The 144,179-nt window shown below is 43.8% G+C and overlaps 2 protein-coding genes across 5 annotated transcripts; both read right to left on the minus strand.

Annotated features, from left to right (window-relative positions):
• Positions 1 to 20,442: 20,442 nt before the first annotated feature.
• Positions 20,443 to 101,508, minus strand: LOC141162632 (cilia- and flagella-associated protein 99-like). 4 transcript variants are annotated; one of them, XM_073648923.1, is made up of 17 exons: positions 101,382 to 101,469; positions 89,485 to 89,658; positions 85,662 to 85,772; positions 73,003 to 73,147; positions 72,183 to 72,277; positions 66,758 to 66,870; positions 60,212 to 60,386; positions 58,368 to 58,448; positions 50,459 to 50,527; positions 47,853 to 47,936; positions 46,269 to 46,357; positions 39,827 to 40,031; positions 37,414 to 37,555; positions 36,865 to 37,016; positions 36,450 to 36,655; positions 22,169 to 22,325; positions 20,443 to 20,710 (listed from the first exon to the last, which is right to left on the minus strand). In XM_073648923.1, the coding sequence occupies exons 2-17, from the start codon at positions 89,566 to 89,568 to the stop codon at positions 20,549 to 20,551; spliced, it is 2,070 nt and encodes a 689-aa protein (XP_073505024.1). In that variant the 5' UTR covers positions 89,569 to 89,658; positions 101,382 to 101,469; the 3' UTR covers positions 20,443 to 20,548. The 4 variants fall into 4 exon arrangements, with proteins under 4 accessions (XP_073505024.1, XP_073505031.1, XP_073505052.1 ...); XM_073648940.1 differs by lacking the exon at positions 20,443 to 20,710 and adding an exon at positions 20,918 to 20,972; XM_073648930.1 differs by lacking the exon at positions 89,485 to 89,658 and having other exon boundaries at positions 101,382 to 101,508.
• A 2,449-nt stretch (positions 101,509 to 103,957) lies between these two features.
• Positions 103,958 to 108,665, minus strand: LOC141194033 (microtubule-associated serine/threonine-protein kinase 3-like). Its single transcript, XM_073662196.1, has 9 exons — positions 108,539 to 108,665; positions 108,182 to 108,347; positions 107,967 to 108,065; positions 107,610 to 107,732; positions 107,347 to 107,459; positions 107,166 to 107,257; positions 106,686 to 106,759; positions 106,094 to 106,186; positions 103,958 to 104,034 (listed from the first exon to the last, which is right to left on the minus strand). The coding sequence occupies exons 1-9, from the start codon at positions 108,605 to 108,607 to the stop codon at positions 103,958 to 103,960; spliced, it is 906 nt and encodes a 301-aa protein (XP_073518297.1). The 5' UTR covers positions 108,608 to 108,665.
• Between the last annotated feature and the right edge of the window lie 35,514 nt (positions 108,666 to 144,179).

The following is a 144,179-nucleotide window of genomic DNA, read 5'->3' on the forward strand; positions in this document are numbered from 1 at the left end:
ATTGCATGGAGATATAATGCAGTTTTCAGGACAGATCACACAAGCAGTGAAAAATATATACCAGAAATTGATAGGCTGCAGAGCATTGCATGGAGATATAATGCAGATTTCAGGACAGATCACACAAGCAGTGAAAAATATATACCAGAAATTGATAGGCTGCAGAGCATTGCATGGAGATATAATGCAGTTTTCAGGACAGATCACACAAGCAGTGAAAAATATATACCTGTAAGAAGAGAAGAAAGATGAATATTAGCAATGCCATTTTCTAACTGCCAGGGCACTTTGCTAAATTATGGCACTTCGATAAAGTATGCATAAATGCTATATGCATAAATGCCCCCGCATAAATGCCTCCCCTTAACTAAGTCTCAATATATAGGGACGTATCTGCTTAGATCTGCACAGATTTAACTCATTAACAATCAATCACTAGCTTAAAAGACAACAGGAGACCATAAAGTGCAGGGAAAAAAAAAAAAAAAAAACAGACTAGTAAACTCGGCATGGATCATAAACTCTTAAAGTAAGTGTGATGACCTTTAAGTATCATGGAATAAAAAAGCTAGAGGAGTGAAAAAATATATACCAGAAATTGATAGGCTGCAGAGCATTGCATGGAGATATAATGCAGTTTTCAGGACAGATCACACAAGCAGTGAAAAATATATACCAGAAATTGATAGGCTGCAGAGCATTGCATGGAGATATAATGCAGATTTCAGGAGAGATCACACAAGCAGTGAAAAATATATACCAGAAATTGATAGGCTGCAGAGCATTGCATGGAGATATAATGCAGTTTTCAGGACAGATCACACAAGCAGTGAAAAATATATACCTGTAAGAAGAGAAGAAAGATGAATATTAGCAATGCCATTTTCTAACTGCCAGGGCACTTTGCTAAATTATGGCACTTCGATAAAGTATGCATAAATGCTATATGCATAAATGCCCCCGCATAAATGCCTCCCCTTAACTAAGTCTCAATATATAGGGACGTATCTGCTTAGATCTGCACAGATTTAACTCATTAACAATCAATCACTAGCTTAAAAGACAACAGGAGACCATAAAGTGCAGGGAAAAAAAAAAAAAAAAAACAGACTAGTAAACTCGGCATGGATCATAAACTCTTAAAGTAAGTGTGATGACCTTTAAGTATCATGGAATAAAAAAGCTAGAGGAGTGAAAAAATATATACCAGAAATTGATAGGCTGCAGAGCATTGCATGGAGATATAATGCAGATTTCAGGACAGATCACACAAGCAGTGAAAAATATATACCAGAAATTGATAGGCTGCAGAGCATTGCATGGAGATATAATGCAGTTTTCAGGACAGATCACACAAGCAGTGAAAAATATATACCAGAAATTGATAGGCTGCAGAGCATTGCATGGAGATATAATGCAGTTTTCAGGACAGATCACACAAGCAGTGAAAAATATATACCAGAAATTGATAGGCTGCAGAGCATTGCATGGAGATATAATGCAGTTTTCAGGACAGATCACACAAGCAGTGAAAAATATATACCAGAAATTGATAGGCTGCAGAGCATTGCATGGAGATATAATGCAGTTTTCAGGACAGATCACACAAGCAGTGAAAAATATATACCAGAAATTGATAGGCTGCAGAGCATTGCATGGAGATATAATGCAGTTTTCAGGACAGATCACACAAGCAGTGAAAAATATATACCTGTAAGAAGAGAAGAAAGATGAATATTAGCAATGCCATTTTCTAACTGCCAGGGCACTTTGCTAAATTATGGCACTTCGATAAAGTATGCATAAATGCTATATGCATAAATGCCCCCGCATAAATGCCTCCCCTTAACTAAGTCTCAATATATAGGGACGTATCTGCTTAGATCTGCACAGATTTAACTCATTAACAATCAATCACTAGCTTAAAAGACAACAGGAGACCATAAAGTGCAGGGAAAAAAAAAAAAAAAAAACAGACTAGTAAACTCGGCATGGATCATAAACTCTTAAAGTAAGTGTGATGACCTTTAAGTATCATGGAATAAAAAAGCTAGAGGAGTGAAAAAATATATACCAGAAATTGATAGGCTGCAGAGCATTGCATGGAGATATAATGCAGTTTTCAGGACAGATCACACAAGCAGTGAAAAATATATACCAGAAATTGATAGGCTGCAGAGCATTGCATGGAGATATAATGCAGATTTCAGGACAGATCACACAAGCAGTGAAAAATATATACCAGAAATTGATAGGCTGCAGAGCATTGCATGGAGATATAATGCAGTTTTCAGGACAGATCACACAAGCAGTGAAAAATATATACCAGAAATTGATAGGCTGCAGAGCATTGCATGGAGATATAATGCAGTTTTCAGGACAGATCACACAAGCAGTGAAAAATATATACCTGTAAGAAGAGAAGAAAGATGAATATTAGCAATGCCATTTTCTAACTGCCAGGGCACTTTGCTAAATTATGGCACTTCGATAAAGTATGCATAAATGCTATATGCATAAATGCCCCCGCATAAATGCCTCCCCTTAACTAAGTCTCAATATATAGGGACGTATCTGCTTAGATCTGCACAGATTTAACTCATTAACAATCAATCACTAGCTTAAAAGACAACAGGAGACCATAAAGTGCAGGGAAAAAAAAAAAAAAAAAACAGACTAGTAAACTCGGCATGGATCATAAACTCTTAAAGTAAGTGTGATGACCTTTAAGTATCATGGAATAAAAAAGCTAGAGGAGTGAAAAAATATATACCAGAAATTGATAGGCTGCAGAGCATTGCATGGAGATATAATGCAGTTTTCAGGACAGATCACACAAGCAGTGAAAAATATATACCAGAAATTGATAGGCTGCAGAGCATTGCATGGAGATATAATGCAGATTTCAGGACAGATCACACAAGCAGTGAAAAATATATACCAGAAATTGATAGGCTGCAGAGCATTGCATGGAGATATAATGCAGTTTTCAGGACAGATCACACAAGCAGTGAAAAATATATACCAGAAATTGATAGGCTGCAGAGCATTGCATGGAGATATAATGCAGTTTTCAGGACAGATCACACAAGCAGTGAAAAATATATACCAGAAATTGATAGGCTGCAGAGCATTGCATGGAGATATAATGCAGTTTTCAGGACAGATCACACAAGCAGTGAAAAATATATACCAGAAATTGATAGGCTGCAGAGCATTGCATGGAGATATAATGCAGTTTTCAGGACAGATCACACAAGCAGTGAAAAATATATACCAGAAATTGATAGGCTGCAGAGCATTGCATGGAGATATAATGCAGTTTTCAGGACAGATCACACAAGCAGTGAAAAATATATACCAGAAATTGATAGGCTGCAGAGCATTGCATGGAGATATAATGCAGTTTTCAGGACAGATCACACAAGCAGTGAAAAATATATACCTGTAAGAAGAGAAGAAAGATGAATATTAGCAATGCCATTTTCTAACTGCCAGGGCACTTTGCTAAATTATGGCACTTCGATAAAGTATGCATAAATGCTATATGCATAAATGCCCCCGTATAAATGCCTCCCCTTAACTAAGTCTCAATATATAGGGACGTATCTGCTTAGATCTGCACAGATTTAACTCATTAACAATCAATCACTAGCTTAAAATTCAACAGGAGACCATAAAGTGCAGGGAAAAAAAAAAAAAAAAAAACAGACTAGTAAACTCGGCATGGATCATAAACTCTTAAAGTAAGTGTGATGACCTTTAAGTATCATGGAATAAAAAAGCTAGAGGAGTGAAAAAATATATACCAGAAATTGATAGGCTGCAGAGCATTGCATGGAGATATAATGCAGTTTTCAGGACAGATCACACAAGCAGTGAAAAATATATACCAGAAATTGATAGGCTGCAGAGCATTGCATGGAGATATAATGCAGATTTCAGGACAGATCACACAAGCAGTGAAAAATATATACCAGAAATTGATAGGCTGCAGAGCATTGCATGGAGATATAATGCAGTTTTCAGGACAGATCACACAAGCAGTGAAAAATATATACCTGTAAGAAGAGAAGAAAGATGAATATTAGCAATGCCATTTTCTAACTGCCAGGGCACTTTGCTAAATTATGGCACTTCGATAAAGTATGCATAAATGCTATATGCATAAATGCCCCCGCATAAATGCCTCCCCTTAACTAAGTCTCAATATATAGGGACGTATCTGCTTAGATCTGCACAGATTTAACTCATTAACAATCAATCACTAGCTTAAAAGACAACAGGAGACCATAAAGTGCAGGGAAAAAAAAAAAAAAAAAACAGACTAGTAAACTCGGCATGGATCATAAACTCTTAAAGTAAGTGTGATGACCTTTAAGTATCATTGAATAAAAAAGCTAGAGGAGTGAAAAAATATATACCAGAAATTGATAGGCTGCAGAGCATTGCATGGAGATATAATGCAGTTTTCAGGACAGATCACACAAGCAGTGAAAAATATATACCAGAAATTGATAGGCTGCAGAGCATTGCATGGAGATATAATGCAGATTTCAGGACAGATCACACAAGCAGTGAAAAATATATACCAGAAATTGATAGGCTGCAGAGCATTGCATGGAGATATAATGCAGTTTTCAGGACAGATCACACAAGCAGTGAAAAATATATACCTGTAAGAAGAGAAGAAAGATGAATATTAGCAATGCCATTTTCTAACTGCCAGGGCACTTTGCTAAATTATGGCACTTCGATAAAGTATGCATAAATGCTATATGCATAAATGCCCCCGCATAAATGCCTCCCCTTAACTAAGTCTCAATATATAGGGACGTATCTGCTTAGATCTGCACAGATTTAACTCATTAACAATCAATCACTAGCTTAAAAGACAACAGGAGACCATAAAGTGCAGGGAAAAAAAAAAAAAAAAAAACAGACTAGTAAACTCGGCATGGATCATAAACTCTTAAAGTAAGTGTGATGACCTTTAAGTATCATGGAATAAAAAAGCTAGAGGAGTGAAAAAATATATACCAGAAATTGATAGGCTGCAGAGCATTGCATGGAGATATAATGCAGTTTTCAGGACAGATCACACAAGCAGTGAAAAATATATACCAGAAATTGATAGGCTGCAGAGCATTGCATGGAGATATAATGCAGATTTCAGGACAGATCACACAAGCAGTGAAAAATATATACCAGAAATTGATAGGCTGCAGAGCATTGCATGGAGATATAATGCAGTTTTCAGGACAGATCACACAAGCAGTGAAAAATATATACCAGAAATTGATAGGCTGCAGAGCATTGCATGGAGATATAATGCAGTTTTCAGGACAGATCACACAAGCAGTGAAAAATATATACCAGAAATTGATAGGCTGCAGAGCATTGCATGGAGATATAATGCAGTTTTCAGGACAGATCACACAAGCAGTGAAAAATATATACCAGAAATTGATAGGCTGCAGAGCATTGCATGGAGATATAATGCAGTTTTCAGGACAGATCACACAAGCAGTGAAAAATATATACCAGAAATTGATAGGCTGCAGAGCATTGCATGGAGATATAATGCAGTTTTCAGGACAGATCACACAAGCAGTGAAAAATATATACCAGAAATTGATAGGCTGCAGAGCATTGCATGGAGATATAATGCAGTTTTCAGGACAGATCACACAAGCAGTGAAAAATATATACCTGTAAGAAGAGAAGAAAGATGAATATTAGCAATGCCATTTTCTAACTGCCAGGGCACTTTGCTAAATTATGGCACTTCGATAAAGTATGCATAAATGCTATATGCATAAATGCCCCCGCATAAATGCCTCCCCTTAACTAAGTCTCAATATATAGGGACGTATCTGCTTAGATCTGCACAGATTTAACTCATTAACAATCAATCACTAGCTTAAAAGACAACAGGAGACCATAAAGTGCAGGGAAAAAAAAAAAAAAAAAACAGACTAGTAAACTCGGCATGGATCATAAACTCTTAAAGTAAGTGTGATGACCTTTAAGTATCATGGAATAAAAAAGCTAGAGGAGTGAAAAAATATATACCAGAAATTGATAGGCTGCAGAGCATTGCATGGAGATATAATGCAGTTTTCAGGACAGATCACACAAGCAGTGAAAAATATATACCAGAAATTGATAGGCTGCAGAGCATTGCATGGAGATATAATGCAGATTTCAGGACAGATCACACAAGCAGTGAAAAATATATACCAGAAATTGATAGGCTGCAGAGCATTGCATGGAGATATAATGCAGTTTTCAGGACAGATCACACAAGCAGTGAAAAATATATACCAGAAATTGATAGGCTGCAGAGCATTGCATGGAGATATAATGCAGTTTTCAGGACAGATCACACAAGCAGTGAAAAATATATACCTGTAAGAAGAGAAGAAAGATGAATATTAGCAATGCCATTTTCTAACTGCCAGGGCACTTTGCTAAATTATGGCACTTCGATAAAGTATGCATAAATGCTATATGCATAAATGCCCCCGCATAAATGCCTCCCCTTAACTAAGTCTCAATATATAGGGACGTATCTGCTTAGATCTGCACAGATTTAACTCATTAACAATCAATCACTAGCTTAAAAGACAACAGGAGACCATAAAGTGCAGGGAAAAAAAAAAAAAAAAAACAGACTAGTAAACTCGGCATGGATCATAAACTCTTAAAGTAAGTGTGATGACCTTTAAGTATCATGGAATAAAAAAGCTAGAGGAGTGAAAAAATATATACCAGAAATTGATAGGCTGCAGAGCATTGCATGGAGATATAATGCAGTTTTCAGGACAGATCACACAAGCAGTGAAAAATATATACCAGAAATTGATAGGCTGCAGAGCATTGCATGGAGATATAATGCAGATTTCAGGACAGATCACACAAGCAGTGAAAAATATATACCAGAAATTGATAGGCTGCAGAGCATTGCATGGAGATATAATGCAGTTTTCAGGACAGATCACACAAGCAGTGAAAAATATATACCAGAAATTGATAGGCTGCAGAGCATTGCATGGAGATATAATGCAGTTTTCAGGACAGATCACACAAGCAGTGAAAAATATATACCAGAAATTGATAGGCTGCAGAGCATTGCATGGAGATATAATGCAGTTTTCAGGACAGATCACACAAGCAGTGAAAAATATATACCAGAAATTGATAGGCTGCAGAGCATTGCATGGAGATATAATGCAGTTTTCAGGACAGATCACACAAGCAGTGAAAAATATATACCAGAAATTGATAGGCTGCAGAGCATTGCATGGAGATATAATGCAGTTTTCAGGACAGATCACACAAGCAGTGAAAAATATATACCAGAAATTGATAGGCTGCAGAGCATTGCATGGAGATATAATGCAGTTTTCAGGACAGATCACACAAGCAGTGAAAAATATATACCTGTAAGAAGAGAAGAAAGATGAATATTAGCAATGCCATTTTCTAACTGCCAGGGCACTTTGCTAAATTATGGCACTTCGATAAAGTATGCATAAATGCTATATGCATAAATGCCCCCGCATAAATGACATATAATAGATCACACAGAGTGATCTATTATATAGAGTCATTACACACAGAGGGATCTATTATATAGAGTCATTACACACAGAGGGATCTATTATATAGAGTCATTACACACAGAGTGATCTATTCCAAGTGTTTATTTCTGTTAATGTTGATGATTATGGCTTACAGCCAATGAAAACACAATAGTCATTATCTTACTATATTAGAATACTTTATAACAACAGGTTGAAAAATGTTTTTAAAATCAGAAATGTCCTACTGAAATGTACAGTGGGTGCGGAAAGTATTCAGACCCCATTAAATGTTTCACTCTTTGTTTCATTGCAGCTATTTGGCAAATTCTAAAAAGCTCATTTTTTTCTCATTAAAGTACACTCTGCACCCCATCTTCACTGAAAAAAACCCATAAATGTAGAAATTTTTACAAATTTATTAAAAAAGAAAATCTGAAATATCACATGGTCATAAGTATTCAGACCCTTTGCTCACACTCATATTTAAGTCCCATGCTGTCCATTTCCTTGTGATCCTCCTTGAGATGGTTCTACTCCTTCATTGGAGTCCAGCTGTGTTTAATTAAACTGATAGGACTTGATTTGGAAAGGCGCACACCTGTCTATATAAGACCTCACAGCTCACAGTGCATGTCAGACCAAATGAGAATCATGAGCGCAAAGGAACTGCCCAAGAGGCTCTGAATACTTTCCGTACCCACTGTATGTTCAGTAAATGCCCTCAATACTTGGTCGAGCTCCTTTTGCATCGATTACTGCATCAATGCGGCAATGTGGCATGGAGGCGATCAGCCTGTGGCCCTGCTGAGGTGTTATGGAAGCCCAGGTGGCTTTGATAGCAGCCTTCAGCTCGTCTGCATTGTTGGGTCTGGTGTCTCATCTTCCTCTTGACAATACCCCATAGATTCTCTATAATAGATTCTCTATGGGGTTAAGGTCAGGCAAGTTTGCTGCCAATCAAGCACAGTGGTACTGTTGTGTGTAAACCCGGTATTGGTACTTTTGGCAGTGTGGACAGGGGCCAAGTCCTGCTGGAGAATGACATTTCCATCTCCAAAAAGCTTGTCGGCAGAGGGAAGCATGAAGTGCTCTAAAATGTCCTGGTAGACGGCTGCGCTGACTTTGGTCTTGATAAAACACAGTGGACCTCCACCAGAAGATGACATGGCTCCCCAAACCATCACTGATTGTGGAAACTTCACACTAGACCTCAAGCAGCTTGGATTGTGGCCTCTCCACTCTTCCTCCAGACTCTGGGACCTTGTGGAGTGTGTCAATGACTGCCTTCTGGACAATCTGTCAAGTCAGCAGTCTTCCCCATGATTGTGGAGCCTACTGAAACAGACTAAGGGAATGTTTTAAACACTTAGGAAGCCTTTGAAGGTGTTTTTTGTTAATTATTTTAAATTGCTGAGAAAATGACTTTTGTGTTTTCATTGGCTGTAAGCCATAATCATCTGCAATAATAGAAATAAACACTTGAAATAGATCACTCTGTCTGTAATGACTCTATATAATATATGAGTTTAACTTTTTGTATTGAAAAACTTAAATAAATTAACTTTTTGATGATATTCTAATTTTGTGAGATGCACCTGTACATGAAAAAGGAAGGATAAAAATGAGTGAGTCAGCCAGTAGAGGGCACCACAGCACAACAAGAGGAGATTACAGATAGTATGACTGATTGATGAATAAGTGTTACAGTATCATATCATTATTATTATTTTTATGGTTTATGTATCCAGTCCCCATGGTATGATTTTATACAGTTTAACACTTATTCATCTATCTGTTATACACTGCTCAAACACATAAAGTGACCACTGCTACACAATGTAACTCCAAGTCAATTACACTTCTGTAAAATTAACCTGTCGAGTTATGAAGCAACATTGATTGTGAATCAATTTCTCCTGCTGTTGTGGTCTAAGGGGTAACGTGTCGACTGTGACTTGTATGATTGCTGCTTCCAATAGGTGGTGCTATAGAGTTTAAGTGCACTTCCTCTCTGAAGAGGCAATTTGCATCATGCTGTTGTGCAAATGGAACAGACAACAGGTAGAAATGATCGGCAATTAGCAAGACACCCCCTATAAAGGAGTGCTTCTGCAGTTGGTGACCACAGACCATTTCTTTGTTCTCATCCTTTTTGGCTGTTGTTTTGGTCAGTTTTGCATTTTGTCATTGCTCTCGGCCCTAGAGGTACAGTAGCATGAGGCGGTGTCTACAGTACAACCCACAGAAGTTGCCCAGGTAGTGCAGCTCATCCAGGATGGCATGAATGCAAGCAGAGGCAAGAAGGGTAGCTGTGTCTGTCAGCGTAGTGTCCAGAGCATGGAGCAGATACCAGGAGACAGGCCAGTACACCAGGAGACGTGGAGGGGGCCATAGGAGGGCAACAACCCAGCAGCAAGACCACTATCTCCTCCTTTGTGCAAGGAGGTCTGTGAGAAGATCCATCAGGAGAACATTCGCTGCCTCATCAAAAGCATGTCCAGGCATTGTAGGGAGGTCATACAGGCACGTGGAGGCCACACACAATACTCAGCCTCATTTCCTTGTCTTGAGGCATTTCTGTTATGATCTGCAACATAAACTAGGGAAAGAAGTGGAGAGCTGTCCCTACAGTAAGACTAAGCTGAGTCCCTACGTTGTAGCGGGCGACCTGTTCCTTGTGGACAGACCCGCCTTCGTCCTCGGCTAGTCTGAGCGGAGACCTATAGAGAAAGGGAAGGGTCCCGAAAAGAACTAAGGACTGGGACAAAAAATGGGACACCTCCTAACAGAAGTTGTTGCAGAGCAAAAGATAAACTGACAAAAGTACTAGAGGTCCAGAGGACCAAGCAAAACTAGAGATAGATAGGCACAAAAGCACCAGGCTAGAAAGACAGACTAAACAACACTGAAGTCTAGCAAGGCCAGAATGGTGGAGCTGGAATATAAAGGAAGATGGTCACGTGACCGCAAAACACAAGATAGAAACAAAAACAAACAGGAGGGTTCTAACAATTTCCACTGAAGTTGGATCAGCCTGTAATTTGATTTTCCACTTTGATTTTGAATATCATTAAAAAATCCAGACCTCCATGGGATAATAATTTTGATTTACATTGATCATTTTTAGGTTTTATTGCTCTCAATGCATTCCACTATGTAATGAATAAAGATTGCAACTGGAATATTTCACTTATATTCTTATACATAGGGGCAGTATTATAGTAGTTATATTCTTGTACACGGGAGCAGTATTATAGTAGTTATATTCTTGTACATAGGGGCAGTATTATAGTAGTTATATTCTTGTACATAGGGGCAGTATTATAGTAGTTATATTCTTGTACATAGGGGCAGTATTATAGTAGTTATATTCTTGTACATAGGAGCAGTATTATAGTAGTTATATTCTTGTACATAGGAGCAGTATTATAGTAGTTATATTCTTGTACATAGGGGGTAGTATTATAGTAGTTATATTCTTGTACATAGGGGCAGTATTATAGTAGTTATATTCTTGTACATAGGGGGTAGTATTATAGTAGTTATATTCTTGTACATAGGAGCAGTATTATAGTAGTTATATTCTTGTACATAGGGGGTAGTATTATAGTAGTTATATTCTTGTACATAGGAGCAGTATTATAGTAGTTATATTCTTGTACATAGGGGCAGTATTATAGTAGTTATATTCTTGTGCATAGGGGCAGTATTATAGTAGTTATATTCTTGTACATAGGGGGTAGTATTATAGTAGTTATATTCTTGTACATAGGGGGTAGTATTATAGTAGTTATATTCTTGTACATAGGGGGTAGTATTATAGTAGTTATATTCTTGTACACGGGAGCAGTATTATAGTAGTTATATTCTTGTACATAGGGACAGTATTATAGTAGTTACATTCTTGTACATAGGAGCAGTATTATAGTAGTTATATTCTTGTACATAGGGGGTAGTATTATAGTAGTTATATTCTTGTACATAGGAGCAGTATTATAGTAGTTATATTCTTGTACATAGGGGGCAGTATTATAGTAGTTATATTCTTGTACATAGGGGCAGTATTATAGTAGTTATATTCTTGTACATAGGGGGTAGTATTATAGTAGTTATATTCTTGTACATAGGGGCAGTATTATAGTAGTTATATTCTTGTACATAGGGGGTAGTATTATAGTAGTTATATTCTTGTACATAGGAGCAGTATTATAGTAGTTATATTCTTGTACATAGGGGGTAGTATTATAGTAGTTATATTCTTGTACATAGGAGCAGTATTATAGTAGTTATATTCTTGTACATAGGGGGCAGTATTATAATAGTTATATTCTTGTATATAGGGGCAGTATTATAGTAGTTATATTCTTGTACATAGGGGCAGTATTATAGTAGTTATATTCTTGTACACAGGAGCAGTATTACAGTAGTTATATTCTTGTACATAAGGGGCAGTATTATAGTAGTTATATTCTTGTACATAGGAGCACTATTATAGTAGTTATGTTCTTGTACATAGGAGCAGTATTATAGTAGTTATATTCTTGTACATAGGGGCAGTATAGGTACCGTCCCAATTTAGGGTCACCTTGTCGCTGGTGGGACGGCTTGTATACTTTTTTTGATCAAAAATAGTTCACTAAGTACCCTATATTTATTATGCAACTTTGCTTTACATTTATATATAATGATGGTAGGGTATGAGATATATTTTTGTCTTTTGTCTTTTGTAGGTTTTGCTTCTTTTTGCTAGTGTGAACATGCTCCTAATTCTTGCATGTCTACCATCTTAGACCTCAGTTCACATTGCTTGGTTTTTTATCTTGTTTGCATTCTGTGCAATTTAAGGGTGTGGCATGCCCTTTGTTGAGCTGATTGGTATATACAGTCATATGAAAAAGTTTGGGCACCCCTATTAATCTTAAGCTTAATGTTTTATAAAAATTGGTGTTTTTGCAACAGCTATTTCAGTTTGATATATGTAATAACTGTTGGACACAGTAATGTTTCTGCCTTGAAATGAGGTTTATTGTGCTAACAGAAAATGTGCAATCTGCATTCAAACAAAATTTGACCGGTGCATAAGTATGGGCACCCTTATCATTTTCTTGTTTTAAATACTCCTGCCTACTTTTTACTGACTTACTAAAGCACTTTTTTTGGTTTTGTAACCTCATTGAGCTTTGAACTTTATAGCCAGGTGTATGCAATCATGAGAAAAGCTACTTAAAGTGGCCACTTGCAAGTTGTTCTCCTGTTTGAATCTCCTCTGAAGAGTGGCATCATGGGCTCCTCAAAACAACTGTCAAATGATCTGAAAACAAAGATTATTCAACATAGTTGTTCAGGGGAAGGATACAAAAAGCTGTCTCAGAGATTTAACCTGTCAGTTTCCACTGTGAGGAACATAGTAAGGAAATGGAAGAACATAGGGACAGTTCTTGTTAAGGCCAGAAGTGTCAGGACAAGAAAAACATCAGAAAGGCAGAGAAGAAGAATGGTGAGATCAGTCAAGGACAATCCTCAGACCACCTCCAGAGAGCTGCAGCATCAACTTGCTGCAGATGGTGTCACTGTGCATCGGTCAACTATACAAGGCACTTTGCACAAGGAGAAGCTTAATGGGAGAGTGATGCGAAAGAAGCCGTTTCTGCAAGTACGCACAAACAGAGTCGGCTGAGGTATGCAAAAGCACATTTGAAGAAGCCTATTTCTTTTTGGAAGAAGGTCCTGTGGACTGATAAAACCAAGATTGAGTTGTCTGGTCATACAAAAAGGCGTTATGCATGGTGGCAAAAAAACACAGCATTCCAAGAAAAACACTTGCTACCCACAGTAAAATTTGGTGGAGGTTCCATCATGCTTTGGGGCTGTGTGGTCAATGCCGGCACTGGGAATCTTGTTAAAGTTGAGGGACGCATGGATTCCACTCAGTATCAGCAGATTCTTGGCAATAGTGTTCAAGAATCAGTGATAAAGTTGAAGTTACGCAGTGGATGGATCTTTCAGCAAGACAATGATCCAAAACACCGCTCCAAATCTACTCAGGCATTCATGCAGAGGAACAATTACAATGTTCTGGAATGGCCATCCCAGTCCCCAGACCTGAATATCATTGAACATCTGTGGGATCATTTGAAGAGGGCTGTCCATGCTCGGCGACCATCAAACTTAACTGAACTGGAATTGTTTTGTAAAGAGGAATGGTCAAAAATACCTTCATCCAGGATCCAGGAACTCATTAAAAGCTACAGGAAGCGACTAGAGGCTGTTATTTTTGCAAAAGGAGGATCTACTAAATATTAATGTCACTTTTCTGGTGAGGTGCCTATACTTATGCACCTGTCAAATTTTGTTTGAATGCAGATTGCACATTTTCTGTTAGTACAATAAACCTCATTTCAAGGCAGAAACATTACTGTATCCAACAGTTATTACATATATCAAACTGAAATAGCTGTTGCAAAAACACCAATTTTTATAAAACATTAAGCTTAAGATTAATAGGGGTGCCCAAACTTTTTCATATGACTGTATGTAGCTTACCACGGGCCTGGGTGGTCTGGAGTTGGGACCCGGTCCTATTTGTCTACCCTTTTATATGCATTACTTCAACTTTGATATACAGTAAGGTTTTTAATATAGGCAGTATAGGTACCGTCCCAATTTAGGGTCACCTTGCCGCTGGTGGGACGGCTTGTATACTTTTTTTGATCAAAAATAGTTCACTAAGTACCCTATATTTATTATGCAACTTTGCTTTACATTTATATATAATGATGGTAGGGTATGAGATATATTTTTGTCTTTTGTCTTTTGTAGGTTTTGCTTCTTTTTGCTAGTGTGAACATGCTCCTAATTCTTGCATGTCTACCATCTTAGACCTCAGTTCACATTGCTTGGTTTTTTATCTTGTTTGCATTCTGTGCAATTTAAGGGTGTGGCATCCCCTTTGTTGAGCTGACTGGTATATATGTAGCTTACCACGGGCCTGGGTGGTCTGGAGTTGGGACCCGGTCCTATTTGTCTACCCTTTTATATGCATTACTTCAACTTTGATATACAGTAAGGTTTTTAATATAGGCAGTATAGGTACCGTCCCAATTTAGGGTCACCTTGCCGCTGGTGGGACGGCTTGTATACTTTTTTTGATCAAAAATAGTTCACTAAGTACCCTATATTTATTATGCAACTTTGCTTTACATTTATATATAATGATGGTAGGGTATGAGATATATTTTTGTCTTTTGTCTTTTGTAGGTTTTGTACATAGGGGGTAGTATTATAGTAGTTATATTCTTGTACATAGGGGGTAGTATTATAGTAGTTTTATTCTTGTACATAGGGGCAGTATTATAGCAGTTTTATTCTTGTACATAGGGGGCAGTATTATAGTAGTTATTTACTTGTACATATGAGCAGTATTATAGTAGTTATATTCTTGTACATAGGGGGCAGTATTATAGTAGTTTTATTCTTGTACATAGGGGGCAGAATTATAGTAGTTTTATTCTTGTACATAGGGGGCAGTATTATAGTAGTTTTATTCTTGTACATAGGGGGCAGTATTATAGTAGTTTTATTCTTGTACATAGGGGGCAGTATTATAGTAGTTTTATTCTTGTACATAGGGGGCAGTATTATAGTAGTTTTATTCTTGTACATAGGGGGCAGTATTATAGTAGTTTTATTCTTGTACATAGGGGGCAGTATTATAGTAGTTATATTCTTGTACATAGGGGCAGTATTATAGTAGTTATATTCTTGTACATAGGGGCAGTATTATAGTAGTTATATTCTTGTACATAGGGGCAGTATTATAGTAGTTATATTCTTGTACATAGTAGCAGTATTATAGTAGTTATATTCTTGCATATAGGGGCAGTATTATAGTAGTTATATTCTTGTACATAGGGGGCAGTATTATAGTAGTTATATTCTTGTACATAGGGGACAGTATTATAGCAGTTATATTCTTGTACATAGGGGGCAGTATTATAGTAGTTATATTCTTGTACATAGGGGCAGTATTATAGCAGTTATATTCTTGTACATAGGAGCAGTATTATAGTAGTTATATTCTTGTACATAGGGGCAGTATTACAGTAGTTATATTCTTGTACATAGGGGCAGTATTATAGTAGTTATATTCTTGTACATAGGGGCAGTATTATAGTAGTTATATTCTTGTACATAGGGGGCAGCATTATAGTAGTTATATTCTTGTACATAGGAGCAGTATTATAGTAGTTGTATTCTTGTACATAGGAGCAGTATTATAATAGTTGTATTCTTGTACATAGGGGGTAGTATTATAGTAGTTATATTCTTGTACATAGGAGCAGTATTATAGTAGTTATATTCTTGTACATAGGGGCAGTATTATAGTAGTTATATTCTTGTACATAGGGGCAGTATTATAGCAGATATATTCTTGGACATAGGGGGCAGTATTATAGTAGTTATATTCTTGTACATAGGGGGCAGTATTATAATAGTTGTATTCTTGTACATAGGAGCAGTATTATAGTAGTTATAGTCTTGTACATAGGGGAAGTATTATAGCAGTTATATTCTTGCACATAGGGGCAGTATTATAGTAGTGATATTCTTGTACATGGGGGCTGTATTATAGTAGTTATATTCTTGTACATAGGGGGCAGTTTTATAGTAGTTATATTCTAGTACATAGGAGCAGTATTATAGTAGTTATATTCTTGTACATAGGGGCAGTATTATAGTAGTTATATTCTTGTACATAGGGGCAGTATTATAGTCGTTATATTCTTGTACATAGGAGCAGTATTATAGTAGTTATATTCTTGTACATAGGGGCAGTATTATAGTAGTTATATTCTTGTACATAGGGGCAGTATTATAGTAGTTATATTCTTGTACATAGGGGCAGTATTATAGCAGTTATATTCTTGTACACAGCTGCCATTATTATTATTACCACATTGACACACATTAGCACATAGTGTCCCTGGTTCTTTTATCTTTATGAGCAGTGAATTGCCATTGTCCAAAAGAAAATAGCCTCCTATAAAAATGACCATACTGATAAGCTAGGAGTCGGCCATAAAGCTGAGCCGACCATTTGTCACCTTCATCCCAGTTCTCCTATCCCCTGGAGTATAAAGCCAGTGCACATTGCTTACAGATGAGGATGATGATGCCAGTGCCGCCTGTGTCTCCACACTGTGCCTGACACAGATAATGAGGGGTTATTGCTGAGGGCTCTGGTGACATCTCCTTACATCAGGGTCACAGACCAGGAGCAGCAAAAGGACATAGTACAAGAGGGATCTAAGGCCATGTTATCACAGTAAGTAGAGGACTATGTGCGCCCCGCCCACTTGTCTCATTTCTTGACAACTTGTTATAGCAATCACCCTCGAATGATTTTTATCCAAAACAGATTTGTTTCTGCAACTTTCTAACATACTTTTTAAGATCTCTGCTTGCTGTTAGTTATGAGGTGCATTCTTCTTCTTGGGTTGTTAATACTCCCACCTGAAAATAAAGCCACAATCAGGGGTCTGGCTTCTGAAACTCACAGTGATCCTTTTGTAATAGCCGGGGAAGTTCGGTCTAGTAATTAGATTTGAGCAAAATGATTCACACTGCACTGATCCCGTGTCCAATCCGGTCCTCTGACCAATCCGGTCCTCTGACCAATCCGGTCCACTGACCAATCCGGTCCACTGTCCAATCCGGTCCTCTGTCCAATCCACTCCTCTATGGCAGCTAGACCAGGGCAGTCTTCACTTCAATCGGTGGCATCCTTAGTACCTATGGCGTTTACTAGATCTCGCACCGTAACAACATCACGGCACAATGCACATAATGGCATTTTGTGAAGCTTAGGACTAGGCCTTACAATGTCTCGGAGGTTAGTAAACACCTAGGATGGCAGGCCGAGGAGGAAGAGTGAAGAAGTGAAGACTGCCTGGTCCGCCTGTCATGGAGGATCATACTGGACAAGGAGGAAGGAAGGGAAGAAAATTGGTTTGTGGAGGTTCTCAACTTGAAATTGCTGTTAACAGGGAACAATAGACCGCATTCAATTACACACCAATGATAATATACACTTGCGCTGCGCAGTGACTTGTGGCCAAGCAACATAAGATCACAAATTCAGCAAGTTTGGATTTGTGCAAACTGTTGTGCTGCAGCAACTTGCGGGTCGCAATGTGGCCACATTTCCGCTGCCTGGTTGCAGTACAGCAGAGCGATCTTAGGTTGCATCACTTATCCATAGCTTTAGTATATCTACCTGTCCAAGTCCTCTGCAAATACATTGATAGACTAGATAAAAATTAGTGAAGCTATCACAGTGATCCTAAGTGATTATTCGACTGTGAGGCTCCAAAGACTTTGTCTCCATTAGAGGGACTCTTCACTTGATGTTACAGGCATGGACTGCAGACCGTTGGCCTGTATTGTAGTCGAGAGCTGCAATCATAGTTCAGCTAATTGTCGTTGGAAACAGTCAGCAAGCTTGTTATCTTCTTATCTGAGCTCCTGTATTTCGACCAATCTATATGCAGACATTGATTCAGCAAAGAATATTAAGAGATTTCAGCTCTGAAGCATGCAAAGTTTAAAGAGGTTAAGCCACTAAATCACTAAATACATTTATCACAAATATATGATCACTGGGGGTGTCCCAGCCTTTCCCCAAATCTCAAGTTTCAATGGAGCACTAATGCGCATGTGTGATCACTATCGAAGTCCGGCCCCGATTGGCAATGTGCAGTAATGGGCAGTTACCTGGTGGGCCACGCTATCCAGGACTGGATAGGCAATGTGCCTTACCGGGTAATTTCCCGGCAGGCCGTACAGCCTATCGCCACAATGGTCCACCTGTCCCAAGCCCTTTAAATTCCATAATTGTTTTTTTTTATACTACAAGTCTCAGTGTTTTACTACAGTATGCAGCACACAAAATCCCCCCCATCCTTCCTGCTGCTGGCCAGACATTCTGTGTTGGCGGAGCTAAGCCACCTTCAAGTTATTTTACCCGCTTCTGTTGTTCCTTCTTGTGCACAACCAGGCACTGAGCGGCAGACTTTCTTCTTCGCTTTGTCCTCTCTTGAAATGCAGCTCCTTATGGTGGGCAGCGAGCCTGCCTGGTGACAGGGTGAGTCAGTTTCCAACTGACACGCTGAGCAAGTGAAGACTACTCTGACCAGATTTGGAGGAGACCACCTAGATGGCTGCTGTGCAGTCTCAGATGACCAGTCCAGGGATGACTGATTGTGGGCTGAATTCCCTGGGGAGATGATCAGTGCTGACTACTTTCTATATGGATTGGGCTGATTTCTGTTCTACTGGCTAATATTTTAAAAATGAATCATACTTTCAACTAGCATTTCAGAATAAGCTATCACGTGTGTGTAGATGAGGAATAACTCTATTTCTGGCCATTATATGACTTTATATTCTGCATTTTCATCAATTTTTCTCTTTGCAGGCTCTATCTGTTATTTGCTATTGACTCTGAGCTGGTGGGAATATACTAACTACTAAGATGTCTCCCATACACAGCACAGCACACAGAGAAGGATTTCTGCTCTTCACTCCTTTTAGAGCACCTAGAGAAGCAGCAGCATGACGTAAATTATACAGCAGTGCTGAGCTGTGTGAATGTGAATCAAGCTCTGATGTGGTGTTAAACACTTGTTAGAAAACTCAGCACAATCTTTCTGTGTCTCCCTCTGCTTATTTCCTCCTCACTCTTCCATCTCACCATCAGTGAGCTGGAACGATCTTGAGCCGTTTTTAAGAGTGGATAAGTTCAAAAGGCCGGAGGGAGAAGAAAAAGGGGGCTACTAAGTGGAGAAAGAAGCAGATTTCTCTGATAAGTTACATTACAAAGTTTCTTATATTTACTTGTACTTTATTTTAATTTATGCTAAGTTTGTTGAAAATACTGGTCCCACTTAAGTGAGTGCCTATATTAATTACCAATAATGTTTTGGTGGACTGGAGACAGTGCAGGGGAAGTTGCACTCTAAATTCCTCTCTCCTACTGTCAAAACATGCAAAATCTGAGAAGAGCAAGTTGCGAGCGGTATTGTTTTTTTCTGTTTCCCAGCCTTCTAGTATCTACCGTCAGACTGGTGAAGGGCTCCTTCACAAACCGAAAAGCTGTCTCCAATCGACTTCCCTACATCATTAGCGGAAGCCGGCACGGGTCTAAGAAGTTAATATGCAGGTCAAGCCGCTGGAACGGAGAAACATTCTGCCAGCAAAGCAGTGTAGGATACCATCAGTGTGCACAGCAGAGCTATGTGCTTGCAATGTGCACACAGTTTGTTTCCTATACACTGTATTAAGCACAATCATAGTTTGGCTTTCTGCACATTGCAAAGTATGACTTGTCTTCCACAGCCTCACCTTTTAGCAGAGTTTGTCTGTTCCGCACCCAGTTTTAAACCTCTGACACAGCTATTTCAGTTAATGACTGTTTTTCAATCTACATATGAAAATGATGATGATTGTCACCTGTTTGGTATAATTGGTTACTCATAGGCCAAACTGTAAGGCACTTACAGATGGCACAGTACACAGTAGTATCAAGCACCAGAATTAGGAAGGCACAGAAATGTGACATAAACCCGAATTATGGATAAATCATAGTTGTGTTTAGGATGGTGAGAGCATGCTCGGAAATATGGCGGTTGTATTATTCCACTAAGAGATTCCTGTGGGAGAATATGCCATGACTTAGAATCATGGCTGTGCCCCATCTTTTACATCTAATACACTCACACCTGAATCACGTGTGCAGTGAGTGTTGTTCATGACACTGACAAAGAAAAAAAGAACTGATCGCGTGACTCGACCATTGTGCAAAAGGGTATTTTATCTAATAGTCTTTCCTACATGCATCTTCTTATTTATTACGGTATCTTTGTTCTTCTGGATAAAGGAGAACATTGAGTCCATAGATTTTATGATGGCATCACGCAGGCTCGTGAGCTCCCGTTTCTTGCGGCCTCATAAGCCGCCATCCTGTGCGCCGTTTCTCTCGACACCACTCCGCACTGGAGCAGCTGCGCCTGGCGCTCCCTGCTCTCCTCCAGTTCCTTCCAATGCTTCTCTTCATAGGAGTCCTGTAAGAAAGAGGATTTCACTGCTAAAGATCCGCAAAAGTAGCAAATGTGTAACACCCAATAAATGTAAAATATTTACCCGCTTCTTCTAGATTCAGCAAATAGACAACATTTATTGTAGCATAAAAAGTTATACAATTTAACAATATACAGTATATATATATATTTTTATAAATTCTGTACGCTTCCAAATTGCGATTTCAATATCTCTGCTTGCTGTCGAGGTTCATTTATTACAAGTAGAGTCTTCAGCTCTTGAAAACTGTAATTAATGTATTGTTAAGTTTTTAACTTTTGATTATAAAAAAAGAACAAACTTTATTGGCTGATATTGGAGTACCCCCTTTAGGGCTCAGGTTACTCTTCTGGGTATACGGAGACCACTTCAGCACTGAGATAACAAGATTATGGATTGCTTTTTGTGAGGTGATATTTATTCATCCCCGACCAATGTGTACAGATAATATCCAACGTTTCGCCTAATTTGGCCTTTGTCAAGATTATCTGTAATGAGCGGAGGTCGGGGAAACTGGAGTGGTTAGAGTAGATGCGGGACTAGCCGCTCATTACAGATACCCTTGACAAAGGCCAATTCGGCGAAACATTGGATATTGTCTGTACACATTGGTCGGGGATGAATAAATATCACCTCATGAAAATCAATCTATGATCTCCTTGTTATATCAGTGCTGAAGTTGTCTCCGTATACCATTGACAGGTATTAAAGGCCATCTGTCAGTAGGATCAACCCTCCTAAGCCGTCTATGTGGGCATGAAGGTCATAGGAAGCTGAATAAAATGATACCTTGATATCTGTGATCCGATCTTTTATTCCAGAAAAATCTGCATTTTTCTTAATATGTAAATGAGCTGTTAAGATCTATGGGTGGGACCTAGATCTCCCTGAGAATCTGCCTCCAGAGCTTACTTTAGATGAAAGGAGGAGTTACTAGTGTGAGACATGTAATGACTGACAGTCTGCTCTCAGGATCTACACAGAAACTGTAGTTTTTAGAAGGGCCCTTAAAGCTGATCACAAAGTTCTCCCAGTTGGGACACTCAGCATTCAGCTCTAATCTATGGGGAAACCTTGAAGTGAGCATTAACTTTTACTAGAGGACCACCACAGAGGAAATTAAAGTGAAATCAAAGTGAATACAGGCATAACAGAGAGGCAAGCAAATCACTGGACATTCTTGTGAAGGGATGTTCCGGCACATATAGTGCCTCTAGTATAAGAGGAACCGCCCACTCAAAAGACTGGAGGGCAAGTTACAGAGCATGAGAATTGGTATAGTTACTGGACATATTGTGCATCAAAAGCGGTTTCCAATGTATTGGTGTGAATGAGGACAATAAGGCCAATACTTTTTTACAGGTATTATGTGAAATGACTGGTACAGTGTAAGGTGGTGCCCACATGAAGCTCAGCGGCCCGGTCCCATACCGTCCTCTTACTTTGATGGCATTACGCTGGGGGTGCAGCTTTAAGGCCTCCGCCTGTCTCTCGCGCTCGGTTATTCTCTTTTCCAGTTTCCGCTGCAGTTCGGTGACTCGATCATTGTTTGCTGCGGCAGTTTTTCCAAACTGAGATTTAGACTTTTTCTCTTCCAGCCTGTCAACAAAGATAAATGAAATAAAACACATCCAGCAGATACTTCTAGAAAAAAGAGATGAGAAAGTGTATTTTTCTGCTCCTATTAAAGCAAGGTTGTATTAATGCGGTGCGGGCTCAGAAATAGCCGCACATTGTGGGGGATTCATTGTCACACTGAGCACTGACTTTACCCGGACTCCGCAGCTTTCAGTTAAGGCGGCAGCTGAAGAGGAAAATTACATTCCCCCAGAACAAGCTTCCCCGGCCGCCCAGATCTGTCCGGAAAACAGTCACTCATTTTAGAGACCTCAGAGATCACTTCATGAATCAGGAGCAAATCTCTGCATTCAGGACGACTGGATGGATGGATGGATGGATGGATGGATGGATGGATGGATGGACGGACGGACGGATGGGAGAAATTATAGAGAGTTAAATAGATAGAAATAGAGAGAGAAATAGAGATACAGGTGCATCTCACTAAATTAGAATATCACCAAAAAGTTAATTTATTTCAGTTCTTCAATCCAAAAATTGAAACTCCTATATTATATAGAGTCATTACACACAGAGGGATCTATTATATAGAGTCATTACATGCAGAGGGATCTATTATATAGAGTCATTACACACAGAGGGATCTATTATATAGAGTCATTACACACAGAGGGATCTATTATATAGAGTCATTACACACAGAGGGATCTATTATATAGAGTCATTACACACAGAGGGATCTATTATATAGAGTCATTACACACAGAGGGATCTATTATATAGAGTCATTACACACAGAGGGATCTATTATATAGAGTCATTACACACAGAGGGATCTATTATATAGAGTCATTACACACAGAGGGATCTATGATATAGAGTCAATACACACAGAGTGATCTATTATATAGAGTCATTACACACAGAGGGATCTATTATATAGAGTCATTACACACAGAGGGATCTATTATATAGAGTCATTACAGACAGAGTGATCTATTATATAGAGTCATTACAGACAGAGGGATCTATTATATAGAGTCATTACACACAGAGTGATCTATTATATAGAGTCATTACACACAGAGGGATCTATTATATAGAGTCATTACACACAGAGGGATCTATTATATAGAGTCATTACACACAGAGGGATCTATGATATAGAGTCATTACACACAGAGTGATCTATGATATAGAGTCATTACACACAGAGGGATCTATTATATAGAGTCATTACACACAGAGGGATCTATTATATAGAGTCATTACACACAGAGTGATCTATTATATAGAGTCATTACAGACAGAGGGATCTATTATATAGAGTCATTACACACAGAGTGATCTATTATATAGAGTCATTACACACAGAGGGATCTATTATATAGAGTCATTACACACAGAGGGATCTATTATATAGAGTCATTACACACAGAGGGATCTATTCCAAGTGTTTATTTCTGTTAATGTTGATGATTATGATTTACAGCCAATGACACAAAGGTCATTATCTCAGTAAATTAAAATAATTAACAAAGGCTTCCTAAGCATTTAAAAAGGTCCCTTAGTCTGTTTCAGTAGGCTCCACAATCATGGGGAAGACTGCTGACTTGACAGATGTCCAGAAGACAGTCACTGACACACTCCACAAGGTCCCAGAGTCTGAAGGAAGAGTGGAGAGGCCACAATCCAAGCTGCTTGAGGTCTAGTGTGAAGTTTCCACAATCAGTGATGGTTTGGGGAGCCATGTCATCTGCTGGTGGAGGTCCACTGTGTTTTATCAAGACCAAAGTCAGCGCCGCCGTCTACCAGGAAATTTTAGAGCACTTCATGCTTCCCTCTGCCGACAAGCTTTTTGGAGATGGAAATGTCATTCTCCAGCAGGACTTGGCCCCTGTCCACACTGCCAAAAGTACCAATACCTGGTTTACACAACAGTATCACTGTGCTTGATTAGCAGAAAACTCGCCTGACCTTAACCCCATAGAGAATCTATTATAGAGAATCTATGGGGTATTGTCAAGAGGAAGATGAGAGACCCCAGACCCAACAATGCAGTCAAGCTGAAGGCTGCTATCAAAGCCACCTGGGCTTCCATAACACCTCAGCAGTGCCACAGGCTGATCGCCTCCATGCCACATTGCCGCATTGATGCAGTAATCGATGCAAAAGGAGCTCGACCAAGTTTTGAGGCATTTACTGAACATACATTTCAGATTTTAAAATCATTTTTCAAGCTGTTGTTATAAAGTATTCTAATTTACTGAGATAATGACTTTTGTGTTGTCATTGGCTGTAAGCCATAATCATCAACATTAACAGAAATAAACACTTGAAATAGATCCCTCTGTGTGTAATGACTCTATATAATAGATCCCTCTGTGTGTAATGACTCTATATAATAGATCCCTCTGTGTGTAATGACTCTATATAATAGATCCCTCTGTGTGTAATGACTCTATATAATAGATCCCTCTGTGTGTAATGACTCTATATAATAGATCCCTCTGTGTGTAATGACTCTATATAATAGATCCCTCTGTGTGTAATGACTCTATATAATAGATCCCTCTGTGTGTAATGACTCTATATAATAGATCCCTCTGTGTGTAATGACTCTATATAATAGATCCCTCTGTGTGTAATGACTCTATATAATAGATCACTCTGTGTGTAATGACTCTATATAATAGATCCCTCTGTGTGTAATGACTCTATATAATAGATCCCTCTGTGTGTAATGACTCTATATAATAGATCACTCTGTGTGTAATGACTCTATATAATAGATCCCTCTGTGTGTAATGACTCTATATAATAGATCACTCTGTGTGTAATGACTCTATATAATAGATCCCTCTGTGTGTAATGACTCTATATAATAGATCCCTCTGTGTGTAATGACTCTATATAATAGATCCCTCTGTGTGTAATGACTCTATATAATAGATCCCTCTGTCTGTAATGACTCTATATAATAGATCACTCTGTGTGTAATGACTCTATATAATAGATCCCTCTGTGTGTAATGACTCTATATCAGAGGTCCCCAACCTTTTTTGCACCAGGGACCGGCTTTAAGCAAGACCAGTTTTCCATGGCCCGGTGGGGGTGGGGGCGGGGCTTTGGTCATATGGGGGTGGGGTTATGGAGGGGTGGAGCTGTATGGGGAGGATGCTGGCGGGACCTCGGTGTACAGCGCTGCTAAGTAGCAGCATTGTACATTGAGCGTCAGTGTATACAGCGCTGCTGCTTAGCAGCGCTACACACTGAACACCGGTACCGGGAGCCGCGTCACTGAAGCCAGTCTGCTGCCCCAGCACGCCCCACATAACATGTTCTGCCGGGGGCGTGTCAGTGAGGAGAGCCTGCCGCCCCACCCCGTCAGGAACACACCATGCTGTGCAGGAGGGCCGCGTCACTAAGACCCGCCCTGTGACGTACAACAGGTACCATGCTGTGCTGTGGAGGGCTGCGTCACTAAGACCCGCCCGACGCCCCACCCCGTCCTGCATAATGTTCTCTGCCGGGAGCTGCGAGCTGTCACGGCTATGGCAGAAAACATTATAAATCCACACAGAGCGAGTTCTGACCAGGCGCAGGGCCGCGGAGCTAGCTGTCAGCGGCAGGGCCGGCTCCAGGTTTTTCTGGGCCCCGGGCGAAAGAGTCTCAGTGGGCCCCTTTAACACATACCACGATTCATGATGCAGAGATACGGCGGAGAAATATATATATATAATACAATGCAAAGATTTCACTTCATGAGTAATATCTATTGTAAATTCTACAATAGCTCAGAAACCGGTGAATCGCTCCACACAGAATAGTGGCCCCCATATAAGGCTCCATACAGGATACTGGTCCCCATATAACGCCCATACGGAATACTGGCCCCCATATAACGCTTCATACGGAATACTGGCCCCCATATAAGGCCCCATACGGAATACTTGCCCCCATATAAGGCCCCATACGGAATACTTGCCCCCATATAAGGCCACATACGGAATACTTGCCCCCATATCAGGCCCCATACGGAATACTGGCCCCCATATAAGACCCCATACGGAATACTGGCCCCCATATAAGGCTCCATACAGAATACTGGCCCCCATATAACGCTCCATACAGGATACTGGCCCCCATATAACGCTCCATACAGGATACCGGTCCCCATATAATGCTGCATGCAGGCTGTTACCCCCACATAATGCCCCATACAGGCTGCCCCCCCCCTTATAATGCTCCATGCAGGCTGTTCCCCCCCACATAATGCCCCATACAGGCCCCCCCCTTTTAATGCTCCATGCAGGCTGTTACCCCCCACATAATGCCCCATACAGGGTGCCCCCCCTCTTTATAATGCCCCATGCAGGCTGTCACCCCTCCTCTTTATACTGCCCCATGCAGGCTGTCACCCCTCCTCTTTATACTGCCCCATGCAGGATGTCCCCCCCTCTCTTTATAATGCCCCGTGCAGGCTGTTCCCCACCTTATAATGCCCCATGCAGGATGTCCCCCCCTCTCTTTATAATGCCCCGTGCAGGCTGTTCCCCACCTTATAATGCCCCATGCAGGCTGGTCCCCACCTTATAATGCCCCATGCAGGCTGTCACCCCTCCTCATTATAATGCCCCAAGCAGGAATCCCCCCCTCTTTATAATGCCCCATGCAGGCTGGTCCCCACCTTATAATGCCCCATGCAGGCTGTCACCCCTCCTCATTATAATGCCCCAAGCAGGAATCCCCCCCTCTTTATAATGCCCCATGCAGGCTGTTCCCCACCTTATAATGCCCCATGCAGGCTGTCACCCCTCCTCTTTATAATGCCCCATGCAGGCTGTTCCCCACCTTATAATGCCCCATGCAGGCTGTCACCCCTCCTCTTTATAATGCCCCAAGCAGGATGCCCCCCCTCCCCTCTTTATACTGCCCCATGCCTCCATACATTAAAAAAAAAAAAAAAAATCAAATACTCACCTCCCTTCTCCTCACCTGCTACCTGCTGCCCGCCGCTCGCTGCTCGGCTCCGAACTCCAGTGTTGTCGTTTCTTCCCGCTCAGCGCTCCCTGTGACGGCTCAGGGGAGGGCGCGGTGTAAAGACGTCACCGCGCCCTCTGACCTGAGACGTCACAGGGAGCGCAGAGCAGGAAGACAGCTGATCTGCGGAGGCACGGGGAGAGGTAAGTATCGGGCTGCCGGGGCCCTGAGCAAGCGGCGGAGAAGGGCGGGCGCTGACACCGCTCTCCTCCGCCCATAGCCCAGCGGGGTGCGCGACCGCCAGTGGGCCCCTCTGCCTGCTCAGAGCCCCGGCATTTGCCCGGGTGCTGACGCCGGCCCTGGTCAGCGGCGCTGCGGACCGGCTGAAAAACCCCAACGGCCCGGTCCTGGTCCGCGGACCGGCGGTTGGGGACCTCTGCTCTATATAATAGATCACTCTGTGTGTAATGACTCTATATAATATAGGAGTTTCAATTTTTGGATTGAAGAACTGAAATAAATTAACTTTTTGGTGATATTCTAATTTAGTGAGATGCACCTGTAGATAGAATAGACATAGCTATGAATTAGAAAGAGATAGTTAAATAGATATTACATACAGTGGTGTGAAAAAGTGTTTGCCCCCTTCCCGATTTCTTATTCTTTTGAATGTTTGTCACACTTCAATGTTTCAGGTCACAAAACAAAATTTCAATATTAGACAAAGATAACACAAGTAAACACAAAATGCAGTTTTTAAATGAAGATCTTTATTATTAAGGATAAAAGAAATCCAAACCTACAGGGCCCTGTGTGAAGAAGTGATTGCCACCCACATAAACCATAAATTAACTGTGGTTTATCACATCTTTGGGAAGCTGAGCTCAATTTCCCTAGCCACACAGAGGCCTGATTACTGCCACACCTGTTCTCAATCTACAAATCACTTAAATAGGACATGCCTGACAAAGTAAAGTAGACCAAAACATCCTCAAAAGATAGACATAATGCTGCGATCCAAAGAAATTCAGGAACAAATGAGAAATAAAGTAATGGAGATTTATAAAGGTTTGGGACTGCAGCGAACCACAGTGAGAGTCATTATCCACAAATGACGGAAACATGGAACAGTGGTGAACCTTCCCAGGAGTGGCCGGCCGACCAAAATTACCCCAAAAGCGCAGCAACAACTCTTCCAAGAGGTCACAAAAAACCCCACAACAACATCCAAAGAACTGCAAGCCTTACTTGCCTCAGTTAAAGTCAGTGTTCACGACTCCACCATAAGAAAGAGACTGGGCAAAAATGGCATGTATGGGAGAGTTCCTAGACGAAAACTACTGTGAGCAAAAAGAACATAAAGGCTTGTCTCATTTTTGCAAGAAAACATCTTGATGATCGCCAAGACTTTTTGGGAGAATACTCTGTGGACTGACGAGACAAAAGTTGAACTTTTGGAAGGTGTATGTCCCTTTACATCTGGTGTAGAAGTAATACAGTATTTCAGAAAAGGAACATCATATGAAGAGTAAAATGTGGTGGTGGTAGTGTGATGGTCTGAAGCTGTTTTGCTGCTTCAGGACCTGGAAGACTTGCTGTGGTAAATGGAAACATGAATTCTGCTGTCTACCAAAAACTCCTGAAGGAGAATGTCCGGCTATCTGTTTGTGACCTCAAGCTGAAGCGCACTTGGGTTATGCAGCAGAACAATGATCCAAAACACACCAGCAAGTCCACCTCTGAATGGCTTAAGAAAAGCAAAATTAAGACTTTGTCGTGGCCTAGTCAAATCCTGACCTTAAATCAGATTGAGATGCTGTGGCATGACCTTAAAAAATGCTCGGAAACCCTCCAATGTGGCTGAGTTACAACAATTTTGTAAAGATAAGTGGCCAAAATTCCTCCAGAGCATTGTAAAAGACTCATTGCCAGTTATCACAAATGCTTAATTGCCGTTGTTGCTGCCAAGGGTGGCCCAACCAGTTATTAGGTTTAGGGGTAATCACTTTTTCACACAGTGCCCTGTATGTTTGGATTTCTTTTTCCTTTAATAATAAAGACCTTCATTGTCTAATATTTAAATTTGCTTTGTGATCTGAAACATTGAAGTGTGACAAACATGCAAAAGAATAAGAAATCAGGAAGGGGGAAAACACTTTTTCACACCACTGTATAATATCATGGCTTAGATCTATGAAGGGAAGGGGGGTTGTCCATGCGATTGCAGACTCGTTAGGGGCTGATGAGGCTAATACAGAGATAGGAAATTCCAGGCACATTGACTACAGGAAGACGTCTGGTTTGGGCATGGTGCTGCAGTAATGCCCTGGTGCCAGGGTTGCCAACTGTCTAGAAATTCCAGGGCAGTCCGTAAAAATAGGGCACTTTTATGACATGTTCATAAAAAAAGGTAAGACGTCCATGATTTTTTGGAAACTGAAGAAACCTATACAGATTATGTTGACTGTAATTATCATCACTTTAAAGTTCACAGTGACTGCAGCCGATCTCTTCTGGGCGGCAGACATGTATCACTTATCAACACAATGATTTATTGTGGTTTTCCAATGTGTCCGTAAAAAATATTATCTGTCAGTGATTGTTTCGTAAACTGTCCAGATAAAAGTGGGTGAAATAAATATTCAACAAGTCACCAATTTTCTAAGTAAATATATTTCTAAAGGTGCTATTAACATGAAATGCTCACCAGATGTCGGAAACAACCCATCCAATCCACACATTATGTGTAATAATGAGAAATGACACAGGGAAAAAGTATTGAACACACTTGCTGAAATTGAATTAATACTTCGTACAAAAGCCTTTGTTGGTGATGACAGCTTCAAGACGCTTCCTGTATAGAGAAACTAGTCGCAGGCATTGCTCAGGGGTGATTTTGGCCCATTTTTCCACACAAACACTCTTAAAATCCTGAAGGCCCCGCAGGCTCCTTCTATGAACTCTGAGCTTTAACGTTTATTTCACCCACTCATACAGATACACTCCTTAACAATAAAATTGTAAAACCAAGGTAAAAGGTGTGGAATGATGGAAATCTCAGGATGGAGACACGTTACTGATCTGCAAATGATGAATGGAAATAATATTTTCAAATATGAACGCCTCGTCTGCTATCAATGAGGTTATTAATAGTCGTCTAAGGAATATTCTGTAACGCTGAATGCACTTGGGCAAATCATCAAAATCCGCTGTTGGCAGCTCCTGTGCAATTGCCGACCAATGATGTCCCAGATGTGCTCAATGGGAGACAAGTCCGAAAATGTGCAGGCCATGGGAGCATGCATAAGCCACGCAGGCTGCTCCCGGTAACACGAGCAACATGTGGCCTGGAGTTGATGTGTTGAAAAATGGCTTCTGGAACACTATGGAGATGGTAGTACCACTGGCTCCACAATTGATCCATTCTGTACGGCAAGAAAAAATGGACAACACATACTGAGCCTAAGGCAGCACACAGTGTCTACACAAAGCATTAGAAGGCAATTGGATGACATTGGGCTGTGAGCCACATATCCAGCCACAGGTGTCCATTGACCTCACACCACCACTATCAAAGGCCATCATTCTGCAGAACTAGAGGAAATGGAGGCTGGAATGGAATGATGGGTCTCGCTTTTGATTTGGACACAATGATAGCGGGAGACAGGTCTGGAGACCACCTGATGGAATGTGTATTCATCCTGTGATGGAAAGGAAAGAGTAGGCAGCAATCCATAAATTATAGTGAAAAAAGAGGGTTTTTCTAGACCGACATCAATACTATGTGACATTTAAGCTCATCAAAACATACTCAAACTTTGTCTACAACTTATGGAGCGCTGCCTACTTTTCTATTTTTTATCAATTGAAAGGTTGATTGTCTGTACCTATCTTTTTCTACTGTTTTTTAGACTAATAGACAGATGATACATACAGCAAGGAAAATAAGTATTTGATACACTGCCAATTATGCAAGTTTTCCCACCTCCAAAGAATGGAGAGGTCTTCAAGCAAGTCAGGGAAAAAGCTGTTTAGAAATACAAGTAGAGGGGAAGATTGATGGTGCAAAATACAGGGATATTCTTGAGCAAAATCTGTTTCAGTCTGTCCGTGATTTGAGACTGGGACGGAGGTTCACCTTCCAACAAGACAACGACCCAAAGCATACTGCTAAAGCAACACTCGAGTGGTTTAAGGGGAAACGTGTAAATGTTTTGGAGAGGCCTAGTCAAAGCCCAGACCTTAATCCAAATGATTGCTGTTCACCAGAGGAAACCATCTGACTTGAAGGAGCTGGAGCAGTTTTGCCTTGAGGAATGGGCAAAAATCCCAGTGGCCAGATGTAGAAAGCTCATAGAGACTTATCCAAAGCGACATGCAGCTGGCTGTAATTGCTGCAAAAGGAGGCTCTACAAAGCACTGACTTTAGGAGGTTGAAGAGTTCTGCACACTGAAGTTTTCAGTTATTTTGTCCTATTTGTTGTTTGCTTCAAAATAAAAAGAAAATCAAATGTTCACAGTTGTAGGCATGTTCTTTACATGAACTGATGCAAACCCTCAAAAAAAGAAGTGAAATTCCAGGTTGTGAGGTAGCAAAACATAAAAATTGCCAAGGGGATGAATACTTTCTCAAGCCACTGTAGATAACCAGAGCAGCACTGTAAGCAGAGACTTATGGGGATCCAGAGCAAAGAAATTAAAAGTTGAGAATGGGTTTTTTGTTTGTTTTTATATAATAACATTTCTTGTCTCTCTCCAAACTTTTTTGTAAACCACTTTGGCAACTTTCTAATAGATTACAGTAATGGTATAAATGCCATCTTCATTGCGGGTAATGTGCTGTCAAGAAATGGAACAGGCAGCGAGCTCTGGACCCTGCATCCTTTGTGGCCCCCTCCGATATATGAATGCCCCTGACTTTGCACTTTAATGGTTTATGTGGCGCGTGTATGGGGAAAGTCCTAGTTTACGCTGCCGCAGCCTTACTGGAGCACCACAGATCCCTGTTTTTTCCGTCCCGGTGTCGCCGTCGTTTTACCTCTGCACTATGGAGCCTCTTGCAGCTGCGATATGTAAATCTCTACAGCTTGAACGGTATTTATTAGCGCAGCTGTACCGTGTCTGCATGTAAATGAGCTGTCGAGAAAACGAGCTAATTATGCCGCCACCGCTGCTACATAAATCAGGTAATCGGGTGATTTTTACGTGATATTTTAAAATTAGCTGTTTTTTTTTTTTTTTTTTTTTAAAGAAAACCTTTCACCATAAGTAACGCACTTAGCAATTTACCACCTGAAGATTTGGGTCACTGCCACCTCCCGGCATGCAAGCGGTAATTACATATCCTTCATTATTGCTCCGTATTAAATAAAACATGAGGAAAAAATCAACAAACATAGAATAATATGGAGCATACATAGGGATCTGTGTGTGTACACTCCTCTATACAGCATATCCAGCCAGATCCCAGTGTGTATAGAATATTGTGTCGTTTCATTATTTTCTGGTTAAGATGGAATGTGAAGGCTGCAGCCAATCAATGGCTAGTGACTGGCTGCAGCGGTCACATGAAGTCCTCCACTGCAAGAGGAGAGCAGGTGCTGGGTATATGTTTCTCTTAATACCGCTATGGGTCTTTTTTTATTATTACAAAATGTAGGATACATGTAAAGTTTTGATAGTTTTTTACAGGATTTTTTGGGGGCATGAAAAATGGCAATTCTGAAGTTTAGAACTTTTATTTTTTGCTTTACAGCATATAACGTAGAGGTTACATAATTCAATATTTTGGTAGATTGGACTCTTGCACAATTGTTAATACCAAATATGTCATAAAATATACTTTTTTTACATTTTTCAAATCTCTATTTTTATAATGGCAAAGGGGGGAAATCAAACTATTACGTTTTTGCTTTTTAAAAAGCTTTTTTTTTTTACTGTCTTTTGTCATTTCTGATGAGGAAGCTTGAATCTGCTGATTTCTATTCCTCCTACTTGGTTTCTGGCATCTTTGGTAGTCGACTACTATGAGGCCCCCTTCACATGTCAGAGTCTTCAGTACGTGTGGTGACCGTTTCCACACGTACTGGAGACACTGACGCACGTAGACCCATTCAAATCAATGGATCTGTGCACATGTCAGTGTGTTTCCACGGACCCTGTGTCCGCGGGCAAAACACGCTGACATGTCTGTTTTTTGCATGCAGCACGGGCGGCAAAACGTTGAGAACACGTGCACACTGATGACATATGGATGACATCTGTGTTTCATCAGTGTGACACGTACCATCGCCTGGGAAAAAGAGCTACAGTTAGCGCCGGGTGGAGGCAAGTCTCATCATTGTCCCCTGCGTGCACTGAGATCTGCGTGAGCAGGGGACAATGGATTACGGCGTGGGACACTAAGGATTCTTTACACTTCAGAGAGGTGAGGGATATTTTTTTTTATTTTTGTTTGTTTTACAGGGGACAATGGCTTCAGTGGATTAGGTGTTAAGGTGAGTATAATGTGTTTTTTATTTTATTTTTCATTTTACACTGGATGTAGAAAGTGGGGGCTGAATACAACTTTCAACATTGTCCCCTGCTAATGCGGATTTCAGCACAAGCAGGGGATAATGATGAGACTGGCCTCCAGCACTCGGGAACAGTGTGAACAGTACCGCTGTTTCCCAGGCGCCGGTAAGTGTGATACTGATGCAGCACACGAGCTGCACACAGTTACCACACAGGTACACGGATATCTCTGGTATTGGTTTTTCCAGTATCGGTAATATCAGGACGTGTGAAGGAGGCCTGAGAGCATGCTGTTCTTTTCATGGTTCAGACACATAGGTAAGTAAGTCTAGACCTGCAAGGTGTAAAACCGTGTCACTTAATTCCCAGGTTGGGAATTAAGGGCCTTCCCCCATTTTTGATGGTCAGCGCTTGGACTTGTCAGTTTTGTGTCTGTGTCTTGGTATCTAATGATAAAAGGAGGAAGATGTTCAGAAGTTACCGGCTGACTAGGATTAATTTGGGCATCCATTTGTTAGATGAGGTTCAATGTGGATAAATGTAAAGTTATGCACGTGGGTACTAATAGTATGCAGACATCATATGTTCTATGGGGAGTAAAACTAGGTGAGTCACTTGTAGAGAAGGATCTGGGTATACTTGTAAATGACAGACTAAATAACAGCGCGATGTCAATCAGCGGCTTCTGAAGCCAGCAGGGTATTGTCATGTAGTAAAAGAGGCAGGGATGTAATATTTCCACTTCACAAAGAGCTAATACGACCTCATCTGGAATACGCAGTTCAGTTCTGGGTACCAGCTCAAAGAAAGAAAAACCTGCAGCTAGAAAAGGTACAAAGAAGAGCCACAAAACTGATAAGGGGCATGGAGGATCTTAGTTATTAGGAAAGATCTATTTAGTCTTCAGAAGAGACGTCTACGGGAAACATTGTACAAGTGCATAAATGGCTCGTACAAAAGATGGTCAAAAGCTTTTTCATGTAAAATCCCTCAAAAGTTAATGGGACGCTCCCTCCGTCTGAAGTAAGGAAGGTTCAATCTCCAGAGGACACGAGGCTTCTATTCCATGAGAACTATTCATCTCTAGAACAGCCGATATCAGGAGCCGGTCACAGCAAGAACCTTTATGGTTTAAAAAAAAAGCTTAGATGCTTTTATAGAAGAAAATCACATACAGTGGAAACCAGAAGTTTACATACACGATATAAAAAGACACATATTTATTTATTTTACTCACTTATATAGCGCCATTAACTCCACGGCACTTCACAGACAATATCGGCACTGTCCCCATTGGGGGCTCACAATCTAAATTATGGTCAGTCCAGAATTCTTTAAAGGCTTAGTCTATGTAAACTTTTGACTCTGCAGTAAGTAATAGAAATGCCTTTAAACATTTTCGCTCTCTCATTCTGGCATTTGTCAAATATTAAAAATTATGGTAATCCTAATTGACCTAAAACGGGAAAGGTTTATTCTGATTTCAAGTCAACTGTAAATGCTTACATACATGTGTAAAGCTCTTGATCAACACTCGGGATCAGACTGGATCATGCATTATGGTTGTATCTATAGCCCTTTACCTTTATTCTTTCCCTTGCTTCGGTTGAACTTGATGGACATCTGTCTTTCTACTGGACTAACTAAGTAATTATGAAGGGAGGTGTCGATTAACAGGTGTGATCCTTATAAAGGATAGACGCTATTGTGTAGTATCTACCAGAATGGAGAGAATAGAGCTAGGCGCGGGAAACGAGGAGCATTGGAGCTTTAGATAAGGTTTTTATTAGTGCCAAGGCAGTTCGGCGCCGGACCCATGCCTTTCTCAAGGTCAAAAAAACATCTACAGAATGGGAGGAATAGAACTAAGCAACAGTACGTGTAAAAAAGACTTGAGTATACTAATAGATCACAGACTGCACATGAGTCAACAGTATGATGCAGCAGCAACAAAAGCAAACACAGTTCTGGGATGTATTAAGAGATGCCTAGAGTCTAGCTCAAGAAGTAATTAACCCCCTCTAGTCCTCCTTGGTCAGACCCCATCTGGAATACTGTGACCAGTTCTGGGCACCACATTTTAAAAAAGACATCGAAAAACTGGACAAGACAAGAACTGGACAGTTCAGACAATAGCTACCAGGATGGTGACCCGTCTGCAAACTATGTCCTACGAGGAACGGTTAAAGGATCTAGGAATGTTTAGCTTGCAAAAAAGAAGGCTAAGAGGAGACTTAATAGCTTTCTACAAATATCGGACGATACATCACAGTGTAGAGGGATCATCCTTATTCTCATTTGTATATGGAAATACGAGAAGCAATGGAATGAAACTGAAAGGGAGAAGATACAGATTAGATATTAGAAAAAACTTTTTGACAGTGGGGGTGATCAATGAGTAAAACTGGCTTCTATGAGAGGTGGTGAGTTCTCCTTAAATGGAAGTCTTCAAACAGAGGCTGGATGGACAACTGTCTGAGATGGTTTAGTGAATCCTGCATTGAGCAGGGGGTTGGACAACTCTAACATTCCATGATTCTATAAGTGACTGTTTAGGATCAAGCTCCAAACCTGATTTCCACATGCCCAGTGTCTCAAAAAAGTAGCATTTATCGCAGAAATCACAATGATGGACACCGCACTGACCTGAGGAGAGCGGCTTTGCCTTGGGCAGCTCTGTGGAGAGAGATCTGCTCCAAAGTGTCCAAAAGATGCTGCTGTTTTGTCTGCTTTTCCTCAAGGATCTGGTCTCTCTTTTCTTCCTCAGCTTTTCTCTGAGCTTCTTTTAGTAAAGCCAGACGTTCCCAGAGCTCCACTACTGACATCTCACAGTTCAGTCCATGCCCCGCGGTCTGAAGAGCAGAGTAACCCACAGAGCAATATCTTAGTGTCCATGAACAGCCAGATCCTTATGTGTGAGCCATGCAAACAATATAAAAATCTCACAATTGTGATTGGTTGGCAAGATTTTTTGCTACTCGAGGCAAACCCTAATCCTGTGAATAATACCCTTAAGAAGGCCTATAGGCATACGACACATCTAGGATTACAGTGCACTCACCTGTGTTAGATCCACAAACTTTTGTCTAATGATTGGCACTGACTCCATGGCTCGTATCTCACGGATCAGCTCAAATTTCTTCCTCAGCTCCTCCTGTGCCTCCTCTAAGGCCTGGCGTAACAGCTCCCGGCTCTCCTCCGCTACTTCTTGTACTAGAGAGGGATAAAACCAGGTCGTAGTAACAGATAGTGGTCCCCAAGAAGGCGACATGACAAAAGAATAGCGTAGCGTTAACGTTTCATTGACGGCTATCCTTCCCGACTCTGCTATGCAAGAGCACGATCAGACCGTGGAATGTGTTCTCAATGGCTGGCTTTGCTCTTTTGTATATAAGCGACTGCAGTTTATTGCTGTATGTATCTGAACACTCCCATTAAGGCAGAAGTTCTTGCTGATTCTCCTGAGCACCCAGCTCCTGGCACACATACCACGGACACCTCATGGAGGGAGACGTCTTCGGTAAAGATAACACGTCTGGGTAGACTTTCTTTTACTTTACTGTCTAAAGCGAGACTGAAGTTATGACCCAATTCTTCTATTATCACATACCTATTTGCTGCTTGTATTTCTGGAGCTTCAATCTTGCCTGTTTAGTGTTTTTGTGTCCCTCAGACACTTGCTCCACCAGGTCCCTCATCTCCTTCTCTTCTTGCAGACGTTTCTCGGCGTATTCCCGCATCAGCTTCGCCGTCTAAAGACCAAACAACCAGATGATTATAAAAATTGCAAAGTGACGATAATCTTATGATGCATAAGCCTGGAGCTCCTCCGTCTACGTCTGCAGGCTTCACTTGAGAGTAAAGGTCCCCATACACATTAGATGGGTGTTGCTCTCAGAACTTCCTCGGCCAAGTGCTCCTGTGCTTTCTATGCCAGACTCCTCGAGTGGTGTCCCATCTCCACGCAGGACAAAAGGGTCGGCCACTGGGATCCAATATTCCAATCTTCAATCTAATAGTCCTTTAGGTGGGACATCTTCGCGGTGTGCAGGGTGACAGGTGAGACATGTGGCGGAGAGGTGAGATGGACAACGACCGTTTCGCAACCTTCTGGTTCTTCTACAGGTCCAAGGTCCCGTAGAAGCACCAGAAGGTTGCGAAACGGCCTTAGTCCATCTCACCTCTCCCCTGTCTCCCCTATCACCTTGCACACCGCGACGATGTCCCACCTAAAGGAATAATGGACTATTAGATTGAAGATTCGCTGAGTGCTGCCTTTCTTTGCTCTTCATTGGAATTCATTTGCACTTGGCTTGTTGCACCACCAAAAGAATCTAAGAGCCCCTTAACACATGGTAATTTCTGCGGATTGCACATGGTGTGGTGCCGAAATAGTTCTCTAACCCAGAACAATATTCCAATCTTTTCCTTCCCCGACATCTTCCATCAAGGGAGAGTCAGGAAGTTTTCACACACATTAGGGCTCGTTTACACGTCCGATTTTCTCGTACGAGTGCTGGGAATATTTTTCATGGATAGCACTTGTACCCATGGTATTCTATGGGGCTGTGTACATGTCGGACTTTTTCCTCGGACCGAGAGGTGCACAAAAAATTATCTGAGACATGTCAGATTTTGATCAAAATCGGCAATGCAAGTCTACACGTCCATGAAAAACAACAGACCGTACTCGGGTGACATCCAAGTGCGATCCGAATTACAGGGATTGTCAGAAAGGAGTAGGTGAAAAAGTTTTTCTTTTTTCTCTCCACGTATGAAAAAAATGATGACACTTGGATCAAACTCTGATCAGAGTAATTGGTCCGTTTTTCTCCTACGTGGAAAATAGTGACGTCTGAATGAGGCCTTAGACTGTCAGCCGATCCTGATAATATCGCTGGGTTCAGCGAACGTTAGTCTAATGTGTATGGGGCCTTAATCACAAGACAGGTAAGGGAATGATCCCCCTCTTTCTATTAAAAAAAACATGCTCAGCAGACTTAAGTACTGTATATGTTTGTGCCGGGCTATTGAGATATTTGTCTGACGAAAGAATGTTGGGCGACGGCTGTCCGATAAGAGAGTCATTCCCATCTTCATAAATTGAGTATTGCTCTTGTAAAAACAAGCGATTCTGCAATTTATTGCTTAAAATTTGCAGCCGTTCTTGAGACATTAAAATGTTTCTTTTGTTTAGCGCTCGTTGCCTTGGAGTCCGACCACCGCTGAAGTCTAGCTTGTAAGCACTGCAACTGAAGCCGGCCGGGATTAGGAGGTAACAGCGCTCTCCAGCGATCCTGACCAGCTTCAAAGCAGCGCTCTCCAGCGATCCTGACCAGCTTCAAAGCAGAAATCTCCAGCGATCCAGGCCAGCTTCAAAGTAGCGCTTACAAGTCTGATAGATAAGAGCTTGTATGTACTGCACATGTTCTCTTGTCTAGCAGCGGTGGTCGGTCTCCAAGGCGATGAGCTGAAAACAAAAGTGTTGATATCTCAAAAGCGGTTGAAGATTTTAACAAGTGGTGAATTGTAAACTTGCTTGTATTTACAAGCTCTTTCTGAGAATATAGCCATTTATGAGGATGGTAATAACCCTTTAACAAAGCCCCTGACAGAGACAGTCTACAGATTAATAGCTGGAGTTTTGTAAGGAGACAGAATTTATGATTTCACTTTATCGCCAGTGACAAAATAAGGTTTCATTTTTCTGTTACCCCTATATTCACATATGCCCCCCGACATCTTCCTTTATTGTTGCGGTAAACCCCTAATGGATTAACAATTGAGACCGACGGGTTACGATCGCCTGGGTTTTATTCATTTCTCGCTGTCACACTTGAAGTGAGGCTGTTTGTCTAGGAAATTAGAATAAGGATTAATGTCGGGTGGATAAAGGCAACAGATACAGATAAGTGAATCCTTCCTGCTTGGATGGTTCGGAGTAATTCGAGTCTGCGTGGCGGCGCTGCCAATGCCTCAGCGATGACAGTAGCTTTACAAATCTGCCCGCTTCCACCTCTCACCTCCTCTTTCTTCATTAGGACCTTTTTCTTGTTCTCCTGGATGAGGTTCTGCCGCGCCAGCACAGCTTCCTCACGGCTCAGTTTTCCTTCCAGACGCCGGCACTCTATATCGGCTAGTTGCCTTTCCAGGTCCTTTGCCAACATTTGCCGCTGCCATTCTAGAAACTCACTCGGATCCCGGGCGCCATCAATCAGCTTCTCTATTCTGGAAAGTGTAACGCAAATTAACAGAAACTGTTGGGAATATGCAACGACAAAGGCAGCGACTGTGTCAGGAGTTGCCAAACTAGGCAGCTGCCTAAGGCTCCCTATCCACTAAGGGGTCTGCGGAGCACAGAACCAACCAGAGGCAAACTGTACCTAACATTTGCCACCTTCTTCTACCTTAGATCGCCAGAGAATTTAGCTTAGATCACCAGGGTTTTATTTTTTAGAAAGCGGTCATGTGTGGACATTAGGAATAACATTATTTCTGGCCACTATATGACTTATATCAGCAGATATCCCCTCTGTAGGCTCTAGTAACTAGAAGTCTCAGCAGTTTCATTTTGTGTCTCTTTCTCCCTCCAGCTTCTTTCCTCTCCATAGACAGTTTAATCCCTCACTGGAGACAGATCTGTAGACAGATTTGAGCAGTTTATGAGAGTGAATGATTATTACAGGGAAAGAAGAAGTGACTGATGAGTGGGGAAATATAGATATTTTCTAATAAAACATATTACAAAGGTTCTTATATTACTTTGTGCTGTTGATTTACCAAAAAAATAAAAAAGTAACTACTGTAGACAGATGTGTTGAAAGATTTGAGCAGTTTATAAGCGTGAATGATCATTGCAGGGAGAGATGAAATGACTGATACATGGGAAATATTAATTTTTTTCTAATAAGACATCTTACAAAGTTTCTAATATTTGCTTCTACTGTTCATTTATGATAAAAAAAAATAAACGAGGAATTACTAAAGAAAGAGTTGTAGATAGATCTGAGCAGTTTATGACCTTGAATGATCAGTGCAGGAAAAAAGTGGCTGATTAATGGGGAAATATACATGTTTTCTAATAAAACATATTACAAAGTTTCTTATGTTCACTCGTACTGTTAATTTATGATACAAAAAATAGAAAAGTAGCTACCATAGACAGATCTGTTGACAGATTAGAGCTGTTTATGAGAGTGAATGGTAATTGCAGGGAGACACTAAATGACTTACAGTATAAGTGGGAAATATACTTTAGTTTTCTATTAAGACATATTACAAAGTTTTTAATATTCACTTCTACTGTTGATTTATGATAAACAATAAAAAATAGCTATTGAAGACAGAGCTGTAGACAGATTTGAGCAGTTTATGAGCTTGATCATGTACATGTACTATGATTGATCAGTAAAGGGAAAAACCGTGGCTGATTAGTGGGGAAAGAAATATTTTTCTGTAATAAGACATATTACAATGCTTTTTTTCTAAACTTTTTCTTCATTTATCAGATCTGAACATGAAGATGGCCAGATAAAATATCCAATGTCGCTCAGTACTGTAAAACCGAATGTCCATCACAATTTAGTTTCATGTCAATTATTAGGTCTTAAACTCCTGAGCTCCCCCTGCTGGAGGTTTCTAGTAGGCATATTGAAATTGTCTTCAATCTATGGAAGATAAGCAATCTTAAAGGGGTTGTCTCAACATCTCTAATGGGTAAAATTGCAAAGTGCATATAAAAACATAATTAAAAATCCTAATAGTGGGATTTTTTAAGAGTATTATGTATAAAGGGTGGCTGGTCTCCTAAGCAAGGAGTGCGGTGCTTACAACCCTTTTCTATAGAGTATGCAAGCGCTGCTCTGAAGCTTGCCAGATCACATGATCGGGCCAGTTTCAGTGCCCCTGCGATCCTTTGATGCTGCAAAGACAAAGCTGCCTGTGTATAGTTCAGGCCAGCCCAAAATGTCAATCAATCAGAAGCACACAGCCACAAACAGCCAGGGGAGAGGTTTGCTCTTGTTAGACAACCCCTTTAAGATCAACTGGGTTTCTTTGGCTTCTCCATACAAAAAATTGTTCTTAAAGAGAAACCGTCATCTTAATTTTTATTTAATAAATCAATAGTACACATGAAAATAAGCAACTTTTATGTCTTATCAGAGAAATCTGCTTCTTTCTTCTCCTGGATTGATCTTTTATTCTCAAATTTATGGGTCAAGTTTGTAAAATCTGTATTGAGACAGACTTTCCCATTACTGAGATTGGAGGTGACAGTTGGTGCATTTAAAATTATATGGAGGAAGGAGGAGCTAGAGGAACACAGACATTCCGCTGCAAGTTCTCCGGAAAGGACAGTTACACTTCTCCATAGAACTTTGTGAGCACCAACTATCATCACCTATCTCAGTAATGGGAATAAGAAAACCTCATAAACCCTAGTGACAAGTGATCTGCTCCTGTTACGATACTGGCTTAGTACTGCTGGAAACCAATAGAAATAATCCGTAAATAGGCAAGAACAATCTAGGTAAGAATGTTCAGGAGCTTGGAGACTGGAAACTAGGCTAACAGCTAGACACAATACTCAAGCACTTAGTAAAAGGCAATTGCAGAACACAACAGCAGCCTCCAGTGGTAAGGAGTGGGATTGCAGAAAAATTATTAAGGTGAACAATAGCAGCCAGTAGTGGTCAAACTGTAGAAGGACAACTGGAATTCTGACAGCTCCACAGACAGCCTCAGGGGTGGTTGTCTTTTGGTGGAAATCATAGGTTTTGTTACAGTGACTATGATTGCTGGATGATGGTGTGATGTGCCAGTTCAAATGCTAATGAAAATAACTACTAAAAAGAATATTCAGGTCCATGTTCCAATCTATAGGGGGCAGTGATGTGTTTTTATACACTGACAAGCAAAAGGGTAACAATGTTTTGACCTTTTGACTTTCAGGCTCCATATCTCTCCATCCACTACTGCTTCAAACATGAGACTGCCATCATTTTATAGACAATCATCTTGGCAATCTCATATATAAATGTGACTTGCATCTATTTAGCATATGATTAGTTATGCAGATTCTTGTCATGTCTCTGCATTGTTACTGTTTTGCTCCTAAAAGTCTAAAATTTTAATTTTTCATATTTTTTAAATCCACCTTTGGCTTTCAGCACTGCCTGAATGAATTCTTCTGGGCATGTTCTCTATCAGGTTCCAGCATGTCTCCACCAACATCTGATCTCAGCTCTCTTCTACACGTTTCCATAGTTGGTGCATGCTCTTGGACTCACTCGGGTATGTATACAGCTTTTTCTTCTACTCTACACACAAGTGATAGATTCATTTGAGATCTGGGGACTGTGGGGACAATCCAGCTCCTCGACGTCATTGTCATTGAACCATTTCTTGGCAATCTTGATGTCTGCTTTGGGTCATTGTCCTGCTGGAACACTATGTCATCCTTTTTATACCCATAGTACTTGAATGTACGAAGTAACTCGTCTTGCAGGATACTCACATATAGCTCAGCATTGAGACCACCATCGATCCTGGTCAAGTATCCAACTTCATTGGCTGTGAAGCATCCCCATATCATCAGGCTTCCTCCAATAAACTTAACAGTTCCTTCAATTTCTCCACCCGTTCGCCCCTTTTTCCCTTATTTCTTCCAGACCCATTTGCACCCATCAGAGCTTCGCCTATTGACTTTCGTCTCATCGCTCCCAGTCTCCCGTTTCTAATCTTTCACTCTTCGTACTTTTTCTCAGACTCGAGCTGACACTTCTTATGAGGATATTGAAGTCGCGGCTTCTTCACCTTTTTTCTGGCCACCATTCCAGACTTGTGTAACGTGCGTTGCCCGGTGCTCGCATGGACGTCTGTGATCTATTACGAAGCTTATGAGCCTCCTCCGCTGTCGTGTTTGTCGCACCAGAGCTGATAGACCTTGTGATGAGCGACTTGTTCACTCCGATATTTTGCCTGGACGTCACCTTTTGGCTATTGGATGGACTTCATTTCACATTCTTCCTACTGTCATGGCGCTCACATGATGCAGTTTGGCAATTTTCTTGGCCGAGAGGCCGATATCGATGAGCTGGATGATGCAGTTTCTCTTTTCTTGGGAAATCTTCTTCATGGAAGCTCCTTGAGTGAAATTTCTCTTGGGAATCGACCCAATAACACACGGAGCTATTAGGGAATGTGAGAACAGGTTGTAATTTGTAGTAAACAAGAAGAAAAAGATTTTTCCACCATCAGGAGCAAAACAGTAACAATGCAGCGACATGACAAGAATCTGCATAACTAATCATATGCTAAATAGTAGTCAAATTTATGTATGAGATAGCCAAGAAGATTGTCTATAAAATGATGGAAGTCTCACGTTCAAAGCAGAAGTGGATGGAGAGATATGGAGCCTGAAAGTCAAAAGGTCAAAACATTGTTACTAGTGATGAGCGAGTGTGCTCAGTTACCCCTTTCACCGAGTAAACTCGGGTGCTGACCGAATATTTTCGTCATGCTCGTCAACTATGTTCGAGTCACAGCGGCTGTTAGACAGCTGCGACACATGCAGGGATTGCCTGTTCGTTAGTCAATCCCTGCATGTGTCGCAGCTATTTAACAGCCCAGCTCAGCATTTCGCTCACTCCCTCACAGCACCTTTCTTTCCTCTCTATGCAGTTTTTTAGGGGCGGCATGCAAGGATCACACAGCTCAGCATTTCGCTCACTCCCTCCCGGTACCACTCTTTCCCCTCTATGCGAGAATCACACAGCTCAGCGTTTTGCTCACTCCCTCCCGGTACCACTCTTTCCCCTCTATGTGAGAATCACACAGCTCAGCGTTTTGCTCATTCCCTCCCGGTACCACTCTTTCCCCTCTATGTGAGAATCACACAGCTCAGCGTTTCGCTCACTCCCTCCCGGTACCACTCTTTCTCCTCTATGCGAGAATCACTCAGCTCAGCGTTTCGCTCACTCTCTCCCGGTACCACTCTTTCCCCTCTATGTGAGAATCACACAGCTCAGTGTTTCGCTCATTCCCTACAGGTACCACTCTTTCCCCTCTATGCGAGAATCACACAGCTCTGCGTTTCGCTCACTCCCTCCCGGTACCACTCTTTCTCCTCTATGCGAGAATCACACAGCTCTGCGTTTCGCTCACTCCCTCCCGATACCACTCTTTCTCCTCTATGCGAGAATCACACAGCTCAGCGTTTTGCTCACTCCCTCCCGGTACCTCTCTTTCCCCTCTATGTGAGAATCACACAGCTCAGCGTTTCGCTCACTCCCTCCCGGTACCACTCTTTCCCCTCTATGCGAGAATCACACAGCTCAGCGTTTCACTCACTCCCTCTCGGTACCACTCTTTCCCCTCTATGCGAGAATCACACAGCTCAGCGTTTCGCTCACTCCCTCCCGGTACCACTCTTTCCCTTCTATGCGAGAATCACACAGCTCAGCGTTTCACTCACTCCCTCCCGGTACCACTCTTTCCCCTCTATATGAGAATCACACAGCTCAGCGTTTCGCTCACTCCCTCCCGGTACCTCTCTTTCCCCTCTATATGAGAATCACACAGCTCAGCGTTTCGCTCACTCCCTCCCGGTACCTCTCTTTCTCTTCTATGCGAGAATCACACAGCTCAGCGTTTCGCTCACTCCCTCCCGGTACCACTCTTTCCCTTCTATGCGAGAATCACTCAGCTCAGCGTTTCACTCACTCCCTCCCGGTACCACTCTTTCCCCTCTATATGAGAATCACACAGCTCAGCGTTTTGCTCACTCCCTCCCGGTACCTCTCTTTCCCCTCTATATGAGAATCACACAGCTCAGCGTTTCGCTCACTCCCTCCCGGTACCTCTCTTTCTCCTCTATGCGAGAATCACTCGGCTCAGAGTTTCGCTCACTCCCTCCCGGTACCACTCTTTCCCTTCTATGCGAGAATCACTCAGCTCAGCGTTTCGCTCACTCCCTCCCGGTACCACTCTTTCCCTTCTATGCGAGAATCACTCGGCTCAGCGTTTCGCTCACTCCCTCCCGGTACCACTCTTTCCCTTCTATGCGAGAATCACACAGCTCAGCGTTTCGCTCACTCCCTCCCGGTACCTCTCTTTGTCCTGTGTGAAGTTTTTTAGGGGCGGCATGCAATTTCAATAATCTAAAATACTGTCTATGCCTCCATTGCAGACGTTTGAGCCCGATGGTGACACAAATCACGGGTCAGACACATTTACTGGCATGAGAAAAAAAAATTAATAATGTAGTCGAAAATGAGTAATTGCTGTCTATGTGCTTTCTACAGGCTATATAATAGTGTATAATACCATATATCCCAATAATATGTACGTGACAATTGGTCAAATGTAAATCGGCCATTTTCTAATGGCTCGCTCACAATGGAGGCAGCGGAGGGCGGCACTGCCTGTGTGCTGCACTACATGAGACTCCTCTGCGTACTCTACCTGTTCAGCTCGTCCTCCACCTGCCTCTGATATAGAGCGCCCTCTCTCAGTATGGCCGCCGTATTCAGTCTCACTGGGACATTGTCCACCTGGAGGGAATAAATATGGAAGAAAACGCTCTCCAATCAATATTGCTAGGATTCATAATCTGGTGCTCCCTGCACACCGGCACCAGGTCTCCCCCTGTGCAAAGAAGGCCACCTCCGCTCCATATCTGTGCCTACTGTCTCCACAGAGCTCAGCACTAGCTGTATACATCCGTGTGCACAGAGCTCCCCCTAGTGGTAATTTTACATAAAATGGATTGTATATTTTTTTCTAAGAGGCAGGTGATGTGATAAGCCGCGGTGCCACCAGTCCCCATCGGTCTCCATTTACTTCCGGTCACGTGCCATCTAGGCATGAGGACAATAGGTGTCATCAATATCACATTAGTAGGGGTCCGACACCCGACATCCCCACCGATCAGCTGTTACGTGCAGTGGTCGGGTGTAAGCAGTGCACAGCGCCACACACTGTAGTGGCCGCTCCTGGTACTGCAGGTCAGCTCTTATTCTCTCCAATAGGAGCGGAGATTTTTGAAGTTGCCACCAACATCCGAGCAGCTGATTGATGGGGGTGTCAGGTGTCAGACCCCCACTGATCTCATACTGATGACTTATTCTCTGGAAAACCTGTTTAAGCCCAAAAAAACCCTTTAAATATTCCAGGACTCTCTGTCGGCACAGCTGAGACTGTTTGGAAGAACATTGATCCTTGCAAGTCAACCAGTGGGCACAAAGCAAGACTTATATGCCGTCCATAAGATGTCAGAAGATGGAGAATCCTGCGACCAGATGTGTCACTCATCCATGGAAACAGCAAATATCCCCCACGGGTTACACAGAATTGGAGTATGTGCACACTTGTGGAGGTTTTGGAGCAAAAGCTGAGCGAAAACTTTCCAACTCCTCCTCCAAATCTCAAAACTCCTCAAAAACTTGGGTTTTCTGCAAAAACTCAGCAAAAAGACTCAGGTGTGGCCGTAGCCGTAGAGTATTTTGTAGTCTCAGAACCACTTTCTATGTAAGAACGACTTGCGGGTCTTATGTTCTGTCTTTTCAGACATTTTTTTAACCACTTCATGTCTCCAAAAGTGTCAAATGGGTAACAGAAGCGGCGTACATTCTGAAGACCATTTCCGCTATGAAGTCGCTCCATACATACAATAAAAGTTAGATTAGCATTCACGTCTTGAAAAATGCTCGCGTTTTAATCATTGCTTGATGGATATAAAGAAAATAAAAAAAAGACAGAAAATAGTCTCCCAAAAAGTGGTTAAAAACTGCTAAAAAAATACAGTAGATGCCTCCTTAAAGCATCAAAGTTTCCTGGAGCGGTTTCCGTACGAAAATCTCCAATGAAAATTGAAAAAGCAAAACTGTAGTGTGAACATACCCTAAAGGTATGCGAACGGAGAGTTTCTTTGAAGAGTCTTTTGAAACGAGTCCACTTTGAAAAAACTTAAGAAATGGTTAAAGTGGTTTACACTAGAAAATGAGTTGGCTGTAAAATGACTCTGTGTGCACAGAGCCCTAGACTCACCTTCTTTATCGGAGGCGGCTGGAGTTTCGTTTTGTTAAAGGACAATTTGTCATCTTCTTCTTTCCTTATTTCGGATAAAACGCGCTGTAAAGACACCGGAAAATGTTAAAAACTCGATCCAGCCATGAGTTCTGACATTTATTCAGTCAGTATGGCGCCACCTGGTGTTCATAATGTATAGCAACGTGCGCATACACCTATTAAGAGCTGGTGGACGCACATGCTCAGTCACTCTCCCCACAGCCAGATCTCTGCACAGTCATCCCCTCTTCACTCCAGAGCAGGTATTGGAAAAACATTTCTCTCTGGTTGTCAGGAAAGGAGCAGAGTCTGCACAGTAATTAGCAGAACAGCTGAGAACACTGCTTCTATAGGGGTAGTTAGAAGGGACAACATTAGCAGCTGCCAGAGGGGGAAGGAGACTGATTTTATACAGACCTGCCCTCAAAAGCACTACTTTGGACAAATGGAAGTAGAAACTATTAGAAAGAGTGTTTTTCTTTATTCTAGAAACATTGAAAATTATTTAAAAAAAAAAACACAAACAGCTAATACCAACCTTTAGGGACTTTTGTTATGAGAATGATTCATGGGATAATCCATTTCAATCATGAGAGAACATCATTGTTAAGCACCCTTAACACATGAACATATCCATTCTTTGTTTCTCCAATATCAGTCACTGAGGGGCTCTCGAGGTTTCCCTATATGTATTAGATTAGATTATTAGCTGGTACTGATAGAATTGATGGATTTGGATAGTAATCTATGGAGTGTGGGCAGCTTGAAGAGGACCTGACATATCTAGAGCATCATTTTTTGTATAGTACTGTGATGCTAGTCACTGCTCAGGGACAAGCCATGAGGTTGGGTAGTCAAGCGGTCCGGGGTCAGATACCAACAGGGCTCATCATAAACTAAGGGGAAAGATAGAGGCGTAGTCAGGTCATGGTCCGAGGTCAGAATTCCAGGAAGGTAGCGGATCAAAATAAAGGGGCTAGGCAAAGGGATGGTCAAAGGCAAATCCAAGGTCGGGCAATAAAGATCAGAATACAAGACAGGGAGCACAGAGCAAACACATACCACTTGAGCTAAGCTACAACTGGCAGTAATTGGAGGCAGAGAACCAGCTAAGGAGCCAGGTAATCACTCAGAACAGGAGACACATGGAGGAAGCCTGGCACATCCTTGCCCTGACTAGGCGGCTGGACTGTCACTCAGCACACTGTCAGGAGTAATAATATATTCTTCCATCTATGAATAGTGTTCCAAAGGTAATGGATTGGTAGTAACAATCTACTGCAAATATAAAAAACTAGTGTCATATCTTGAGGGGGTGTCCACAATAACAAGAGGTTGTCTGTGCGCCACTTCAATAGAAAGCAATGGTCCAGATCAGGGATGTCAAACTCACAGAGGGCCAAAATGAAAAACTTAGACAAAGTCGCAGGTCAACCACTATACAGTATAATGGCCCCACATAGTCCTCCATACAGAATAATGGGCCCCATATAGTCCTCCATATAGTATAATGGGCCCAACACAGTCCTCCATACAGTATAATGGCCCCACATAGTCCTCCATACAGAATAATGGGCCCCACACAGTCGTCCATATAGTATAATGGGCCTCACATAGTCCTCCATACAGTATAATGACCCCCCATAGTCCTCCATACAGTATAATGGGCCTTACATAGTCCTCCATACAGTACAATGGGCCCCACATAGTCCTCCATACAGAATAATGGGCCCACATAGTCCTCCATATAGAATAATGTGCCCCACATAGTCCTCCAACCAGAATATTGGGCCCCACATAGTCCTTCAACCAGAATACTGGGCCCCACATAATCCTCCATACAGAATAATCACTCCACATAATCCTCCATACAGAATAATGGCCCAACATAATCCTCCATATAGAATAATGGCCCCACATAATCCTCCATACAGTATAATGGGCCCCATATAGTCATCCATATAGTATAATGGGTTCCACATAGTCCTCCGTACAGTATAATGGGCCACACATAGTCCTCCATACAGTATAATGGCCCCACATAGTCCTCCATACAGTATAATGGGTTCCACATAGTCCTCCATACAGAATAATGGGCCTCACATAGTCCTCCATACAGTATAATGGGCCTCACATAGTCCTCCATACAGTATAATGGGCCCACATAGTCCTCCATACAGTATAATGGGCCTCACATAGTCCTCCATACAGTATAATGGACCCACATAGTCCTCCATACAGTATAATGGGCCTCACATAGTCCTCCATACAGTATAATGGGCCCACATAGTCCTCCATACAGTATAATGGGCCTCACATAGTCCTCCATACAGTATAATGGGCCTCACATAGTCCTCCATACAGTATAATGGGTTCCACATAGTCCTCCATACAGTATAATGGTCCTCTTTAAGGGTTGTCCCAGCAATCAGACTCCACTGATGTCCTAGTGAAATGCTGGCACTTACAGCAGTGGGGAAGCTCCTTCACAGGGCTTGTTCCTACCTGTTGATCCAATAGGGATTATTCATGGATGGGGAAAGGTCAAGATGGCGCTGCTGTACCCACGGGGGCATTGCACTTACTTTGGTTTTCTCTGACTTCTCGGGGTTGGCACAATTGAACTGCCCCATGTTTGCTTCCATTAACAGCTCCTGAAATGAAGAATGAGAAGATAATACACATCATAAAGACGGAAGGGCATACAGACGTCACAGCAAAATCCCCCTGCTAAGGATGTGCCTTGTATCAGCCAGAGAGGAGAGCCCGTGCAAAGGGTCGTTCCTGCACTGGCAGACTTGGCACAAAATTCCATTTTTTCATGGCTTCCGAGCAAAACAGAGACATCTAGCTGAATACAGGTGATATGAACAGACCACAAAGTATGTTTTGGATGATTTATTACTGAAATAACTTTTATTACACTGGATCATAATAACTTAATAATCAAAAAAACTTACGCCCCTGCGATGTATGATTTGTCCACTAGATGGCGCATCTCTGAAAGTATTTACTGCATGGATGACCATGCACTGTAGAGGCAAACTGGGAAGAGTACAAGCTGGGGGGCAGCAACCCTGAGGGTCAACACCTATTAACACTGCCGATGGGTCTCACAAATATTCCAAATATCAATATGTCGCATATTTTGGAGTCATTGTAAGTCTGTAGAAGAGAAATAATATTTCTTCAGTTTTATTATTAATTGGTTTAACTTATTTTGTTGTTTTAACTTGTTTTGTTTTTAAAAACTTTGCAAGTCCCTCAACTGTTTCCCTGCACGACCACCTTCAGCTATCTCTGCACGACCACCTACTGCTATCTCTGCACGACCACCTTCTGCTATCTCTGCACGACCACCTACTGCATTCTCTGCACGACCACCTACTGCATTCTCTGCACGACCACCTTCTGCTATCTCTGCACGACCACCTACTGCTATCTCTGCACGACCACCTACTGCTATCTCTGCACGACCACCTACTGCTATCTCTGCACGTCCAGACACTGCTATCTCTGCACGTCCAGACACTGCTATCTCTGCACGACCAGACACTGCTATCTCTGCACGTCCAGACACTGCTATCTCTGCACGTCCAGACACTGCTATCTCTGCACGTCCAGACACTGCTATCTCTGCACGACCGTCTACTGCTATCTCTGCACGACCGTCTACTGCTATCTCTGCACGACCGTCTATTGCTATCTCTGCACGACCGTCTATTGCTATCTCTGCACGTCAAGACACTGCTATCTCTGCATGACCATCTACTGCTATCTCTGCACGTCCAGACACTGCTATCTCTGCACGTCCAGACACTGCTATCTCTGCACGTCCAGACACTGCTATCTCTGCACGACCGTCTACTGCTATCTCTGCACGACCGTCTACTGCTATCTCTGCACGACCGTCTATTGCTATCTCTGCACGACCGTCTATTGCTATCTCTGCACGTCAAGACACTGCTATCTCTGCATGACCATCTACTGCTATCTCTGCACGACCATCTATTGCTATCTCTGCACGACCACCTACTGCTATCTCTGCACGACCACCTACTGCTATCTCTGCACGACCACCTACTGCTATCTCTGCATGACCATCTACTGCTATCTCTGCACGACCACCTACTGCTATCTCTGCACGATCATCTACTGCATTCTCTGCACGACCATCTACTGCATTCTCTGCATGACCATCTACTGCATTCTCTGCACGACCATCTACTGCATTCTCTGCACGACCACCTTCTGCATTCTCTGCACGACCATCTACTGCTATCTCTGCACGACCATGTACTGCATTCTCTGCACGATCATCTACTGCATTCTCTGCATGACCATCTACTGCATTCTCTGCACGACCATCTACTGCATTCTCTGCACGACCATCTACTGCATTCTCTGCACGACCACCTTCTGCTATCTCTGCACGACCATCTACTGCATTCTCTGCACGACCACCTTCTGCTATCTCTGCACGACCATCTACTGCTATCTCCGCAAGACCATCTACTGCTATCTCTGCAAGACCCTCTACTGCTATCTCTGCAAGACCATCTACTGCTATCTCTGCACGACCATCTACTGCTATCTCTGCACGACCATCTACTGCTATCTCTGCACGACCATCTACTGCTATCTCTGCACGACCATCTACTGCATTCTCTGCATGTCCAGACACTGTTATCTCTGCACGTCCAGACACTGCTATCTCTGCACGACCACCTACTGCTCTCTCTGGGCATCCATCTACTGCTATCTCTAGAAGACCCTCTTATGCTCTCTCTGGGCGTCCATCTACTGATATCCTGCCCGCCTCTCTACTGTTACCCTGCACGGTCATCTAGTGACACCCTGCATATACTTCCACTGCCACGCTGCACATTCATCTACTTCCACCCTGCATGTCCTTTTATTGCCACCCTGCACTTCCCTTTCCTGCTACCCTGCACATACTTCTACCCTGCTCCCTCTTTTTGTCTTGTGTCCTACCTCTCTTTACCTCTGTTTTGTCTCTGACCTACGCCTATACAGCTGGTCTACCTGTCCTTGCGCTGCCATCCAATCTCTCCCAGGTCAGCAGTGTCAGTGCGGGGAGCTGTGTACAGAGGACGGTGTTGTGGGTCCGGTCAGTGTTCGGAGTGATGATCCCCCTGAATAGCTGAGGTGCCTGTCCATTGTCAGACGTGGGCAGAATCGTGCTGTATGGAGGCTTTTTCTGCCGTCTATCGGTAATCGCAGTAATGGGGCTGTTCCTATTGACGAGCTGCTCTGTTGATTTAACAGCTTTTATACAGAGAACAATCGTCCTTGCAGTGTTCCCTGTCAGGACGGCGTTTATCACATATGCTGACACGTTGCAAAAGAGGAATTGACAAGACCCGGCCAAAATAATTAACAGGGAAAGTAACGCTGGCAATTCTGATGAGGGACACGACACCTTAGTCTATGGTATTATTGGCCACGGGCAGCTTCCACCTTCAACCGTGAGGATGACCTATCCCCATGGGAAAAACTATAGGGGGGCCAAACAGGTAGGAACACTTGGACCCTGGTGCTTGAGGGTCTCCACAATTAAATATTTTCTATTTGAGACTAGATGCTTCAAGTTACGGCTGTGAATATTCCGGCACCCCTTCAATAGATACCGCATGTAGTAGAGAAAAATTGTAAAATCCATAAAGACATCTCCGGAGTGAGGACATATCATTCTCACATTGAACATATTTTATTATTTATAACTGGGGAAGTGAGAACCTCCATTGAAGTAGGACCTCCTGCCGTGAACAGGTAATTACCACAAGGGGATCTGATGAGAACCAGCCAACAAACCTAGGATTTGTATACTCAGAGGCAGAAAAGTACAGGGGTTTCCTCTGTTCAAAGGAATTAGCTTTCTTTGTTCAAACAAATTTTCTCATACTTTCTGGAGCCAGTGGTCAGTGATGAATATTGGGATTTGCATCGATCCGATATTTATGACAGATATATTTTCGCCATCGTAGTGAAAGGACAAACATAACACAATCACTCACATCAGCGTAAGGGCGACTAAACGCCTCCAACTTATAATCGTCAGGATGGATGATGCTATCCATGCCATATTTCATCTCTATAGAAAGGTAAAATAGTAATAGGAAACATGACAACAATATCACCGTCTGGGACCTCCAGGGGTGAAGATATCCTGATAGTTGGGAATCTCATAACCTTCTAAAAGACCTAGTACATCCCATGACCAGACCCCATATGAGCTCACCAAAGAGAGGCATGAGGGCGTAACCGTGATCTAATAAAAATCAGAGTTTGGGTTTTGGTCATTTGTCAGTCCTGGAAGGCACAGCTTGCTGTAGTTATGCCCGTTTCCTAAAGGAGTACCTCCGCTAAGCTCTGAGTCATTTCTGTTACCCAGGTTTAGTACTTTTTTATCTCTATTATATGTAATTGTTTATATCGTATTGTTTTGTTCCCATTTTGTATTGTCTTGTATATTTTTAAAAACACTGCCTACTTTTCCAGATGAAATCTAGAAAATGGAAACAGCACCCCTTAAGCAATACGCTTCCGGTAAAGGGTGTCCAATCGGCCTGTAAAACCTTTTGGTAGTGGCAGCTAGTAGTTCATTTTGTTATTGTGGAGTTGGCAGTTACCGTATCGGGGGTATATATTGTGACAAAGTCGCTGACAAAGTACTAAAGGGGAGATATGTAGCACTGAGGTTGTTAGTTTCAGTAATATACAGTAATATATTCAGTAAAAATCATCCAGCACACTAAGTGCTGAGAGGAGTTAATCAGCTATGTTTAGTGCTAGGATGATTGAGCAGCTGTAGAGTTTCAGGAGACCAGAGGATAAATACCCAGCTTTCTAGAGCAGTGTGTGGCGTGAGTCTGGAGGTAAAAGTTCTGGAGCTGTGTTTTTGTGTTAAGGAAAGCTAGACCTTGTGTTGATTGTTCCTGAAGCGGACGAATTTCCGTAGCAACAAAGCCTATGCCATATGTTATGTTTTCCTGTTAAGCCGGGAAGGCCGTATTTGTTTTGCTAACTCTGCACTGGTTTTATGCTGTACTTTTAATAAAACCAGTGGAATATTTGAAGAACCAGTGTTCCTGTGTCTACCTCTATGTGCAGCCGAGTGAGCCGATCTACCACAATATTTACACTACCGTTCAAAAGTCTGGGGTCATTTAAAAATTTCATTATTTTTGAAAGAAAAGCACATTTTTTTTCAATGAAGCTAACATTAAATGAATCAGAAATACACTCTATACATTGTTAATGTGGTAAATGACTATTCTAGCTGCAAACGTCTTGTTTTTATTGCAGTATCTACATAGGTGCATAGAGGCCCATTTCCAGCAACCACCACTCCAGTATTTTAATGGTACATTGTGTTTGCTAACTGTGTAAGTGTGACGCCTCGCTCCCGCTCGCTGGCCCTACCCTGAGAGACGGGGGTACTCGGAACCGGGCCTCCTGGTGTAAGGTGGATGCAGTCGCCCAGGGTCATCACAGTAAAAATAAGGGACAGGAGGGACGGTGGTAATCGAGTGGATGTAATGACTACGCCACCTGTGGTGCCTGGTGATTTGCCACCAGCGCTGCGGTAGTCCTCTGAGGCGGGATGTCGTGGCAGCAGAAGATGGTACTACTCCCCACAGGCGGAGCAGGGCCTCAGGGCAGAGAAGACGGATCAGGGGGGTCGTAGTGGGTGGTACGGTGTGGTGTTGCGCTAAAATAAGGGACCGGAGGCAATGGATGCAGTCTTCCAAGCTTTACTCATGTTGTTAGGTGTCAGCTGCAAGGTTTCTCCTTGCTCCTCACGGCGCGCTGCGGCCACCAGGAAGGGGTTCAGCATACTCCGGGTAGTTCAGGTGCATCAATCAGGACCCCCTGCACCAGAGTGTTCCTAGACTTTCCCACTAGGTCCTCTCATGTCCGTATGTGGTGCGTGTTACAAGGCTGGGTCTCCCTCTGGCTTTACACAGAACAAGGGTACGGGTGGCAACTCCGCTCCATCCGTTACCCAGTGGGATCCTCTAAGCCTCCGGGCTTTTCTGACTAGGACATGAAGTAACAAAGCCAGATATCGGGGGCCGGTACCCCTTTTGCAGCAGAAATCTCTGACTAGGCCAGAATAGTGAGGACAGGTGGGGTATGCCGCTCCGTCTGCATCCCCTGGGATCCTTTTACCTGTGGAGCTTGTCTCCTCTGCTCCCCTCCAGGCCTTCTTAGGTAGGGACCTTGACCGGGTAGAGATAGCCGTTAACTCTAGCCCGCTCCTCGCCTCAAGGCCGGAGACCGTGTATCTCCTGTCAGCTGCAGGTTCCACCGGAAAACCACGTTCAGTGATGAAGACCACAATCAAAGGACCTTGAACCTAAGATGGCCATTGATTAAATATGATAGAATGAGTGTAACCTAAAGTGCGTCCTCCACCCTCACCCACTACATGGTTCCCCCTATCTTTTGGTTCCCCCCATCTCCTCTATCCCGGCTGGGGCAGCACTATGGTGCCTTAAAGCCCCCTCAGGACAGGAGTGGTGTAGTTTTGAATGGATGGCTGAGTCCCGAGAGGTGCTCCACCCTTACCTCAGAGAGGAGATACCACACCTCGGTCTGAGGTGCAGTACCCCTGTGGCGACTGAACCCTCAGGGGCGCCACATAAGAAGGCTAATGGATGTTTAGAAAACCCTAGAAAACCCTTGCACAAGTATGTTAGCCCAGCTAAAAACGGTTTGGCTGATTTGAGAAGCTATAAAATTGACCTTCCTTTGAGCTAGTTGAGAATCTGGAGCATTACATTTGTTTGTTCTATGAAACTCTCAAAATGGCTAGAAAAAGAGAACTTTCATGTGAAACTCGACAGTCTATTCTTGTTCTTAGAAATGAAGGCTATTCCATGGGAGAAATTGCCAAGAAACTGAAGATTTCCTACAACGGTGTGTACTACTCCCTTCAAAGGAGAGCACAAACAGGCTCTAACCTGAGTAGAAAGAGAAGTGGGAGGCCCCGCTGCACAACTGAGCAACAAGACAAGTACATTAGAGTCTCTAGTTTGAGAAATCGACACCTCACAACTCCTCAACAGGCAGCTTCATTAAATAGTATACGCAAAACGCCAGCGTCAATGTCTACAGTGAAGAGGCGATTCTGGGATGCTGGCCTTCAGGGCAAAGTGGCAAAGAAAAAGCAACCTCTGAGACTGGCTAATAAAAGGAAAAGATTAATATGCACAAAAGAACACAAACATTGGACAGAGGAAGATTGGAAAAAAGTTTTATGGACAGACGAATCAAAGTTTGAGGAATTTGGATCACACAGAAGAACATTTGTAAGATGCAGAACAATTGAAAATATGCTGGAAGAGTGCCTGACGCCATCTGTCAAGCATGGTGGAGGTAACATGATGGTCTTGGGTTGCTTTGGTGCTGGTAACATGGGAGATTTGTACAAGGTAAATGGGATTTTGAATAAGGAAGGCTATCACTCCATTTTGCAACGCCATGCCATACCCTGAGGACACTGCTTGATTGGAGCCAATTTCATCCTACAACAGGATAATGACCCAAAGCACACCTCCAAATTATGCATGAACTATTTAGGGAAGAAGCAGGCAGCTGGTATTCTATCTGTAATGGAGTGGCCAGCGCAGTCACCAGATCTCAACCACATTGAGCTGTTGTGGGAGCAGCTTGACCGTATGGTACCAAAAAAGTGCCCATCAAGCCAATCCAACTTGTGGAGGGGCTTCAGGAAGCATGGGGGGAAATTTCTCAAGATTACCTCAGCAAAGTAACAGCTAGAATGCCAAAGGTCTGCAATGCTGGAATAGCTGCAAAGGAGCACTCTGTGACGAAAGCAAAGTTTGAAGGAGAAAATTATTCTTTCTAATAAAAATCATTATTTCTAACCATGTCAATGTCTGGACTATATTTTCTATTCATTTTGCAACTCATTTGATAAATAAAAGTATGCGTTTTCATGGAAAACACAAAATTGTCTGGGTGACCCCAAACTTTTGAACGGTAGTATATATATATTTCATGTGTTGAAATCAGAGGAGTATATACTATATGCTCACTGTGAGTTTCCTAATAACCGGCCTTATTAGTGGAAGCAGCTGCAGCCTCATCCATCACTCATCAGTCAATTGCGTAATTGTCCTGATAATTGGAGGAGTTGCGTCCCCTGACAAATTGGTGGCATGGAGGGATCTGCGTGATCTCTCCAGTGTTATTGCTGACACTGCAAATTTCTCATGAATGTACTTTGGGGAAAATTTAGCAAAGTAGCACTCCGGTGATAAATGTAATCTTTTGTCCCCATTTTAGTGATTATTGTGTATGAAGTGCTGGCACTGATTCACGTTCCCATTGCCGCTTTCTCCTGGTCTCAGCGCCATTCCGGTCCTCATCGGCACCACATGATCTATCCTGCATTGTGTCCTCACCCGCCTGGAGGGAGTAGATTATTTACATGTAACCCACCTCTGCTTTCTTACGGTTTCTCAGTTTCTTCCCTTGAAGAACGTCTTGGTCTTTGGGACTTTTGTACGTGGTGTTGGGAACCTGTGTGCAGAGATGGCGGACATTTATAGCAAATACTGAGACAACTACTGATATCATTATGCGGACAGGAGACCCTTCCCATGTGTGAATATTCCCCGCGGCTCGGCCATCACCACTTACATTCCTTATAATAATAAGGATGCTCATGTCTGCACCTCTTGTCCCCCCACCCCATCCTCCTTTCCCCCCATCCTCCTTTCCCCCCATCCTCCTGTCCTTCTTTGCCCCGTCCTCCAATCCCCCCGTCCTCCTTCCCTCCCGTCCTACTTTGCCCCATCCTCCTTTCCTCTGTCCTCCTTTCCCGTCCTCCTTTGCCCCATCCTCCTTTCCCTGATCCTCCCATCCTCCTTTCCTCCCATTCTGCTGTCTTCCTTTGCCCCATCCTCCTTTCCCCCTGTCTTCCTTTCCTCCCGTCCTCCCATCCTCCTTTCCTTCCATCCTCCTTTCCTCTGGTTCTGCTGTCCTCCTTTGCCCCCGTCCTCCTTTCCCTCCGTCCTCCTTTCCCTCCGTCCTTCTGTTCTCCTGTCCATCTTCTTCATGAATAATGCTCAAAGTAACACAACCCCATTCTGACCGGTCAGGACCCTCAGGGTCAACATGAGGCCAGAACGGGGATTTATACAGGTCCATGATTCCTCATCATTTACAGATGCAGACATTTTCTATTGTAATACACACCTCAGCTGCTGCAGAACCCCATTATACCCACCCCAGCTGCTGCAGAACCTCACATTACACACAACTTCTGAGGTGTGTATTATGAGGTTGTGCAGCAGCTGAGGTGTATTCTGATGTACTGCAGCGGAGGTGTATTATGAGGTTCTGCGGCAGCTGAGGTGTATTATGAGGTTCTGCAGCAGCTGAGGTGTATTCTGATGTACTGCAGCGGAGGTGTATTATGAGGTTCTGCGGTAGCTGATGTATATTATGAGGTTCTGCAGCAGCTGAGGTGTATTCTGTAGTTCTGCAGCAGCTAAGGTGTATTATGAGGTTCTGCAGCAGCTGAGGTGTATTCTGTAGTTCTGCAGCAGCTGAGGTGTATTATGAGGTTCTGCAGCAGCTGAGGTGTATTATGGAGGTTCTGCAGCAGCTGAGGTGTATTATGAGGTTCTGCAGCAGCTGAGGTGTATTATGAGGTTCTGCAGCAGCTGAGGTGTATTATGGAGGTTCTGCAGCAGCTGAGGTGTATTATGGAGGTTCTGCAGCAGATGAGGTGTATTATGAGGTTCTGCAGCAGCTGAGGTGTATTATGAGGTTCTGCAGCAGCTGAGGTGTATTATGAGGTTCTGCAGCAGCTGAGGTGATATTCTATCACTAAAACAGAACCTAAGAATGAAGGCTCAGCAGAACTCAGTGACTGTGGCGCCCCCTAACTGTTTATCCGTGCAAGCTTTGAGGAGCATGCAGGGCTAAACCAGAGCGATCTCTTCAGTCCCTGGATTATGGGGACGTTGGACCCAACCAGGAGGAGATGGCAAATGATATCAGACGCCATCACTTTATCAGCCTTTAAAAGGATTATACAGGATTAGAAATAAAACAAGAACAGCGCTATCCCTGCCTACAGGTTGTGCGTGGTATTGCAGTGCAGTCCCTGACTGTGGGGTTAATAGACACAGTGGTAGACAGGTTCTGGGACACAAATCTGAATACACAACTGCAGCTGCTGAAGAACCTCGCTGTTCTATAAAGCAGGAGCAGCGAGTGTCAGTCACATCTTCTGCCCCGCACTGTTTAACGCCCCCTAGTGGGCGACCACTGACCGGCTGGTGAGGCTTTTGGACGGGTATTTTCTGTGGCAGCGGCAGAGTTCTGGGCTTCGGCTTTGTTATACTGAACTCCTTCACTTCCGTCACTTTAGAGCCTTTTATTATATCCGGACCGTCCGCCATCTTACTATCAATGGAATCTATTAAGTTCAGCACTTCAGGTTGCCACCTAGTGGAGAAAAAAACGTGCACTCATCGCAGTGTGTAACATAGAGTGAGACGATCAGCAATGAATACAGTTTAGGAAAATCCCTGTGCCCTGGCTGCAGGTTGTCAAAAAAATACTCACCCTCCCCAGGTCCAGAGCTGAGTCTCCGCTACAACTCCCAATGTATGTTATTGTCTGCAGCACTGATGTCAGATCGACAGCGCTGCAGACAATCACTGCTCATGCTGTTATGTCTGGCAGACAAGCTGAACTCAAAGATGTGACGTCAGGGCTTCAGGCAATAACAGAAAACAGAAGTAGAGGCGGAGAATCAGTGCTGGACCAGGGGATGGTGAGTAAGGCGCAAATACTTTTTTTTTATTATTATTATTATATATAAATTCTTTCACAGATTTTTCAGTATTTTTTTCACCCATCGAAAGCAATGAGAAAGTGCAAAAAAATTGCAGCGTTTATTGCGATTTTTATAGAAAGAAACTAACTTTATTAAACATGTCCTGTAGACAAATCACATGTAATCCGCTCAAAAAAAGCAGCTAAAAAAAGCATAAAAAAACACAAAAATACACTAAAATCTGCAGCATTTTTAATGCCAAGAGAGCAGGTTTAGCTGAAGACAAAGACACTGCGTGTGAACATAGCTTTACAGCGATCACTATTAGATGAAAATAACATTAACTTTATTTCAGAGACAGGTTTAACTTTCTACACAGTAATATAAAAAAATAGAAAAAAATACTGTATATATTTATTTTATTATTTATTTTTAGATTTTTTGTGCCCTTTTTATATATTTTTTTAACGTGGTAATTCTATAGCCCATGCGCCTAGGTTATACACGCCAAGCTCTGGCCCGCAGGGCGGTTTTATTTGGTCCGCAACACCAGAACCACAACCCATATGTGGGCCCATTATTCTGTATGGAGGACTATGTGGGGCCATTATACTGTATGGAGGACTATGTGGGGCCATTATACTGTATGGAGGACTATGTGGGGCCATTATACTGTGTAGAGGACTATGTGGGGCCATTATACTGTATGGAGGACTATGTGGGGCCATTATACTGTATGGAGGACTATGTGGGGCCATTATTCTGTATGGAGGACTATGTGGGCCCATTATTCTGTATAGAGGACTATGTGGGCCCATTATACTGTATATAGGACTATGTGGGCCCATTACACTGTATGAAGGACTATGTGGGCCCATTATTCTGTATGGAGGACTATGTGGGCCCATTATACTGTATGGAGGACTATGTGGGCCCATTATTCTGTATGGAGGACTATGTGGGGCCATTATTCTGTATGGAGGACTATGTGGGGCCATTATACTGTATGGAGGACTATGTGGGGCCATTATACTGTATGGAGGACTATGTGGGGCCATTATACTGTATGGAGGACTATGTGGGCCCATTATTCTGTATGGAGGACTATGTGGGCCCATTATTCTGTATGGAGGACTATGTGGGGCCATTATACTGTATGGAGGACTATGTGGGGCCATTATACTGTATGGAGGACTATGTGGGGCCATTATACTGTATGGAGGACTATGTGGGCCCATTATTCTGTATGGAGGACTATGTGGGCCCATTATACTGTATGGAGGACTATGTGGGCCCATTATACTGTATGGAGGACTATGTGGGGCCATTATACTGTATGGAGGACTATGTGGGGCCATTATACTGTATGGAGGACTATGTGGGGCCATTATACTGTATGGAGGACTATGTGGGGCCATTATACTGTATAGAGGACTATGTAGGGCCATTATACTGTATGGAGGACTATGTGGGGCCATTATACTGTATGGAGGACTTTGTGGGCCCATTATTCAGTATGGAGGACTATGTGGGCCCATTATTCTGTATGGAGGACTATGTGGGCCCATTATACTGTATGGAGGACTATGTAGGGCCATTATACTGTATGGAGGACTATGTGGGCCCATTATACTGTATGGAGGACTATGTGGGCCCATTATACTGTATGGAGGACTATGTGGGCCCATTATACTGTATGGAGGACTATGTGGGGCCATTATACTGTATGGATGACTATGTGGGGCCATTATTCTGTATGGAGGACTATGTGGGCCCATTATACTGTATGGAGGACTATGTGGGGCCATTATTCTGTATGCAGCACTATGTGGGGCCCATTATTCTGTATGGAGGACTATGTGGAGTCATTATTCTGTATGGAGGACTATGTGGGGCCATTATTATGTATGGATGACTATGTGGGGCCATTATTATGTATGGAGAACTATGTGGGGTCCATTATACTGTATGGATGACTATGTGGGGCCATTATTCTGTATGGAGGACTATGTGGGGCCATTATACTGTATGGAGGACTATGTGGGGCCATTATACTGTATGGAGGACTATGTGGGGCCATTATACTGTATGGAGGACTATGTGGGGCCATTATACTGTATGGAGGACTATGTGGGCCCATTATTCTGTATGGAGGACTATGTGGGGCCCATAATACTGTATGGAGGACTATGTGGGGCCATTATACTGTATGGAGGACTATGTGGGGCGATTATTCTGTATGGAGGTCTATGTGGGGCCCATTATACTGTATGGAGGACTATGTGGGCCCATTATACTATATGGAGGACTATGTGGGGCCATTATTCTGTATGCAGCACTATGTGGGGCCCATTATTTTGTATGGAGGAATTTGTGGGGTCATTATTCTGTATGGAGGACTATGTGGGGCCATTATTCTGTATGGAGGACTATGTGGGGCCATTATTCTGTATGGAGGACTATGTGGGGCCATTAATCTGTATGGAGGACTATGTGGGGCCATTATACTGTATAGAGGACTATGTAGGGCCATTATACTGTATGGAGGACTATGTGGGGCCATTATACTGTATGGAGGACTATGTGGGCCCATTATTCAGTATGGAGGACTATGTGGGCCCATTATTCTGTATGGCGGACTATGTGGGGCCATTATACTGTATGGAGGACTATGTGGGGCCATTATACTGTATGGAGGACTATGTGGGGCCATTATTCTGTATGGAGGACTATGTGGGGCCATTATTCTGTATGGAGGACTATGTGGGGCCATTATACTGTATGGAGGACTATGTGGGGCCATTACTCTGTATGGAGGACTATGTGGGGCCATTATTCTGTATGGAGGACTATGTGGGGCCCATTATTCTGTATAGAGGACTATGTGGGGCCCATTATACTGTATGGAGGTCTATGTGGGGCCCATTATACTGTATGGAGGACTATGTGGGGCCATTATTCTGTATGCAGCACTATGTGGGGCCCATTATTCTGTATGGAGGACTATGTGGGGCCATTATTTTGTATGAAGGACTATGTGGGGCCCATTATTTTGTATGGAGGACTATGTGGGCCCATTATACTGTATGGAGGACTATGTGGGCCCATTATACTGTATGGAGGACTATGTGGGGCCATTATTCTGTATGCAGCACTATGTGGGGCCCATTATTTTGTATGGAGGACTATGTGGGCCCATTATACTGTATGGAGGACTATGTGGGCCTATTATACTGTATAGAGGACTATGTGGGGCCATTATTCTGTATGCAGCACTATGTGGGGCCCATTATTCTGTATGGAGGACTATGTGGAGTCATTATTCTGTTTGGAGGACTATGTGGGGCCATTATTATGTATGGATGACTATGTGGGGCCATTATTATGTATGGAGAACTATGTGGCGTCCATTATACTGTATGGAGGACTATGTGGCGTCCATTATACTGTATGGAGGACTATGTGGGGCCATTATACTGTATGGATGACTATGTGGGGCCATTATACTGTATGGAGGACTATGTGGGGCCATTATACTGTATGGAGGACTATGTGGGGCCATTATACTGTATGGAGGACTATATGGGGCCATTATACTGTATGGAGGACTATGTGGGGCCATTATACTGTATGGAGGACTATGTGGGGCCATTATTCTGTATGGAGGTCTATGTGGGGCCCATTATACTGTATGGAGGACTATGTGGGCCCATTATACTGTATGGAGGACTATGTGGGCCCATTATACTGTATGGAGGACTATGTGGGGCCCATTATTTTGTATGGAGGACTATGTGGGCCCATTATACTGTATGGAGGACTATGTGGGCCCATTATACTGTATGCAGCACTATGTGGGGCCCATTATTCTGTATGCAGCACTATGTGGGGCCCATTATTCTGTATGGAGGACTATGTGGAGTCATTATTCTGTATGGAGGACTATGTGGGGCCATTATTATGTATGGAGGACTATGTGGGGCCATTATTATGTATGGATGACTATGTGGGGCCATTATTATGTATGGATGACTATGTGGGGTCCATTATACTGTATGGAGGACTATGTGGGGCCATTATACTGTATGGATGACTATGTGGGGCCATTATACTGTATGGATGACTATGTGGGGCCATTATACTGTATGGAGGACTATGTGGGGCCATTATACTGTATGGAGGACTATGTGGGGCCATTATACTGTATGGAGGACTATGTGGGACCATTATACTGTATGGAGGACTATGTGGGCCCATTATTCTGTATGGAGGACTATGTGGGGCCCATAATACTGTATGGAGGACTATGTGGGGCCATTATACTGTATGGAGGACTATGTGGGGCCATTATTCTGTATGGAGGTCTATGTGGGGCCCATTATACTGTATGGAGGACTATGTGGGCCCATTTTACTGTATGCAGGACTATGTGGGCCCATTATTCTGTATGCAGCACTATGTGGGGCCCATTATTTTGTATAGAGGAATTTGTGGGGCCATTATTCTGTATGGAGGACTATGTGGGGCCATTATTCTGTATGGAGGACTATGTGGGGCCATTATTCTGTATGGAGGACTATGTGGGGCCATTATTCTGTATGGAGGACTATGTGGGGCCATTATTCTGTATGGAGGACTATGTGGGGCCATTATTCTGTATGGAGGACTATGTGGGGCCATTATACTGTATGGAGGACTATGTGGGCCCATTATACTGTATGGAGGACTATGTGGGCCCATTATTATGTATGCAGCACTATGTGGGGCCATTATACTGTATGGAGGACTATGTGGGGCCATTATACTGTATGGAGGACTATGTGGGGCCATTATACTGTATGGAGGACTATGTGGGGCCATTATTCTGTATGGAGGACCATGTGGGGCCATTATAGTGTATACAGGACTATGTGGGACCATTATACTGTATGGAGGACTATGTGGGGCCCATTATTCTGTAAGGAGGACTATGTGGGGCCCATAATACTGTATGGAGGACTATGTGGGGCCATTATACTGTATGGAGGACTATGTGGGGCCATTATACTGTATGGAGGACTATGTGGGGCCCATTATACTGTATGGAGGTCTATGTGGGGCCCATTATACTGTATGGAGGTCTATGTGGGGCCCATTATACTGTATGGAGGACTATGTGGGGCCCTTTATTCTGTATGGAGGACTATATGGGGCCCTTTATTCTGTATGGATGACTATATGGGGCCATTATTCTGTATGGAGGACTGTGGGGCCATTATTCTGTATGGAGGACTATGTGGGGCCATTATTATGTATGGATGACTATGTGGGTCCATTATACTGTATGGAGGACTATGTGGGGTCCATTATACTGTATGGAGGACTATGTGGGGTCCATTATACTGTATGGAGGACTGTGTGAGGACAATTAGACTGTATGAAGGATTATGTGGGGCCCATTATTCTGTATGAAGGACTATGTGGAGCCCATTATTCTGTATGAAGGACTATGTGAGGCCCATTATTCTGTATGGAGGACTATGTGGGGCCCATTATACTGTATGAAGGACTATGTGGAGGCCATTATTCTGTATGGAGGACTATGTGAGGACAATTAGACTGTATGAAGGATTATGTGAGGCCCATTATTCTGTATGGAGGACTATGTGGGGCCCATTATACTGTATACTGGTTGGCCCGTGACTTTGTGCAAGTTTTTCATTTTGGCCCTTTGTGTGCTTCAGTTTGACATCCCTGTCCTAGGTAGTAGGAGGATTGAGGACAGAGCCTATATTAGGTCCCACAATCGTCAGATCCCTCTATGCCGGCTCTTCCCAGCGCTGCTAGAGGTGATTGACAGGTTTCTCCCACAGTGAGAGGGAGACATATCAATCACCTGCAGCAGCGCTGGGAAGAGCCATCTGGGGACGTCACAGTATATTTTCTCTGAAAGTTTGGGCCGCATGAATCACCTGAAAGGTTCCCTTTACAGGAGCTTGTGTCCCTAATCTGCGCCCAGCCCTTCCTTCCATGCTACAAGAAGATACATTATACTCACTTCAGTAATGGATTAATCCAGTTTTCCTTCACGTAATTTGAATCATAGATCTGACTCCATTCATCTTTTATCCAAGTGCTCAGGTTTAGGACATTAAAGAAAAATCTAAGAAACTGACAAGACAAGTTAACTACTGGAAGAACACAAGCAACTCATCACCTGTATGGTCAGCATAAGGAGATTATAAATACAATGCATTACTTATCCTGTACTACTCCAGAGCTGCACTCACTATTCTGCTGGTGCAGTCACTGTGCACATACATTACATTACTGATCCTGTACTGATCCGGAGTTACATCCTGTATTATACTCCAGAGCTGCACTCACTATTCTGCTGGTGCAGTCACTGTGTACATACATTACATTACTGATCCTGTACTGATCCTGAGTTACATCCTGTATTATACTCCAGAGCTGCACTCACTATTCTGCTGGTGCAGTCACTGTGCACATACATTACATTACTGATCCTGAGTTACATCCTGTATTATACTTCAGAGCAGCACTCACTATTCTGCTGGTGCAGTCACTGTGTACATACATTACATTACTGATCCTGAGTTACATCCTGTATTATACTTCAGAGCTGCACTCACTATTCTGCTGCAGCAGTCACTATGTACATACATTACATTACTGATCCTGTACTGATCCTGAGTAACATCCTGTATTATACTCCAGAGCTGCACTCACTATTCTGCCGGTGCAGCCACTGTGTACATACATTACATTACTGATCCTGTACTGATCCTTAGTTACACCCTGTATTATACTCCAGAGCAGCACTCACTATTCTGCTGGTGCAGTCACTGTGTACATACATTACATTACTGATCCTGAGTTACAGCCTGTATTATATTCCAGAGCTGCACTCACTATTCTGCTGGTGCAGTCACTGTGTACATACATTACATTACTGATCCTGAGTTACATCCTGTATTATACTCCAGAGCTGCACTCACTATTCTGCCGGTACAGTCACTGTGTACATACATTACATTACTGATCCTGTACTGATCCTTAGTTACACCCTGTATTATACTCCAGAGCTGCACTCACTATTCTGCCGGTGCAGTCACTGTGTACATACATTACATTACTGATCCTGAGTTACATCCTGTATTATACTTCAGAGCTGCACTCACTATTCTGCTGGTGTAGTCACTGTGTACATACATTACATTACTGATCCTGTACTGATCCTTAGTTACATCCTGTATTATACTCCAGAGCAGCACTCACTATTCTGCTGGTGCAGTCACTGTGTACATACATTACATTACTGATCCTTAGTTACATCCTATATTATACTCCAGAGCTGCACTCACTATTCTGAGTGCATTTACCATGAAGAAATAAAACAACTTTGTAAACAGTGTTCAGTGTTTTGTCATCTATACGGATCTATGTGTGTCCATGGTAACAGACAACAGATAACCCCGGTGTAGTCTGATCCGACAGTCTCCTTGATTTGTTCCTTACTTCCTGCTACTATAAGAAATGGATGTTAGGAAAAAGTAGTGGAGGAAAGTAACTGAGTGACTGCAGGGTCAGACTACAAAGATTGTGTGTTGTCCTTTACTGTGGAGACACATAGCTCTGCATGGGAGCTGGGACACATTTTTAATAAAGGCTATTTACAAAGTATTTTCTTTTTTAAAAGGGAATCTGTCACCAGGTTTGTGCTCCCCTATCTGAGCGCAGCACGATGTGGTTACTCACTTGCTGCTGTTTTGATCAAAAACTGTTTTCTCTGCTGTAGATCTGACAGCGCTGTGAATGCCAAGCCCTGTACAACCCGCCCATTCTCTATGTGCCTGCTGAGTGCCCGCTCCACTCATTCTCTATGTGCCTGCTGAGTGCCCGCTACACTCATTCTCTATGTGCCTGCTGAGTGCCCGCTCCACTCATTCTCTATGTGCCTGCTGAGTGCCCGCTCCACTCATTCTCTATGTGCCTGCTGAGTGCCTGCTCCACTTATTCTCTATGCCCCTTCTGTGTGCCCGCTTCATTCATTCTCTATGTACCTGCTGAGTGCTTGCTCCACTTATCCTCCATGTCCCTGCTGATTGACGGCTCCACTTATTCTCTATGTGCCTGCTGATTGCCGGTTTCACTCATTCTCTATGTGCCTGCTGAGTGCCTCCTCCACTTATCCTCCATGTGCCTGCTGATTGCCAGCTCCACTCATTCTCCATGTGCCTGCTGAAAGCCTCCATTGATTCATTCTCTATGTGCCTACTGAGTGCCCGCTCCATTCATTCATTCTATATGTGCCTGCTGAGTGCCCGCTCCATTCATTCATTCTCTATGTGCCTACTGAGTGCCCGCACCATTCATTCATTCTCTATGTGCCTACTGAGTGCCCGCTCCATTCATTCATTCTATATGTGCCTGCTGAGTGCCCGCTCCATTCATTCATTCTCTATGTGCCTACTGAGTGCCCGCTCCATTCACTCTCTATGTGCCTACTGAGTGCCCGCTCCATTCATTCTCTATGTACCTGCTGAGTGCCTGCTCCACTTATCCTCCATGTCCCTGCTGATTGCCGGCTCCATTCATTCTCTAAGAGCCTGCTGATTGACGGCTCCATTCATTCTCTATGTGCCTGCCGAGTGCCCGCTGCACTTATTCTCTATGTGCCTGCTGAGTGCCCGCTCCATTCATTCTTTATGTGCCTGCTGAGTGTCCGCTCCATTCATTCTTTATGTGCCTGCTGAGTGCTGCGCTCAGCTTTTTCTGGCAGTCCTAAAGAGAATGAATGGAACAACGGTCGGGCATCTGACCATTTTGTTATGGGGATAAAAGTGCTCCTTCGGGAATAAATTAATATTCGCCGTTCTGCCGATCAGTTCAGGTCCCAGCGGTCGGACCCCCACCTGTCAGGAGGTTCTCTTCTATCTTGTTTTCCCCAGACAGCAGAGTGTACAATGGTCTGAACCCCAGTGCTGAGCCCGATGCCGCAGGCTACTGGCCACATTACAGCAGTGCAGTGGTCACTACGCGAGACCCTAGCTGACTGCGGCACATCCTGGGCAGGATCTGGAATTTACCCTCTTGCACGGCCGGCCTGCGAAGGGATAGTAAATGCAAATTAGGGCATCTGCAGTGTGGGAAGGGAGTTTGCTCTGGGACCCTTAGGACCCCTTAGTTGCCCCCTGACAGCCCACTTGTGAATGCCATGAGGACCGTACATACAAGACCTATTCCTCTTTCTATGGTCATGGTGATTCTGTAGCTCCAGAGGCCTCATATATGTTCCTGTACGGCTGTGGATTTCTGACGGAGCGGCGCTCGGCTTCTGGCAGACGAAAGCTATTTTGGTAGCAAACAAGACTTTCCGAGAGGCAGAGAAATCTAATTATAGGCGGCTAATTTGTGAGCTGCATATGTTCATTACTGTGGAGGTTGTGGTGCGGGGTGTGATGTCACCGGTGAGTGGGACGCATCCCACCTGGGGCGCCAATACTCTCCGCTATTACTGCAGAAACAGGTGTGGGAGCACGCTCTGCTCAGACATCTCCTCCAACGCAACAACAACCACCACTACCACGCCTTTACTGACCGCCATAGCACCCAGAGCGCGAGAAGCCGGAGTACGCGGGCTGCGTATAATACTTCTGTGTAATGGAGGATGCTCAGCACACGACAAGCCCAAAGTCATCACTGCAGACACAAGAGGCCTGTGACTACCTCTGTGACTACCATCATCGGGGCCCAAAGGCCAAGCCGCTGATCCGGCCAGGACTGCGGGCCCCTTCAGATCAGCGCTGAATCCATAGCATGTAAGGACTTGAATAAAATCTCTACCTATGGCGTCTATAAACCTCACTGTTCTTACCGGCATAAATTGACATTAAAGTGAACTTCTATCTTTTAACTCCTTCCTGCTACAGCTAATGTTCATTTTTTGCTCTTTGGAGCAAAAGCCATAACTTTTAATTTTTCCATCTACATATGAAGACTTGCTTTTTGTTTTTTTTGCAGGACAAGTTGTAGTTTTGGATGACACCGTTTGTTGTATCATCCAAAAGAAATCCAATTATGGTGAAAAATAAATTATGATTTTATGATGTTCATTGTGCGGTAAAAAGATGACCTTACATTATGATTTTCCAGGTCACTCCGATTATGGAGATACCAAACTTGTAAAGTTTTTTTTTATAATTTAACTGGGGAAAAAAATCAGAAATTTGTAAAATAAAATACATGAAAAATATTGTCTTGTGTCGCCATTTTCTAAGACTATGCTATGTGGGGTTCATGCTGTATATAAGAGGCTATGTGGGGGCTCATACTGTATATTGGAGGCTATGTGTACGCTCACACTGTATATAGGAGGCTATGTGTGGGCTCATACTGTATATAGCAAGCTATGTGTGGGCTCGTACTGCATATAGGAGGCTATGTGGGGGGCTCGTACAATATATAGGAGGCTATGTGGGGGCTCTTACAGTATATAGGGGCTGTGTGGGGGCTCTTACGGTATATAGGGGCTGTGTGGAGACTCATACTGTATATATGGGGAAAGCTGTCTGCAGGCTCATACAGCATATAGGGGGATGTCAGCATACTTAATTCTGCTCAATATTAAGTGATACAACATTAATATAAAATAATTATTAATATATTGATATTAATATTGAGCAGAATTAATTTCAGCCTATTGGTTTGGCCTCCACAACAGTCATGCTCTCATGTGGCCTCTTGGGAAAATTAATTGCCCACCCCTGTTTTATATGATACCATTTGGGGTACATACCTCATTTTGATCACTCTTTATTTTATTTTTTTAGCAACATGTGGAGACCAACAGCAGCAATTCTGGCATTTCATTTTTTTTTCTCTTTACGATATTTACCATTCGGAGTCGGATTAATTAATTTTTTTACTTTGATAGATTAGACATTTACGGATGCGACAATACCAAATGTTTATTTTTTAAATTCTTGAACTGGGAAAACTTTTTTTTTAATTCAAACTTTTATGTATTTTTTAAAAAAAATTAAAACGGTTAAGCGGCATCGATGGGGGCTCACTCTGGACCCACTAACTATGTAGTGACCATTATATTCACTGATACACCAAAACTGTAAAAACAAAACCCCAAAAACTACATTGAAATTGTTTTTTTCACTCAACTTGGAATTAATTCTTGATTTTTCAGTACATTATATGGTAAAGTAAATGCTGTTGATCAAGACTACAAGCCGTCCCGCAGATAACAAGCCAACATATGGCTGTGACGACGGAAGAATAAGAAAGTTATAAAAGAAGTGGAGGAAAAAATAAAAGTGCAACAATAAAATTTGGCGGCAGTGGAAAAAAAAAATAATAATAATAGCAATAATATTAATATAAAACGTTTTATGCTTTTGATTTTTTAGAAGTTAGGAAACTAATGGTCCATATAGGGGGTATACCTTGCCCATCTTGGTGAAATCTTGGCATTTGATGATTCTACCAAAGGTCTGAAGACCTAAATCTCCAATCCTAAATATGGCTATGTAACTGATCACTGCAAAAAAAAAGAAAGAAACAGTATTAATAAGCATCAATAATAATAATACACTCTGGTTAGTGTGCTATAGACGAGAACGCATGATGTCCTTCTGGACATCTGTCAAGTCAGCAGTCTTCCCCATGATTGTGGAGCCTACTGAAACAGACAAAGGGACCTGTGTAAACGCGTAGGAAGCCTTTGCAGATGTTTTTTGTTAATTATTCTAATTTACTGAGATAATGACTTTTGTGTTGTCATTGGCTGTAAGCCATAATCATCAACATTAACAGAAATAAACACTTGAAACAGATCACTCTGTAATGACTCTATATAATATAGGAGTTTCACTTTTTGTATTGAAGAACTGAAATAAATTAACTTTTTGATGATATTCTAATTTAGAGAGATGCACCTGTATATATAAACTTGAGGGTAGCCACCCGAGCAAGCGGTTAACCCACTGAATGGGGCTATTCACCATGTGAATCCGCAGCGGTGCAAACCGAAAATCCACGGCAGAAATCGGAGGTTCAGTTTTTGATTTCTGCTGCTGATTTTCTTTCAAATCAGTTCAGCGTTCTAAGCGGAATATCAAAATGTCTCCAAAGATTTCCCTGATTTTCGGGTCATCACATCACGGTACATTTAATCTTTCCCACTCATCAATGTAGATCTTTCCACCCCTTTCCTGCACCAAGTTGACCCGTTGTTCACTTTCATAGCTGGGAGCTCCTACTTACCAGCAAACAAAGACCGCTCTGACAGTAGATAATGCTTCCCGTCCCGGGCATAGAAAGCTCGGACAACAACGTCCAGGAGATTTTTATATTGAACACATCCACAAAGAACGTCAAGGACAAACTGTTCTTCTTCATCATTAAGAATCTAGGAGAGAAAAGGCAGGAAATCTACAGGTGGATGAACTATAGCTACAAGAGAAATGTATCGGGACTAATGATAGAAGGAACGTGCTTAACACTAAACATTCTGTCAGCAGATTTCACAATACAAAACTGCATACATTTGTAAACAGATCTTTTAGACCTGATGAGGCTGGTGTACTTACAGTGATAATGCGTGACAGAATGGCTGTACAATACTTTTTGAATGTTTAAACTCAATTTCCTTATCTGATTGTCAGCTTCTCAATGTCCCTCTCCTTCTTGTTATGAATCTCTGCCCACCTAGCCCTACTGCCAGCTCCTCAGTGTTCCTCCTCCCTGCTGTTGCTGAATTTCGATGAATCAAGCTTCATTGACAGCTCCTCAGTGCCTCTCCTCCCTGCTGCTACTGCTGAATCTCCGAGTATCAGGTCTGATTGAGAGCTCCTCAGTGCCCCTCCTCCCTGCTGCTGAATCTCCACCCAAGTGACATTGTGCTGTCCTTCCTACCTGCTGTTGAGACCTCACACTGCTCAGTACAAGCTGCAGCTGACAGGCTCGGTGGGTGGAGACGGAATACACGTTGACTCATCAGTTCTGTTATACTTTGGCTGGACTCATAAAATGCTCATAGTAATATTAGGATTATACAGCCATTAAGACATGGATTTTCATAGTAAGTACACTAGTCTCAACAGGATATATATTTATATTGTATGAATCTTTCACTGCCCCTCATAAAGAGTGTGCCTAAGGTGACAATTTAAAACAATTATATAGTTGAGCTACTAATAGCGTAGTTCATAAAATATCAATTTGCGGTGGTCTGACCACAAAGTATTAGATAATGGGTCGATTCTTCACGACTAGCACACGCTCATGCTACGCCGGTCTTGACGGAGTACAAGAAGCACCATATTCATTAAGAGGTACACGCCATTTTAATTGAGTTTAATGTATGAAGCATGAAAAACGTTGTGTCAGTCTTCACTTAGTTCCGTCATTCTATTCTTAGTCCAGGAAGATTGAGCTGAATAATTTCACCAAGTACTGATTACCATCATCTGTGTGAATACAATCAGCGAGGTCAACAGGGAAACCTCTGCACATATACGTCATTGTGATTTCAAGGCAAATTATCCCCTGAAGTTGGACGCCGGTCCTGCAGCATTCATGACGAGACGCACGAGGAAATATTATTAATCACAAGGCAAATTAACAGAGGTTTCCTTCTTCACTAAACGCCCCATAAAAAAGTCTTAAAATTAGGTAACTACAACCTTGGATGGAGAACAACGCCTGGCAAATGACAGCGCGTCATTATATATTAATAAAAAACTAGGCCTTAATGCAAAAGCAGTGAGAGAAAAAGTAAGTACACCCTTACTGCCTTTGTAGTAACTTAGCCGGGTCCTATTAATCAAATGCTCTTGATGAATTGTTTTTCAGCAGGTGTGACCGGTATAAGTGTGACCGCTATACGTGTGACCGCTATAAGTGGGACCGCTATAAGTGGGACCGGTATAAGTGGGACCGGTATAAGTGGGACCGCTGTAAGTGTGACCGCTATAAATGTGACCGCTATAAGTGTGACCGCTATAAGTGTGACCGCTATAAGTGTGACCGCTATAAGTGTGACCGTTATAAGTGGGACCGGTATAAGTGGGACCGGTATAAGTGTGACCGCTATAAGTGTGACCGCTATAAGTGTGACCGCTATAAGTGTGACCGCTATAAATGTGACCGCTATAAGTGTGATCGCTATAAGTGTGACCGCTATAAGTGTGATCGCTATAAGTGTGACCGCTATAAGTGTGACCGCTATAAGTGTGACCGCTATAAGTGTGACCGGTATAAGTGGGACCGGTATAAGTGGGACCGCTGTAAGTGTGACCGCTGTAAGTGTGACCGCTATAAATGTGACCGCTATAAGTGTGACCGCTATAAGTGTGACCGTTATAAGTGTGACCGCTATAAGTGTGACCGCCGTAAGTGTGACCGCCGTAAGTGTGACCGCCGTAAGGGTGACCGCCGTAAGGGTGACCGCTATAAGGGTGACCGCTATAAGGGTGACCGCTATAAGTGTGACCGCTATAAGTGTGACCGCTGTAAGTGTGACCGCTGTAAGTGTGACCGCTATAAGTGTGACCGCTATAAGTGTGATCGCTATAAGTGTGACCGCTGTAAGTGTGACCGCTGTAAGTGTGACCGTTATAAGTGTGACCGCTATAAGTGTGATCGCTATAAGTGTGACCGCTGTAAGTGTGACCGCTGTAAGTGTGACCGCTGTAAGTGTGACCGCTATAAGTGTGACCGCTATAAGTGTGATCGCTATAAGTGTGACCGCTGTAAGTGTGACCGCTGTAAGTGTGACCGTTATAAGTGTGACCGTTATAAGTGTGATCGCTATAAGTGTGACCGCTGTAAGTGTGACCGCTATAAGTGTGACCGCTGTAAGTGTGACCGCTATAAGTGTGACCGCTATAAGTGTGACCGTTGTAAGTGTGACCGCTATAAGTGTGACCGCTGTAAGTGTGACCGGTATAAGTGTGACCGGTATAAGTGTGACCGCTATAAGTGTGACCGCTGTAAGTGTGACCGCTATAAGTGTGACCGCTATAAGTGTGAGCGCTATAAGTGTGAGCGCTATAAGTGTGAGCGCTATAACTGTGAGCGCTGTAAGTGTGACCGCTATAAGTGTGACCGCTGTAAGTGTGAGCGCTATAAGTGTGAGCGCTATAAGTGTGACCGCTGTAAGTGTGACCGCTATAAGTGTGACCGCTATAAGTGTGACCGCTATAAGTGTGACCGGTATAAGTGTGACCGCTATATGTGTGACCGCTATATGTGTGACCGCTATAAGTGTGACCGCTATAAGTGTGACCGCTATAAGTGTGACCGGTATAAGTGTGACCGGTATAAGTGTGACCGGTATAAGTGTGACCGCTATAAGTGTGACCGCTATAAGTGTGACCGCTATAAGTGTGACCGCTATATGTGTGACCGCTATAAGTGTGACCGCTATAAGTGTGACCGGTATAAGTGTGACCGCTATAAGTGTGACCGCTATAAGTGTGACCGCTATAAGTGTGACCGCTATATGTGTGACCGCTATATGTGTGACCGCTGTAAGTGTGACCGCTATAAGTGTGACCGCTATAAGTGTGACCGCTATAAGTGTGACCGCTATAAGTGTGACCGCTATAAGTGTGACCGGTATAAGTGTGACCGCTATAAGTGTGACCGCTATATGTGTGACCGCTATATGTGTGACCGCTATATGTGGGACCGCTATAAGTGGGACCGCTATAAGTGTGACCGCTATAAGTGTGACCGTTATAAGTGTGACCGTTATAAGTGTGACCGCTATAAGTGTGACCGCTATAAGTGTGACCGCTATAAGTGTGACCGTTATAAGTGTGACCGCTATAAGTGTGACCGCTATAAGTGTGACCGTTATAAGTGTGACCGCTATAAGTGTGACCGCTATAAGTGTGACCGCTATAAGTGTGACCGGTATAAGTGTGACCGGTATAAGTGTGACCGGTATAAGTGTGACCGGTATAAGTGTGACCGCTATAAGTGTGACCGCTGTAAGTGTGACCGCTATAAGTGTGACCGGTATAAGTGTGATCGGTATAAGTGTGACCGGTATAAGTGTGACCGCTATAAGTGTGACCGCTATAAGTGTGACCGCTATAAGTGTGACCGCTATAAGTGTGACCGCTATAAGTGTGACCGCTATATGTGTGACCGCTATATGTGTGACCGCTATAAGTGTGACCGCTGTAAGTGTGACCGCTATAAGTGTGACCGCTATAAGTGTGACCGCTATATGTGTGACCGCTATAAGTGTGACCGCTATAATTGTGACCGCTATAAGTGTGACCGCTATAAGTGTGACCGCTATATGTGTGACCGCTATAAGTGTGACCGCTATAAGTGTGACCGCTATAAGTGTGACCGCTGTAAGTGTGACCAGTATAAGTGTGACCGCTATAAGTGTGACCACTATAAGTGTGACCGCTATAAGTGTGACCGCTGTAAGTGTGACCGCTATAAGTGTGACCGCTATAAGTTTGACCGCTATAAGTGTGACCGCTATATGTGTGACCGCTATAAGTGTGACCGCTGTAAGTGTGACCGCTGTAAGTGTGACCGCTATAAGTGTGACCGCTATATGTGTGACCGCTATAAGTGTGAGCGCTATAAGTGTGACCGCTATATGTGTGACCGCTGTGTGACCGGTATAAGTGTGACCGCTGTAAGTGTGACCGGTATAAGTGTGACCGCTATAAGTGTGACCGGTATAAGTGTGACCGCTATAAGTGTGACCGCTGTGTGACCGGTATAAGTGTGACCGCTGTAAGTGTGACCGGTATAAGTGTGACCGGTATAAGTGTGACCGCTGTAAGTGTGACCGGTATAAGTGTGACCGCTATAAGTGTGACCGCTGTGTGACCGGTATAAGTGTGACCGCTGTAAGTGTGACCGGTATAAGTGTGACCGCTGTAAGTGTGACCGCTATAAGTGTGACCGCTATAAGTGTGACCGGTATAAGTGTGACCGCTGTAAGTGTGACCGCTATAAGTGTGACCGCTATAAGTGTGACCGCTATAAGTGGGACCGCTGTAAGTGTGACCGCTGTAAGTGTGACCGGTATAAGTGTGACCGCTGTAAGTGTGACCGCTATAAGTGTGACCGCTATAAGTGTGACCGGTATAAGTGTGACCGCTATAAGTGTGACCGGTATAAGTGTGACCGCTATAAGTGTGACCGCTGTAAGTGTGACCGCTATATGTGTGACCGGTATAACAGCAGAAGTTCTGGCAGTTTGCTGGTCTGGAGCATTCAGGCCTGTGCTATTCTCAAGTATGAAAGTTACTTTCCATCCAAAAGATCGGGGATAACTAAGACCCTTTCCCACCAGCCGTTCCCACTCTCGGGCCCATGTATACAGCGGAGCAATCAGATAAACAGCAAGTAATACAATGTGCATCGGGCTGTGTATAAGGAGTGTAAATGAGCGCTGATTGAGGATTGGCGCTCGTTACGAGTAGACCACGGCGGGGGGAGATTCCACGGGAGACCACTGACTAATGAGAGCTGACGCCACGGCGTACGGCGAGCACATCACTCACTTCTTCAATCCTGGATTAAAACTTTGACATCCGAAATGCTCAGAATCTCTCGGAGGCAGCGGAGGAATCAGATGTTCATCGGGATTTCAATTACATTTCTGGATTTGCCGGAGACAGATTTATGATTCCAAATGACATCTGTCTGACATTGTAATATCAGATCTGCAGCTCTGGAGCTCGCGGGAAGTGAGACGAGCGCGCAGGCTTCAAGTGCGCAATTAAATGCCTCATTATGAATGTCACTCCACCGCTGGCAGATATACAAAAGCCTTCTGTAAAATGATTAAGACGTCTCGCAGGAGCAATTAGAATATTTCTTCTGCTCTGACAGTTGTTAGATTGCTGGAAACCAGGATCATGCTGTGCATGGAGGTCGGACCCCCTACATACCACATACTTGTATATACAGAGAGACGCATGCCTGGTGGACGTTGGGGATCATGCTGTGTATGGAGGTCGGACCCCCTACATACCACATACTTGTATATACAGAGAGACGCATGCCTGGTGGACGTTGGGGATCATGCTGTGCACGGAGGTCAGACCCCCTACATACCACATACTTGTATATACAGAGAGACGCATGCCTGGTGGACGTTGGGGATCATGCTGTGCACGGAGGTCAGACCCCCTACATACCACATACTTGTATATACAGAGAGACGCATGCCTGGTGGACGTTGGGGATCATGCTGTGCACGGAGGTCGGACCCCCTACATACCACATACTTGTATATACAGAGAGACGCATGCCTGGTGGACGTTGGGGATCATGCTGTGCATGGAGGTCAGACCCCCTACATACCACATACTTGTATATACAGAGAGACGCATGCCTGGTGGACGTTGGGGATCATGCTGTGCATTGAGGTCGGACCCCCTACATACCACATACTTGTATATACAGAGAGACGCATGCCTGGTGGACGTTGGGGATCATGCTGTGCATTGAGGTCGGACCCCCTACATACCACATACTTGTATATACAGAGAGACGCATGCCTGGTGGACGTTGGGGATCATGCTGTGCATGGAGGTTGGACGCCCTACATACCACATACTTGTATATACAGAGAGACGCATGCCTGGTGGACGTTGGGGATCATGCGGTGCATGGAGGTTGGACCCCCTACATACCACATACTTGTATATACAGAGAGACGCATGCCTGGTGGACGTTGGATGCATCTACATTCTCATGCTGCAATTCTAGCAGCAGCAGCAGAAATGCCACATCGGTATTTAATACATTTGTTTTTTTGTGATAATGGCATTATTTTGATTGGTCAGGACTCGGGGGTCCTGAGAAAGGTGTAGGGGCGCCAGTCTTATCCTGCATAGGCTCAATAGAAAGTCCAAAGGTCTGTATAACACTGCTCATGATCTGAGGATGAATTGCTTTTTCCTTTGACCAGATATAGGTGCCAAGTACCTGAATACTCAGGCGGCGTCCTGCTGCCTGAGCCTTCCTGTAAAGCCAGGGAGCATGATGTCAAAGGAGCGTGCCGGCTTACCATAAAAATACTTGGCACTCAAGAAAAATGTGATTCAAGGTGTTTTATTCACAAGTGTAATCCACAGACAAAAGCATAACGTTTCGGTCCAATCTTTGACCTTCATCAGATGCACCAATTGTGGTGGAAAACACAAAGAAAATGAATCAGCATCTTCCTGGAGCCATTCCTACAGTGATGCTCTGCCATACCAGGGCTCTTTTTATTTTGCCTTGTACTTCAGCTTCCACAGCAATTGGTATATCCGATTTGGCCGAAACGTTATGCTTTTGTCTGTTAATTGAACACCTTGAATAACATTTTTCCTGAGTGCCAAGTTTTTCTGTTGTAAGTCGGCGTACGCTCTTGTGGCATGATACTGCCTGGCTTTACATGCCGACTCAGCCAGCAGGATGCCACCTGAGTATTCAGGTAGTTGGCACCCTACAAATTTTATTTTAAAAGGTTGGGCCCCTACTTGTGCCTTGTCCTATTATATGGCTTACTATAGAAACCCATAAGAGCAGACAGACAACTGAAGCAGAAGAAACACAAGACGGAGACCCCAACACTGGATCCAGGAGAGAGGAGTAACTCTAACTACTATACAATAACTACAGCATACAAAACGTTTTTTTTTAATAGTTTATTTGCCCTTCTTAACAGATTCTGATCAGCCTGATGAAGACTACGGCAACCTCAAACCCACTGACCGAAATTCCAGGATATTGCTCTGTTATGAGAAGTTCAAGGGTCTCACTGGGACCTAAAGGTCCCAAGGGAACATGGCCCAAAGGTGTCGGTGCAGAAGGTTGGTGAGTAGAGGGGTTGGAAACTATAGGTAAACAGGTGGAATGCTAAAAACTGCAGGCAAGCAGAGGGCGTCAGGAAACCGCAGGCAAGCAGAGGACATCAGGAAACCGCAGGCAAGCAGAGGACGTGAGGAAACCGCAGGCAAGCAGAGGGCGTCAGGAAACCGCAGGCAAGCAGAGGGCGTCAGGAAACCGCAGGCAAGCAGAGGACGTCAGGAAACCGCAGGCAAGCAGAGGACGTCAGGAAACCGCAGGCAAGCAGAGGACGTCAGGAAACTGCAGGCAAGCAGAGGACATCAGTAAACCGCAGGCAAGCAGAGGACATCAGGAAACCACAGGCAAGCAAAGGGCGTCAGGAAACCACAGGCAAGCAAAGGGCGTCTGAAAACCGCAGGCAAGCAGAGGACATCAGGAAACCGCAGGCAAGCAGAGGACATCAGGAAACCGCAGGCAAGCAGGGAAGTCAGGAAACCGCAGGCAAGTAGAGGACGTGAGGAAACCACAGGCAAGCAGAGGACGTGAGGAATCCACAGGCAAGCAGAGGACGTGAGGAAACCACAGGCAAGCAGAGGACGTGAGGAAACCGCAGGCAAACTGGTGGAGTGCAGGAAACCGCAGGCAAGCAGGTGGAGTGCAGGAAACTGCAAGCAGGCGGAGGACTTCAGGAAAACGCAGCCAAGTAGATGGAGATCAGGAAACTGCAGGCACGTGGAGTGCAGAAAACCACAAGTAGGCGGAGTACTTTAGGAAACCATAGGCAAGCAAGTGGAGTGCAGGAGACTGCAGGCAGGTAGCAGTAACACTGTGGAGTAATGGTAAAGTCAGCAACCGAATCCGTACACAGCCAGGAAGACGTCCTGAAAACTGCAAGTGTACACAGAGAAGAGGTCCAGAAGACCCAGGGACAGGTAGCCAGCAGAACTCCGGAGTCACTAAAAGCTGCAGACAAGTAGGAAGAAGCACTAAAAGCTGCTGATCTACAGGAGACGTCCTCCAGCCCGCACCTAGATTGCTGTGCACACACAAACTGCAAGTCTAGTCTGCAGACACTCCTTTATTCTGCAGTTCAGTGAGGGTTTGGTTGATGGCCTATACTAACGGTGGCCATACACATTAAATGAATCACAGCCATGCATGCTGATTTTAGCAAGACCAATGTATGTGGAGGGCCTTCAGACTTTTCTCATGAGTTTGGGTTAACGAAGGATTGGGCATGCTGGACGTAAACCTGTATGATTGTTTTATTATTAATGCAGATAAACCATCAGAGGCGTCTAGCAATGGCAGCCTTCCTTTAGAGAATACATGAAGCTCGGCTCACTATATGTGTACATGGAAGTCAGGAGGGATAACTTTTGGCCAATCAAGCATTCAGCCAACAGTGTCACTGATGTATCAGGTTTGACAGTCATTCTGGATCCAGCTGTAGAAGGTCGCTGCGCTTGGCTTTGCAGACACCTTCTTGATCCTTTCATCTCTGGAGTGTAGTGGTATGCTTATTTCGCTAGGACCCAGCAGTGATCTCCATCTTCTGCTGCTAATTGACACACCCTTGCTTGATATATAAAAACTCTCATTGCCCCCAGAGAGTCGCCGGTGATAGTACTATTTTCCCCTGCTCAGGCCTGGGGTACTAGCAGTCGGCTAGTTTCTTCTTGAAGTTTCTTGGTGGATTATTGTCGTCTTCTCAAGCTAAGAGTATCCCCTTGTCTGTTTCCCTTGTTTGTCTTTAGTTGCAGTGGGACTGACTGGTGCTCACTCCCCCTCCCTACCTAGGGCCTATCGCTAGGGGCAGTCAGGGATTAGGCTTGCTGCTCGGCGATAGATGCGGAACCTATTTAGGGACGATAGGGGAGTCAGGGTGTTGTAAGCTCTGCCCAGGGGTCTCCACTCTCCCTTTCCCTAGTTGCTGGCCTTCTCCCCCTTTTCCCATCATCATACACTTGGTCCTTCCCTCACCTAGCATGACAAAGAGCTAACCGAAGTAGAAGTCATCAATATAAAATCACGGAAAAGCCCTTTAAATACTAACTGGTAATACCAATACTCAATTATAGCATTCATTCTGGATAAAACCTAAGAAACAAAATGCAATTTAAGCAAACTGTGCTATCTAACTTGTTAGGCCACGGCCCCACTATCAGTATTCGGTCAGTATTTTTTCTCAGGAGTGGGAGCCAAAACCAGGAGTGGGTGATGAATGCAGAATTGGTGACTTGTTTCTATTTTACCTTTTCTCTGATTGTTCCTCACCTGGTTTTGGTTCCGACTCCTGAGAGAAAATACTGACCGAATACTGACCAAATACTGATAGTGGGGCCGTAACTCTGCCTGTTGCAATTCATCAGTGTTAGCAGAGACACTGAGACAAATGACAGGAAGCTGGGAGCGAGTCTTTGTGTCTCGGCTCCTGCTCTCCCGTCTGTGAAACTGCAGATAGTCATGAGAGAGAGGTAGGGTTTACTCTAAGGCTGTGTGCCCACGATGCGGATTTAATGCGTTTCCGCGGCTGCATTTCCGCCACTTGTTAAGTTGTCTGCTATGTTTCCCAATGATAATCCGCATGTGCTGTGCACATGCTGCGCAAATTTACGCTGCTGATTATCATTGCGGAAAAACCCGCAGCACAGCCATTTCTTGTGCGTAATCGCAGCAAAATCGCCGCCATTGACTTGCATTGAACCGCATAACATCCGCATGTATACATGTCTGTATGCGGATGTTATGAGTTTCAATGCGCGGATGGTACCCAGGTCTGGAGAAGAGGAGACTCTCATTCGACCCGGGTACCATTAGTAAAAAAAGAATTAAAAAGTAAAAAAAAAACATTATACTTATCTATCCGGTGGCATCCTCTGTCCTCGGCGTCCTGCGGTGTTTTGAAGGGACCTGCGGTGACGTCATTTAGTCATGTGATGGTCACGCGACCGCTGACGTCGGCGGTCGCGTGACCTGTCAGCTGACTAAATTACGTCATGGAAGGTCCTTTCAGAACACCGCAGGACGCCGAGGACAGACAATTGATGCAACATTTAAAGCAGCATAAGTTGGTCACACACTATATATGCCGCTAGCATGGATTTATACTGTGGGACCAACTTGTCAAGCACTTTCCAAGTGATGCTCAAAATCGCTTGGAAAAACGCTTGAAAAAACGCATGTAAAATCCACATGTACAAACCACATGCGTTTTTTCTGCCAGGGAGAGGTAGAAACGCTCAGGAAAAATCTACATCAATTCTGCATTGTGGGCACATAGCCTGAGGGCAAAGCAGGTATCAGGCACAATGCATGCTCAGAAGTGAGAAAAAGGAAGTCCCAGGATCTAAAGTGCTGGTAGAATGCTGATGACAAGCTGCCCACAAAAAAAGAGTGGATGGCAACTTACAGAGTATAGGAACTGGGGTAGATCCTGGACATATTAGACCGGTATGACAACAAAAATAAATTTTAACTCCTTGGTGATGAGGGCAGCAAGACTGTGCATTTTTACACGTCTTGTGTGAAGGGGTAAGGAACGATAGTCAGCCTCATTTTTAATGGAATGTTTAGGTGTGTAATTTTCATTACCACATAGCATTGTTGACACCAAAGGTAATTTATGTGTATTTTCCCTTATCAATAAGTCATTAATAATATCTACAGTCCCTTTACCTTCAGCTTCTCACAGTAATTAAAACAGAAGCAGAACCAGTATCAAAGGACAGCAGAACACGAGGCTGCCCAAAACTGGAGGTCCCCTTCCATGCATTACAGTAATGGGGGTTGCATCTAATAGTCACACTCCATAGAGTCAATGATCTGCTAACCTGAGAAATCTGTGTGTGGAAGGACCTGGAGGGGCTGTAGTGAAGCTTCTCCTTTTTTGGCAACGTCTTTGGGCTGGATTACACAGATGAAAGCAGGCATAAAACAGTGAGTCAGGTCAGAGAGACTACAGGCCAGCGCTGTTTTATACATTTCTCCAGCCTCTTTAACCGGATATCAGCACCCCCACTTAGTAGATCCATTGGGGACCTTGTGGTGAATATCATGGTGTCCTTTTGGAATTGTCACTTGAAGTTGAAGGTCCCACCACCAGGACTAATAACGAATAATCTCCAGTATGGACAAACCCTTTAACGCAGGTTGCTTCTGATTGCCATCCTCCTAAGAGCGAATGAACTGCTCTGAGAAATCAGTGTATGAAAGGTCCTGGAGAGGCTGTAGTGAAGCTTCTACTAAACTGTTAGCACAGATTAAATGATTGTGGGTAGTTTTCACATTTTATATCTTTGCTTTTCTTCTGATTGTCCAAATCAGGCTTTTATTTTTAATGTATTATTTCAAAAATGATGGGCAATTTTTTTGCAGGTTTTTTTTGTTATTTTTCACATATTTCAAATTGAAAGCAATTTTCACAGTGGCCACTAGGCCTCATTTACAATTCACACTTCCTGTTCATTCAGGAAAGCTACATGGACATTAGCTTAGCTCTGTCTGACCATGTAATAAGCATTCTCTCATCTGGGCAAAGGTCACTGCGATCAGAGGGGGAGGAGGTGAGCTGTGACATCACATAGTGTGAATGGTGGATCCTGTGTTATCTACTGTATATAGAGGTGTTATCAGTCATTGTGCAGGAGGAGGTGAGCTGTGACATCCCCTATTGTGAATGGTGGATCCTGTGTTATCTACTATATATAGAGGTGTTATCAGTCATTGTACAGGAGGAGGAGGAGGAGGTGAGCTGTGACATCACCTAGTGTGAATGGTGGATCCTGTGTTATCTACTGTATGTACAGGTGTTATCAGTCATTGTACAGGAGGAGGAGGAGGAGGTGAGCTGTGACATCACCTAGTGTGAATGGTGGATCCTGTGTTATCTACTGTATATAGAGGTGTTATCAGTCATTGTACAGTAGGAGGAGGTGAGCTGTGACATCCCCTATTGTGAATGGTGGATCCTGTGTTATCTACTGTATATAGAGGTGTTATCAGTCATTGTGCAGGAGGGGGAGGAGGTGAGCTGTGAGGTCTCCCCTATTTCTGGCATGTATGAGTATTAGGCATAACTGAGCACATTCTCTTACCTGAAAGTCCTCCATAGATTCTTCTAGGAAGTGCTCCAGGCTCCGATCCTCCGGATTATACTTGCTATGGAGCTGGATTATCAGGCTGAGGCATCTTCCATAATGAGTCATCTGTAACCATACAAGTCCGGCAAGAAAGCTATGACGTCAGGACACTAAAACACGTGATTACTCCTATCTTTTTCTACGTGATACGTGACACTTTACTATAACGTCTTCGCACTTTTTATTGTAATAACATAATTGCAGTCATTATAATCACTATTATCACAGAAAGTACGGATGCATTTACCTTGTCAGTGACACAATACAGTCCCTGCTAAACGCATCCCCCCCGGATATTATATTATGTAGGTACTAAGAAAAGTAGCTGCAACCATCACAACGAGGCGAACACCTGGGGTTTAGCTCTTAAAAAGTTTGTGCTCACTGAGAATTTTGAGGAGTTTATTAGAGCAGGTCCAGCAAAAAAAAAAAAATCACACAAAAAACCCTTTTCCTATTCATTTCTATTGTAAAAAAAAACTTTTTCTGATGACATTGCGTGTTTTTTTTAGCGCTTTTAGTCTTTGAAAAACACCTGGCAGTAAAAAAAAAAAGAAAATGCATGTCAGTGGGTCCTGATAGAAAACGCTCCGAACTAAGCACTATCCAATCAAAAGGCTGCAAAAAAACATGAACGGAGAAAAAAAAAATGATTAAAAAACACTTAAAGGGGACATTTCACCAGTTAAGATGGCCACATCATAGAATAGCGGCTGCAGAGCTGAGTAAAATGTAGCTTTTATTGTTTAATTTCTCCTCTCCGTTACGGAGATATTAGTGTGTAAAGTTTAGGTCGTAATTCATGTAGTTCAACTAAGCGTTACCATAGATGTCTCTGGGGGTGTGTACTTCTTTCCCTGTATGAAGTCGACCAATCATAAGCAGGCAACAATACACAAGGGAGAAAAGAACACACCCTCCTCTTCACTGATCTCTGCAGTTACTATGTAGAGAAATAGTGTGACTGAGTTATGTATCAGTACAAACACTTCACTTCCTTTTGCTCGTTTTTGCCTCTGGGGGCGTGTACTTCTTCCCCTGCATGAGGCTGACGAATCAAGCAGGCAACAATAAACAAGGGAGAAAAGAACACACCCTCCTCACTGATCTCCGCAGTTACTGTGTAGAGAAATAGCGGAGCTGAGGTATGTATCAGTACAAACATTTCCTTTTGGTAATTTTTTCTTTTTTTTTTCTTTAATTGTATAAACTAGTGAGCGGCTTCCAAGTAGAAGCCCCTAGAAGAATGGACCAGTCACTTCTTTTAACAGCTTCATGGATTTTGAAGCCAGAAAGAAGCTCCAAAAAGACTGACTATGTGCACAGCAAGTCGTTTTTACATTCTTATTTATATGTTCATTTTTTATTGCATTTTATTAAGAGCTTTTTCAGGTGGATTTCATGTGAATCCGTCATGTCCTGTGTTCAATTTGGGAGGGTGACTGCCTGCTCTGTTTGTGTTACATACGGTATATAAAATCGTTTGGAAAAACAAGTTTGCATGAGATTTCAGAAATTTCATTCATTTTTCTGTTAGGGCTTGTTCACACATTGCATTTTTTTATTTGCAGGAAAAAAACAAAAAGTATAGTACCAGCACAGTGAATGAGATTTCTGAAATCTCATACATAGCCTATTTCTTTCCTTGTAGATTTGAAGCATCAAGGCCTTTTATGAACCTCTATTTTTCACTGTTTTCTGCAGCGCTTTTCACCCATTCAAGTGAAAAAACACATCAAAAATGCACATATTTTTCCTTCCAACATTCCAGTATTGCCAGCTGATTTTTATTCTCCAAATACTGGCCGTGTGCAGATTCCCCTATTGTAAAACGCTGCATTTTTTTCTGTCCAAAAAAATGGACGAAAAATATATAAAAAATACATTGTGTGAACAAGCCCATTACCCAGAAGCATGAAATCCTCAGTCTGATGGAACATGCCACAGTTTTCTTTTGTCTCACTAATATCCCTAGCCAATATTTCATTAGGGCATCGGACCCGAAAAACATGGGCCACACATTAATAGGCCTTTTTATTTTTACTCTTCAGGTATGTGAACATGACGACTTTTTTCAAGCAGATTCTGCTCTGATCTCGCCTCAAAAAGCGCTAAAAGAAAACAGCAAAAAGAACGAACATACGGCACAGCAATGTCAAAAGACTTCCTCGCTCGTGTTCCGTCTTTTTGAGCTTCGAAAGCCATAAAGCAGCTAAAAGTGACCCGGCGATTCTTCAGGCGGCTTCCAGAAGATTATATACAAGATAAAGAAAACAAGAAAAGTCAAGACAAGAAAAATGCCAAAGACTTTCTTCAATAAAAACACAGCCAGCGTTTTTGTTACGACATAGCTTATAATCTTAATCAGCCAGACGTCTAGAATTGTTAAGCCAAAAGAAATACACTATTGTGTTTATGTTGACTTGTAAATGTATGTGTATTTCTGTGGTTCGTCAAAAGGGTCATACTATTTGTATAACCCTGACTGTTGTCTCCTCTTGGTTCGGTGAACCATGAATGTTTGCTAAATATGTTGATTAACCATTGTGTGGACCCTGTGGCTTGTTGACTCACAAAACAGGAGGACAAACTATGTAAATTCATTAAATGCTCGAACAATGAGACCTGAGCACTTTACCTTTCCCCCCAACCTGTAACTGATGACCTTACACAGATGTAAATGTAAACAGGGATGTCTGTAGAGCTGCAAGCAGAATCAAGGAGAATCAGAAAGACTTTACAAGGAGAATGAGAGACATCCTTCAGGACAGTAGATGGATAGCATGGCGGCTCCATCCAAAGAGACACAGATTTGGATTCTACATGATTTCGGCCTAAGGGTATATAGCCTAGACTGGAAAGATAGGGATCTGCTCCATTGACCATCAGAGATCCCATGGATACATTTGGGGAGACCAGGTTGGGACGATGAAGTCACCTGGCCCCATGGATATGTTGTTTGGGGTTGCCAGGTGGGACCCTCCGGTCGCCTGGAACCCATGGAGACATTCGGAGAAGCCAGATTGGGATCAGCTGGTCATTTGGCTCCATGGAAACTCTCGGACAGGCCAGGGTGGGACTCCCGGGTCTCCATGCCTTGTACCTCGATGGACTGCTAGCTTCCTAAGCTTGCCGCTATCTTCTCTCGGTGGGGGCCTGCCAGAATCGGGGGGCCACTGGTTGAGGTAGTTGGCCCTGGAAGTCCCAAAGTCGCAGCTGTTGTATCCCAGGCGGGCCAGCGGAATGGTGAGCCTGTGTAATGTTGTACCATCTTGGGACTGTTCTATGTGTTTTTTGTCGGTTTTGTGGTGCAATAAAGTATTGCCGCACAGTTTTACCCTCGCCCTGTGTTGTCTGAGTAGTATTACACACACGGAAGACCCCGGGTCTCCATAGTTTTCCTATAACGTCTTCCACTGCAAAAGTTCTGTGGGTACGCCGGCATCTAGACACCGCCGTGGGCACATGCCTTTAATAAGTGATATGTATAAAACCTATGCAGGATTTGTGTCTTCTACGCCTGTTTGACATAAGTGAGTTTTTCCTCACTACTGAGCGTGATGTCCTCAATGGTCTAATTAGACTCCATCTCTTCCTGTCCACAGTAAATATGACAGTCCTAACCTATGAGGACTGCCACGGCTGCTGATCCAGTCTGAAGTTTGAGCATTTTCCAAGTCTCTGTTTGCTTGTGAATACTGGACGGCAGCTAATAAGACTGCAGAACGGCGTGATCATGAATGAAACACTTAGCGGCAAGTGAGTAATGGCGCCACACCTGCAATAATTGGCGGTGCAGATGGACCCGTGTGACCACATAGCAAATTGCAATGAAGTGACCGTGTTGAACCCATGAAGACATTTCATCATTTCCTCCGCCTTGTGAAATAGCTCAGGCTGTCATATGTTCAGGTAGTGACTATCCAGACCCTGCAAACGTACAGGGAAGTGTCTGTGAATATAAAGAATAATGGGAGCGTAATATACTGTACGTAGAAGAAATCACAACAAACCTCATCTACACATTGCTGGGAATTTCTGAAAGGAAATTGACCTGCGGTTTGGATATTGAAATCTGCAGCAGGTCATATTTTTGTGTAGATTCAAGTGGATTTCACCAATTACAATGGAGTCTGATGGGTAACATCTCTCCTTATGAAGAGTGACATACTGGTGTAAGGAGACTTATAGGCCATGCAATGCTCCTTTGGGAAATTAAATATGCAAATTGCCTCTTCAGAAAGGAACTCTAGTGCCACCTACTAGAAGTTGTAATTTGCATATTTAATTTCCAAAAGGAGCATTGCAAGGCCTATAAATCTCCTTACAATGGAAAGAGTGAAATCTGCAACAAGTCCACAAGAAAACCCGCGGGAATATTACTGCATATAGGATTTGTTCACGCGCTGCTTTTTTTCCAGTGTATTTTTCAAAGGTAAAAAATGCCTTTGTGAAATCTCATGCACCCGCTGCTTATTTTTTTTCTTGCGGATTTAAACCATCAAATCTGCAGCACGTCAATTCTTTCAGCGTTTTTCACCTATTCAAATAAATGGGGAAAAAATATATAAGACATGCACGTAACAAGTATAAAAGGCACTTATTTTACTCAGGTTATTTTTGTTACACTCTGGTTTTTGGTGCAGAAAAATCTGCTGCAAATACTCAACGTGTGCACACGGCCATAGGCTGCAGATGCACTGCTAAAAAATACGCATCCAAATATGTAAAATATAGAGATTCCTTTTCATATGAAAGGGTGAAATCCGCGCTAAATCCACAAAAAGTGCTGACAAGCTGCAGACTTTAAAATTCGCACCACTATATTTAACAGGTACAGCTGAAAGCAGAAGTCTCCACACACTATATAAAAAGACACATCTGCAGGTTTATCTCAATATCTAACATGGAATAAGAATAAACCTTTCCTGTTTTAGATCATTTAGGATTACCAGAATTTTCAATATTTGCCAAATGCCAGAATAGTGAGAGAGAGAGAGAGAGAGAATGTTTTAAGGCATTTTTATAACTTACTGCAAAGTCAAAAGTTTCCATACACTAAGATTACTATGCCTTTAAACAATTCTGGACTGCCCATATAATGATGTCATGTGTTTGGAAGCTTCTGATAGGTTTTTTGGCAACATCTGAGTTAGAGACACACCTGTGGATGTATTTTAATGCACACCTGAAACACACTGCTTCTTTTGTAGCATCATGGGAAAGTCTAAAGAAATCAGGAAGAGAATTGTGGACTTGCACAAGTCTGGCTCATCCTTGGGTACAATTTCCAGATACCTGAAGGAGCCTCGTTCATCTGTACAAACAATTATACGCAAGTACAAACAAGATGGGAATGTCCAGCCATCATACCGCTCAAGAAGGAGACGGGTTCTGTGTCCCAATAGATGAACGTGCTTTGGTCCGACATGTGCATATCAACCCAAGGACAAAAGCAAAAGACCTTGTGAAGATGATGGCAGAAACTGGTAAGATTGTGTCAATATCCACAATGAAACGAGTACTGTATCAACATGGGCTGAAAGGCCACTCTGCCAGGAAGAAGCCATTACTCCAAAAGAAACATAAAAAAGACAGATTAATGTTTGCAAATGCACACAGGAACACAGACCTTAATTTTTGGAGACATCTACTGTGGTCTGATGAAACAAAAATTGAACTTTTTGGGCATAAAGACCATCGTTACGTTTGGAGGAGAAAGGGAGAAGCTTGGAAGCCTAAGAACACCATCCCAACTGTGAAACATGGGGGTGGCAGCATCATGTTGTGGGGTTGTTTTGCTGCAGGAGGGACTGGTGTACTTCACAAAATAGATGGCATCATGAGAAAAGAAGATTATGTGGCAATACTGAAGCAACATCTCAAAACATCAGCCAGGAAGTTAAAGCTTGGGCAGAAATTAGTCTTCCAAATGGACAATGACCCGAAGCAAACTGCCAAAATGGTACCAAAGTGGCTTAAGGATAACAAAGTCAAATGTTTTGAAGTGGCCATCACAGAGCCCTGATCTCAATCCTATTGAAAATTGGGCAAAGCTGAAAAGGCTGCGAGCAAAGCGAGCTACAAACCTGGATCAGTTACATCAGTTTTGTGAGGAGGAATGGGCCCAAATTCCGACCAAATATTGTGAGAAGCTTGTGGAAGGATATCCCAAACGTGTGACCCAAGTCATTAAGGGCAACGGTACTAAATAGTAATGAAATGTATGGAAACTTGACTTTGCAGTAAGTAATAAAAATGCCTTAAAACATTCTCTCTCTCATTATTCTGGCATTTGGCAAATATTAAAATGATGGTAATCCTAATTGACCTAAAATGGGAAAGCAGGAAAAGGTTTATAATGTGTGTGTGTGTGTGTGTGTGTGTGTGTGTGTGTGTGTGTGTGTGTGTGTGTGTGTGTGTGTGTGTGTGTGTGTGTGTGTGTGTGTGTAACATATATATAGTACAGACCAAAAGTTTGGACACACCTCATTTAAAGATTTATCTGTATTTTCATGACTTTGAAAATTGTACATTCACACTGAAGGCATCAAAACTATGAATTAACACATGTGGAATTATATACTTAACAAAAAAGTGTGAAACAACTGAAAATATGTCTATCATTCTAGGTTCTTCAAAGTAGCCACCTTTTGCTTTGATGACTGCTTTGCACACTCTTGGCATTCTCTTGATGAGCTTCAAGAGGTAGTCACCGGAAATGGTTTTCACTTCACAGGTGTGCCCTGTCAGGTTTAATAAGTGGGATTTCTTGCCCTATAAATGGGGTTGGGACCATCAGTTGTGTTGTGCAGAAGTCAGGTGGATACACAGCTGATAGTCCTACTGAATAGACTGTTAGAATTTGTATTATGGCAAGGAAAAACCAGCTAAGTAAATAAAAACGAGTGGCCATCATTACTTTAAGAAATGAAGGTCAGTCAGTTCGAAAAATTGGGCAAACTTTGAAAGCGTCCCCAAGTGCAGTTGCAAAAACCATCAAGCGCTACAAAGAAACTGGCTCACATGAGGACTGCCCCAGGAAAGGAAGACCAAGAGTCACCTCTGCTTCTGAGGATAAGTTTATCCGAGTCACCAGCCTCAGAAATCACAGGTTAAGAGCAGCTCAGATTAGAGACCAGGTCAATGCCACACAGAGTTCTAGCAGCAGACACATCTCTACAACAACTGTTAAGAGGAGACTTTGTGCAGCAGGCCTTCATGGTAAAATAGCTGCTAGGAAACCACTGCTAAGGACAGGCAACAAGCAGAAGAGACTTGTTTGGGCTAAAGAACACAAGGAATGGACATTAGACTAGTGGAAATCTGTGCTTTGGTCTGATGAGTCCAAATTTGAGATCTTTGGTTCCAACAACCGTGTCTTTGTGCGACACAGGAAAGGTGAACGGATGGACTCTACATGCCTGGTTCCCACCGTGAAGCATGGAGGAGGAGGTGTGATGGTGTGGGGGTGCTTTGCTGGTGATACGGTTGGGGATTTATTCAAAATTGAAGGCATACTGAACCAGCATGGCTACCACAGCATCTTGCAGCGGCATGCTATTCCATCCGGTTTGCGTTGGACCATCATTTATTTTTCAACAGGACAATGACCCCAAACACACCTCCAGGCTGTGTAAGGGCTATTTGACCAAGAAGGAGAGTGATGGGGTGCTACGCCAGATGACCTGGCCTCCAAAGTCACCAGACCTGAACCCAATCGAGATAGTTTGGGGTGAGCTGGACCGCAGAGTGAAGGCAAAAGGGCCAACAAGTGCTAAGCATCTCTGGGAACTCCTTCAAGATTGTTGGAAGACCATTTCCGGTGACGACCTATTGAAGCTCATCAAGAGAATGCCAAGAGTGTGCAAAGCAGTCATCAAAGCAAAAGGTGGCTACTTTGAAGAACCTAGAATATAAGACATATTGTCAGTTGTTTCACACTTTTTTGTTAAGTATATAATTCCACATGTGTTAATTCATAGTTTTGATGCCTTCAGTGTGAATGTACAATTTTCATAGTCATGAAAATACAGAAAAATCTTTAAAAGAGGTGTGTCCAAACTTTTGGTCTGTACTGTATATATATTATATTATACATATAATGGCATAAATGTTTAAACAGAAAAAGTTTTCCCAGGTCATAAGTCAAATAAAAATAATAAACATATCCGTAAGTTTGTGTCCATTTATTAAAATCAAAAATTATTTCAGCTTGTACTATCACCAAAAAAAAATCTCACAACTACAGAATTGTTCCTTTTTGTTTGCTGCAATTCTTAGAAAAGATAAAATAAAAAGTGATAAAAAAATCAAAAAAAGCGTATCTAGCCCAAAATGGTGCCAATGGGCGCAAAAAAAAAAAAAAAAAACCTCTCTCACACCTCAATCAACCAAAAAGTACAAAAGTTACTATGGATCTTGGAAAATGACATGACACAAAGCAAATGATTTTTTCCCTTTACAGAATTATTATTTGTCTTTCACCATATACAGGTGCATCTCACTAAATTAGAATATCATCAAAAAGTAAATTTATTTCAGTTCTTCAATACAAAAAGTGAACCTCCTATATTATATAGAGTCATTACACACAGAGGGATCTATTATATAGAGTCATTACACACAGAGGGATCTATTTCACGTGTTTATTTCTGTTAATGTTGATGATTATGGCTTACAGCCAATGAAAACACAAAAGTCATTATCTCAGTAAATTAAAATAATTAACAAAAAACACCTGCAAAGGTTTCCTAAACGTTTAAAATGTTCCCTTAGTCTGTTTCAGTAGGCTCCACAATCATGGGGAAGACTGCTGACTTGACAGATGTCCAGAAGGCAGTCATTGATACACTGCACAAGGTCCCAGAGTCTGGAGGAAGAGTGGAGAGGCCACAATCCAAGCTGCTGGAGGTCTAGTGTGAAGTTTCCACAATCAGTGATGGTTTGGGGAGCCATGTCATCTGCTGGTATAGGTCCACTGTGTTTTATCAAGACCAAAGTCAGCGCAGCCGTCTACCAGGACATTTTAGAGCAGTTCGTGCTTACCTCTGCCGACAAGCTTTTTGGAGATGGAAATGTCATTCTCCAGCAGGACTTGGCCCCTGTCCACACTGCCAAAAGTACCAATACCTGGTTTACACAACAGTATCACTGTGCTTGATTGGCAGCAAACTCACCTGACCTTAACCCCATAGAGAATCTATTATAGAGAATCTATGGGGTATTGTCAAGAGGAAGATGAGAGACACCAGACCCAACAATGCAGACGAGCTGAAGGCTGCTATCAAAGCCACCTGGGCTTCCATAACACCTCAGCAGGGCCACAGGTTGATCGCCTCCATGCCACATTGCCGCATCGATTATTGCATCAATGTGGCAAAGAGCCCCGACCAAGTATTGATGCATTTACTGAACATACATTTCAGATTTTAAAAACATTTTTCAAGCTGGTGTAATAAAGTATTCTAATTTACTGAGATAATGACTTTTGTGTTTTCATTGGCTGTAAGCCATAATCATCAACATTAACAGAAATAAACACTTGCAATAGATCCCTCTGTGTGTAATGACTCTATATAATAGATCCCTCTGTGTGTAATGACTCTATATAATAGATCCCTCTGTGTGTAATGACTCTATATAATAGATCCCTCTGTGTGTAATGACTCTATATAATAGATCCCTCTGTGTGTAATGACTCTATATAATAGATCCCTCTGTGTGTAATGACTCTATATAATAGATCCCTCTGTGTGTAATGACTCTATATAATAGATCCCTCTGTGTGTAATGACTCTATATAATAGATCCCTCTGTGTGTAATGACTCTATATAATAGATCCCTCTGTGTGTAATGACTCTATATAATAGATCCCTCTGTGTGTAATGACTCTATATAATAGATCCCTCTGTGTGTAATGACTCTATATAATAGATCACTCTGTGTGTAATGACTCTATATAATATAGGAGTTTCACTTTTTGTGTTGAAGAACTGAAATAAATTAACTTTTTGATGATATTCTAATTTAGTGAGATATATATATAGTTGCATTAGCAATTCTTACCCCGATAGATGTGCACACAATCTAATGATTCCTCTTCCGCTGACTTCCCGTTGCGTTCCTGACCCCGCTTATACCGGTATTGTGGGGTCTCTGTTTGGTTTTGTGTCTTTCTATTGTATCAGACAACCAGCGTGACATCTGATCTCTCCCTTGCTGGCATTGTGCCCACGTGCTGCCCACACGCTGTCTGTCCCGCTCTAAGCTGCCAGGGTATCGTCTTCCCAGCGTGTAAGGAGTTCTCTACAGAAGGCACTGATATTTCGGTGCCCCCCATCTCTTTTTGCGCTTTCTTTTTTCCTCCCCGTCTTCCACAATGCCGCACTAGGGCTTGTTTTTTTTGTTGTGGGACGAGTTGTACTTTTGAATGAAATCATCATTTTATTGTGTGAGTCCTGGAAAGCGGAAAAAAATTCCAAGTGCGCCGAAATAGTAAAAAAAAAAAATCTTTTTTTTTTATTTTTATTCACCATTTTCACTACATGTAAAATTGACCTTGCAATCTGATTCTCCAGGTCAGATACTAAACACGTATAGTTTTTTTTTTAGTTAAGCCTTTGTCCAAAACCCGTAATTTTGTAATTTTTTGTGGGATCTGGGGCAGTGTGAGGGCTTATTTTTTTGCACCCTGAGCTGACGCTTTTACTGTTACCATTTTGGGGTAGATACGATGTTTCAATTGCATTTTATTGCAATGTTGTCAAAAAAAAGTAATTCTGGCGTTTCGATTCAATTTCTCATTCCACCGTTTACCGATTGGGTTAATTTATTTTATATTTCAATAGATCGGGCTTTTACGAAAGGCATCGATACCAAATATGTGGTTTTTTTTAATAGGGTGAGAGGGATTTGAACTTATATATATTTTTTATTTATTTATTTATTTTTTGCATATTTTTATTAACTATCCGCGGCTGTTAGCGGCAGATGATGGCTGAATAATTCAGACATCATTTGCCGGGAAAGATGCAGGCTCAGCTTGCGAGCCCGCGTCAAAGTAAGGTAGGCGGCATATGACATAACCGTAACTGTACGTCATATGTCGGTAAAGGGTTTAGTATATGGTGAGTCGCATGCGACCAGAAACTGAAGATCAAACACTTTTGGAAACATTTTGGACTTTATGTTGTGGTACGTCACTGGTCACAATGTAACACCGTAGGGAATCATTAGGTGTAATATCGCAGCGTGGCACCACAATCTCAATGTCGCCCCAGCCTTAACGGACTTGTTACCAGGTGAAATGGGACCAGTTTTTGATCTAATTTTATTCCCTCTACTCCCCTGATTATTATTATTTTTTATTCCGTCATACGGTTCCAGAGACATGGCCCTTTTTATTTAATGCTAATTTTTATGGCCTTTACAAGGAGGCGCGGCTCACAGGATCCTCGGGGGCGTGTCTTCAGTTTGCTCTGCATAATTAGCCTGTTGGCCACACCCCCTTAGTAAAAGACCATAAAAATGAGCACTAAATAAAAAGGCCCATATCTCTGTAACAGTATGGCAGATTAAAAAAAAATGCTCAGGAATAAACTGCCCACTTTTGACCTCGTTCTCTTTAAGGGTGTATTCCCAAGTTTGGAAGTCGTCACCTAACCGTGGTATAGTGAATAATGTCCAGATCCCTGGGGCTCTGACCACTAGGACTCCCACCTATGGCGAGAGCCCCTTGTGAGTGGGTCGATCAGCGCTCTAATCTTCCTGTGCTCAGCTATCTCTGACGTTCCCATTAAGAATTAATTGAGCAACAGAGCGCATGATCGACCACCGCTCTTTTCAATCGGGTGAAGAGCCCTTGTTCCCGGGACCTGTGGAGGTCCGAGCGGTCGGACCCTCAGTGATCGGGAAGTTTTCCAGACTGTGCAGGAATTTGTAGACAACTGGCAATGATGCAAATGACTACTGTACCAATGAAACAGACCACTAAGGCTATGTTCACACTAGGTGTTTTTTCAACATTTTTTTTGCTGCTTTTTTTTAATGCAAATTTTCTGCTGCGTTTTACAGTACCAGCAAAGTCGATGAGATTTCAGAAATCTCCTGCACAGACATTGGTTTTTGTTTGATCAGTATTTTGTGCTTTGCATGTTATTTTGCAGAATAGAACATGTCACGTCTTTAAGCGTTTTTTTCTGCATTTTTTTCAGAGCTTTTTACCCATTGAAAGTAATAAGTGGTGAAAAAAATGCCTAGAGTGAACATAGCTATCAGGTTTTGGTGCCTTTTTAGTAAAAAAAAAAAAAAAAAAAAAAAAGGAGAGCAGTATGTGAAACTCATTTATTTTTGTCATTTTACCATCTTGTCTTTGTCACGTGAGATGGCAGTTTGGATTAGTACAGTGTAATTAAATTAGAGATGTGTATAGTGTAAACAATGGCTGAGCAAGGTGTGAGATTGAACAATACCTGTGGCCCAGGGAGGTGTGAAATTGAACAATGCCTGAGCAACCCAATGGCAGACCATAGTGTGAAAGTAAATGGTGTCCTACAAACTCAATGCACTGCCAGTGTCTTAGGTAAACTAGTTGGCCATGGTCCCACTATCAGTATTTGGTCAATATTTTTTCTCAGGAGTGGGAGCCAAAACCAGGTGAGGAACAATCAGAGAAAAGGTATAATAGAAACAAGTCACCAATTCTACATTTATCACCCACTCCTGAGAAAAAATACTGAACGAATACTGACCAAATACTGATAGTGGGCTTGTGGCCATACTGACCAATACACCTCCCCCCACTGTTACATTTGTAATTCTGGTTAATATGGTTTCACATATGTCTTGCATTGGTGACCTGTGTTCATGCTTCTGTGGTGGAAGGGATCCAGAAAAACGCACCAAAACCTGTGATTTTGACGCAGCTTCTTTCCTGCCAAGAGATCAAGTTTTGCTGCAGAAAAAAAACGCTGAAAAAACGCCAAGTGTGAACATAGCCTTAGTGTCCGTTTTTTTAGAAAGGAATAAAAGCACAACATGCAGAATTTTTTTTCTTCTGTTCCAAAAAAAACCTGACATTTAAAGGGAACGACCCATCAAAAACAAGAAATACCTTTCCATGGGATAGATGATAACTTGCTGATTGTTTAGGGGGATGTGACTGCTGGGACCGGCAATATTCAGCAGAACAGGGAAGATTTATCCTAGATGGGGGGAATTTTATTACAAAATGGAGCAGCAAGTTGGATGCTTCGCTCATGCTCTATGGGGCTGCCGAAAAAGCCGAACACAAGGCTTGGCAGCCCCATATGGAATAAATGGAGCGGCGGTCGCACATGGGCATTGATGCTCCATTCTAACGGGGACATAAAGATCCCTCTTCTGCCGATCAGTGCGGGTCCGAGAGGTCAGACCCCAGCGATCAGCATGCTATCCTGTGCATAGGTGATAACAACACCTTTAATGGAACCCAGGCGGCCCCCATAAGAATTAGTGGGCTCCTCCCCTTCTGACTGCATCAGTTCACGCGACGGAACGGAACATGTCCTCATATCCTACATTTTCCACTCTACTGCTTAGGAAATTTGTCTATTTCTGCACTGCAACATTTTGTACCAGTAAGGCTATGTTCACACGTTGCATTTTTACTGCAGTTTTTTTCTGCAGGCAAAACCTGCTCTCTTGGCAGGAAAGAAGCTGCTTACAAAAAGCAGGTTTTGCTGCACTTTTTTTTTTTTGTCCCTTGTTCCCCCTAAAAAAAGATGATGCAACTTCCTTAGGTTTTCTGCACCGAAAACACAGCAAAACCTGATACCTGCGTTTTTTTCTGCATTTTGCACTTATTTATTGCTTCCTATGGGTGAAAAAATGCTGAAAGAAGTGACATGCTGCATTTTGCAAAAACGCAGCAGTTTTCCAAGTCAGTCAGAAAAAAAAAACAAAAAACAATGTGTGTGGTGTGCTGGAGATTTCTGAAATCTCATAGCTTTTGCTGGTACTGTAAAATGCAGCTGAACATTTGCATAAAAAAAAGCAGCAAAAAAAAAAAGCAAAAATGCAATGTGTGAACATAGCCTCAGGCTATGTTCCCACGCTGAGCTTTTGGTGCGTTTTTGACGCTGTATATTTTTGCATCACTGACCGGAGAGTGACAGCTGCATAGAAATACATGACGCTGTCACGCTCGGGTCAGAAGAGCCGCCGGCCAGTCCGAGCATTGCGATGTAATCCTCGTCCATGTTATACGGCCATCTGTCTGCACCCTAAGAAAACACAAGTAACCTAAATACTAGGTGCAGAAATGGAGCACAAATAGTGCAACATACAAAACTCATCAAAAGATCATAGCCTTAGGGTATGTGCACACAATCAGGATTTGCTTTGCAGAAATTTCTGCAGCGTTTTTTTAATGCGTTTTTTGCCATGCGTTTTTTCCAATGCATTGTATAGGAAAAAGACAAGCAAAAACGCCCAAAGAAAGGACATGCTGCTTCCGAACATGAAATTCTGTTAGGAAAAATCCTGATCATGTGTACAGATCTTGCAAAATCTCATAGAAAGTGCTGGGATAAGGTTTCCAATGCGTTTTTGGGGCCAATTCCGCACGGATTTACTGCATAAAAAACGCACCGTGTGCACATACCCTAAGGGTACATTCACACCGCGTCTTTTTCCGCAGGTCCTTTTTCAAGCAGAAGATGCTCCAGGAATTGTCCCCTTTCTTTGGAGTTTTTTAGTCATTTCCTCAGCACTTTTTCAGGGTTTTATTTTCGCTGTCGTTATTTATTTTAAAAAAAAATTGAAGCTTCTCTTTACTGATATTTTCCAGACGTTTTTTAAAATTCTACAAAACAATGAAGACAATGAAGCCAAAACGCTGACAGAATGTTCAATAAGACGCCCGGGCGCCATCTTATCCTTCCCATTGACTTCATCTGTGAAATATCGAGTGACTTCTCGGCAGAAAACACCTGAAGAATCTGAGGATCGGCGTGGAGCCGCCGGACGTCACTTCTTTAAACGCTTTGGCGCCTTTTGGAAGCCCGGACATACGGACAGAACGTCATTTTTCCCGCACAAATTAAGAGGATCAGTGTTTTGATTGTTTTCTTAGCGCTTTTTCCGCCATTTTTTTAGCAGACCCGCTCATAAAATTGGATTTTTTTATTTTTTGCTCTGCTATGGAAATAAGTGACATTATCCTGCCAAAAATGATCCTTTTGGAAGGTGATCTGCATAATTTATTAAAAAGATCTTAGACCTGATGAGACTGGTGTATTTACTTTGAAAAATCCCATTTCTGAATGGCCTGTATAATCTTCATGGTATGATAAAGGCTAAGAACTGGATATGACTATATGGATATGAATGGGGCAGAACTTTCCAAAGAGGACTACACAGCCATTGTGAGCTGGATTTTTTCCCAAAGTAAATACACCAGCCTCATCAAGTTTAAGAGGGTTTTTTTCTATGCAAATCAACACATTCTTAATTTGCTTCTTATGCAGATGTAGGAATAATAGGAAAGCTGAGTGACAAGTGCAATAAGGAAGAGTGATACTGTTTGTCACCCAGCTTTCCCAGAAGTAGACCCCACTGTGGTGAGCCCTGCATCTGATGCCCGTGGATGATGTGGAGAATGCAGCCTAGTCTTCAGTAAAGCAGTCACTTACCTTCTGACACATTCCCTGCTTCTTTAGGAGCTCAGAACAGTCCAATAGTAGTTTCAACAGCGGTTTCTAATGCAGCGCGATGACTGCTGGGTATTGTAGTCCTAATGTTAACAGCGCAGCAGTTCTAAAATGGTTCTCTGCTAAGAGAAAAACTACTATTCCCAGAGTGCAACTCGGCCTGGTTACTATCCTTATGTTTGATCGCCGCCCTAGCAACCGGAAAATATAGAGGACGGTGATTGGTGAAAGTAGGAACACGTGGTTCTGTCCTGTTGTTTTTTTTTTTTCCTGAATTAGGTGTTAATAAAGTTGGTTTTAAAATAGGAAGATGTAGTTTGTATATTGAATTAAAAATGTGATATTATATTAATGTGTAACATCAATTGCCCTGTAATTGGCCATTTTGAGACCGCCCACTCTTAAAGGGGTTGTCCAGACGTGGGGCTCTGGTTTGTAGTCACTCTGTGTGACTGCAGACTTGTGAACCCTCACAGCTCGCACAGTGTGCGCTGTCACGATTCGCTGGGAGCAGATGGTACTCACCGTCCACATTTCGACTAGACGAGCCCGGCCTTATACTGAGCGAGGCTGTGCACGACTAGTCGGCACGTGACCACATGTATGCAAATCACTTACTTGCACTCACGCGCCAGCCCGCTCCCAGCACCGACAAATCCTGACAGCGTGCACTGTACGCAGAGGATTCACAAGTCTGCAGAGGATTCACAAGTCTGCAGTCATATAGAGTGACTATAGACCTGAACAACCCCTTTAACGCTTTTTCATTTGGGCCTTCATTTTTACCTCCCCTTATCCCAAGAAACAGAACTTTTCCATCAAAGTAGCCATTTGAGGGTTTGTTTTTTTTGCAGGACTAGTTGTAGTTTTACTCATATTACTATATGATGTACTGAAAAACATGAAAAAAAATCCAAGTGAGGTGAAAAAAAAACACCAGTCCACCATTGTTTTTTGGGTTTTGTTATGACAACGTTCATCATGCGGTATAAATTACCTGGAAACATGATTTTCCCAATCAGTATGATTATGGTAATACCAAAGTTGTTTATATACATAAATATATATCTATATATTATATATATATATATCTATATATATATATATAGATATATATATATATATATATAGATATAGATCCTAAAAATATATATTTTAATGGTTTAAAAATATTAGGAACTTCGTAAAAAAAATAATTAACTTGTGCCGCCATTTTTTCACTTTTCCGTGTGAAGGGTTCTTTTTTTATTTTGCCGTGGCGAGCTGATGTTTTTATTGGTACCGTTTTTGGAGCACATACTATGTTTTGATAGCTTTTTATTGTATTTTTTGGGGAAGGTGCGGTGACTAGAAAACACTAATCTTGACTTTTTTTTTTCTTTACGGCTTTTGTTGTAGGGGTTAAATCATTTCATATTTTGCGATGTCGGACTTTCACAGTTGCAGAGAAACCAAAAATGTTAATTTTTTCTTTTTGTTTTGAGAGCGCGAGGAAGGGAATGATAATTTAAAGAGTTTTTGTTTTAGTTATTTTTTTAAATTCCTTTCTAGTTTTTTTTTTCCGTAGTTTCCCTAGGGGACTTGATCCTGCAGTTTTTGATCACTTGCAATGCATAATGCAATACTTTAGTATATAATGCTAATAACAATCTCCTATGACTGGGCGTCAGAGGAGGACCAAGCTGGCCCTTATAGGTGCTTTCAGTGGGCCCGCCGCCTTTTGAGCCCACTGCAGCCGCACTACAGGAAAGTTTCTGCATCACTTGCCAGAGCGCCAGTGTCCAACGGCACATTTAGAAGATTGGTAATGGGTAGTAGAGGGGTTAAAAATCCTTCGGCGGCATAACCTTACAGAAGCCCATTGCTAAAATTTGACACGTCTGCCTATAGAATTACATGTCCTTAAACAGCTTTATTCATCAAAACTCACAGTTCAAAACAAAAGCTGTCCTCCGGATCGCAGCCGGGATGTCCACACAGTTCATAAGACCCTGTTGCCGTGGGAGACGGCCGCGCCATGTCACTCAGGGTGCATCAGATGTGGAGCCTTCACAGACCTGTGTTCAGCCTCACACAAGCCTGTACAGAGCAGAGCGCTGCTTGCAAACCAGAAACTGACATACCCAAACCTTTGCTGCAGGTTTTAAACAGGAATCTGTGGCCATGAGCCACCTATAAGACCCGGGCTGGAGGAAGTGGACTGCCCCACTGCCATTCCTGCAGTCCACTCCAAGAATAAAAGCCCATGCCGGGTTTTACCAAATCTGCCTTGGACAACTAGTTTGACCAAGTCCAAACTTACTTTTATCCTACACTGCAATCATATATGTATACACACCGCTGCACTACATTATGATGGAGAATGTGAGCAGTGTGAGCTGAGGCATACCCCAACACCAGCTGCATGTCTATTATTAGGCCTGCCACTTTGCAGCCTAGGCCAACAGACAAAATGGAGGAGCTACTAAAGCAGTTTGTACTCACCCAGCGGCAACAGCAGGAGCGGGATCAGCAGCACAATCAGCAGCAGCTACTGTACCAGCAGCAGCAGCAAAAGACTAATGAACTGATTCTGCAACAGATTGCTGCCCTGCGAGAAACGGCGCAAACGCCGAATATCTCTCCGACGTGAGGCCTGGGACAAAGTAAGAGCACCGTTAAGGAAGATGGGTCCTGAGGACGACATGGAAGCCTTCCTCACAGTTTTCGAATGCACAGCGGAGCGGGAGTGCCTGCCAGTCCATCATAGGGCTGAAGTGGTGGCTCCGTTTCTGATGGTCGAAGCTCAGAAGGCCTACTTTGACCTCAGTTGGGAGGATGCCCAGGACTACGAGAAGCTGAAAGGTGAAATCCTTGCCCAACTGGGGGGTAATACTTATGTGTGAGCCCAACGCGTGTACCAGTGGTCCTTTGCGGAGTCCCGACCCGCTAGGTCTCAGGCATATAACTTGTTACAGTTGGTCAAAAAGTGGCTCCAGCCTGAGACCTTGAGCCCAGCCCAAATGGTAGAGAGGGTGGAGGTGGACCGGCTGGTGCGAACTCTGCCAGCAGCCATACAGAATTGGGTGGGGCAAGGGGACCCAGGTAATCTCGACCAGGTGGTTAGCCTGATTGAGCGGTATACAGCCACCCAGGACTTTTGAACGGGACTCTGCCCCAATGCAAATGGCACGCCGGCCCCTGCAAGCCCCGGAGTCTGGGAAAGGGTCACGGCCCTCTGGTGGGGACAGTAAGAACCAAGCCCACACTGTGGGGGTACCCCAGAGTGAGGGTGGCAGGAGACCAGTTTCTCCTAAATTGGTCTCAAGGACTGGTGGTGCCCCCGCTATTAGGTGCTGGTGATGCCAAGGGCCAGGACATATGGCTGCTAACTGCCCCCTGACTGTTGAACCCATGGACTGCAGGTTTAACCGCAGGTTGTCTAGGTATGCATGGACCATCGGCACCGCAGACCCTGTCGGAACAACAGGGGAGCTCCATCTGTGCCAAGTGCGGAGAGGTTAAACATGTGGTTGGAGTGGTAAAGACTCTTCCTTACGGGACTGTGCTGGGAAGAAGTTTGCCACTGTTTTGGACCTTGTGGGAGAGTAAGATTAACCCTCCCAGAATAAAAGTGTGTCCGGAAGTGGAACCCGAAGATCCCGACTCAGAGGTACCTGCCGTAGGGGTCGCGAACCTAGGGACAGAGTGTGAACCCAATAGGTTTCCCTTAGAGGTATTGACAGGAGAGGTTTGTTTGTGTGGGGGTGTGACTGTGGCACTACTAGATGTTCAACGACCTTGTCCCGGATCTTGTCAACCCTATAGAGTAAATCTTGGTTGACCGCCATGCGTGGAAAGACAGTCTCTGCACCCGGTTGCTGAGCCACCCCATTTACCTCTATTACCCATTCTCGTGCCCGGGTCAGGGTAGGATCCTATAGCTGAGCTGTCCCAGATAGATGTATACATATATCTATCTATATATATATTATAGGCATAAATATTCTTTTAAAACTGTTGTGATAATATATTATTTTTGTCAATTAACAAAATGCAGAGTAAAGTTTGATGGATGCAAAAAAATCTCCGTAAAAATATATATAATTTTTTTTATTGATAATAGGATAGAAGGATAAGGGAGGGAGAAAATCAGGAATAGAATCAATAGGTGAAATCATAGTCAGGAGCACAGCCGGGGTCAGATACCGGGTGATCAGTAAAAGCCCAGACAGGCGAGCAGTATGAATACCGCGGAGCCTGGTGACAGAGGTGATACATGTCCGGGTAGAGATGGAACAGTCAGAAGGCCTCAGGTAGATGGTGAAGGTCCTTCTATACAGGTCCAGCAGTGATGGTGGATCTGCTGGACTTCAGGTTTTCTGTCTTTTAGATGGTTTTAGGGCAACAGTGACAACATGCAAATGCACGAGCAGCCCTGGATAATCCACGCCGGCAGGATGATAAGATCCGGCGGAAGATGGAACCTATGAGAAGAGAAGTAAATATAATGTAAGTGATGGGACTCCATAATACATGATACTACTGTGCGGTCACTGTGCCGGACGGCAGAGGAATCTCATCACACAGAGGTCAGGGATCATTGTCAGCCATCACACATGTGACAATCCCATCACTGACAGATGACATCTGCTCCACATGAATTATTCTCACTGACCGACATCACACAACATGGAGATGACTCTCACACTTACCTCGTCTCTTTTTCCCCTTTTCTCCATTTTCTGGTTTTTGTTCTTCTATACTCAGATTTGATGCAGATTTTCTTTCCTCCTCAGCTGGAAATTCTGATCGGAAAGTAAAAAAAAACCTCATTAACGACATATTCTTCTGGGATCTGCTTTGTATCTTTCATATACATAGTAGAATTGTTCTAGTCATGTCTCCTATAGTCCTGGTAATCTGGCATTACATAATAGGGCAGAATAAGTCCTATATACCACACACGACCTTATCTGAGGGGCATTAAAAGTATCACTAATATGAAGCCGCGAGCGCCCTGTGTGCCGCCATATGGTGCATCCCTAATGAGCGATATACTACTATAGGAGACGATGTCTCATTATGATGACGTAGGTCACTGGATGCCCCAACGTATCTCACAGAATCCATGAAAAAACTGTACAAAATGTAAGGAAACTGAGATACAATATGGACCCATGGGCAATATCATTGGAATCCATGAAACATGGATAACATAGTAGACCTATTACAGAAAAACCTTGAGGAAATATTTGAGTCTTGATGGCAACATTTCCATTCTTTGTGCTGTAGACATGTACATACCTGACAATGGGGACGAGGATGGTAAGCTGATTATAGCGTCGTCTCTGTCAGATTGACGGAAAGATTCTTTCTGCCTGTTTGGATGAAGAAAATGTGTAAATCACAAGTAAACGCAGGATATAAGGGATTGTCTCACTAGAACAACACCGACTATAAGGACTAATAGGACATGTGACTGTCATCGTGGGGAAGGTCTCCTGCTCAAAACTATCTTCTGTGGATCAGAGCAGAAAACAACTACCAAGAATGGCTGACATGTAATACTACATCTCTCCTACAGTGTGGGCAGCAGTGAAAATGCATGACTAGCTACAATTATGGACTGCTATCACCAGCGATTTCTGAAGCCAAAAGTACAATGACCGCTAATCATGGGGCGGTGGATGCTACTTTTGATATTATCGTATTTATGTCCTATATTTTGTGTTGTGGTAATATATCAGCATGGAGCTCCCAGTAATGACCCCTTAATCTACTTACATTTCTGAGATGTTTGTACTGGATGATTGGGTACACTCGGGAGAGGACTTGGGATCCTCATCATTCATTGTCCTGGTAGCGGAGGTATGGAGCTAAATACAAGCAAAAATAAGATATGAAATACTTTTTTACTTTTAGAGTTTTTTTTTACGTATTCTGGATTTATTGATCACCTACTTACTTTAGAAAGCCTTTCAGAAGATGATATAAAATTTTGGAAGTCAAGGCTCTCATTGTCCTCACTTGTGTCCTTCTCATCCTCTGAGACCAGATAATTGCTTATATCAGAGTGATCTACAAGACATAGGTAATGAAGTGTTATTAAGGGTTGTCAGTATAACACAGTCTCCATTAATCACTATTATTAATGGGAACCAATTGTCACATTTTATGGAAGACGAGACAAACGGCCGCTTAGTCTAGGTGACGTCTCTTTCTACTTACTGATAAATAAGCTGGTGTCCTCATCTGACACAAGCTGAGGAACGTACTCCGGCTTCTGACTTAGAAGGTTGTCAAAATCTAAGTCACTCAGGAACGGATGGCCCTTGATCTCAAATGCTCCTCCTGGAAAAAAAAAAACAGAAGTGATTCGGACATTGTCAGAGACAGCTCCGTATCTGAACAGTATATCTTAATCTGAACTAATAACATAAGCAAGCCAACATGAAGGAAATAGACTTAAAATCATAGTATGGAGAATTAGAAATAGGCAAGCAGATAGAGAAGTGCTGATCCTCATGGACATGAGCGATATATCCTTGGTTTAGTAAGAAATATTAATGCTGTTATATCTGTTACCTGTCCCAAGTCTATGTGCCGGATTTCTTCTGAGCAGCTCATTGATGAGGTCCTGAGCATCGGGAGGAGGAGCATGATCGCAATCCCAAATTATGTCTCCTGTTATATAGAAAATTACAGAAAATAAAAACTCTGCATTGAACTGTAAGATAAAGCAAAGGAAATAACTAAACCAATGTAACCAGTGAAAGCAATGATTGGATTATTCTACCTACCAACTTGGCCAGTTCTATAAAGCTCAGTTAGTGAGTTCTCATCAAATGGTACAGATCCCACAAGGAATTCGTGCAGGATGATCCCCAGTGACCACCAGTCAATAGGTCTTCCGTAGCCTTCATTCAGGAAGACCTCTGGGGCGATGTAATATGGGGTGCCACAGATCTGGAAACGAACAGAAGATCAAGATGAGAATCGATGAAACGATTATTGTGAAAAGTTCTCGCCATAAAAACACAATGACAAAAGACAAAATATCAGTGGAAAAGTTCTCTAGAAATGAAGAATGTAGAGAAGAGACAATAGTGTAATGAGATTTGTAAAGAACAAGCTAAGTTCCTGTAAGTGATGCTGACCTCGCTGTCCAGGAACTCTCTGTAGATGTCCACCGCTAATTCCTTGTGGACGTTGGTTTTTGGTATCATGAGACCAAGTTTGGAAGCTCCAAAATCGGTGACTTTTATGTGTCCAGCAGATGTAATCAGGAGGCTGTGAAAGAGAAGATGGTTTTAGACTCACAGACCATGTGATAATAGATGATAGCTTTACCCCTTTATTATACTACAGGGGGCACTTACTTATCTGGCTTCAGGTCTCTGTGCACCACACCATAGCTATGGAGGTATTCTACAGCAACAACCACTTCTGCAAAGTACAAGCGGGCCAAGGGGACAGATAACGGACCCCTGGTGCTTAGGAGGGTCCCACAGTCTCCACCTGTAGAAGAAAGGAAATATGAGCGGTGAGTGGTTTATACAGCAGATCGCCATGATGTATGATGAGAAGTGAGCGGAGACATTGGGGCAGGAGAGAATATATACAGATATCATGTATAGTGCACATAATATTAGTCTGAAGTCATGGTGAAACGTCGTCCATGTCACTAATAACATAAAGTGATGTCACATCTCGTCTACAGCTGGAGATACTGACGTGCTCAGTGCGGACATACAAGGAGATCACACACATCAATGACTTTCCAGGCATCTTGGTAATAGATAACCTGTAGTAAATGCTCTGTGGGGATGTAACCGTCCACGGGGAGAATCCTAATGATAAGATGTCAGCAGACATGAGCTGAATATAATACAATGTACGTGTCCTACCTCCTACATACTCCATGACCATACACAGGTGAGATCTCGTAGGGAAGGAGCAGAGCATGGAGGCCACAAAGGGACAATCAGAGAATGTCAGGATGTCCCTCTCCAGAAAGGCCGCTGGTTTATCCAGGTTCCGCTTGGCCATTTTCTTCATGGCAAAGATCTGTTTTGAGTCTTTGTGGTGCACTAAGTAGACGGCCCTGGAGAGAAAGAGAATCCATGGGTTATAATGAATCATTATTAGCAGTCCGTCTATAGAAGTTATTATTAGTGTTGAGCGAGTATGTTGTGTTAACCCTTTCGCCGAGTATGCTCGGGCCGAGCTCCGAGTATTTACAGCTGCTCGGTGATATGGTTGAATCGCTCCCGTGTGCTTGATTTACAACTGTTTGACAGTTTTAATACATGTGAGGAATGTCTATTTCTTACACATTCCTCACATGTAATAAAGCTGTCAAACAGTTGGAAATCATGCACACGGGAGCGATTCAACCATATCACCGAGCAGCGGTAAATACTCGGAGCTCGGCCCGAGCATACTCGGAACAGAACATACTCGGTCAACACTAGTTATTATATGATCTTCTGTACTAATGTTTAATACTAGAAGTCCGGCCGTCACTAGAAATCCACATCTAGAAATACATGAAATAGCACTATATAGATCACCTATGGGAGGTCTGCACAAGCCACGTCTGTCAGACCCTCACCCAGGTCACATTATCACCTATGGGAGGTCTGCACAATGCCGCGTCTGCCCTCACCCAGGTCACATTATCACCTATGGGAGGTCTGCACAATGCCACGTCTGCCCTCACCCAGGTCACATTATCACCTATTGGAAGTCTGCACAATGCCACGTCTGCCCTCACCCAGGTCACATTATCACCTATGGGAGATCTGCACAATGCCACGTCTGCCCTCACTCAGGTCACATTATCACCTATGGGAGGTCTGCACAATGCCACGTCTGCCCTCACCCAGGTCACATTATCACCTATGGGAGGTGTGCAAAATGCCACGTCTGCCCTCACCTAGGTCACATTATCACCTATGTGAGGTCTGCACAATGCCACGTCTGCCCTCACCCAGGTCACATCATCACCTATGGGAGGTCTGCACAATGCCACGTCTGCCCTCACCCAGGTCACATTATCACCTATGGGAGGTCTGCACAATGCCACGTCTGCCCTCACTCAGGTCACATTATCACCTATGGGAGGGCTGCACAATGCCACGTCTGCCCTCACCCAGGTCACATCATCACCTATGGGAGGTCTGCACAATGCCACGTCTGTCCTCACCCAGGTCACATTATCACCTATGGGAGGTCTGCACAATGCCACGTCTGCCCTCACCCAGGTCACATCATCACCTATGGGAGGTCTGCACAATGCCACGTCTGTCCTCACCCAGGTCACATTATCACCTATGGGAGGTCTGCACAATGCCACGTCTGCCCTCACCCAGGTCACATTATCACCTATGGGAGGTCTGCACAATGCCACGTCTGCCCTCACCCAGGTCACATTATCACCTATTGGAGGTCTGCACAATGCCACGTCTGCCCTCACCCAGGTCACATTATCACCTATGGGAGATCTGCACAATGCCACGTCTGCCCTCACTCAGGTCACATTATCACCTATGGGAGGTCTGCACAATGCCACGTCTGCCCTCACCCAGGTCACATTATCACCTATGGGAGGTGTGCAAAATGCCACGTCTGCCCTCACCTAGGTCACATTATCACCTATGTGAGGTCTGCACAATGCCACGTCTGCCCTCACCCAGGTCACATCATCACCTATGGGAGGTCTGCACAATGCCACGTCTGCCCTCACCCAGGTCACATTATCACCTATGGGAGGTCTGTACAATGCCACGTCTGCCCTCACCCAGGTCACATTATCATCTATGGGAGGTCTGCGCATTGCCACGTCTGACCTCACCCAGCTCACATTATCACCTATTGGAGGTCTGCACAATGCCACGTCTGTCCTCGCCCAGGTCACATTATCACCTATGGGAGGTCTGCACAATGTCACGTCTGCCCTCACCCAGGTCACATTATCACCTATGGGAGGTCTGCACAATGCCACGTCTGCCCTCACCCAGGTCACATTATCACCTATGGGAAGTCTGCACAATGCCACGTCTGCCCTCACCCAGGACACATTATCACCTATGGGAGGTCTGCACAATGCCACGTCTGCCCTCACCCAGGTCATATTATCACCTATGGGAGGTCTGCACAATGCCACGTCTGCCCTCACCCAGGTCACATTATCACCTATGGGAGGTCTGCACAATGCCATGTCTGCCCTCACTCAGGTCACATTATCACCTATGGGAGGTCTGCACAATGCCACGTCTTTCCTCACCCAGGTCACATTATCACCTATGGGAGGTCTGCACAGTGCCACGTCTGTCCTCACCCAGGTCATATTATCACCTATGGGAGGTCTGCACAATGCCACGTCTGCCCTCACCCAGGTCATATTATCACCTATGGGAGGTCTGCACAATGCCACATCTGCCCTCACCCAGGTCACATTATCACCTATGGGAGGTCTGCACAATGCCACGTCTGCCCTCACCCAGGTCACATTATCACCTATGGGAGGTTTGCACAATGCCACGTCTGCCCTCACCCAGGTCACATTATCACCTATGGGAAGTCTGCACAATGCCACGTCTGCCCTCACCCAGGTCACATTATCACCTATGGGAGGTCTGCACAATGTCACGTCTGCCCTCACCCAGGTCATATTATCACCTATGGGAGGTCTGCACAATGCCACGTCTGCCCTCACCCAGGTCACATTATCACCTATGGGAGGTCTGCACAATGCCACGTCTGCCCTCACCCAGGTCACATTATCACCTATGTGAGGTCTGCACAATGCCATATCTGCCCTCACCTAGGTCACATTATCACCTATGGGAGGTCTGCACAATGCCACGTCTGCCCTCACCCAGGTCACATTATCACCTATGGGAGGTCTGCACAATGCCACGTCTGCCCTCACCCAGGTCACATTATCACCTATTGGAGGTCTGCACAATGCCACGTCTGCCCTCACCCAGGTCACATTATCACCTATGGGAGATCTGCACAATGCCACGTCTGCCCTCACCCAGGTCACATTATCACCTATGGGAGGTCTGCACAATGCCACGTCTGCCCTCACCCAGGTCACATTATCACCTATGGGAGGTGTGCAAAATGCCACGTCTGCCCTCACCTAGGTCACATTATCACCTATGTGAGGTCTGCACAATGCCACGTCTGCCCTCACCCAGGTCACATCATCACCTATGGGAGGTCTGCACAATGCCACGTCTGCCCTCACCCAGGTCACATTATCACCTATGGGAGGTCTGTACAATGCCACGTCTGCCCTCACCCAGGTCACATTATCATCTATGGGAGGTCTGCGCATTGCCACGTCTGACCTCACCCAGCTCACATTATCACCTATTGGAGGTCTGCACAATGCCACGTCTGTCCTCGCCCAGGTCACATTATCACCTATGGGAGGTCTGCACAATGCCACGTCTGCCCTCACCCAGGTCACATTATCACCTATGGGAGGTCTGCACAATGCCACGTCTGCCCTCACCCAGGTCACATTATCACCTATGGGAAGTCTGCACAATGCCACGTCTGCCCTCACCCAGGTCACATTATCACCTATGGGAAGTCTGCACAATGCCACGTCTGCCCTCACCCAGGTCACATTATCACCTATGGGAGGTCTGCACAATGCCACGTCTGCCCTCACCCAGGTCATATTATCACCTATGGGAGGTCTGCACAATGCCACGTCTGCCCTCACCCAGGTCACATTATCACCTATGGGAGGTCTGCACAATGCCATGTCTGCCCTCACCCAGGTCACATTATCACCTATGGGAGGTCTGCACAATGCCACGTCTGCCCTCACCCAGGTCACATTATCACCTATGGGTGGTCTGCACAATGCCACTTCTGCCCTCACCCAGGTCACATTATCACCTATTGGAGGTCTGCACAATGCCACGTCTGCCCTCACCCAGGTCATATTATCACCTATGGGAGGTCTGCACAATGCCACGTCTGCCCTCACCCAGGTCACATTATCACCTATGGGTGGTCTGCACAATGCCACTTCTGCCCTCACCCAGGTCACATTATCACCTATTGGAGGTCTGCACAATGCCACGTCTGCCCTCACCCAGGTCACATTATCACCTATGGGAAGTCTGCACAATGCCACGTCTGCCCTCACCCAGGTCACATTATCACCTATGGGAGGTCTGCACAATGCCACGTCTGCCCTCACCCAGGTCATATTATCACCTATGGGAGGTCTGCACAATGCCACGTCTGCCCTCACCCAGGTCACATTATCACCTATGGGAGGTCTGCACAATGCCATGTCTGCCCTCACCCAGGTCACATTATCACCTATGGGAGGTCTGCACAATGCCACGTCTGCCCTCACCCAGGTCACATTATCACCTATGGGTGGTCTGCACAATGCCACTTCTGCCCTCACCCAGGTCACATTATCACCTATTGGAGGTCTGCACAATGCCACGTCTGCCCTCACCCAGGTCATATTATCACCTATGGGAGGTCTGCACAATGCCACGTCTGCCCTCACCCAGGTCACATTATCACCTATGGGAGGTCTGCACAATGCCATGTCTGCCCTCACCCAGGTCACATTATCACCTATGGGAGGTCTGCACAATGCCACGTCTGCCCTCACCCAGGTCACATTATCACCTATGGGTGGTCTGCACAATGCCACTTCTGCCCTCACCCAGGTCACATTACAGATGAGAGAATCTACCGATATTCATCCCGGGCAGATTCGCTATATTTCACCAGTAGATACTATTCAGTCCAAATAAAAATTGGTCTAAATTGAAAGTCGTCCAATGGCCGTAAGAAGTTTATTATGCTCCCCCCACACATTACAAGGCATAATTGCTCAACTGTATATAGCTGAGCTGAATAGTGATCATTAGATGTGGACAGTGGTGTGGACTCATCATGTCCCTATGATAACACTGAATGGCAGCACAGCATTGTCATAGGGAACCCTTAGAAATGTGGATGATACAACAGAAATCTCACCCATAACATCCGCTGCTGATCAGTTTGGATGTTTCGTAGTCGCTGATATGCGGCTTTCTCGCCGGGATCAATGATTCCATCAAGTTCTAGAAAAGAAGAAAGAATGATATTAAGATACAGAAGATACAGGAAAAAAGCTCCAGATACAGAAACTTCTCCCCTATATTATGTCCCAGCGGATGTGCACTGATCCGATGTAGGGAGGATACAAGCCGGACGCTCCGCAGACACGGATGTAATATAAGGGGGGATCCTCCCGGGGTTATATGGAGGATAATACTGGACGGCTCATTCACACCCCATGATCCGGTGATACACAGACATCTCCCCCTATGATACTTACATCAGCAGATTCTTGGATCTCCGGGATCTCACAGATTACACTGTCAGGATCCGCCAACTCAGCTGTTTCTAAAATAGTGATAAAACAATGAAGAAATAAAATGTATTAGATGATATTAATCCTACATAGATAATACAGCAATATAACGGGGAAATGACAAGACGTCTGTGAATGGGATTAATATTCGTTATATGGGGATTCTAATATGGGAGTGTACGGCGCATCCATAGACATCAGTAGCATCGCTATCTGTAGGGAGTGGCAGAGGGTGCGGCTGGGGCGCGCTCAGAGGGTCCTACCAGGAGCATCATACATCATATTATGCATAGGGGAGCTGTGGGCTCACAATACGATATATAGGGGAGCTTTGTGCTCATCATACTTTGTATACGGGGAGCTGTGGGTCCATCATATTGTGCATAGGGGAGCTGTGTGCTCATCATACTGTGTATACGGGAGCTTTGGGCCCATCATACTGTGTATAGGAGAGCTGTGTGCCCATCATACTGTGTATAAGTGAGCTTTTGGCCCATCAAACTGTGTATACGGGAGCTGTGGGCTCATCATACTGTGTATTGGGGAGCTGTGGGCCCATCATACTGTGTAGAGCGGAGCTGTGGGTCATTCATACTGTCTATAGGGGAGCTGTGGGCCATTCATATTGTGTATACTGTGTATAGGGGAGCTGTGGACCCATCATACTGTGTATAAAGGAACTGTGGGTCAATCATACTATATATGGGGGAGCTGTGGGTCCATCATACTGCGTATAGGGTAGCTGTGGGCCCATTATCCTGTGTATAAGGTAGCTTTCAACCCATCATACTTTGTATAGGGGAGCTGTGTGTTCATCATACTGTGTAAAGTGTCACTGTGGGTCCATCATACTGTATATAGGGGAGCTATGGGGGCATTATACTGTGTATAGGTGAGCTGTGGGCCCATCATACTGTATATAGGGGAGCTGTGGGGGCATTATACTGTATATAGTGGAGCTGTGGGAGCATTATACTGTGTATAGGGGAGCTATGGGTCCATCATACTGTGTATAGAATAGCTGTACATGGGGGTCTCAGGGGACATTATTAAATGGGCACTTGAGCATTATTATTATCGGGGCACTCAGAGTATTGTGACCGACAAAGATCCATATGTGGACTTTATCACTTTTATAGGGGCAAAATGTGGAAACTTTTCTAGGACACTTGCACAGGGCAATGATATTTTCTAGGGGGAAATTTTACTATCTAGAGGGAACAAAGGGGGCAATTTACTTTGTAAGAATCACATTGGTGGCATTACTATGTGGGGCAGTAAGAGGATCCCTGTTTTTGTGCGGCACAGCAGCTGCAGTAATAGGGACACATAGGGCAGCAGCGGCTCAGTATTGGGGTATCAGCAGGATGAGGAGTTTGTGGAGGTTGGGAATAGATGGGGACGTGGCAGGAAATGTGAGAAGTCTAATGTGTTTGGAAATATCTGGATATTCCTTGTAGAAGGTCGGGTGGTCGCTCACCTGTAATCAGATCGCTGTTCAGCTCCGGCTGACTCATATTAGGGTCAGCGATTCCCGGGATAAGATTTTGTTCATCTTTGGTGTCGCCTTCTGCTGTTTCCTGATAGATATAATATATGTAATTAATATGTGGAAGATGTCACTAAATCACCAAACACATAAATCAGGTAGGAGTAAACCTGCATTTATAGATGCACCAATTGTAACTGCACAAATCACGCGCCATCTTGAGAACAAGGGCAGCTTGTGGTTGCTTCAATAAAATCAGTGTTTTATCAGCAGGAGATTATCACTAGAGGACTATCTGTCTCACGTCATCTAGTCCTATTGTTCTGTGCAACCTCGCCAGCACCTCTGAGTAGCAGCTTTCTGCCCATGCACAGTGTACACAGAAAGCTACCAATCACTGGTGTGGGCGGGGTTATACACAGATATCTGCCAATCACTTGTGTGGGGTTATATAAAGAAAACTGCCAATCACTGGTGTGGGTGGGGTTATACACAGAAATGTGCCAATCACTGGTGTGGGCGGGGTTATACAGGGCTCAGCATTCAGAGCACTGCCAGATCTGCAGCAGAGAAAACAGTGATTATATCAGAACTGCTGCCTCCAGTAAGGTTATCGATACATCACTGGAATCAGGGTCTCTGCCCCTCCATCATGCTGCTCTCAGATGAGTAGCAAAAACCTGGTGACAGATTCCCTATAATATAAATGCTATTATGTAACGCAATGGTGTCATCTCCTCTTAGAATAGCGACGTCCTGGGGTTATATGGGGATAATACTGGACGGATCATTCACACCCCATGATCCGGTGATACACAGACATCTCCCCCTATGATACTTACATCAGCAGATTCTTGGATCTCCGGGATCTCACAGATTACACTGACAGGATCCGCCAACTCAGCTGTTTCTAAAATAGTGATAAAACAATGAAAAAATAAAATGTATTAGACGATATTAATCCTACATGGATAATACAGCAATATAATGGGGAAATGACAAGACGTCTGTGAATGGGATTAATATTCGTTATATGGGGATTCTAATATGGGAGCGTACGGCGCATCCATAGACATCAGTAGCATCGCTATCTGTAGGGAGTGGCAGAGGTTGCGGCTGGGGCGCGCTCAGGGGGTCCTACCAGGAGCATCATACATCATATTATGCATAGGGGAGCTGTGGGCTCACAATACGATATATAGGGGAGCTATGTGCTCATCATACTTTGTATAGGGGGAGCTGTGGGTCCATCATATTGTGCATCAGGTAGCTATGGGCCCATCAAACTGAGTATAGGGGAAGCTGTGGGTCCATCATACTGTGTATAGGGGAGCTGTACATTGGGGTACTCAGGGGACATTATTAAAGCGCACCTGTCAGCAGGATTGGCTCAGTAAACTACATACAGTGTCAGGTGGGTGACATTACACTTATTAATATGATACCTTGGTTGATGAAATACATCATATGGTTCTTGTGTAATCTTCACTTTCATTTTGGAGATAATGATATGCTCAAGCTTCGGGGTGGGACTGTAGGGGGCGCTCTCTCTGGTGATCTGCTTTCATATTCATCTGTATGCTCTTATGACAGCTCACTGTGCCTTCACTGACCTGCCTGCTATTTTACCTAGCCCCACACAACTAGATGCATTATGTAAAATAGGAGGCATGTCAGTGAAGGCACAGTGAGCTGTCATAAGAGCATACAGATAAATATGAAAGCAGATCACCAGACAGAGTGCCCCCCACAGGCCGCCCCGAAACACGAGCATATCATTATCTCCAAACTGAAAGTAAAGATTACACAAGAACCACAGGACAGATTTCATCAACCAAGGTATCATTTACTCAGTCGCCTACCTGACAGTGTATGCAGTTTACTGAGCACAATCCTACTGACCGATGCGCTTTAAATGTTAAATGGGCACTTGAGCATTATTATTATAGGGGCACTCAGAGTATTGTGACTGTCAAAGGTGCACATTATGGCATTATCACTTTCTGGGACAAAATGTGGAAACTTTTCTAGGACACTTGATCAGGGCAATGATATTTTCTAGGGGTCAATTTTACCATTTAGAGGGTAGAAAAGGGGAAATTTACTATGAAAGGGGCACATTGGTGGCATTACTATGTGGGGCAGTAAGAGGATCCCTGTTATTGTGCCGCACAGCAGCTGCAGTAATAGGGACACATAGGGCAGCAGCGGCTCAGTATTGATGTATCAGCAGGATGAGGAGTTTGTGGAGGTTGGGAATAGATGGGGACGGGGCTGGAAATGTAAGATGTCAGAATTGTCTTTGTTGTAATCTCTGCAGACGAGTCCTGGCCGGAAGTTGTTATGTCAGTCTGGGCCAGATGGAAAAGATGGGAAAAGTGATCGACTCCATCAGAAAGAACATAATATGTAACCATCTATAACTACTGTAATCTCATATAAATCTAACATTATCCCCGTCCTCTGTAATATCTGGATATTCCTTGTAGAAGGTCAGGTGATCGCTCACCTGTAATCAGATCGCTGTTCAGCTCCGGCTGACTCATATTAGGGTCAGCGATTTCCGGGATTAGACTTTGCTCATCTTTGGTGTCGCCTTCTGGTGTTTCCTGATAGATATAATATATGTAATTAATATGTGGAACCTTCCTCTAAATCACCAAATACATAAATCAGGACGGACTAAACCAGATCTTCTGAGATCTGACCGGTGATCTGGAGAAGATCAGAAAACAAGGACGTGTGATAGAGAAGATGATGGCTCCTTACCGGGCGTTCCGATGAGCGGGCCGGACGTTCCAGTACACACAGGACTTTTTCGGCCAGTTCTTTAATAAAAGCCAAATCTCCATATTGAGATCTTTTTTCAGCCTATAAAGAAGAAAGGAAACAAAAAGGAAAATTCTGAGATGAGAAAGGTGACAATGGAGGCCGCCATTGTCTGTGACATCTGCTCCTCTCTCTGCAGATACAAGACTACATATCTGGGGACTCGTCGTGCTTTATATGGAGGAAAGAAGAATCTTCTATCCCACCATTATTATCTATTATCAGGTCCCTCAGACCCTCATTCATCTGAACTGTATTGCAGCCCAGAGACCGGCTCTCTGCACCACAATACCTATAGCAGCCACCGGCCAATCAGAGGCCAGCAGCTGATGTCGGCATTGCGGCACGGCTGCACATGACGCCATTCCTAAGCGCCCCGGCTGTGGAGGAGGAAGAGGTCAGGTGAGATGAATTTTTTTATGTGTATGTAAAAAGCAGCAGAATGGGGGACATTGTTACAAGATGGGGCCAGGATGGGGACATTACTATAAGATGGAAAACAGGATGGTGACATTACTATAAAATGGGTCCAGAATGGGGACATTATTATAAGATGGGACCAGGATGGGGACATTACTATAAGATGGGACCAGGATGGGGACATTACTATAAGATGGGACCAGAATGGGGACATTACTATAAGATGGGGACCAGGATGGGGACATTACTATAAGATGGTGACATTACTATAAGATAGAGAACAGGATAGTGACATTATTATAAGTTGGAGACCAGAATGATGATATCACTATAAGATGGGGACATTACTATAAGATGGGACCATAATGGGGACATTATTAAAAGATCGGGAACATGATGGTGACATTACTATAAGAGAGGGACCAGGATGGGGACATTACTATAGGAAGGTGACATTACTATAAGATGGGAACAGGATGGTGACATTACTTTAAGATAGGACCAGGAAGGGGACAATATTATAAGATGGGACCAGGTTGGTGACATTACTATAAGATGGGGACAAGGGTGGGGACATTGCTATAAGATAGAGAACAGGATGGTGACATTATTATAAGTTGGAGACCAGGATGGGGACATTACTATAAGATGAGGAACAGGATGGGGACATTACTATACGATGGGACAAGGATGGGGACATTAGTATAAGATGGTGACATTATAAGATGAGACCAGGATGGAGACATTATTATAAGATGGGGAACAGGATGGTGACATTACTATATGATGGGACCAGGATGGGGACATTACTATAAGATGGGACCAGGATGAGGACATTAGTATTAGATGGGACCAGTATGGGGACATTACTATAAGATGTGTCCAGTATGGGGACATTAGTATAAGATAGGACCAGGATGGGGACATTAGTATAATATGGGGATCAGGATTATTATGGAGAAGTTTTGTACGGAGCTTCCGCCACTTACCTGCTGTAGTAATGTCTTGATGTTCTGAGATAAATCCATCAAATACTCTGAGGTGAGATGACCTTCTTGGTATTTTGTCAGGCAGCCCTTTACTAGCTCCAGCACCAGCCGGTGAGTGAAGCTAAGGACGCCGTCGGGTGGTAGAAGCTCAATGTCAGGGCGATTGGTGGTAAGAATCTCCCTTAGTGCTTCTACCTGAAGATTGTCCATAAGTAATTCAGCCATAGCAAGAAACTGCAAGTGCAATCAGTCACTATGGAATAGCGAGAAACTGCAAGTGCGATCAGTAACTATGGAATTGTGAGAAACTACAAGTGCAATCAGTCACTATGGAATAGCGAGAAACTGCAAGTGCGCGCAAGTCACTATGGAATAGCGAGAAACTACAAGTGCGATCAGTCACTATGGAATAGCGAAAAACTGCAAATGCGCTCAGTCACTATGAAGCCAACAAAGGCACCTGTGACCCTGTGTACATTGTATAAGTAGTGACCGTGAGCTGTGATGTCATAATGGCCGACAATCACCAGTGATGTCATCATGGAATCTCGTGATGGAATCTTCAAGGTGCAGCTCTGCACAAATAGATGCTGCCTGGCGATATTTAATGTGGAAACACCATAGAATTACATATGTCTCCATGTTTTGATGACCGTTCTCGTTTATTTCCAATCACACGGTGCATTTTTGCAGCATTTTTCTCTGCACCAAAAACCACATTGTTTTTGCAGTGTTTTTACTTCAGATGAATGGGTGAAAAATGCTGCAAAACCCCTGAAAGAACTGACAAGCTGCAGATTTTAGAAAAATGCAAGGAAAAAATGCAGGGTGTGAATGAGATTTCAGAAATATCCAGCACTAAGCTGATACTGTAAAACGCAGTTTGCAACAGAAAAAAAAGATCGCTAAAACAGGGCAACTTGTGAACATACCCAAAAGATATACTCCGCCATATTCTGGGAAATATTGTGTGTATTTATTGCCTCACGTGTCTTTTTTTCTCCATAGACATTTACCTCTTTGGCTGCAGAGTTTCCTATTACCAGCTGTGACTGTGATAAATCATTCACATCATTAATATTAATGGCTGTTCTCTGTGATCTTCCTTCCTTTCCCGTGTGGGTTTAGGTGGTGATCGTGCGGCTGCAGGAGCGGAGAGCAGCTGTCAGACCCGGCCAGACTCCCTATAAAGATGATTTATTACAAAGATCTCCGAGCATCAAATCAGTCACAAAAAGACGAAAAATGTATTATACAAAGTGATAGGTGTTATTGTAATATACAAAATACACGCTGGGTTTCCTCCTTTGTGATGCTTTACCCCTTTAACCCCTTAGTGACAGAGCCAATTTTGAACTAAATCGCCAGGCCAAATTTTAGAAATCTGACCAGTGTCACTTTATGAGGTAATAACTCTGGAACGCTGCAACGTATCCCACTGATTCTGAAACTTTTTTCATGACATATTGTACTTCATGTTAGTTGCGAATGTTGGTCGATATAATTTGAGATTATTTATGAAAATATCAAAAACTTGACAAAAAAATGTAAAATTTTGCAATTTTCAGACTTTACTAGTGATGAGCGAGCACTAAAATGCTCGGGTGCTTGTTTCTCAGGTCGAGCACATTGGAATACTCGGGTGCTCGACCCGAGCAACGAGCCCAATGTAAGTCTATGGGAAACACGAGCATTTTTCCGGCGGCTCCCCCAGGCGGTCTGCAGAGGGACTAAAAATTGCCTAAATTGATGGGAACAGTGCTCAAATGACATGGGAACAGCATGAGGAAAACCCCTGGAAGCATTTCGGACTCCCAGGTCACTGCTGTCAACAAAGTTGTCAGAGGTATTACGCTACTTTTACGGACTTTCAATAAAACATACAAAAACGAAACCATAATGGACTTTCCTGGGAAAAATGCTAAGGAACATCCTTTCCAGGATAATGACTTGTATATAAGGCAAAATAAATAACCAAAAACAAAAATGCTCATCCACACCTTGGGCTATGTTCACACATAGCGTTTTTGATGTGGTTTTGCACTTTTGCATTGCTTTCAACGGTGAAAAATACATTCACCAGTAAATGTCATTTTAACATTTTACAACCTTATCTGTCCATGTGGTGTGTCACACATCATCAGACACATCCTGTTTCATTGATGAAGGAGGGATTGTGAAAGTCACAAATACTATTTTTACAGCCTTACTATTCTTAAAGGGCCAGCAGTCGGCTATGCTTTGCTGTTCCCATTATTAAATAGTGGGTTTCCTATACTGTTACTGCGTATGAAGTGACTGCAAGGGCTGGCAAAAATTTGCACGCAACCCAATACCCCTTTGAAGAGACATAGACGAGGGTCTCAGTAAAAAAAAATTTCCCATTATAAAGGAGCGGGTCTCCTATAGTGGTAATGCCCATGCTGTGACTGCAAGGGCTGCCAAAATTTGGGAAAAACCCACTAACAATTTAAAGACACATAGAGCTGGGCCACAGTAACGACATGTTCCCATTACAAAGGAGACGGTCTGCTATCCAGTTATAGGGTATGCAGTGAGTCCAACGGCAGCCAAAATTTAGGAAAAACCCCACTAACAATTTAAAGGGAATGTGTCACCCCCCTGGGCGATATCAGACCTCTACTATGGGCATACAGGTGATAGAAAAGTAAATCTATACTTACCTGTATGGCCTATAGCACAGGTCTGATAGCAGAGAAATATGGTTTTATAAAGTCTGCTTTCCTGCTCTGCCTCCCCTCCTGGTCATGCGCAAAGCGCCTTTCCCATGGAGCGCGCTTTGTTGCCCTCCGGCCCCGTTTGGCTGGATACTGCCAGTGAAGCGGAAGTCTCAGTGACTCACCGTCGCTTGCGCAATACAAGGCTGCGGCGCAGTATGCAGCCAAATGGGGCCGGAGGGAAACAAAGCGCTTTCCATGGGAGCGGCGCTTTGCGCATGCGCGGGAGGAGAGGCAGAGCAGGGCACGTCACAGGGCCTGTCATATGGCCCTGTGACATGCAGGGGAGTGAGGGGAATATGGTAATTTAGCACAGAGGCGGCGATATAGGGGAATAGTAAGCAGATAGGAGGGAATTTGCCTGGCGTACCCCGGACACCAAGCCTCTGGAAAACAGACTTTATAAAACCAGATTGCAATCAGACCTCTGCTATGGGCCATACAGGTAAGTATAAATGTACTTTTCTATACTCTGTATGGTCAAATTAGAGGTCTGATATCGCCCAGGGGGTGACAGATTCCCTTTAAAGACACATAGAGCTGGGCCACAGTAATAACATGTTCCCATTAGAAAGGAGAGGGTCTGCTATCCAGTTATAGGGTATGCAGTGAGTCCAACGGCTGCCAAAATTTAGGAAAAACCCCACTAACAATTTAAAGACGCATAGAGCTGGGCCACAGTAAAGACATATTCCCATTAAAAAGGAGAGGGTCTGCTATCCAGTTATAATGTATGCAGTGAGTCCAATAGCTGCCAACATTTAGGAAAAACCCCACTAACAGTTTAAAGACACATAGAGCTGGGCCACAGTAATGACATGTTCCCATTAGAAAGGAGAGGGTCTGCTATCCAGTTATAGGGTATGCAGTGAGTCCAATGGCTGCCAAAATTTAGGAAAAATCCCAATAACAATTTAAAGACACATAGAGCTGGGCCACAGTAACGAGTATGACATGTTCCCATTAGAAAGGAGAGGGTCTGCTATCCAGTTATAGGATATGCAGTGAGTCCAATGCTTGGCAAAATTTAGGAAAAACCCCACGGCGATATAGGGGAATAATAAGCAGATAGGAGGGGTTTGCCTGGCGTACCCCGGACGCCAAGCCTCTGGAAAACAGACTTTATAAAACCAGATTTCTCTGCAATCAGACCTCTGCTATGGGCCATACAGGTAAGTATAAATGTACTTTTCTATACCCTGTATGGTCATATTAGAGGTCTGATATCGCCCAGGGGGTGACAGATTCCCTTTAAAGACACATAGAGCTGGGCCACAGTAATGACATGTTCCCATTAGAAAGGAGAGGGTTTGCTATACAGTTATAGGGTATGCAGTGAGCCCAACGGCTGCCAAAATTTAGGAAAAACCCCACTAACAATTTAAAGACACATGGAGCTGGGCTACAGCAATGAGTACGACATGTTCCCATTAAAAAGGAGTGGGTCTTCTATACTGTTTGCTTATGGAGTGAATGCAACGCCTGCCAAAAATGTGGAGGAACTCCAGTGTCCCTTGCAAGAGACGTAGAGGTCGGAGGTCCTCCTGAAAACAATGTTCCCATTATTAGGAAGTGGGTTTCCCGTACTGTTTGCCTATGCAACGGCTTCCAAAAATTGGGAGGAACTCCAATGCGCCTTGCAAGAGACGTAGGTATGGTGATATTGTAGATATGGTGGTGATATGAAGGAGGATGTGAAGGATGAGGGTGAGGAGAAAGACAAGAGCAAATAGACAAAATCAGGAAGCGTATACCCATGTCTGGATGTGAAGACATAGGTGCATGGGAATAGAGTTAGACCTCACAAAAAAAAGACACTGTATTTGAGTTTATGTTACGCTACTATCATTCGGTGGTGTTGAGAAGTCTGGCCCAATCCAGCCCTTGTTCATTTTTATAAGAGCCAGCCTGTCAGCATTTTCAATTGACAGGCGGATGTGCCTATCGGTTATAATTCTACCAGCGGCACTAAAAACCCACTCTGACAAAACGCTAGCGGCAGGGCAGGCCAGGACCTCCGAGGCGTAGAGAGCCAGTTCATGCCACGTGTCCAGCTTGGATACCCAATAATTATAAGGCACAGAGGAATCACGGAGGACACTGGTATGGTCGTCAAGATACTCCCTCACCATCTTCCGAATCTTTTCCCTCCTTGGGAGAGTACCCCGCGCCTCAGGGCCTGTGCGATGGGAGGGTCTGAGAAAACTCTCCCACAACTTTGACAGTGTTCCCCTGCCTCTGCTGGATTGTATTTGTGTCTCTCTCTCGCCTGTACTCCTTGGTTGTACAACGAACTGTGACCTCTTCCGCCAGCATTTTCATATGGGAATTTTTTATATAATTGCGCAACAAGGGCCTTCTCGTACTGCACCATTTTATTAGGCCTGTCCTGCAAGGGAATAAGAGACAGAAAGTTCTCCTTGTAGTGTGCGTCTAGAAATGTCACCAACCAGTAATGACTGTCACCCAAAATTTGAACGACGCGAGGGTCACGGGAAAAGCAGCGTAACATAAACTCAGCCATGCTGTTAGACTACTAACAGGCAAGACTTCCGTGTTTGTACCAAGAGGATGACTGACCATGCTCTCCTCCTCCTCCCTGTTCTCAGGCCATCCACGCTAAACAGACGGTATTACAGTTGTGCAGGTAGTACCGTCTATAGCGCAGGAAACTAGCTCCTGTTTTTCCTCCTCTTCCTCATTATTACCCAATCCATGTTGGGATAAGATGAGGCTGGGTTGTGTGGAATCACCCTGTATGGTTCCTTGCTCCATCTCATTGTGCTCCGCCTGCAATGCATCCTCTTTAAATGTGAGCAGAGCATTTCAGAAGACAGAGAAGAGGGATGGTGACGCTAATTATGGTGTCATTGCCACTCACCATCTTGGTGGAGTACTCAAAGTTTTGGAGGATGGTACATACGTCTGACATTCATGTCCACACCTGAGGTCTTATGTGTGGAGTCTGACCTGAATACTGATGGCCTTGTTGTTGCTGGTAGTCAACAACTGCCCTCTTCTACTCACAAATCCTTCCTAACATCTGCAATGTAGAGTTCCAACGCGTGGGGACATCTCAGATCAGTCGGTGAGCTGGAAGCCGCAAATGCTGCTGAAGCATGGCAAGGGCGGCGGAAGCTGTAGCTGACTTTCTAAAATGGGCACACAGGTGGTGTACTTTGACAAGCAGGTCCGGCAGATCTGGGTAGGTTTTGAGAAACCGCTGAACCACGAGGTTTAGCACATGGGCCAGGCATGGTACGTGTATGAGCTCGCCTCGCCTCAGAACCGCCACCAGGTTCAGGGCCATTGTCACACACGACCATGCCTGGCTGTAGGGTCAGTGGTGTCAGCCACAGATCTGCCTGCTCTTTCAGAGCTGTTCACAACTCTTCAGCTTTGTGCGCTTTGTCACCTAAGCATATTAGCTTCAGCACAGCCTGTTGCCATTTGGCCGAGGCAGTGCTGCAGTGCTTCCAGCTTGTGACTGATGTGGTAATTTCGGAGACGGAGGCTGAAGAGGAGGAGGGGGAGGTGCAGGAGCTGTAGAATGTGGGGGCAACCCTGATAGACCCAGGACCCACAATCCTCGGCATCAGGAGGACGTGTTCCGTCCCAAGGTTTGACTGGGTTCCAGCTTCCACTATATTAACCCAGTGTGCTGTCCGCGAGATGTACCATCCCTGCCTACAACCACTTGTAAACGTGTCCGTGGTTAGGTGGACTTTCCCAGTAACTGTGTTGTTGAGTGCACGGCTAATGTTGTGGGGCACGTGCTCGTGTAATGCGGAGATGGCATACCGGGAGAAATAGTGGCAGCTGGGGACTGAGTACCGAGGGACGGCCAACGCCATCAGGTTGCGGAAAGCTTCCATCTCCACGAGCCTAAAAGGCAACATTTCAAGTGCAAGCATTCGTAAAATGTTTGAATTTAGTAGTGTGGCCTGAGGGGTGTTGGCTGCATATTTCTGCTTGCATTCCAAAGACTGGGGTAGAGATAAATGAACACTGTGCTGGGACAAGGACATGGACGTGCTTGCTGATGGTGCTAGTTGAGAGTGTGCAACGACAAATGCAGGGTGGGAGGCATCTTGGCATGCGCCATGGACAGAGGATCGGCGTGCAAGCACAACAGCAGAAGAAGCAGTGGTGTCACCTGCAGACACTGTTTCTGGACCCTGAAGTTCGGCTCACTTATTTGCTGCCATGTGCCTGATGCCGGTGGTGGTCAGGCAGCTATTTTTGCTACCCCTGCTGATGCTGGCCTGGCAGGTGGTGCAAATGGCCTTTTTGGGGTTATCTGCAGAGTTTTTAAAATACAACCAGACTTGGGAAGACCTAACAGTTTTACTGGCAACTTCCGTCATGTTGGCGTTACGAGGAATGCTTTCCTTGTGTCTGCGCCACCACACTGCTTCTTCCTGCCTTTTGTCCTTGCTCTGTATGTCCCCCTGCCAGGTTGGGTCAGTTACTATATCATCCACCACCTCATCTTCCACTTTCACACCCTGGTCCTCCTCCTGACTTTCTGGCAATTGTGTCTCATCATCATCATCACCCACCTCTTGGCACAGTAATTGCACTCTCCCACCATTGCCTTCATGTGACCGTGGCTGCTCCAATATTTGGGCATCGCTACTTGCGTTCTCCTCTTGAGTTGCTTGAAGCTAGCCAGGCGAGAGGCCCGAATCTACAAATGGAAAAGTGAACAGATCTTCTGAGTGTCCGAATGTTGAATCAGTTGTCTCCGGGCACTCGGTATGATGCGAAGAAGGGGGCTCAGGGTGAAGAATATGCGGTCCAGACTCACGGCTACTGAGACTTGACCGTGTAGCAGACAGGGTGGTGGTGGTGGCAAAGTGACTGGAAACATTATCTGCTATCCAACCAACAACTTTTTGACATTGCTCTGGGTTCAATAGTGGTGTACTGTGGTCCCCTAGTAATTGGGACAGGTCGAGCGACAAGATGTGGGTGTTTGTTGTGGCACAATTTCAGCTTGCCCACGGCCACGTTCTCTGCCTCGGCCTCTGCATGCACCATCACCAGATTGTCCACTTCCCGTCCCTTGCCATGCACCTTTCCCATTTTAAAAGGAGGACAATATTTTCCATGTTCACAAGAAATGGCTGATTTTGGAACGCAGATATATGTGATACATCTGACAGAGAACCATGGTTTTAAATAGCAGGCCTGTAATTTACTAATATTATTCTACACAGAGATCTAGTGTGAATAGCTTGACCGACACACTGCATCGAAATGAAAATGGAAGAAATGGCTGATTTTCTAACACTGTTATAGGTGATATGTCTGACAGAGAACCACGGTTTTAAATAGCAGGCCTGTAATTTACTATTATTATTCTACACAGAGACCTAGTGTGAATAGCTTGACCGACACACTGCAACGAAATGAAAATGGAAGAAATGGCTGATTTTGGAACACTGTTATAGGTGATATGTCTTTATTGCTGAAATATGGAACAGATCTGGCTGTATTCTGCAGTGCTAACAAGCACATGGAGCAGAAAAATGGTGTACCTTGGATTGTTTTTTAAGCAAATAACCAGGATTAAGCTAAAAAAAAAAAATTGTCCTGGCCCCTGATATCTGGGGCTATGTCTACAAATATCTGAAATTATTACAGCAGCAGCAGACAGGATGTTCAATGGACCCTCTTGCACTATATGCACTGCAGTCTGCCGCATACATTGCCTGCCTGCCTAACTCCTGCTGTCACCACTGAATATATGGAGCTGGATTAGTCCTCAGAAGGACTGTTATGGATATATATGTTGTGGAATACCTATACTAACTAGAAACAAGCAAATCTCTCCTAGACTCAGCATCACCTCTCCCTACTCTACCTGTTTCGGGGTAGACTGTGACGAGCATGACGGCACCAGGTCTTATATACACCTGATGACGCTGTGTGGCCAGCCAATCACTGTAATGACACAACCAACATGGCTACGGCATTACAGTGAGTGGCAGGCAATCCCTGCATGTTCATTGGTTCTGTAAAGAGCGCTAAACATGCAGGGAGGGGACCCGAGTTTCCGTCCGAGCAACCCAGAAATACTCGCTGAGCGCCGAACTTGTCAAGCACCCTGATGCTTGGCCGAGTACCGAGTAGTGGCGAGCACTTTCGCTCATCACTAAACTTTATATTTTTATTCCCTTAAATCAGATAGTTCCACCACACAAAATCGTTAATAAATAACATTTCCCATATGCCTTCTTTACATCTGCATCATTTTTGACACAATTTTATTTTGTTAGGAAGATCTCAAGTTCTCAATTTTTCAACAAATTTACAAAACCTATTTCTTTAGGGACCTATTCAGATTTAAATGGACTTTGAGGGTCCTATATATTGGAAACTCCACAAAAGTGATGCCATTTTAAAAACCGCACCCCTCAGATACTTCAAAACTGTTGTCAGGAAATGTTTTAACCCTTTAAGTGTTACACAAGAATTAATTCAAAGTAGAATGCAAAAAAAAAATAAAAATTACCTCTAAAATGCTGCTTTAGCCCCAATTGTTTCACTTTTTCAAGAGCTAACACCGAAAAGTGGACCGTACAGTTTGTTACCCACTTTCTTATGAGCGCGGCGATATCGGAAAGAGCAATAGATGAATTTTGGAACACAAATTTAGCTGAAATAGATGGCGGGCACCATGTCGCATTTACAGGGCCCCTCGGGTGCCTAAACAGCAGAAGCCAGCCACAACTGACCCCATTTTGGAAACAACACCCCTCAAGGATTTTATGCATGGATATAGTGAGCATTTTGAACCCACAGGTACTACACAGAATTTGATAACATTAGGTCGTCATATTGAAAATATTAATTTTTTTCACAAAAATCTTGTTTTAGCCCCAAATTTCTCTCTTTTGTAGAGGTAACACCAAAAACTGGACCCTATAATTCATTAACTACTTTCTTACGAGTGTGGTGATACCCCACATGTAGTCAAAAAGTTCTGTTTGGACAAACGGCAAGACTCGGAACGGAGGGAGCAATATATGAATTTTTATTCACAATATTTTTATTGAATTTTGTCAACATTTAAACACGAACTTGAACATGGTTCGTATGGGAGGCGGGAAGGGGGGGATTTGTGAATGGAGAAGGAGGGTAGTCAGGTATATTAGCATTGTTTATCCAAGATAATATAAATCAGAACAAAACAGAACAAGTAAAAGTGAATACGCTTAGCAATGACACATTGGAACAACATGTTACAACTGTGTGAAAGGTTTGGGAATGACGATTGTCTGTCTATGATTTCCCTTTAATCGGGGAATTTTTTTGACCATAATGACCATTTTTTTTTTTTCTTGTTGAGCCATTTATGCTGGAAGCATATCTGAACTCGTACGATTTATGGAGTAAGATTCTGCCTAGAAGTTCGAAGAAACGAGGGGGTTCTGGTTTCTTCCAGTTGTATGCGACTGAATTTTTTATTACCAGGCAAATGTGAATGATAAGGTATCTAGTGTGTGAGGTCAGTGATTCCAACTCTAAGGACAAGAGAGCCTTCTGGGGTGTAAGGGCGATTTCTTGGTTGGTTAGGTTATTAATTAGTTTAGACGTCTGAGCCCAAATTTTTTTAATTTTGGAGCAATTCCAAAAAATGTGGATCAGATCTCCGTATTGCCCGCAGTTTCTCCAACAGAGAGGGGAATTGTTGGGGTCTATATGCGAGAGCCTTAAAGGGGTATAGTACCAGCGTGATAGCGTTTTATAGTATCCCTCATGTATCGCCATGCAAATGTTGGAGGAATATGACGAGCAGAGGGCGTTTTCCCACATCTCCATTGTGAAGGATGTATTTAAGTCTACTTCCCATTTTTTCATGAATGTAGTTTTTTTTAAAAGTGCGTCTTTGTTAAAGCTCGAGTAGATATATTTCAGACTCCAGAAGAAGTTGTGGTTTGTATTGTGAAGTAAGTTTGTAGAGGCCTCAGACATTGATTTCCTGTTGGATAGAAATATCCCAATCATGTCCTTAGTCATTGAGTAGTAGAAGAACTCGTCGGATGTCAATTTAAATTTGGATTTTAGTTCTGGAAAGGGAATAAAGTTGCTACCATTAAAAATGTCTTTGATATTGATTATGCCTATGATGGGCCAATGAGAGGGGAATGGGTGATTGTAGATTGCTGCGATATATGAAAGAGGAAAACTCAGTGAGTTATTTGAATTGTTTTTGCTTCTATTGAGAGTAATGAATTTTCCCCAAGCAAATAAAGCAGCTTGGAAGATAGGGTGGGATGGAGTATACCGGGATTTCTTGAAAAGTTTATTAAGGAGTAGATTTTGGGGAAGACGGTTACCATTGAGCAATGTCTCCAATTCAATCCATGCTGGAGGGTGTTTTGAATGTAACCAGTATTGGCTTTGTTTAATTAAATTTGCTAAATAGTAAGCGTTCACATTGATGAGACCAATGCCACCATTAACTTTGCTTTTATATAGCAAGGCTGTCGGGGTCCTCGCTTTTTTACCGCTCCAAATGAATGTATTGATAAGGCGTTGCATCTTGGTTATGTATGGGGCGGGAATAATTAAGGGAAGGTTTCTTAGTACGTATAAGATTTTAGGTAGTACAAATGCTTTCAGGATTAGCGGCTTGCCTAACCACGATAGATCTTTGTCGTTAAAGTATTGTAAATCTTTATTTATTGTTTCTGTAACTGAATCTATATTTTTGGTGATAATTGAGTTTATATTTTTTGTGATGATGATTCCTAGGTATGTGAATTCCTCCTCTTCTCAAACGTAGTCAAAGTCTTTTTTGATTTTATTTATTGTGCATTTGCTTAGGTTGATTTGGATTATTTTTGATTTTTTGTTGTTTATTTTGAAATACGATATTTCCGAGAATTTTTCCAGGGTGTTTGTTACCTCTTTGACGGAATTGAGGGGGTCGGCTAGTGTAAGGAGGATATCATCTGCAAACAGACTAATTTTAAATTGTCGGGAGCCTGCCTGTATACCTTTGATATTTTCATTTTCCCTGATTTTCTGTGCAAGGGGTTCAATTGCCAAAGCAAACAAAAGAGGTGATAGGGGGCAACCCTGCCTGGTTCCGTTGTTTATTTTTATTGGGCTAGATAAATGATTGCTGGCGTATATTTTGGCAGAGGGGTTAGAGTATAAGGCGAGGATGGAAGACAAAATTTTTTCATCAAAACCAAATTTCATTAGTGCAAGTTTTAAATATAGCCAGTTGAGACGGTCGAATGCTTTTTCAGCGTCAGGAGAATTGATGGGGTTTTGGATAAATTCAATAATTTGATAATATTAATGAGGCGTCTCATTCCGTCTGTAGACTGTCTTTTTTCGACAAAGCCAATTTGGTCGTTGTTTATTAAGGTAGATAATATAGATTTTAATCTATTTGCCAACACTTTGGAGTATAGTTTAACGTCGGTGTTTATAAGGGAGATGGGCCTGAAGTTTTTGACATCCTCCGGATTTCCTTTGGGTTTGGGTATCAGTATGATTATGGCTTCCAGCATTTCATCTGGGAATGAGCCCTGAGACGCTGCCTTATTGAATACTTGGGTGAGGTGAGGGGTAAGAATAGATTCGAAAGTTTTGAAATATTCGTTGGTGAATCCGTCGGGGCCTGGGGATTTATGGGGTTTTAGTTGTGTTATTGCCTCGGTGACCTCTTTTTCTGTAAAGGGGGATGATAAGGTTTCTAAGTCGTGGTTACTGGCTTTTGGTAGATTAATTGAGGAAAGAAATTTGTTGAGGAGTTCTTTGTTAGGCTTTGGTATGGAATCATTTGTGTTAATATTATATAGTTTATGATAGTATTTCTCAGACGTGGAGACTATCTCTTTTGGGTGATGTTTAAGTGTGCCATCCTCCAATAGAACTTTATTAATTCTGTTTTGTATCCTCTTTTTCTTAATGCGGTTCATCATAAATTTGGTCGGTTTGTTCAAGGATGCATAAACTTTAAATTGTGAATTCTTGATTAGAGATTCAAGGGGGCAAATAATTCTTTTTTGAGTTCTACTCTTAAATTGTTAATTTCTTGGCCAGTTTTTTGAGAGGGTGGGCAAGTGTTGGTTTGGATCTCCTCCTTAGATCTAATTAGGGCTTGGAGTTCTATAATTTTCTCCCAGCAAAGGGGAGTGGTCAGAGATAGTTTTTGGGAGAATTTCAATTTTTTCAATTTTTGAGATGGAAAAGACATCAGTTAGAATAAGGTCTATTCTAGACGCAGTCTGGTGGACGTCTGAAAAAAACGTGTACTCTTTTGAGGTAGTGTTGATACACCTAAATGCGTCAAACAGCTCGTTTTTTATTAGCCACGGGTTTAGGGAAGCAGATAGACATCTTCTGGGGGATGAGGAGTCCATATGACCATCAGGAACCATATTGAAATCTCCCAGTATAAACAGTTCTCCCTTCTTGATTTTGGAAATCTTTTTCATCACCTTGTTAAGAAAGCTGATTTGTCTTTTGTTGGGAGCATAAATATTTACAATTGTACAGGTCTTGTTATTGACCCTACAAACAAGAATATGATCTCTGCCATTTGGGTCAGAAACCTCTTCTTCAAGTTTAAAGGGGACGGTGTTTTTGATTATAGTGGCGACCCCCGCTTTTTTTTTATTCTTGTTTGTAGACTCAAAAATGTTAGTAAAGTTTTTATGGCCGAATTTGGGGTGATTGGATTCAGAGAATTTTGTCTCTTGTAGACAGATAATGTCCGCTTTTTGGGAGTTGATCTCTTTCCAGAGGCAGAATCTTTTATTCGGGCTATTTAGTCCCTTAACATTATATGATGATATTTTAATACTCATGTTGGAGAATGCTTATACTCAGTTGGGAAAGGTGGAAAGATTTAGGAGTTGGAGTCAGGTAGTATGTTAAAGCTTTTTAGATGACTACACAGGTGAGTTATTATAAATGTGTCATAAAATATGTGAACAGATCATAATGCAAGCAACAAACAAATGAGAACAATAATATAACTTTTAGATTGTACGTGATAATCGAAGTGAATATTTGTATAATAAAGTCACGACTTCTAGACAAACCTCCAGAGGATACCTACTAGTCCGTAGGGTTTTTTTTATGGGGGAAAAAGTTCGTGAAATTGTCCGATGAAGAACAACCAAGTTGCTAGAAGAGGAAATCCCAATATGAAGAAGTCCAGTTAGGATTGCATACAGTTGGTATATAACACATTACGAAATGCATAATAACTGTATGATGAAAAGGTTATATAATTATAACATAACATTAAATCCTTCAACAACGTGGAGGGAAACTGCAGCTTTTTAAGGAGTAAGCAAATTTATTAGAAAGGGTGACAGCCGGAAGTTCAGCGATTGTCCCTTTGGGAGAGAGGAGGAACTTTAAATAAGGAATCGTCCTTCAGCGAGGCAATAAATTTACGCCCTTCCTCAGGGGTGGAAAAGAACGATGGTTTTCCCTTTGTGAAAAACTAATAGTTTTAACGGGAAGCCCCATCTGTAGGGCACTCCCGATTCTCTCAAGTATGTCGTGGTGTCTCTGAAGGATTTTCTGGCGTCTATAGTTTCCTTAGACGGGTCTGTGTCGATCTTTAGATCTTTAAATGGTTCAGGAAAGGTTTTTTGTACCTTGATGAAGTTTTGATTTTTTCTTTTGTTTGGTAGAAGTGAATTCATAAAATTGTATCTCTTGGGGTGTCGGCTGCAACTGAGTTGGGACAGGGTAGTCTGTGGATCCTGTCTATAGTGAGTTCTTGATTGGATAATGAGGGCAGAGCTTTTTTGAACACTGATTTAGCGTAATCAGATAGGTCTTGTGGTGGGACCTTCTCCGGGATACCTCGTATTTTGAGGTTGTTCCTGCGGTTACGGTCCTCCAAATCCGCCAGTTTTGCTCTGAGTTTGTTGATTTCTGTGTGAGTATTATACTGGTCATTTGTTGTTTATTTCGGATTTGACTTCTACTAAGATAAGCCTTTTTTCATAATCCTCCAGTCTTTTATTGAAAACTTGGAAAGTGGAATTCATTGTTTCTGTTTGTCCAGAGTAATTTTCATATTATCGTTGATCACCCTGGCCAATTCTAACATGTAGGATTCAGTGTTATTTGAGGGAGGTGTTAATTCTTTGAAAATGCCTGAATTGTAAGAAGCTTTATCGGGGGTCTTGGGCCCGTGGTCTGTTTTCTGCTTATTTTCTTCCGGGCTAAGATTTGGGGATGAGTCCGTGAAGTCAGAGTCTGAGTCAGACTCAGCGTGATCCTGGCACACTGTGGCCTTGTAACCCCAGCTTTCAGGTTTCGATCTTTTATGAGATATTGAGGTGTCCATTCCCTCGAAGTTCAAATTATTAGATGCGGTTGAAGGAGGGAGGTCCTTGTTTATGACTGTTGGAGGGGATAGGATAGAGGAAGAGGGATTTTGGAAAGAAGTTTGTGACACTTCTTTTTGGGAGGTTGATTTTTCTTCCCTTTTCAGGGGAGATGTGGACTTGAGAGGGCTTACTGTATTTGGAGGGTCCTCCAGGGGATTACAGTATGTGTGGTAATGAGGATTTTTCTCGGTAGGATTTTTAGATCTATTTGTAGAGTTAGAGGATTTGCTACTTGCAGTAGCACTTTTTTTAGTAGAGCTCATGTTTGACCGTGTCAGCTACAGCAAAATTTGAAATTTTTTTAGTCAGGATTTGATTTTGAAATGAGTTTATCCGACACCTCTATAGTTAATAGGTTTTTGTAAAGAAAAATGTTGTTGAATATTAAATGATATCAACTGAGCAGAGGTGATCTGTCAGAGATATAATTAACCTGTATCGCTAAGTGAGAAAAATACAAGTTAGACAGTTGGAAATAAGTCCGTGGGACTCTGTAATCCTAACGTTTAATATGATTTTTCCTTCTTTTCCAGTGACAGGTTGAAATCTATTGCCTGAGCATAGGAGAGTTTTGTAGGGAATCCAAGTAAATGATATGAGAATTGAACCTTAAGAGATCAGCAGCACTGATTTATTGTGCCAAGATTGAGGAAGTCACAACTTTGTCGTGTTATATGTGTCATAGATTTTGCATTCAGATGTGATCTATGCTCAAGATTGGCAGCTGGCGGAGGTAAATCAGAAGATGCAAGTAGGGAGCAGTGTTACGTTTTGCGATTCCAATCAGTGCTGCGAGATGCACTTAGGTTCAGCTGTTGAGGCAGTTGACTGTCATGTGTAACACTGTAGGTGTTAGGGAAGTTGTAGCTGCGATATGCAGATGGTAATCTGTATTCACACTCTGAGTTCCAAAAGAGACAGAACTGCAACCTATAGATGCAGTGTGCTACAAGGTCCAGTTAATATTTATATGCCGAGCAGTCAGCAGACTGTATTCACACTGTGGGAGCTGAGAAGGATGCGACTGCTATTCATAGAGCGAGATTTTGTGGATCAGCACAGAGTTGTGCACTACAGCTTCGGCTGTCAGGGATCCGCTTGTTGGTGCAGAGACGAGGACAGTAAAGTCTGAGACCTGCGTTGTGAGTCTGTCACAGCACTCAAATAGATCCCAGTCCTTAGACTAGCAAGGGTTAATGTGACCTTAGTGGTTTATTTTAGTCGCCCCATGAGTGGTCCGATGCTAGCTGTGGGGTTGTATATGTGGCGCCAGTTTATATGTGAGTGGCGCAGCTGCGGCGCTGGAGCAGGGACGGAGATAGTAGCAGGCGTCGGGTTAGTGACGCCGGCCGGTATTGTCAGGTGGTATTCTCCCCCACACAGATCCCCGCGATGTTTCCTTCCTGTACCGGGTAAGGATAGACGGGACGGGGGAATAGATACTGGCCTGTGATTTGTCACCGCTGGTCCTGCGTCCGCGTCGTTCCTTCCGTGCAGTCCGCGCTGTCCTCTTCTTCATGGTGCTGGATCCTCTCCTCCGTGCTTCACCGTGTGGAGCCTCGGCCTTCCTCTTCAGTATCCAGGGATGACAGGTAAGTAGCTGGTCACCCGAGCGGCACAACTGTGGCGCGGGAGCAGGGGCGGAGCCAGGAGCGGGCCTCAGGCCTGCGACGCCGGCCGGTATTGTCGGGCGGTATTCTCCCCGCACGATTCACCGCGATGATTTCTTCGTTCGCCGGGTAAGGGGGGGGGGGACGGGACGGGGGAGTAGGTATTAGCCTGTACTTTGTCTCCGCTGATCCGGCGTCCACTTCGCTCCCTCCGTGCAGTCCGCGCTGTCCTCCTCACCGTGGTGCTAATATATGAATTTTGAAACACAAATTTGGCGGAAATAGATTGCGGGCACCCTGCTGCATTTACACAGCCCCTAAGGCACCAAAATAGCAGAAAACCCCCACAAGTGACCACATTTTTTGACTCGAAGTTTGTCTCCTGTGCCGTTGAGTCAAATGGGAGACACTAGATCATTTTCTCCTGGAACTGGAGGAAAGGGAGTGCTGCTTGTGACTTTTTGTACATAACAAAACTGTTATCGGTAGCAATCTGTATGGGGTAGACCCTGGTCATTCGCTTCACCAGATACGGTTGAAGCACCTGGTCTGACAGGTCAATGCCTCCCATACATTTAGTATAATCTGTGATGCAGACCGTTTTTTGCTTGTCCTCGGTGGCGCCCCTGTCTCTGACCGTCACAGTGCTGTCCGCATGCAGTCTCAGCATGTAGACGTCTTTCCTGTCATTCTATGATTCCGCTTCACTGCAAGAAGTTGGTTACTTGCAAGTGAGAATGGCGCCCCGTTCTCCAAACGTCTGGACACCAACTGCGATGGAAAACCTATTCATTTTTTCTGACTGACCCACAGGCCCTCATATTTGTAGCGTGGAAGGATTGGTATAGGGGAATGCTAGTGTAATAGTTGTCGGTATACATGTTGTACCCTCGATGTAAAAATGGCGTCGTTGGCGCCCAAACAATTTTAAACAAGAAAGCCAATTGTCTGGGGGCAGTTTGTTGGGTTAATTTGGCGGTCCCTTGTTATGCTATGTATGGGAAGGACTCAGTGTACGACGATTGGAAAGGGGGGAAGCCCAGCAACTAGGGAAAGGGAGAGTGGAGACCCCTAGGTAGATATAATTACGCTCTGACTCTCCTTTCATCCCTAAATAGGTTCCACACCTATCGCCGAGCAGGATACCTTAACCCTGGGTGACCCTAGAGCTAGGCCCTAGGTAGGGAGGGGGAGGGATGAGCATTAGTCAGCCCTACTGCAACTAAAGACAAACAAGGCTAACAGACAAGGGGATACACTTAGCTTTGAGAAGACACCAGGGAGACAATGACTACAATCTACAAAGGAACTCCAAGAAGAATCTAGCCGACTGCTAGAACTCCAGGCCTGAACAGAGGAATATACTTCTATCACCAGCAACTCTCTGGAGAAACTGGATGTTATTTAAAGATCCAGCAAGGGTGTGTTAATTAGCAACAGAAAGTGTAGATCACCGCTGGGTCCTAGAGAGAGAGGGATGATGAAAGGATCAAGAAGGTTTCTGCATGGTCAAGGGCAGTGACCTTCTACAGCCAGATCCAGAATGACTGTCTGTCAAACCTGACACACCCATGACATCCCTACCTTCATATATTACGAAGGTGCACATGTACTTTGTTGTGCTCTCACACATTTTGTACAATTTTACGCCGTATTTGGCTCACTTGGAGGGTGTAGTGCCGGCGTCCCTGCCCTCTGCTAGGCAGGGACGCTGTTCCCCTCACCGCTCTGCTCCGTGCCCGGCGTCCCTCTCCCGCTCTGCTGGCAGCGCGCGCTCCTTCCCGGCCACTGTGCTTAGGGCGCGCGCGCGCGCCCTCCCTCCCTCTTAAAGGGGCCGCGCGCGCCGTCCTAAGGAGTCCCCGGCCAATGGCCGGAGGACTTTACCATATATAAGGCACCTCCTCCAAAATGGAGGTGCCCGAGCAATGTTGTTGCACCGTTCTACTCTGCTTCAGCCCTCAGGTCCCGTTGCCAGTTACCTGCCAGTTACCTGCCAGATTCCTGCCAGCTTGCTGTCTTAATCCTGCCTGATTTCCTGTTACCTGCCTGCCTGCCTGAGGTCCGACGGTCTGCCTTACAACTCCGGTCAGTCTGTCTAAGGACCAACTTGCCCGCTCACCTGGGAGCGCACATCAGCTACCTGCCTGCTTGCCTGAGGTCCGACGGTCTGCCTTACAACTCCGGTCAGTCTGTCTATGGACCAGCTTGCCCGCTCACCTGGGAGCGCTTCTCCGCTACCTGCCTGCTTGCCTGCCCAGAGGCTCCGCTGTCACGTGCTGTGACCACCAGCTATTCCAGACTCTTGCCCGCTCACCTGGGAGCGCTTCTCCGCTACCTGCCTGCTTGCCTGCCCGGAGGCTCCGCTGTCATGTGCTGTGACCACCAGCTATTCCAGACTCTTGCCCGCTCACCTGGGAGCGCTTCTCCGCTACCTGCCTGCTTGCCTGCCCGGGGGTTCCGCTGTCACGTGCTGGGACCACCAGTTATTCCAGAGACTCTTGCCCGCTCACCTGGGAGCGCTTCTCCGCTACCTGCCTGCTTGCCTACCTGGAGGCTCCGCCGTCACGTGCTGTGACCACCTGCTATTCCAGAGACTCTCGCTTGCTCACCTGGGAGCACACATCCTCCATCTGCCTTGCTAGCCTACCTGGAGGTTCAGCCATCACAGGTCGTACCTACCCTTTACCTAGAGACTGCCCCGGTCACTTGCCGTGACCTCCAGCCCGTTCTTCCAGAGACTGCCCTGATCACTTGCCGTGACCTCCTGCCCGTACACCCAGAGACTGTCCCGGTCACCTGCTGTGACTGCCTGCCTGGTCGCCACCCGCTCCCTTACAAGGACCGCTCCCTTGTATAGTAGCCCAGAGGTTCCGCCTCCCAGACCCGTTACAGTTTGCTCGGGCCATGGAACCCGGTGGCACCCAAGCTCTCTCGCTTTCGGACCTACGTCATGAACTGTCCCGTCAGAGGTCCCAACAGGAGTCCATCCTGAGTCATCTGCGGAATGTCAACTCTTTCCTGGACACTCTGACTGCTCCACCAGCAACCACCGCTAGTGTCATGACTCGCAGCCCGGCAGCGCCGCTGCCCACCAATACCATGGCATCCTGCCCCGGACCCCGGCTTTCTACACCTCCACGCTTCGGAGGCGACACCGCTCAAGCTAGGGGCTTCATAAACCAGTGCACCCTGCACTTTGAACTATTGTCCCACCAGTTTAACTCCAACCGAGCCAAAATTGCATTCATCATGTCCCATCTCACCGGGGAGGCCCTGGCCTGGCTAAATCCTCTATGGGAGAGAGGAGACCCCCTGGTGTCCAACTTGCCTGCTTTTCTCACGGCTTTCCGGAAAGTCTTCGACGAACCCGGACGGAAGACCTCATCCGCATCATCGTTGCTACGCCTCCGTCAGGAAAGTCTCACCGTGGGCCAATATGCCATACGGTTCCGTACCCTTGCCTCGGAGCTGGCCTGGGATAACGACGCTCTGGTTTCCGTCTTCTGGGAGGGTCTGTCCGGCCGTATTAAAGATGAACTTGCCGGTCGGGACATTCCTACCACTCTCGATGACTTAATAACTCTTGCCACCCGGATTGACCTACGGTTCCAGGAGCGTGCCAGAGAGGTCACCCGTGAGAGGAGGTTACCACGTCTAGCTCCTACTTTTCAGAAACCCGTCACTCCTTCTGTCTCTAACCAGGTACACCCTCCTGAGCCTATGCAGGTCGACCAGACCAAGATGGTCAAGACCCGTCAGGACTTACGCCATGCCGAGGGGACCTGCTTCTACTGTGGCAGTAAGGAGCACCGGATCCGTGCCTGCCCGGAGAGGTCGGGAAACGCCTGTGTCTAGGTTCGCTCAGAGAGGTCCACCTAGACAAGAATAAATCCTCTCCATCCCTGCTGTTGTCAGTTTCAATCGTCTACGGGGAGAACCGTTATTTCGAACTAGCCCAACTGGACTCTGGAGCAGCCGGGAATCTTATTTCACAGTCCCTGGTAGAGAAATACCGCATCCCCACCAAACCTCTGGCTGTACCCTTGTCTGTTGCTGCCGTGGATGGGGGGCTCTTACCACGCCCCATCCAACTCATCACCGAATCCATTACTCTGCAGGTGGGAATGCTGCATTCTGAAAGTATCTCCTTCCATGTTCTGCCTGGACTCTCTCACGCCCTCTTGCTAGGCCTACCTTGGCTCCAGAAACATGCACCCGTTCTTGACTGGCAGACCGGAGAAGTCCTTCGCTGGGGACAGGGCTGCCATAAGACCTGTCTGGTTCCCGTTCATCCCGTCCGTCCTTCTCCTACCCCAGCTAATCTACCTGGACTTCCGATTCCTTATTGGTCTTATGCTGATGTCTTTAATAAAAAGGAGGCAAAGATACTACCCCCTCATAGACCATACGACTGCCCTATCGACCTGTTACCTGGTACTTCTCCTCCCCGTGGGCGTATTTATCCATTATCCGCTGCTGAGACCCGGTCGATGTCCGAATATATTGAGGAGAATCTGGCCAGGGGATTCATCCGGAAATCTACCTCCCCGGCGGGAGCAGGCTTCTTTTTCGTCAAAAAGAAGGACGGCTCTCTCCGTCCCTGTATAGACTATAGAGGCCTTAACCAGATCACGGTGAAGAATAAGTACCCCCTTCCGCTCATTCCGGAGTTATTTGATCGTCTGAGGGGGGCTAGAATCTTCACCAAACTGGACCTCCGTGGGGCGTACAACCTGGTTCGTATCCGTCAGGGGGATGAATGGAAGACGGCATTCAACACCCGGGACGGCCACTATGAATATCTGGTAATGCCCTTTGGCCTCTGTAACGCTCCTGCCGTCTTTCAAGAGTTGGTCAATGACATCTTCCGGGACCTTCTCTACTCCTGCGTAGTGGTGTACCTGGACGACATCTTGGTCTTCTCTCCGGATCTCCAGACTCACCGGAGGGATGTTCGTCAGGTCCTGCTCAGGCTCAGGCAGAACCATCTCTACGCTAAATATGAGAAGTGCCTCTTTGAGCAGACCTCGCTTCCGTTTCTGGGCTACATTATCTCTCAGACCGGCCTACAAATGGATCCTGAGAAACTGTCTGCCATCGAGAAATGGCCCCGACCAGAGGGGTTGAAGGCTATTCAACGGTTCCTGGGCTTCGCCCACTATTACCGCCTCTTCATCCCGCACTTCTCTTCCCGGACTGCCCCAATTTCCGCGCTCACCCGTAAGGGTACTAATCCCAAAGAGTGGCCGCCCGAAGCAGAGGAGGCCTTTCTTTCCCTAAAACAGGCCTTCTCTTCCGCCCCGGTGCTGCATCGCCCGGACGGCAACAAGCAGTTCTTCCTGGAAGTTGACGCCTCCTCCTCTGGAGCCGGAGCGGTACTTACTCAAAAATCATCTTCCGGGAGAATGGTAACTTGTGGCTTCTTCTCCAAACTCTTCTCCTCTTCTGAGCGCAACTATTCCATAGGAGACCGAGAGTTATTGGCCATCAAGCTGGCGTTGGAGGAGTGGCGTTACCTACTCGAGGGGGCTCTTCATCCGGTAATAATTTACACTGACCACAAGAACTTGGCTTACCTCCAGCATGCCCAGAGACTTAACCCGCGCCAAGCCCGGTGGTCCTTGTTTTTTGCTCGCTTTGATTTTGTTCTTCATTTTCGCCCGGCTGACAAAAACGTCAAAGCAGACGCCTTGTCCCGATCCTTTCTGGTGTCCGATCTCGAGGAAGAACCTAAACATATCATCGATCCCGCCAGAGTAATGCAGGTGGCTCCCGTGAGTCTAAATCGTCTCCCTCCCGGTAAGACGTTTGTTTCAGTACCTGATCGGGAGAAGATCCTACACTGGGGCCATTCGTCTAAACTAGCTGGCCACGCCGTTCAGAAAAAGACCCTCCAGCTTATTGCCCGGCACTATTGGTGGCCTACCCTGCACAAGGACATAATAGACTTTGTTTCTGCCTGTGTGTCCTGCGCCCGCAACAAAGTCCCGAGACATCTGCCAGCCGGACGCCTCCTTCCGCTTCCTGTACCTGCTGCCCCCTGGCAGCATATAGCAATGGACTTTATAACTGATCTCCCCGTCTCTGCCGGTTGTACGGTCATTTGGGTGGTCGCTGACCGCTTTTCCAAGATGGCTCACTTTATTCCCCTGCCAGGCCTTCCGTCTGCACCCGAGCTGGCTAAAGACTTTATCCGCCACATCTTCCGTCTTCATGGCCTGCCCCTCCACATCGTGTCGGATCGTGGGGTACAGTTCACCTCACGTTTCTGGAGAGCCACTTGTAAACTACTAGACGTCACCCTGGACTTCTCTTCCGCTTACCACCCACAGTCCAATGGTCAAGTGGAGCGGATCAATCAGAACCTGACCAGTTACCTCCGGCACTTCGTTAATGCCCACCATTCTGACTGGGTGGATCTCCTACCATGGGCCGAGTTCTCTTATAATAATCACGAGAGCGAATCCTCCTCCAAATCCCCGTTTTTTGTAGTCTTTGATCAGCATCCTCGGATTCCTTTTCCTGTCTCCACCTCTGTGGACAACCCGGCTGCGGAATCTCTCGTTAGCAAATTTTCCTCCATATGGGAGAGTACCCGGTCCGCACTCCTTCTGTCATCCGAGCGTATGAAAAGACACGCTGACAATAAACGCCTGGATCCTCCACAATTTCGTCCAGGAGATAAAGTCTGGCTCTCATCTAAATATGTTCGACTCAAGATACCTTCTTACAAGTTAGGGCCTCGGTTCATCGGTCCTCTGGAGGTCATCAGTCAGATCAACCCGGTGGCCTATAAATTGAAACTCCCAGCCAACTTACGGATCCCTAACTCCTTCCATGTATCTCTCCTCAAACCCGTGGTGCTTAACTCTTTTTCCAAGTCTACAGGTACGCCTCCTGCTCCGGTTTCTGCTGAGGACGAG

This window comes from Phyllobates terribilis, unplaced genomic scaffold (genome assembly GCF_046119375.1).
Source record: "Phyllobates terribilis strain yellow unplaced genomic scaffold, ASM4611937v1 Scaffold_1__5_contigs__length_1240528914, whole genome shotgun sequence".
NCBI lineage: Eukaryota > Metazoa > Chordata > Amphibia > Anura > Dendrobatidae > Phyllobates > Phyllobates terribilis.

What these genes read in the sequence shown, in the direction of transcription:
- LOC141194033 (XM_073662196.1), bottom strand. Translation starts at nt 108,607, where the DNA reads ATGATACCAAAAACCAACGTCCACAAGGAATTAGCGGTGGACATCTAC. An exon ending in TTATAGAACTGGCCAAGTTG is followed by an intron (nt 108,066 to 108,181) that starts GTAGGTAGAATA and finishes TCTATATAACAG; the next exon opens with GAGACATAATTTGGGATTGC. An exon ending in GGCACATAGACTTGGGACAG is followed by an intron (nt 107,733 to 107,966) that starts GTAACAGATATA and finishes TTTTTTTTCCAG; the next exon opens with GAGGAGCATTTGAGATCAAG.
- LOC141162632 (XM_073648923.1), bottom strand. Translation starts at nt 89,568, where the DNA reads ATGTCTTCATGGGTTCAACACGGTCACTTCATTGCAATTTGCTATGTG. An exon ending in AGAGCGGTCTTTGTTTGCTG is followed by an intron (nt 72,278 to 73,002) that starts GTAAGTAGGAGC and finishes TTTTTTTTGCAG; the next exon opens with TGATCAGTTACATAGCCATA. An exon ending in GGCAAAGCCGCTCTCCTCAG is followed by an intron (nt 22,326 to 36,449) that starts GTCAGTGCGGTG and finishes CTTTGTTGACAG; the next exon opens with GCTGGAAGAGAAAAAGTCTA.